At 42.2% G+C, this 144,179-nt stretch overlaps 1 protein-coding gene and 1 non-coding gene across 3 annotated transcripts; both read right to left on the reverse strand.

Annotated features, from left to right (window-relative positions):
• Positions 1-1,830: 1,830 nt before the first annotated feature.
• CA8 (carbonic anhydrase 8) lies at positions 1,831-68,229 on the reverse strand. Of its 2 annotated transcripts, XM_068983918.1 has the most exons (8): positions 68,130-68,229; positions 66,466-66,657; positions 56,551-56,675; positions 18,464-18,559; positions 13,039-13,101; positions 11,525-11,573; positions 10,701-10,813; positions 1,831-2,237 (listed from the first exon to the last, which is right to left on the reverse strand). In XM_068983918.1, the coding sequence occupies exons 1-8, from the start codon at positions 68,227-68,229 to the stop codon at positions 2,103-2,105; spliced, it is 873 nt and encodes a 290-aa protein (XP_068840019.1). In that variant the 3' UTR covers positions 1,831-2,102. The 2 variants fall into 2 exon arrangements, with proteins under 2 accessions (XP_068840019.1, XP_068840020.1); XM_068983919.1 differs by lacking the exon at positions 18,464-18,559.
• A 71,462-nt stretch (positions 68,230-139,691) lies between these two features.
• On the reverse strand, positions 139,692-139,764 carry TRNAG-CCC (transfer RNA glycine (anticodon CCC)). The gene has a single exon. It is a non-coding gene; the product is annotated as a tRNA-Gly (tRNA).
• Between the last annotated feature and the right edge of the window lie 4,415 nt (positions 139,765-144,179).

Genomic DNA, 144,179 nt, shown 5'->3' on the forward strand with positions numbered 1-144,179 from the left:
TCCACTGCTCAGCAACTCTGGGTAAATGACCTAACTTTCCGGTGCTTTGGTTAACTTGTCATCAAGCAACCCATAAGGTTTTATGAACACATGAGGTCATCCCCATGTATTACTGGAACATAATATGTATGCACACGTGCAGACACACATAATCTATGCCCACAACTCCCACATTCTGTTCAGACCTCTTTTCTGATCTCCACTCTTGAAATTCCAGCTTCCTTCATGAAGGGTCCCCCCACTGTTGTGATTGACAAGCCACTCTCAGTCCCATCTCTGCATCTCAGACAGAATCCCCTCCAGCTTCCCTGTTGTCACTCTGCCTACATAGTTCCTAAAGCCCCAAACCCCAGTTGTTATCACTGATAATTCCATCTCCTCTTCCTCACATCCAACTTACCCCTAGATTTCACTTTCAAGGACTCTTTCACAAATGTAAACCTCTCTCCATCCACACTGTTTCTAGTGTGGTACCCAAGCCTCCAGGCCTTGCACCTTGGTTACCCAATGGACTTCTAAAATACCTTTCTACTCCCCCAGCCTGGCCCACAGTAATCCAGTCCATTCATTCTCCAGCCACTGTGATCTCCTGAGAATATACAGGGGTCAGGCCACTCCCCTGAGAACCCTTAGATGTCAACACATTGACAATGAGATAAAGACGTCTAACGCAGCTGACAGGGCCCCACCTGGCCCTCCCTTTCATTTCCACACCCCAGACTCAGGGGTCTTCTTTCAGGCATCTCAGCGCATCAAAGTCTTACCATCTCCACAGGGAAGAGACCCTCGAGGGTCTTTGCAAAGATATTCCCTATAGCCAAAATCTTCTCCACTCCACATTTTTGTTCTTCTCATTCATGGAATTTATTATAATTTGTAACTGTACTTTTGAAATGTTTTTACATTGTCCTGCTCACCATCTCAGGCTTAAGCTTTGTTTTTTAAAATAATTTTTGATGTGGACAACTTTTGAAGTCTTTATTGAATTTGTTACAATGTTGCCTCTGTTTTACACTTTGTTATTTTGGCCATAAGGAATATGGGATTTTAGCTCCCTGACCAGGATCGAATCCACACACTCTTCCAGGAAAGTAAGTCTTAACCACTGGACCACCAAGGAAGTCCCAGACTGTGAGCTCTTAGAGGCTAGAGATTTCAGTTCCTCTGTGACTCCCCCATCCACTGGACCACTGACACACAGTGAGAAGACATACTCCCAACAGACCACTAAACAATCAGAGCTCTGTCCTGATTCCTAGGAAACTGTTCCAACAGGCACTTTCTTCTCACAGGAAGCAGCGGTTTCATAGCAACACACTGACCTAGGTATGTGACCCTGGTCAATCTACAAAGTGAAGAAGTGACCCAGTATGCAGGCATTTATATATATTTTATATTTTCCTTGTTTGTGATGTTTATTTTGTTAGCTCCTTAAGGGTAAGTAACACATACATTGAATCCAATACATTAGAATGTATAGAATATTATATATTCCATCAGTAAAGAAACATGCTGCTTTTATATAATCACCAAGTGCTTCTTGATCTATTGAATAAAATCATTTCCATAGGGTTAAGTATTATCACTCTGGCCTGATCTACCCTCACTACCTACCCCAATAAGCAAGATGACCAAATCTTCACTGGACAAGTGGCCAGCTTTGAGGCTTCACAACTCCCCGTCCGTTTCTTCATGCTCCCCATTCATCAGGAGATAACAGCTGCAGTTTCAAGCTACGACAACACAGCAAAGTACCAAAGAAGAAGGACTTGCGTGTCACCGTTACCCTGCCTCAAGTGCCTTCCCTTATGAAAGCTGATATTAAAGCAAAACCTATCAATAGAATGAAAGGCTGCACTGCTGGAAAAACATAAGGAATGTAGATTTTTCCCTAATAGGGCATGAAATTTTTACAAACCACCTGACCTGTAATGAATGGGGCTTGAGAATGTGTCCTAAATTTCAATGAAGTGCATTCACACTGTTAAATTAACAGGTTCATCATGAGAGCTGTTTTCACATGCAGGCCCAACTGTGTGCCTGTTTCCTCACTTAATCCACACGTACCCAGATGCAGATACGTCAGCTCCTGTTTTCTTTGGCTACTGAAACGCAGCTCTAATGACTCTGTCACTGAGCGGCTGAGTGGGCCTAAAATTGTCTCCCAAAATCCCATCACAGCCCTCCACGAGCTCTGCCCCCTTCACGTGTGTCCTCAGCCTTCGAAATTCTTCAATCTGAAAATAAAAGCAGAACAAAACAGATTAATTGTCGACCGGCCATGAGCAAGATGGGAATCTCATCGATGACTTAAAATATGCATAAATTACAAGCATTTAAAAAGAGAAAATTAAATTTCAAAAAAGAGAGAAACTGAGTTCATTCTTCCACAGCTAAGACATTAGATGCAACCTCTACAAGAAGAAAGAAGACAACAAAAGCAGAGGTAGGAAGGCCTCTAGATAAACCCAAACAACCGTCAAAACCTGCTGGATCTGTTCATGCAGAAATGATATACACCTCTCTCAAACAGCTCTTATGGGGACATTTCTAGCAGTCCAGTGGTTAAAATTCAATACTTCCAATGCAGGGGTCACTGGTTCTATCTATGGTTGGTAGGGGAACTAAGATCCCCACGTGCTGCTTGTTGCAGCCAAAATTTAAAAAGATAAAAATAAGAAGGAGATAATCTGTAATACCTAAAAAAAAAAAAAAAAAAAAACCAACCCTTCTATGTCTGCCGTAACATAATAAGAAAAAGTGAACAAATGAAGAAATGTTCTGAAATGCTTCCCAAGTATATCTCTATAATGAATCACGGTGTTACTGTATGCTAACACTGATTATATGTTAAATATATTAGATGGAGGCTTTTTCATCAAAAAACTCCCTTTGCTGCTTGTTGAGCCCTCCAAAGAGCAAAGAATGACTCTGATTTTTCAAAAGTTTAAGCCCATCTTCTTCCTGTGGCAACAGTGATTTTCAAGTTTATCTCCCTTCTCAGGCAGCCTCCCCAGATCCCGTGGTTTCCAGTTACGCACTATTGGTTGCCACAGTCCCAAGAGACCATTCCCATCAGCTCACTGCAGTCTCCCTAACTGGCCAAGTTGTACCTCCTGAGAACTCATAGTCTGCCAGACACCACCCGCTGGAAGTGTTTGAGCAACAAGCAAACACGTGATGAGCTTTTGCCAAGCCCACTGCCATCTAGCAGTTGATTTACCTTTGTCAAATTATCTGTTATTTCCTTTAAATGCCACATAACATCACATGAGACATTCTTCATTCTTTACACAAAAGGAGAAACTGAGGCCAGACAGGTTAAGGAAGATTCCAGATAATCTGGGTCTGACAATTCCAAGGCCACGTGTCCCCTTCCCAGTCCCACAGCCACCTCTTCAGAAATTCTAGTCATCAGTAGACCCTATAGCCAGCACATTACCCAGGACATTGAGCAAATGTGACCTGAATAGCATCAATCGACCAAAGCATCACTGTCTGTGAATCAGAGGCTTCTACCCACAAAGGTTCACACAACACTGACACAGACTTAACCCAATCATGAGGGGGAAACCCACAAGATAGTAACTAATTCAGGGTTCTAACAAAAATCTAGAAACCCCTAGACTTTAGAGGACTGATGGGACTCCTATAAAATTTCACTGGTGCATTCTCCTAAGAAGAGGTTCCCTGACTCCAGAAGAGTCAAATCTCACAAGATTCTAATTCAATCCATTCACATATGCATTGGAAATCAGAGCTAGGAAAAATTAAATGGCTTGCTAGATCAGAACCCAAGTTAGAAATTTGACTTCTAGGGTTTCCCTGGTGGCTCAGCAGTAAAGAATCTGCCTGCCAATGCAGGAGACACGGGTTCTATCCCTGGTCCAGGAAGATCCCACATGCCACAGAGCAACTAATCCCATGTGTCACAACTCTCGAGCCTGTGCGCTAGAGCTCGGAAACCGCAACTACTGATGCCAGCGCACCCGAGAGCCTGTGCTAGGCAGCAAGAGAAGCCACCACAATGAGAAGCCCTTGCACCTCAATGAAGAGCAGCCCCTGCTTGCTGCAACTAGAGAATAGCCTGCACAACAATGAAGACCCAACACAGCCATGAATAAATAAATAGAATTATAAAAAGGAAAGAAATGTGACTTCTAAAGTTCTATCTTCCTATGTCTTTAAATACTGTTTGATTTCTCTAAATGGGTTAACCCTGATCCTATTAGGATTGTCCTGTTTTTTTAAAATAACATCTACATGCTGTTTTTATATAGAAGTGCCAGTCAGATAAGCCATGAGATTTTTAATCTACGTAATGGTTTCTCACTAGACCTTCTCACGGGTTTACAGGAGGGAATATGGCAGTACTCATATTGCTTGTTGCACCTGAAAAATGTCTAGAGCCAAGTCTTCGTGAGAACCCCTTATAATTATTTGTGAGGTGCACTTTTCTTAGTTTTCCCTGAGATGGAGTAAAAGGGAACCTTCTTAGTCAGAGGAGCCTATGATTTTTCAAAAAGAAGATGAAGGTCAAGGACACAGACTGCATCCAAAGGCTGGTTCTTGTCCAATCTCTGCTATCCAAGACCCAAACAACCCAACCGCTCTTCCTTTTCAAGCTCTGTTTTCATCTATGAATAACAGAGATGAAGGTGATAACAGTATTCCAGGGGTGACATGAGGTAAATAAGATCATTCATGAAAACACTCAGCACAGTTCCAAGCACACAGAGAATGTTCACAAATAACCACATGACTTCTGAAGTCCAAGCTTCAGCATTTGGAGATGATTATTTAGCTACAATTTTGTATGCAAACAAGGAGACAGAAATAATTATCCAGTTGACTGAGAAACAGAAGATTCTCTTTCCTCCCATTCCCTGTGTGTGTGATCATATGTAAGAGCTGCAATCAGAACCTATAAACCCAGGACAAGGTCACCAATGAGCACTGCAGACTCAAAACTTGACTGTCTCAAGGTATTTCAAAAAATACTCCATTTCTTATTGACTCTGAAGCTTATTGCAAAGCTGAGTTTACTTTATATTTATGTATTCTGAACTGAAGCTAAATCTTTCAAGCCCCAGGCCTCAGCCTGAAATACCTTCTGTGAAAACGACTTCTTCTAAAAGAGATCTGAGTCAACAGCCGGCCAGTCTCCAATCACTGCCTTCTCAGAGAGAACTGCTTCACAAGAAATGTTTTTCTCTGATCAGAGTGATGCTTTGAAGACTTCAAACATCAACAAAGATAGGGGGAAAAACACATCTCTCTGAAATGCCAATTTTTCTGAAGTAACCACCCCTCAGAACCCTTTAGTCACTTCAAATGGTTTCGAGTGCGCACTCTGTTATTGCACACCAAAATGAGACAGAGTGAGAAAGGAGCAGAATAATATTCAGAGATAAAAGTCTTCAACTAAATTCAAATGTCAGGGCCATACAGGGGCCATCATTATCAATCAGTACGTACAAGTTCATCGATTTTTAATGCTCCTCTACTTAAACATGGTATTTGTGTTCAGCCAATTTAAAACAGAGAGATGGAGAGGAGAGAGATTTAACACTTGGGAGACACGTGCTCACCCGTGAAGGTAGAAGCTGAGCAGCCACTGTTCCCTGAACTGAGTGGCACGCCCATTGGTCTAAGACGTTCATTCCAACCTCCGCTGATGTCTGACTTTGATGACTCACTCAAAGTTCAGCTTTAAAACTGCTTTCTTCATTACAGCAGTTAACAGGCTAATTTCTAGGGTCTGAAGTTTGGCACACATTGCTTTTAGTAGTTCCAGGGGTCCTACACACATTTTGTAATAGCCTTGTTTTGATTTACATCTCATATGTCATCACATTAAAAGAAAAGTAACACATAAAAGTCTGTGTTCTCATCTTATTTTCCTTTATCACCAGGCAGTTCATAATAATACATGAATTGCTGTCATTGTTTACTTGCTAAGTCATGTCCGACTCTTGGCAACCCCGTGGACTATAGCCCACCAGGCTCCTCTGTCCATGGGATTCTCCAGGTAAGAGTACTGGTGTGGGTTGCCATTTCTTTCTCCAGAGGATCTTCCCAACCCAGGGATCGAACCCACGTCTCCTGCATTGTCATTGGCAGGCCAGTGACAATAGTTACAGATCACTTTTTAAAATGTTTTAAATTACACTTATCCAAATCCATCCAATTGTGTGGGTTCTCCCCGTAGCATAGAGTCTGCTAACCAGAACAACATGAAAAAGTCAACCAACCAACCAGGGGCTCCCAGTCCCAGACACCAGGATTCTAGTGCTCAGGAAGATGTAAATGGTTCACAATGGGCTCAGCTGTCAGTACCATACTATAGGTACCAACTCCGACTCCTGGACTAGCAGGCAGAGGATGGAACTCGCATCTCCTGCATTGGCAGGTAGATTCTAAGGTTGAGCCACCAGGGAAGCCCATAACACCCAGCTATTTAGTTACATATGTTACCCCTATAAGAGGACACATTATTCCTCCAATACAAAGCTTTGTTTCTCAAAAAAATCCACACAGTAGCCATCCACCTGCCATTTGCTATTCTTTTTGTTATTTTCTATATCAATCCTCTCTCCCTGCCTCTGACTGTTTATGTTTCTCTGCTCCTCTTCAAGCGCAACAGGTGAGGCTCTTCAATTCTTGGTTTTGATTCTAGAATCACACCTTTGCCCTTTAGTTCCTCTCATTTTTACTGCCCTCTCTGGACCTTCTCTATTTTGGACTCTGCTTTCTCTGGAACTATATGAGCAGCAACAGTGGAACATTCAAATCAAGGACAGGCTGATTCATTTTCTCCTAAGATTACAATTTTTTTTTCTCTAAATCACTCTAAATTGCAATTTAATGTATATGTGAGTGTGTGTGTGTGTCCATTTCCACACTCCTGCTCTCTGAACAGATGCTGCAATGGAGCTCTGCACTAAGAGCGCCTATATCTTCTTTTCTTGAAAAGAAACTGGAAAGTTATCCATTTCCAAGAGCAGTTGAAATTATTCCTTCAAATACGCGTTTCTTTGGCTTTGGCTCCCTTTGAGGAAGACACAGCTTAATTTCCAATAATTGCGGAGCACAACTTAAGTGATGTTAGGGTTAGACTTTGTCACTGGCCTCACTCAGGGGGATGGTACAAAGCAAGGCTCCCTTTGAAGCCTGCAAGACCAAAAGGCATGATGAGTTGCCTCTAGGTTGTTGCATAATTTACTGGATGGCATGGAAGTAAATCATCACATTATAGACTATTGGTTAACATCCCCAATACTCTGCTAGTGAGAGAATCCGTTGTGGAATTCTAAGTGGAATTGAGAATTTTCTGTGGCTCAGCCAGGTTCATTCAAACTGACTTTCAATAAATAGACATTTACTGTGGTTACAGAGGAAACCTTCATTTTTCGTTAAAGATTTGACCTATTTTTAGAAAATTGCCCCTAAACTGCTGAACAAATGTGACTGCAGACCCTGAGCTGCTTCTGCTTTCTCTGCCAGTCTGACCCCTCCCCTGTGACTAACGCAGTTGAAACTGTTATCCTGGGTCCCTTTCAGCTCAATGCTCCACAGAAACATCTCACTTCAGTTAATGATTCAGTTAACTGGCAATGACAGTCCTTGTTCATGAATCTTTTCTTGCATGACAGCAACTCTGAAAAGCGATGAAGGCTTTCTCCATGGCAAACTGGCTGGATGGGCTGGGGTGTGGACCTAGAGCAGCCAGAACAGCATGAAGAAAGGGATGGTGGAGGAATGATACTGGAGAACACAAGCCAAAGCTCAGCAACAGAGAAGCACCAAGATCCAGCAGTGAACACACCGGGGCACGAAACAAGAGTCAAGGGTGAAGACTTCCCTGGCTGTGGATAAGAATCCGCCTGCCGATGCAGGGGACGGGGGTTTTATCCCTGGTCCAGGAAAATCCCACACGCTGAGAGGCAACTAAGTCCATGAGCCACAACTACGGCGCCTCAACTCTAGAGCCCAAGATCCAGAACTACTGGCTTCTTCTCCACACGCAGTAACTCCTGAGACCCGTGCGCCCTAGAGCCTGTGCTCAGCAACTAAAGGTGCCAATGCCATGGAACCCTTGCTCGGCAACTAGAGAAAGCCCATCACAGACAGAAATAATGAAACGCATAAATGGAATTAACTTTAAAAACAGAGTGAAGAGTGAGAATCAAGCCGTGGCCCCCTGGGCATGTGTTTGTAAGGCATAGTTACAGTAAGTTCCCTACATAGGAAAGAGCTCTGTTCCAAGAGCATGTTGGTAAGTCCAGTTTGTTTTTAAGTCCTACAAAGTTAGCCCTGATACCCAACTTACACAACTGGCTATATGGTACTGCTCTATAATAGGTTTATACTTTTCACAGAAATAATACATAAACAAACACAAAAAGAAAACATTTCTAACCTTACAGTACAGTACCTTGAAAAGTACAGTAGCACAGTGCAACTGCTGGCATACAGGGGCACGTTCACATCCTGAAAGTTTACAACTTAAAGCTTCGTATGTAGGGGACTTACTGTATTTTCTACCTGGATGAGCTGCACGCATCTTATTTAGATTCTCTGTAGCATTTGTCACTGTTTACCTCCCTTCTCCACAACTTGGAAATCCTCTCTCCTGTCCCGGATCCCAGGACATCACTCCCTCCTGGCTGACCCCAAAGCCTGTGGGCAAGCCCTTGACTCCCTGTCCCCTCCACCTGCACTGCTTTGCATTCAGCTGGGCTCTCTTGTCTTTCTCAACTTGACCTGAACAGATCATCAAATCTGTTTCTTTTTCCTGGACATGAAGCTAGAATTCACTTCTCAGCTTCCCCTACAACCAGGTGTGGCCATGTGCTAAGTTCCCAATGGAATGGAAGCATAAATGGTGTTCTCCATTTCTCAATCTAGTCTTTAGAAAGCAGTCTCCCTTCAGATCCTCCACCCACTTTCCCCTCCTGCTCACTATCTTCCCACACCTAAGAGAAGAGAGGTATTAAAGATGGCAGAGTGTCTTGCAACCCCGTTTCCTGAGTGGCTACACAGAGAAAAGCCTTGACTGTGAAGCAAAAATACATCTGTTGGATTTTATGAGTGTTAAAAAATAAATAAATTCTTACTGTGATAAGTCATTGAAAAGTTTTTAAGATTTTTGTGATGTGGACCATTTTTTAAATCTTTATTGAATTTATTACAATATTGCTTCTGCTTTATGCTTTGGTTTTTTGGGCCCTGAAACATGTGGGATCTTAGCTCTCCAACCAGGGAGAGAACCGACATCCCCTGCACTGGAAGGTGACGTCCTGACCACTGGACCACCAGGGAAGCCCCCAGCCACTGAAGTTTTGGGGTACATCTGTTACAGCAGCTACCATCTTTGCTGTTAAATTTCATCTATATCTCATTAGTCCAAACCTCTATTCTTAACATTCAACTCAAATTTCTAATTGCTACCTTCTCCTTTAATAGACCAATTCCTAATATTTTTCAGGAGTTATTCCCTGGACCTTCCAGTCTGAACTGGGTTTTGGTCCTATGTGTTCCCAGAGCTCCTTACTTATGACACAACATAGTCGCCTGTATGAACATCTGCCTCCTCAACTCCACAGTGAACTTTTTAAGAATAAACACTGTGTTTTAACCTCCGAATCCTCTGTGTCTGGTTGGCACTCAGGAATAGTTTCTTATAAGAAAAAAAAAAAATGACTGAATAGATAAAGGGATCGAGATTTGTCATTAAAAACAAGAAGGCCCAAAGGTGGTGTGATCAAAGTTTCTAAAATAATGAAACAATGAAGATGCTGAATGGGTATCTTTTAAAATGAATCCTCAGAAAAAGAGAAATAAGAAACTGTTCAGAGCTGAAAGAGGTGTTTTAAAGATTTAAGGACAAACAAAAGAAAGCTTTCCTGAATAGTGAATAAACTTGAACTTGTTATAAAATGTAAGGGGTATAATAGTTTGTAAAGAATTTCTAAAGGAAAACTTGGCTTATTTATCTAGCATATTGCCTAAGTCTTTTGAGATTGATCATTAATAATGCTGTCTTCTTAGCGTTAACAAATCCTACAGTTAGTATCAAATATTATATACTAATAACATCAAAATCAATGTTTAAATGCATTGTCGTGACCTTGCATCCTGCCCCACCAGTAACATCCCAGGGACAATTCACCTTGGTGCCTCACACGCTGCATTAGCATCTAGAGCACCGATGCTGCACCCAAGGTGGGAGACAGCAGACCAAAAGTGGGCTAGAGAACAATCCAGAACTTTACAGGGCATTCTTTCTAGGTCCCCCACCCTCTCCATACAGATTTTCCTGTACAAGCCAAGGAAGAGCTATTACAAAGCCCGAATGTGAGTTACAGAAATAACTTTCTCCTCGCCAATACCTGAGAAATCCCACATGAAGCAGTAACTAGACTAAGGAACAGTTTGGGTGCTTCACTGGCTTCTATTTACTCTATAAAAACTGACTTTTAAAGTACAGGTGGTAAATGGGAGCTGGGTTTTGTTCATCCTTGACCTTTCAACTGCTTTCACTGGCTCAAGACATTTAACTTTATCTGAAGAGATGTGACTGATCTAATTGAGCCGAAACGAAGCAAGAACATGAAACAGACACTTCCCTTTTACAGAGAGAAAATTTACCCTTTAATGCAAAACTTCGTCCTGGGAGGTTAAAGCCCTCCTCTCACCTGTAGCTGGGATATCGTCAGAGGGTATCGGAATAATATCCAGGTCACACCTTCGCTGCAGGGTGGGATGGTGAGAGAGCCTTCATAGACCCAGTAATCACGCAGCAAGGGGTCTGTGCCACCGCATGGACCAATCACGGAAAGGTGAGTTAATGAAAAAGAATTTGGAAAAGTCCAACAATCATTTTCAAACTTACAAACTGTCCAGATAACATGTCTCAGACAGATGTCATTTTTAAACTGGAGCTTCACATATATATTTTTAAACTAATCATATGAAGAAAACAATCAATATAGAACATGATGTATCTTCTATTATTTATAGTGATTTTGTATCAATGAATTCCTATATATATTTAAATATGGTTATATAAACTAGATATAGAAACACTTGATATACTATACCAGATGTGTGTGTGTGTGTGAGTGTGCTCAATTGTGTCCAGCTCTTTACGACCTCATGGACTGTAGTGGGCTACAGGCTCCTCTGTCCATGGGATTCTCCAGGCAAGAATACTGGAGTGGGTTGCCATCCCCTTCTCCAGGGGCTCTTTCCGACTCAAGGATCAAACCTTCATCTTCTGCACTGCAGGTGGATTCTTTACTGTCTGAGCCACCAAGGAAGCTCAGTGGTAAAATGTTTATTATCTCAAAAAGTTTACTCCCAAGTTTAGAACAATCTGAAACTGGCAACAATTACAAAGACTATTAATTATAAAGAAAGCTTACTAATTCATAAGATACAGTTGTGTATATTCTGAGAAAAAACAATGCAGCCACAGCCACAGTTAAAATTCACCCTGTGCAACCAAATAAATGCTTACCTGGTAATAAAGTGTTAGGATTAAAGCAGGGTATTGTTTTGGACTTCCCCTGAAAAAAAGAAAACAATGTACCCCAACGTTAACACAAAATTTTAGAATAAGAACATTTATAAGCACTGAAAATCGAGGTTGAAGTCTTTTCTTTTTGGCCACACTGCACATTTGGGATCTTACTTCCCTGACCAGAGATCAAACCCATGCCCCTTGCAGTGGAAACATGGATCCTTAATCATTGAACCCCCCAGGGAAAGCCCTAAAGTCTTTTCTGAATGCCAGACCCCACAGGTTTGTGGGTGTGTCAATCTGTCTTCTCACTGGAGTGACAGGGCTTGGTTCCAGCAAGACATTCCTGCTCTGAGTCTGTAACTATTTCTGCTTTGGCCACAGGCCAGGAATTTCCCTATAATTCCTGGTGTGAAACTTAAAACTGTCGGCCCCTCGTCACTGCCTTTCCTGCTCCTAGCGTAGAGATGTGGGCTTTGCCCCAGGGAGTCTTTAGAAATGACTTTCCTCCTGGAGCTCTGCTCTCAGTCTCTACCTTCTTGGCGGCACAGTATGTAAATGCTCCGTTGCTTAGTCGTGTTCGACTCTGCAGCCCCATGGACTCCAGGATACTGGAGTGGGTCGCCATTTCCTTCTCCAGATTTTCCTGACCCAGGATCGAACCTGGGTCTCCTGTGTCTCCTGTACTGCGGACTCCTTACCTGCTGAGCCACTGGGGGAAATTAACCTAAGTCACCTTCTCAGGGAGGGATCATCTTATGACTTATGTGAGCCTGTGTTGCTTTTCTTTTCACACAAATACTCTGAAGTGTGGTCGCCACAATTTCTATTTCTTTCATTTATACTACCTTCCTATATCCAGAGGGCAGAAAGAGGTACTCAGGAGGCCTGGGTTGCTCAAAGCCTAAACAACCCCCCCCAAAAAAGTCCTATCTTCAAGCCTAGCCCTTGGCTGCCTCCTGGGAGATCGTCTCTGAGTCCTTGGAATAAGCCGCCTGATAAGAGTGGCTCTGTGTGCCTGAGGCCTTGGGCAGGCTGTACCAGTTGGACCAGATAAGTTTATCCCAACAAAGTAATTTATGGTGGAAGCCTGGTTTTGCTCAGGGTGGGGGTGGGAGGGCTGGCGTCAGCATAGCTGAAGTCAGTCCCTGAGGCACTGCCCAGGCATAACTGACCCCCAATAAAATCCCTGGACACCAAGGCTCGGGTAAACTTCCCTGGCTAGCAGCGCTTCACAAGTGCTGTGACATCACTGCTGGGAGAGTCAGCTGTGCCCCAGGCAACTCCACTGGGAGGGGACGTCTGAGAGCTTTACCTGGCTTCTCCAGAATGGCGCCCCATCCACCTTTCCACTGTGTTGACTTTTGATCTGTATCCCTCCACTGGAATAAACCACAACCAGGGGACTAACAGCTTGTCTGAGTCCTTTTAGGGAATCTCCAAGCCTGAGGATAGACATGGAAGGCTTTTACCTAACCAGTATTTTTATTTTCTTTTAGAGAATGACTTACCTTATACTGAATATCCTGGAGGATTTCAGTCACAGCCTTCAGGCCCACGTGCTCTTTTCCGATCTGCAATGTATAAAGTATAAACCATAGCTACTAAGCATTTAAATACGTAAGTAAAATAACCAACTGAAGTGAAGTTCAAGTTCACCTGAAAGTCCACCTGAATACAAGACTTACTTCTTAATAAATAGGTCAACATCTACTAAAGGCAATTAAAGTACAAGAAAGTATTAGATATGTTCCTGGGCATTTCCAAGAATCTATTCTAAATTTACCTTGCTAGGTATAGATTTTACCCACTGTGCTACATATTTATATTTATATATTTATAAACATACTTATGTTTATATATATCTAATCACATAACACTGTAATATAAAAGTTTCAAGGATATTTCTAAATTAGAATTATTCACACATGCCCAAAGCCTGGCACCCCACTCCAGTACTCTTGCCTAGAAAATTCCATGGACGGAGGAGCCTGGTGGGCTGCAGTCCATGGGGTCGCTAAGAATCGGACACGACTGAACGACTTCACTTTCACTTTTCCCTTTCCTGCATTGAAGAAGGAAACGGCAACCCACTCCAGTGTTCTTGCCTGGAGAATCCCAGGGACGAGAGAGCCTGGTGGGCTTACGTCTATGGGGTCGCACGGAGTCGGACACGACTGAAGCGACTTAGCAGCAGCAGCAGCAGCAGCCCAAAGCCTTCTATTTTTGCTTTTAGCATTTCTAGATCATTACTATAAAGACTGTATTCATGTTGAAAAATTTTTATTAACTCCAAAAGATAAGTATGTGATTTCATATGCTAAAGTCACTGAAATCAAGACCCTTACTGATTATCATTGGACATAACTCTATAATCACCTATTTATTCTTAAATAAATAAGAATATGCTGTTTGTAGCTTTCTATTTTAAAGCATTGTATATCATTACATATTTTCAGTGCATAAAATGTCCCAAGGAACTTGAGATTTTTAAAAAAATATGATGTGAGGTATTCTTGACTCTAACTTTAAAAATTGTAAGTGTAATCTCATTTCTACTTTTCAGTCAAGTTTCAACAGTTTCCGTCCATGCTAATGGAAGGCAGTCACAACAGAGACCATTTATAAGGTCAGATAAACAATCCTTGTTATGGTTTGCTTTTTCTTTTGCACATAAATTTTTGGAGAATGATTCACAAGGACCTGCAACAGCTGTCACCATGCTCACATGCCCTGTTTCTCTCCATTGTGAACCAACTTGGAAAAACACTAGGTCAAAGGGGATCAAAGGAAAGAGGTGCGAGAGGAAACTCATACAACCTAAGACAGGCCAATCAGTTCCAAATAATCAAGATTATATTTTCCAAGTGTTTGCAATTCCTGAGATAGGCTCTAGAAATGGAAAATGAATTCTCTTTTAAGTTACTCGTGTGTGTGTGTGTGTGTGTTTGTATCTTAGGCAAAATGTACTCCTTGGTGTCAAAGCGTGGACCTGTAGGCAGATGCCTGCACCCCACCTTCAGGGAAAAACAGACTCCTTTGTTGTATTGGTGGTTCAGACAGTAAAGAATCTGCCTGCATTGTGGGAGACCCGGGTTCAATCCCTAGATCAGGAAGATCACCTAGAGAAGGAAATGCCTACCCACTCCAGTATTCTTGCCTGGAAAATTCCATGGACAGAGGAGCCTGGCAGGCTACAGTCCATGGGGTCACAAGGAGTCAGACATGACTGAGCAACTAACACTTCCAACTTTCTGTTGTACTGGTTTAAGCAGAATGTAGTATTCGGATGCTTACACCCACAGGTGGGCTCTGTCGTCACTTCATGCATCTCTGGTCAGAGCATGATTCTTTGAACAGCCCACATCTGAACACTGTGAGGCCACACAGTTCAGTGGCCCAGGAACAAGGTCACTTGCGTTGGATGCTGGTTTCCGACCTTGACTCACTTTTCAGTCTTGAGCAAGTTTACCTAACCTCTCTGTCCTTCAGCTTTCTCCTCTATATAGCAGGGAGGATAAAAGCGATGGAGTTGAAAATAAGACTCAGTCAAACAAAAACCTTAGAATAGGGCATGGTGCATCGAAACTCAGTGATTATTACCCAGATCACTCTTACTCAGAATGCTACACAGCATCAAACACAGCACTTAATAACTATTACTGCCTCTTTCTATCTATAAAGGTTCTATATTTTGTGGACATTACTATATTTTGCAACCAACTCCAGCTATCGCTCCATCTCGTTCCTTCCTTTCTTTGTCAAAGCCCTGCCTGAAGAGGTTACAGCCACCAAAAAGAAAACATAGATGATGCTCTGCACAGCCCAGTCCCTAAAATCCTCCAACAGTGTGGTTGTGACAACACAACCTGGGGCCAAGAGTCCACCTGCAACTAGGTAACTTCTGACCTCTGCCCTTTGCCATCTTTCACCATCGCCCAGAATGCCAGCCCTCTGGTCAGTCTCCTCTCCAGAACCTCAGCCCTGCAAAGCCCTGAATTTTTCAACTTCTACGGCTAATCCCCTCACTTCCCACCACATCCTCTGAAATGTGATGATGCCACATCTTTGACAAGCTCCCTGACACCTCTTGGTCTCTGTGAACCCCTTGGATCTGCTCAAGGTCTTCACTCCAAGCCTTCTGAGTGGACACTGTTCAGCCTCCCTCAAAGATGAGATTAAGAGCTCTGGCCAGTGCCTGGCTGTTACCTTCTGATGGGTCTTCTGCTCCACAAGCCCAAGGCCAGCCCCCTGTGAGTGGACTGCCCTCCTCGCATGCTATCCCGCTCCACAATCACTCACTGATCCACTGGTCACAACCAATGGTCGTTCCCTCCTGCAGTCGCCCCAGAGGACTTCAGCATCCCTGGGTGTGACCTCCCTGGCCTCTCTCTTGACCCCTCACTCCATGTCCCTCAGCTCCATCCCACCTCTGTCAACCAATCCTGAGAATGTACCCTGGATTTGTTTTCCCTCTGACACCCACAACTCCACAGACCATCCCCTCTGACTATAACTGCCCACCCATCCACCCCTCTCCTCTCTTCTCTCTCTTCCTATTCACTGATCACAAGGACTCAAGCCCTGGGGTCCCTCTTGGCTCTGTCTCTTTCCTTTCCTGCCTACCCTGGAAGACATCTCTCCATCCTCTAGTCCCTCTGCCCTCCTAAATCAACTGCTCTGCAACCCATCGATGTCACAATTAATTTGCTAGAATTCTCTGCTCCTTGAGGTGGATGGAGAGACTAGCCCACTGTACGCTGTCCTAGACTGTCTGTGATGTCCAATCTCAAGTCGGTCTCCCACCCTGACAGTGAAGTCTGTTGTCATTCACCTCCTGCGAATTTCAAAACTCAATCCCACACCCGTGTTTCCTCTGCTCTATAAATAATTTTGCTGTGCATGTCTGGGAGATAATACAGGTCATCAGGCATGAACTCCCCTAATTTCCTGTCTTTCTTCACCTAAACGTGCTTGCCATTGGTGCCCACCCTTTCCTCCTAGCCCTCTGTTTTGGAGAAAGGGTGGAGCCCCTCCTGTCTGGGGTCAGTGCATCCACATAAACTCTTATCCGACACCCCCCGCTTCCTCTGGGGCTCTTCTACATCAATCATCTCCTTTCCTGCAGTATTTTCAAACTATGTCTGCACTAGTTTTTTTTTGTATGTGTAATTATTTATTTGGTTACACTGGGTCTTAGTTGGGATAGGAAGGATCTTCAATCTTCGCTGTGGCATGAGGGATCTTTTTTTTTTTTTTCCAGGAAGCAAACTCTCAATTGCAGCATGCAGTATCTAGTTGCCCAACCTGGGATCAAACTCGGACCCCCGCACTGGGAGTGCAGAGTCTTAGTCCCTGGACCACTAGGGAAGTCCTGCACTAGCTCTTTTTGCTCAGAATAAAAACACAGGCCCATCTCAGGTCTCAAAATGAAACAAACTGAACCTTGCTGGGCACATCATCACTAGTTATCACCCCTTCTGTCTGTGAGTCAAGTTTCTTGATAGGGAAGTCCATCCTCACTGCTGGACACCCGCCCCTCCACTTTCCCAGCCTCTGACCTAAGTGCAAGGCCCCAGATGTGGTCCTTTCCTCTCTGCCTCGGCTGACACTCAGGATCAGCCCTTCTTTCCTCTGTGAACACCTGTGCTCAGTTTCTGTGATATTGCTCTTTCTTGAGAAAGGCATCGTCACATAGATTAATATGGATCTTCCTTCATGCCCTGCATTGGCAGGAGGATTCTTTACCACTGAGCTGCCTGGGAACCCCCTCCAGGGTATGTTTTAGCTCTAAATCTTTTATTACATCAGAAGATGATAAGACAAAGTTTAAAAGAGTCACCTGAAAAACTAAATTAAAATCTTACCTTTGAAAGTATACGGTCCAAATTGTACATTTTACTGTGTGTTAGATGCTCAGTTGTGTCCAACTCTTTGCGACGCCATGGACTGTAGCCCACCACGCTCCTCTGTCCATGGGATTCTCCAGACAAGAATACTGGAGTGGGTTGTCATTTCCTCCTCCAGGAGTATATTTCACTCAATGCATATGATGTTCTTTACCCACCAAAGAGCTCATATCTAAACTCTATATCCACCAAGGTTTTTGCCAGTCTTATTTCATCCGTGTTTTTCTACAAGGCTCTTCCAATTATCTTAGAAGAAAAATTACTCATAACAAATAGCTAAAGGAATCTACTGCACGATTATACTATTGACTTTTCTTGATTTTGCAGTGAGGAAGGGTCCAAAAACATTTCCTAAAATCCTTTCATTAATAAATGAACTCTGCCTTTAGGAGACCTTTTCTAATTCATTTCTCCAATGACTCTGAATGCTGTTCTGAAGAAAATTTCTGATAATACAGTGAACCATTTTCTACCAATGAATATGGCTGAACTTGATCCACAGAGACCACATTTTCTTTTTCTTTTTTTTTAATTTCATTTTTTTTATTTTTAGCTGTGCTGGGTCTTTGTTGCTACACACAAGATTGCGCTAGTTACTCTGAGTGGGGGCTACCCTCAAGTTGTGGCCCCCAGGCCTCTCACTGTCGTGGCTTCTCTTATCGAGCACAGGCTATAAGGCCCTCGGGCTTCAGTAGTTGCAGTACATGGGCTCAATAGTTGCTGTTCCCAGGCCCTAGAGCATAGGCTCAACAGTTGTCGCACACGGGCTTAGTTGGTCTGAGGCATATGGGATCTTCCAGGACCAGGGATTGACCCATGTCTCCTGTATTGGGAAGCAAATGCTTTACCATTGAGCTACCAGGGAAGCCCCAAGTTTTCCGTTTTTAAACTATCAATGTTCTCTGTATAAGCACTTAATGTCCCTTCTAAGTAGTAAAACTGAGAGAGAACAAAAAACCTTCTGCAAAATGAATTAGAAAAGAAGCATTTCTGAACAATGTAATAATCTTAACAGGAGACCGTTTACCTGGACAAACAAAGCGATGATAGCGATTCCATGGGGCTTCCCCACGGCCTCATCAATACTGCCAAACAAGGTAGAGTTCCAGTGGATCAGGTGGAGCTGGAGGAGCAATGACAGAGAGGCGGCCTCGTTACTAAAGGCCCTTCTGCTCAGGAAGACAGAGATACAGCACCTTCTCCTTGACCCTATCCATACGGTATGGTATGCAGCAAGGGTATCACAGACAGACCCAGAGAGATGACTGGTTGAATCCCGGTTCTCTGTGTGAATTCCTTACTTCTTTCTCAACAGAAGCAGGGCTCAGTGCCTCTCAAGTTCTGCTTCTGTCCTGATCAGGAGCACATCAGAGGGGACTTGCAGATTTCAAATTGATTTCGTTGCCTTCCTTAGACAACATCTCCTCTGTCTCTCACTGAAATGAAACTCCAAGTCTGGTCACAAACATGAGAACTCATTGAAAGGATTAGTACCTATACACTCCAGTATGTGTCACCCACCATCTCCATCAAGAATGACACAAAGCCAGTCTCACTTTCTGTAAATTAGTTCAACTTTCTAAGAATATGTAGAGATAGCATCCTATGAAAAGCACTCCATCTTTTTCTAAAGCATGGTGAAGTAATGAATGCCAGTGTGGAGCTCTTTTTTTAAAAAGGCCATTTCCTGCACTGCAGATAAAATTTTATCTGTGAAGGAATGACAAACAATACTCTAGAGGACTCTCTCACTCTTAGCCCTATAGAGCTCTGTGGTTTTCAAGTTTATCTAGAATACGCACTTGCTTCTACAGGGCTGATAAAACACTTGCAAGGAGCCAAATTCAATTCCCTGGTTAAAATCCAATGGCCGCTGAGGTTCTCAGTATAACAGTACTTAGGTAAACCTTCTGCCGAGAATACTAATCATCGCTTTACATTTTAATCAAGTTATAATTACTTACCTCCTGAAAACACTGCCTCATTTAAGAATTAATCCAAAAAGACACACTAAAATTCAGACACCTTGTCCTTTTAGCATCCATATGAAAATATCAAGGAAGATCGCTGTAAGTTTGAAGCTTCTCTTGCTGTTTTCCCAACTAGAATTCAAAATTATAAAGCTGACCACTAGAGGGAAGTAATGAGGACCTCTGTCTATGATATTATAGAAATAATAACCCAGGACAAGACTTTCCAGAGTTTCTTGGACTGCAAGATCAAACCAGTCAATCTTAAAGGAAATCAACCCTAAATATTCATTGGAAGGACTCATGCCAAAGGTGAAGCTTCAATATTTTGTCCACTTGATGTGAAGAGTCCATTTATTGGAAAAGACCCTGATGTTGGCAAAGACTGAAGGCAGGAGACGGCAGCGGCAGAGGATGAGATGGTTAGATAGCATCACGGACTCAGTGGACATGAATCTGAGCAAACTCCGGGAGATAATGGAGGACAGAGGAGAAAGATATGTTGCAGTCCATGGGGTCGAAAAGAGTCAGACACGATTTGGTGATTGAACAACAAAAACAACTACCCAGGACAGGTCAGGCTATGAAGAGCTCTCATGAACTTGGTTGTTGTTCAGTCGCTCAGTCGTGTCTGACTCTCTACAACCCCACGGACTGCAGCACGCCAGGCTTCCCTGTCCTTCACCATCTCCCAGAGCTTGCTCAAACTCATGCCCATAGAGTCTGTGATGCCATCCAACCAACTCATCCTCTGTTGTCCCCTTCTTCTCCCACCTTCAATCTTCCCCAGCATCAGGGTTTTTCCTAATGAGTCAGCTCTTCACAACAGGCCAAAGTATAGCAGCTTCAGCATCAGTCCTTTCAATGAACACTCAGGACTGATCTCCTTTAGGATGGACTGGTTGGATCTCCTCGCAGTCCAAGGGATTCTCAAGAGTCTTTTTCAATACCAGTTCAAAAGCATCAATTCTTCGGCGCTCAGTCTTCTTTGTGGTCCAACTCTCACATCCATACATGACCACTGGAAAAACCATAGTCTTGACTAGATGGACCTTTGCTGACAAAGTAATGTCTTTGCTTTTTACGTTTATGCTGTCTAGGTTGGTCATTAACTTTCCTTCCAAGGAGTAAGCGTCTTTTAATTACATGGCTGCAGTCACCATCTGCAGTGATTTTGGAACTCAAGAAAATAAAGTCTGTCACTGTTTCCACTGTTTCCTTATCTATTTGCCATGAAGTGATGGGACCAGATGCCATGATCTCAGTTTTCTGAATGCTGAGTTTTAAGCCAGCTTTTTCACTCTCCTTTCACCTTCATCAGGAGGATCTTTAGTTCTTCTTCACTTTCTGCCACAAGGGTGGTGTCATCTGCATATCTGAGGTTATTGATATTTCTCCCAGCAATCTTGATTCCAGTGTGTGCTTCATCCAGCCTGGCATTTCGCAAGATGTACTCTGCATAGAAGGTAAATAAGTAGGGTGACAATATACAGTCTTGACATACTCCTTGACATACTCTTGGTTCCTTTTGGAACCAGCCTGTTGATCCATGTCCAGTTCTAATAGTTGCTTCTTGACGTGCACATGAGTTTCTCAGGAGGCAGGTGAGATGGTCTGGTATTCCCATCACTTTAAGAATTTTCCATAGTTTGTTGTGATCCACATAGTCAAAGGCTTTAGCGTAGTCAATGAAACAGAAGTAGATGTTTTTTCTGGAACTGTCTTGCTTTTTCTATGATCCAATGGATGTTTGCAATTTGATCTCTGGTTCCTCTGCCTTTTCGAAATCCAGCTTGAACATCTGGAAGTCCTCAGCTCATGTACTATTAAAGCCTAGCTTGAAGAATTTTGAGCATTACTTTGCTAGCATGTGAAATGAGTGCAACTGTGTGGTAGTTTGAACATTCTTTGGCATTGCCTTTCTTTGGGATTGAAATGAAAACATCTTTTCCAGTCCTGTGGCCACTGCTGAGTTTTTCAAATTTGTTGGCATATTGAGTGAAGCACTTTAACAGCATCATCTTTTAGGATTTGAAACAGCTCAGCTGGAATTCCATCACCTCCACTAGTTTTGTTCATAGTGATGCTTCCTAAGGCCCACTTGACTTTGCACTCCAGGATGTCTGGCTCTAGGTGAGTGATCACACAGTTGTGCTTATCTGGGTCATTAAGATCTTTTTTGTATAGTTATTCTGTGTATTCTTGCTACCTCTTCTTAATATATTCTGCTTCTGTTAGGTCCACACTGTTTCTGTCCTTTATTGTACCCATCTTTGCATGAAATGCTCCCTTGGTATCTCTAATTTTCTTGAAGCGATCTCTAGTCTTTCTCATTCTATTGTTTTCCTCTATTTCTTTGCATTGAACTTGGACTCCCCAGTAAATGTAACTGTCAAGGCGCTGCCTTTAAGAAAGCAATGTTCTATAACTCTTCAATTAATAAGGAAAGACAGACCAATTTAATCTTTCCATTTCTGGCTGCAACAGTAGCTTTGGCGTCCCAGTGGTACAGATAAGTGTACAGTGGAACAGATAAGAGCTGTTTGCCGTAATTAAAATCAACAAGAAAAAAAGGCCAAGGTTGAAATTTATCTTGATTTCACAAATTACAAAGTTCAAATAAATGATTTTCTTACTTCTCATAGTAACAGTAAAGAGTATTTTTTTGTGAAACAAACTAAAAACGCATGTTTTGAGGTTGGCTGCTTTCAGTTTTTTTGTTTTCCTTTTTGTTCCTTTGCCATCACTCACATCTGTTCTTCCAAAACTACTTCACATGCTTTTGTGTTTAAAAAATGCAGGGTCCCCACTCCTTCAGTGTGTGCTGCTCATGGTGATTTTGTTTCAGAGTATGGTACAGGATACCAGACAGTGGAGAAACTCAGCCAATGCCACCTGGGCCAGGTGAGCAGACAGTGGAGAAACACGGCCTATGGCACCTGGGCCAGGTGAGCAGACAGTGGAGAAACACGGCCTATGGCACCTGGGCCAGGTGAGCAGACAGTGGAGAAACACGGCCTATGGCACCTGGGCCAGGTGAGCAGACAGTGGAGAAACACAGCCAATGGCACCTGGGCCAGGTGACCAGACCAACATGAGCAGTCATCAGATATGCGGATACAGGCACCCTGGACATGATATGATGAACACGACTTTTTATCTCTATGTTCTTCCTTCCAGTAACCCATAATCCCAGTGTAACCATGAAGAAAACATCAGACAAATCTTAACGGAGGGATATTCTCCAAAATATCTGGCCATTATGTCTCAAAACTGTCAAGGTCATCAAAGACAAAAAAAAAGAGCCTGAGAAAATGTCACAGCCAAGAGGAATCCAGGGAAAAAATTTAAAAAAGACAGAAAAAAAACAAAACCAAGAGGAATCCAGGGAAACTGGAGAACTAAATGTAATGTGGTGTTACCGACGCGATCTTGGAACAGAAAAGGGACTTTAGGTGAAAACGAAGGGAACAATAAAACAAGGACTAAGCATATCAAGACTGGACAACTAATTATGACCAACGTACCATACCACGATGTTAAAAACACGGGAAACTGGGTCTGAGTTAGATGTGAACATTCTGTCGCTCAGTCACGTGCCCAGCTCTTTGCAACACCATAGACTGTAGCCTCCCGGACTCCTGTCCATGGGATTTCCCAGGCAAGAATACTGGAGTCGGCTGCCATTTCCTTCGCCAGGGATCTTCCCGACCCAGGACTGAACCCGCACCTCTTATGTCTCCTGCATTGGCACTCTTTTACCACCAGCGCCACCTGGGAAGCCCAATTTTATAGAATTTTCTGTACTATTTTCATAATTTTCCTGTAAATCTAAAACTGTTCTTAAAAAAAATACAATCTATTATAGAAAGAGGGAACTTCCTAGCAGTTCAGTGGTTAGAACTCCACACTTTCACTGCCAAGGGGTGGGCTCAATCCCTGGTCAGGGAACTAAGATACTCCAAGCTGCAGAGTACAGAAAAAAGAAGAAAGGAAGAGAAAGAAAGAAAAGAAAAATTAAGGGAAATGCTGGCACTTTCACCAACGCAAGCTAAAAAGGCTGACAGAAGACTGCAATGACCTTCATGTGTTTAGTAAAATAACAGAGAACAAAAACAGCAAGAGAATCTCTACCACCTGGCTTTCATCCTACCATCTGGATCTTAAATAATTACTGGAGACGGGATGGCAGTTAAGAAGCAAAAGAGAGTCTTCCCTCACAGTCCACAGGAACCCAAGCTTTAGAAACAAAGCTCTGGTCTGGGATTTATGAGAAACTCTCTTCTCGTGGAGGTACTTTCTCTTGTTTAGTTGCTCAGCCGCGTCTGATTCTTTGCGACTCCATGGGCTATACCCACCAGGCTCCCCCGTCCATGGGATTTTCCAGGCAAGAATACTGGAGGAGGTTACCATTTCCTTCTCCAGAGTATCTTCCCAACCCGGGGATTGAAGCAGCATCTCCTGCATTGGCAGGTGGACTCTTTACAGCTTTGCCTCATTAAGACCAAACAAAACATAATCAGAGATCCCCTTTCCACAAAACTAGAAGATAGTTAATTCAAGTACCAGGAAAATTTCCAGCACATTCTGAAAGTCAGTTATAACTATGACAGCTGATTTAAATGCTCAGTCCTCATCCATCACATACTCTACATTTTTGCCACCTCTCGGCTTTAGCTCCCTCTGTGTTCCCTGAGCCCTGCCTCACTCCAACCTGTATAAGTTTGCTGCCATAACAAAGGACCGCAGACTAAGTGGCTTAAAGCACAGAAGTCTATTTTCTCAAAGTTCTGGAGACTTGATGTCCGAGCTCACGGTATGGGCAGGGTTGGTTTCTCCTGAAGCCTCTCTCCTTGGTCTTGCAAACACCCACCTTCCCCTGTGACCTCACATGGTCTTTCCTCTGTGTATGTCTGTGGCCAGATTCCCTCTTCGTGTAATTACACCAATTACACTGGACTAGGGCCTGCCCCAGTGGCCTCATTTTAGTCTAATAACCTCCGTAGAGATCCTGTCTGCAAGTACAATCACACTCTGCTATATCAGGAGCTAAGATTTGAACACATGAACTGGTTGGCAAGGGATGGAAGGACGGAGGGTGGGCAGGGAAGATCCAATTCTGCCCCTACCCGGCCTATTTTCCCCTTTCCTTCCTCCCCAGCTTAATGAAGTTTCTCCAGATCTGAAAACCTTGAACTACTTTCATCAACTCATCGTCTCCCAGGGTCCCTTCTCCATTCCTATCCTCTTGTCGTTGCTGTTCAGTCGCTCAGTTGCGTCCAACTCTTTGTGACCCCGTGAACTGCAGCACGCCAGGCCTCTCTGTCCCTCACCATCTCCCAGAGTTTGCCCAAGTTCATATCCATTGAATCGGTGATGTCATCTAGCCATCTCATCCTCTGTCACCCCCTGCTCCCCCTGCCCTCAATCTTGTCCAGCATCAGCGTCTTTTCCAATTAGTCAGCTCTTCACATCATGTGGCCAAAGCATTGGAGCTTCAGCTTCAGCATCAGTCCTTCCAATGTGTATTCAGGGTTGGTAAGTATTCATCTTCTATTCTGCCTTATATTAGTGTTGGTTCAGTTTCACAGAGCAAAGTCACTGTGCTTCAGTGCCTGTGATGAACTGAGAGCACTTTGGGGGTAATGGGGCTAGAAAGTTAGAGGGCCTCAGATAGCACAGAGGTTTAAAGGTTAATCAAAACTGTGCTTTGGGAAATGTTAAAGCAATATATTATTGCAGTGAATATGATTATTACTTATGCTGCTTAGAACCAAACTCCCCTACACGGATATCTTTCCTTCAAAGGTCTTCTTAGCAGAATAGGGATAGATGAAAGTATTTGGCATGGGAGATGGGAAGATAAGCTAGGTGGCTACGACAAAAGTTCCAAAAGAAAATTATTCTAAGGGTGCATCCTTTGTGCTAAGTCGCTTTAGCTGTGTCTGACTCTTTGTGACCCCATGGGCTGTAGCCAGCCAGGGTCCTCTCTCCATGGGATTCTCCAGGCAAGAATACTGGAGTGGGTTGCCATGCCCTCCTCCAGGGGATCTTCCCGACCCAGGGACTGAACCCATATCTCTTATGTCTCCTGCATCAGTGCTCTTTTACCACTAGGATCACCTGGGAAGCCCGTTCTAAGGGTATCTGATGGTTAACTCCATGGCTCTGGTGCCCAGTTGCTTGATCAAGCACCAGTCTAGATGTAGCTATGAAGGCATTCAATATTTTTAGCTCTTCAATTCAGTTCAGTCGCTCAGTCATGTCTGACTCTTTGAGACCCCATGAATCGCAGCACGCCAGGCCTCCCTGTCCATCACCAACTCCTGGAGTTCACTCAGACTCACATCCATCGAGTCAGTGATGCCATCCAGCCATCTCATCCTCTGTCATCCCCTTCTCCTTCTGCCCCCAATCCCTCCCAGCATCAGAGTCTTTTCCAATGAGTCAACTCTTCACATGAGGTGGCCAAAGTACTGGAGTTTCAGCTTTAGCATCATTCCTTCCAAAAAAATCCCAGGGCTGATCTCCTTCAGAATGGACTGGCTGGATCTCCTTGCAGTCCAAGGGACTCTCAAGAGTCTTCTCCAACACCACAGTTTAAAAGCATCAATTCTTCGGCACTCAGCTTTCTTCACAGTCCAACTCTCACATCCATACATGACCACTGGAAAAATCATAGCCTTGACTAGATGGACCTTAGTCAGCAAAGTAATTTCTCTGCTGTTGAATACGCTATCTAGGTTGGTCATAACTTTTCTTCCAAGGAGTAAGCGTCTTTTAATTTCATGGCTGCAGTCACCATCTGCAGTGATTTTGGAGCCCCCCAAAACAAAGTCTGACACTGTTTCCACTGTTTCCCCATCTATTTCCCATGAAGTGATGGGACTAGATGCCATGATCTTCGTTTTCTGAATGTTGAGCTTTAAGCCAACTTTTTCAATCTCCACTTTCACTTTCATCAAGAGGCTTTTTAGTTCCTCTTCACTTTCTGCCATAACGGTGGTGTCATCTGCATATCTGAGGTTATTGATATTTCTTCTGGCAATCTTGATCCCAGCTTGTGTTTCTTCCAGTCCAGCGTTTCTCATGATGTACTCTGCATAGAAGTTCAATAAGCAGGGTGACAATATACAGCCTTGACGTACTCCTTTTCCTATTTGGAACCATTCTGTTGTTCCATGTCCAGTTCTAACTGTTGCTTCCTGATCTGCATACAGATTTCTCAAGAGGCAGGTCAGGTGGTCTGGTATTCCCATCTTTTTCAGAATTTTTCACAGTTTTTGTGATCCACACAGTCAAAGGCTTTGGCATAGTCAATAAAGCAGAAATAGATGTTTTACTGGAACTCTCTGGCTTTTTTGATGATCCAGCGGATGTTGGCAATTTGATCTCTGGTTCCTCTGCCTTTTCTAAATCCAGCTTGAACATCAAGTAGTTCATGGTTCACGTATTGCTGAAGCCTGGCTTGGAGAATTTTGAGCATTACTTTACTAGCATGTGAGATGAGTGCAATTGTGTGGTAGTTTGAGCATTCTTTGGCATTGCCTTTCTTTGGGATTGGAATGAAAACTGACCTTTTCCAGTCCTGTGGCCACTGCTGAGTTTTCCAAATTTGCTGGCATATTGAGTGCAGCACTTTCACAGTATCATCTTTCAGGATTTGAAATAGCTCAACTGGAATTCCATCACCTCTACTAGCTTTGTTCATAGTGATGCTTTCTAAGGTCCACTTGACTTCACATTCCAGGATGTCTGGCTCTAGATGAGTGATCACACCATTGTGATTCTCTTATTAGGTTTAAATCAGTCAACTGAGGAACTTCCCTAGTGGTCAAGTGGTTAAGAACTCACCTTCCAAATGTAGGGACACAGGTCTGATCCCTGGGCGGGGAACTAAGATCCCAAATGCAACTAAATTCATGCTCCACAACTAGAGGCCCACATGCTGCAACTGGAGAAAGCCCACAAGGAAAGGGCCAGCACAGCCAAAAAAAAAAAAAAAAGACAAAGTCCCATTGTTATTTTCTCAGCATCATGACCCTTATTCCTTCCTATTTAAAAAATCTGACCTAGGATGAAAACTGTAAAGCATCATTTAACTGTTTTAGAGGAACTCTCTGCTCTTCTGCTAAAGGGCTCACAAATTCCAATTTTCTGCATTGATGATGCTGCTAGGCCATTAGAATCTGTGAAACGTTCATCTTAATGTACTTAACTCACAGCAATGGATAAATTTGTCCAAAGTTATGAAACTGTGACAGGCCATAGCCTTATCATCATTTATTTGTCACTGAGAAAAATAAGTTTGAAGAGTTCGTGGCAGCCTAACAGAAAGCTATCTTCAAGATAAATGAGGTTTATTATTAACATAAATAACACGCCAGCATTAAAGTACAAAAGAGTGAATCATGAGGAATGGAAAAAGCAGTAAAAACTGAAAAGGCAATTATGACTCACACGTTCCTCTCCTGGCCCTGCATTCATACAGGTTCACGTCTTCTACCTCCAAATGCCTGATGCACTTTTCCTTTCCAATGGCTCCGTGTCTCCTCAAGCTGAGCATTTCCAAAACTGACATCCAGTCCCTGCTGCTGCTTCCTCCATGGAGCTCCCAATGCCCACGGACCTCTACCGTTTTATCTTCAACTCACCAGGGCTCTCTTGACCCCTAATCCAAATCCATTTCAAAGCTCAACCAGCATAGCCAAATAAATAGATTGAAATATTATAAGTGAATATTTTTTAAAAATTTCGACCAATCTCTGACACCACTCTCATCATATTTCTCTGTTCAAAATCTCTAATTTCCTCATTTCCTACCCATGAACGTGTAAGTGTGAAAGTGTTAGTTATTCAGTTGTGTACGACTCTTTGTGACCCGATGGACTGTAGCCAGCCAGGGTCCTCTGTCCATGGGATTATCCAGGCAAGAAAACTAGAGTGGGTTGCCATTCCTTTCTCCAGGGGATCTTCCCAACCCAAGGATTGAACCCAGGTCTCCTATATCACAGGCAGATTCTTTACGATGTGAGCTACCAGGGAAGCCTGCCCATACAGGATTTAATTTCTCTAACCCCATCCTTCCCCATCCTATTATAACTATCCTCCAAGTATTCAAATCAAGCGTGACTCCTAATCCCTCATGACACCCTCCCCATTCCGCTTCTGTTCCACTCACTTGGAATGCTGGCCTCACTGTCATGCCACTTATCCAAAATCTGCCCCCACTGCCTGACAGGCATCTGGCAGACAGATCAGAGATAGGGATGATGGAGATGAAGACAAATATGAATCACTAGATACAAAGGGGAAGGGAAAACTGGAGCTCCCACCCTAAACCACTGCCCAAAAGAAGGATGAGTCTAGATTTAGCGAAGAAGTGAAAGTTACATCTTTAGTCAAACTGGTTCCCATCAACTTCCCTTGGCGGTCCACTGGCTAAGACTCCACACTCCCAATGGAGTGTGCCCAGGTTCAGTCCCTTGTCAGAGACTAGACCGCACACGCCACAACGAAGACCTGGCGCAGCTAAATAAATAAATGTATTTTTAAAATTTGGAATTTTAATAAAGAAAGAAGACAAAGTGAAATGTCTGAATAACAAAATGAGAGCTTTGAATAACTGAAAAACAGCAAAGAAAGCACCTCTTCTCTCCAGAGCCACTCTTAATTATACGGTGCAGTCATCCATCTGTAGATAAATTGAGATTTAGTGTATATTATTTTCAGGTGTGCTGGCACTTAAGATGTCGTTGTCAATATATTACAGGGTTATTATTCAGAGAAGGACATTCAAGGTGTAGACAGAACAGTGACAAAGCACGTAAAGCAAGAAATGGAAAATAAATTATTTGAAATTCTATCTCTGTCACCTACTTGTTATGTTTGCCTAAATTTAATTATATACTTTCTGATATCATTAAAAGAGAAATAGCCTGTGTTGGAACATTTCAGAGCAAATTCATCTATTAATATATTAATCAGAGAAGGCAATGGCATCCCACTCCAGCACTCTTGCCTGGAAAATCCCATGGACGGAGGAGCCTGGTAGGCTGCAGTCCATGGGGTTGCTAAGGGTCGGACATGACTGAGCAACTTCACTTTCACTTTTCACTTTCATGCATTGGAGAAGGAAATGGCAGCCCACTCCAGTGTTCTTGCCTGGAGAATCCCAGGGACAGGGGAACCTCATGGGCTGCCGTCTATGGGGTTGCACAGAGTCGGACACGACTGAAGTGACTTAACAGCAGCAGCAGCAGCAGCAATATATTAATACCAAAAGCTATTTATATATTCTTAGGGTTCAGAATCCTCAGTCTGAAATGGCACTCGTAAATCAACTATATTTCAATTATTTTAATGTTAAAAAAAGAAAAGCATTAGTTCCATGCAATTTATGAAAAGATTTTTTCCAAAGCAGAAGAATGATTTCCTCTTTGAATGCTTATCTCCTTTTGTTTACTTTGATTTGGCTGCCCTCTTAGGAGCAGGGCATTGGAGTGTGGTGGTTGTTGCTGTTCAGTTGCTATGTTGTGTCTGACCCCTTGCAACCCCATGGGCTGCAGCACGCCAGTCTTCCCTGTTCTTCACCATCTCCTGGAGTTGGTTCAAACTTAAGTCTATTGAGTCTGTGATGCCATCCAACAATTTCATCCTCTGTCACCTCCTTCTCCTCCTGCCCTCAATCCTTCCCAGCATCAGGGTCTTATTTCCAATGAGTCAGTTCTTCAAAAACACGGTCAAAGTACTGGAGCTTCAGCTTCAGGAATAGTCCTTCCAGTGAATATTTAGGGTTGATTTCATTTAGAATTGGCTGGTTTGATCTCCTTGCAGTCCAAGGGACTCTCAAGAGTCTTCTCCAACATCACAATTTGAAAGTATCAGTTCTTCGGTGCTCAGCCTACTTTATCATCCAACTCTTATTTCTGTACATGACTAATGGAAAAACTATAGCTTTGAGTGGTTATGACTCTTTTCTCCCCAAAAAAGAAGCTAACTTTAAGCAACTCACTGTGAAAGGTTGGGAAAGGCTCACTGGAGCAGTCATGCGAATCAAAGAAAAAAATACATCATTTTGAAATATTTTATATTTAATGTAAGATCAGAAGCAATTAACATGATTCATTGACATTGGTTTCTTGGTTTTCCAAGAAATATCCTCTGTCTTATTTTCAAGTTATGGCTGCAATTAAGCTGCTGTAACTTAAATTCTCTGCATTTCATGTCATTCTATAAAGCAAAGAATGTAAAGAGACCATGTCAAAGGGTCTTGGCATTATAGAATGTAAGTCATGTAGAGACTACATCTGTCATCCGAGCCCCTCTGCCCCCAAATGAGAACCACATTTGACAACAGAGCTCTGAAATAACCATGGCATTTATTAAAACATTTACTGAGCACCAGTAACATCAAGGATTTTCGTGTACTCTGCTTTCAACATTGGAAATACAAAGACCTCAAATAGTTTTATAAAAGAAGCCAGAATGTGAATAAATAAAACTATGATATTGATAGCTCATCAGAAGAAAAAGATGCGCAGAAAGGGTGCCTGTGCCCTGTAAGTGGCAGAGGATGCTCTGAGGATATGTATTTATTGAATGGGACTTCCCAGGTGGCTCAGTGGTAAAGAACCCACCTGCCAATGCAGGAGATGCAAGAGAATTGGGTTTGATCCCTACCTAAGTCAGGAAGATCTCATGGAGAAGGAAATGGCAACCCACTCCAGTATTCCTGCCTGGGAAATCCCAAGGACAGAACAGCTTGGCAGGCTACAGTCCATGGGGTCTCAGAGTCAGACACGATTTAGCAACTAAACAACAACAACAGTTTATTTAATGAGCACTGGTGCTAACTGCTCCGCTAGGCACCTTCCTTACAAACATCACCTTGCTCAGCCCCCATGATCATCTCCATCATTGCTGTTGTTCAGTCACTCAGTCGTGTCCGATCCCTTGCAATCTCATGGACTACAGCACCCCAGGCTTCCCTGTCCTTCAACATCTCCCGGAGCTTGCTCAAACTCATGTCCACCAAGCTCAAACTCATGTCCACTAAGTCGGTGATTCCATCCAACCATCTCGTCCTCTGTCATCCCCTTTCCCAGCATCAGAGTCTTTTCCAGTGAATCAGTTTTTCACATCAGGTGGCCAAAGTAATGAAGCTTCAGCTTCAGCATCAGTCCTTCCAGTGAATATTCAGTGTGGATTTCCTTTAGGATTGACTGGTTTGATCTCTTTGCTGTCCAAGGGACTCTCAAGAGTCTTCTCCAGCACCACAGTTCGAAAGCATCAATTCTTTGGTGCTCAGCCTTCTTTATGGTCCAACGCTCACATTCATACATGACTACTAGAAAAACCATAGCTTTGACTGTACTGACCTTTGTCAGCAAAGCAATGTTTCTGCTTTTTATCTCCACCATGGTGGATGCTATGACTGCTGCCAACGCCACACCTTAATGAGAAGGGAATGGAGGCACAGAGGAGGGAGTAGCCTGCCCAGGGCTGCACAGCTGACAAGTGATAGTGCCAAAGCCTGGCCCAGGAGGTTTGGCTCCACCACCTCTATGCCAGCTCTTTCCTCCAAAGAGAAGACTGATCAGAGTGGAACTCAGAGCATGATTATTCACAAGACACATGGAGGAACGGCAAACAATGTTCTCTGTAGAGACAAGAAAAACCAGGAAGGAAGAATGGAGAGTATACTACCCAGGAAACAGCTAGAATCCAGCCAGGCTGTGCCCGATGCCAAGGACACAAGGTGCCAAGTGCACACTCAGTATGAATGAACACTCTTTCTCACTATGAGCTCCTGCAAAAATTACCTGAGCCTGGGTTCTCAGCTGTAAAAGAGGGATCAGACCACCTCATGTATAAAACCATTACAGGAACAAGGGACCTCCTTTGGAAAGTTGCCTGTGAGTATCAGGCGGGTGCTGGAGAGGGCCAATTAGTTGGGGGAGAAGCAGGATGTGCCAGTGGAAAGGTGGGCAGGGCTGTATTTAAACAGCTCGGTCTTTGAAAACGAAGATGTGCTTATCTACCTTCCGTTTGGTTATTTTCTCATTATACTGCCTGAACTCACTATTTACTTTCTTAAGGTTTAACAATAATTAATAATGCTTTATAGAAAAGCAGGTCACCAAAGTCAGTCAGCAATTCAAAGGCCTTCAGGAAGCAGGCTGATAAATGGGGAAAAGATGGAATGGAGCAGGGAGGAGGAAGCTGTGGAAAAACGGAAACTTGGCGTCCTGCCCAAATGTGCTTAAATTTCCAAATTTCAAAACCATGGCACCAAGGGGTATTCAGCCCTCCATCCAGCCCCAAAGGCCACTGGTCTGCATCCACCCCTCCCCGCCCCCCACCCACCCAGTGAGCACTATTAATATTCAAACACCAAAGTCTCCAGCCTGGAAGTGAAAATTAAATCACCCGAAAGGAGCCGTCTCTCCTTCCTGCCTCCCTCCTGCCTCCGCATCTCTCTCCACCCCCCTCTCCACCCTGTCTCCTTCTTCCGGTCTCATGGCCTAGTCAACATCTGCCTCTGCTCCGTCTTCCCCGCCCCCTCCATGGACCCTGAGTCTTTGGCCCGAAGCCTCCCTGTCTATTAGCTCCTTTGTCATCATCACTTAAATATGTGCAGATTTTTCTCATCTTAAAAAAAAAAAAAAACACTTCCTTGACCTCACATCCCTTCCTACTACTTTCTTTTCACAGCAGATATGTTCAAAAGATTCTCTATTCTCCCCATCGCCACTTCCTCCAGGCCATTTCCTCCATGATCCACCGCCATCTCTCATCCTGTCACTTTAGTGCCACTGCTCTCCCTGAGTCCACGGGGACCTTCTTCTACATCACACATCGGGCTTGGGCTGACCTGACTGCCCTAGAGCATCTGAGACCCTCCTGATCTTCTCAAACCGCCCCTTCCTATGTACTCAGTGCATCACACCCTGCAGGTGTCCTTCTCCTCAACACCAGTTTCATCTTGGGTTTCTTTCCTGGTTTCCTTCTCCTGACACCCCTCTCCACCACCCCGAGCGGTGACACTATTAGGGCTCCATCCTTTCACCTATTCTCTTCTCACTGAGCATATTGCTGGGTGACCCTATGGCTTCACTTGTCATCTAGATGCCCACGATTTCAAGGTCAACATCTTTAACCAAAATCTCCACCCCAAGTCTAGATCCTGCTCCTTAACTGCCTACTGAGATACTTTATAGTCAGCATTTCATAATTGAAGTTCCTCCACCACTCCTTAGACCTCTGTCTCCCTCTGCTCCCAACTCAGTTAACAAACTCAAGTCAGAAAACTCTTCTGTCCATCCCTTGCCTTACGAACAACCGAGAATTATGTCTGGACATTTTCCATCTCCTTACAGTCTTGCAGATCCAACCACCCAGCTTCTTCCCAGGAGCAACTCCATGTTGCTATCCATGTCTGTCCATGACCATTGCTAGAATTATGGTCCAGGTCTCTTAACTAGCTTGCCTCTCTGCCTCTGAACCTGGCTTTTCAAATTCACTAAAGACTTCACCTTGCAGTTCTGTCATGTTGCCTGAGTAGGAAAGTTCATCCGAGGTGTTTCCCCGTCTAAACTCTTTGGGCACAGTCCAAACTCTTTGCACTAAAAAAATATGTCTTTCTATAATCTTGGAAAGTGTGGCAAATTTGGTTTATCATGTATTAACTGTTTCAGGTGAGTTGATGATAAAAATTACAGAAATAAGTTCTTTTTAGTAGTAAGAAAGCATAAAAAGTGATTTTAATTGGATTTAAAATTTGGAACTATTTCATTTCTTTGTGAAATACCATTGCCAATTTTCACCCTTCAACTTTACATACCCCAGTCCACTGCCTGATAATCTAATTTTCAGGAACCTTTTTTTTTACTCCAATTACAATATTCAAAAGATTACAATTTATAATAAAATGCATTTATCTGAAAATGTTAAAGAAAATCTATTTTACTCCTCACTGTACCTGAAAAGGTACTCATCTGTGAACACAGCATACTCAGAGGCTTTCACTTTCTGGATGGCAATTATCTAGAGCAAAAATCAGGACCATCTCATTAGAAATATGAGAAGGCACAGACTGAAGACAGAAAACAATGGTTGGTAGTTGGCCCAGGGCTCAGCCATTCCCAATGTAACCTTGGGCAACTTATTTAATGCCTCTTGACCTGATTATTCAGCTAAAATCAGACATAACATCTACCTCTAAGGGATGTTTTAATGATTAAATAAGATATGGCATGTGCCTGGCACATGGACAGCCTTCAAAAGCGTTAACACCGTCCCCACAATTTCCTGAGGACCGCAGTAAACTGAATCTTGCATTAACTCCATGGCTATGAGATAATGCAGAAGACATAAAACTGCAACAATATGAAGAGTGAAAGTGAAGGTCACTCAGTCATGTCCGACTCTTTGAGATCCCATGGACTGTACAGCCCATGGAGTTCTCCGGGCCAGAATACTGGAATGGGTAGCCTTTCCCTTCTCCAGGGGATCTTTCCAACCCAGGGATCAAACCCAGGTTTCCCACATGGCAGGCGGATTCTTTACCAGCTGAGCCACAAGAGAAGAAGCATCCTGAAACTTCGAATTATGGTGAGAAGAGTGAACTTTGACAAGCTACACAAATAAATGTATACATAGAGATATATGTAACAGAGTATTACCAAAACCATTCCCCAAGAAATGGTGGAATTCTCCCCACCCACCCACAATTAGGTGAGGACACAGAAAGGCTACCCTAATCTCATGGACAAAAAAGCTCTAAATATCAACACCTATGCTAGTCCCACAAAGTGCTTCCTTATTTATATAAGTCTTGTTATTTACTTTAAAATCTTAACAAATTGATCCAACTCACTCGTTGCTCAAGAGAGCTGCACAAAGGACCATTCTTTGGCAAACTCACCCTAAACCACATCATTTCTCAGGGCTCATTAAAGGGGACCGTGCTTCCCAGGTAAGTCTTCAGCATAAGACTCTGATGCCAACACGGGAGCAGGGCTCTAAGGAACCAACCACGAATCAAATCATTTTCAAGGACATTCTAGAAAGCTGGATTTTGACTTACTACTGACCTAAAACATAGAGTCCAAGTTCCTTTTCAATGCCATGATAAGGTGAAGTATCAATTTCCTTGATTGAGGTGGAACTTGGACCAAAACAGCCTAGGTCAAAAAAGGTCAACTAGGAACAGGAAAGACATCAATGGGTGTGAACCAGAAAAAGCACAATTCAGATAGGAAACTTCACCTACGTTTACACGGCAATGCACTGCAATTTCATGCAGCTCATATTGACACAGGGGAAAAAGATTTCCAAAACAAGATGATAACATGTTGCACATATTCCAAAATGTATAGTCAGCAAAGCTGAAATGCTTTAAAGGCTAAGAGGGCAGATGTGGGAGACCAATTAGGAAATGAGGATTTTTACCCCTGGGCTAGCTTCTCCAGGACCTGCTAGAGTCTCTACTTTAAAACACTCCTGATTGACTGGTCTGTGTAGTCACTGATGTCTAAACTAGTATATACTTTTTACTACTCCAAGCCCTTAGCATTTTGTCCATCCAACTAATTCTCTAAAAACCTACAGAAACTCAAACAATACAAACAAAAATGTTCCCTAAAAGTATATATTACAGATAGCATATATGGTTCAGAGAAATGAAATATGCTAATAAACAAAATATTTTTATATATCTATGTACTCACTGAGATGCTTCCTAGGAGGCTCTGTGGTAAAGAATTCGCCTGCTAATGCAAGAGACCCGAGTTCAATCCCTGGGTCAGGAAGATCCCCTGGAGGAGGAAATGGCAAACCAATCCAGTATTCTTGCCTGGAGAACCCCATGGGCAGAGGAACCTGACAGGTTACAGTCCATGGCGTCGCAAAGAGTCGGGCAAGACTGAAGCAACTTAGCACACGAGCACAGCTGATCTTGACATCTTCCCCCCATTCTCTCTCCCTCCTGGTATCCCCACATCATTTAACAACATCCAGTGCTTCCTAAGCCTCTCATTCAAAATCTCCATTCATTTTTGACAAGAATAATACTATGTACACGTTCACTGAATATTATCCACCTGCCCCCCCCCCCCCCCCCGCCAAATTATAGTAGCTGGTCATCCCCATTTTGCACCTACTATCTTTCCCAAGCTTCTAAAAACAAGGTCAGGGAGAGAAAGGCAGAGTCATCTCCATTCTCTCAAATCTTTGTCCCCGCGGGGCTCAAAATATTTATTCAGTTAAGAGATGCCACCTATATGTTTCTGACATTAGACTCAAACAAGAATAATTTTTCCTACCAACAGGGCTCGCATTTAACTAGAATCAAGAAGCAAAAAGTCTAGTTCTCCAGAGGTTTTTATCTCATCTGGATCAGTAACAAAAGTAAGACAAATTCTAATCATCCAAAGAAAACTTGATGGTGTTTGTGCAAATATGGTTCCCCCCCCCATAAATTTTGAAATGAAGTCTTCATTTAAATTGAGATGGATGGAAGTATAAATAGCCACATAATCTGAAGCATCTTCATTTGTTTCTTTCAAAGTCAGTATCTTTCTTACTTCCGCCACTTCTTTTAATTTTTAAAATACAGAAACTTAAGAGAACACATGCCAGTACAGTAATGCTCAAAATTCTCCAAGCCAGGCTTCAACAACCATGAACAGTGAACTTCCAGATGGTCAGGCTGGTTTTAGAAAAAGCAGAGGAACCAGAGATCAAATTACCAACATCCACTGGATCATCAAAAACAAGAGAGTTCCAGAAAAACATCTATTTCTGCTTTATTGACTATGCCAAAGCCTTTGACTGTGTGGATCACAATAAACTGTGGAAAATTCTGAAAGAGATGGGAATATCAGACCACCTGACCCACCTCTTGAGAAATCTGTATGCAGGTCAGGAAGCAACAATTAGAACTGGACATGGAACAACAGACTGGTTTCAAATAGGAAAAGGAGTATGTCAAGGCTGTATATTGTCACCCTGCTTTAACTTCTATGCAGAGTACATTGTGAGAAACACTGGGCTGGAAGAAGCACAAGCTGGAATCAAGATTGCCGGGAGAAATATCAATAACCTTAGATATGCAGATGACACACCACCCTTATGGCAGAAAGTGAAGAGGAACTAAAAAGCCTCTTGATGAAGGTGAAAGAGGAGAGTGAAAAAGTTGGCTTAAAGCTCAACATTCAGAAAACGAAGATCATGGCATCTGGTCCCATCACTTCATGGCAAATAGATGGAGAAACAATGGAAACAGTGGCTGACTTTATTTTTTTGGGTTCCAAAATCACTGCAGATGGTGATTGCAGCCATGAAATTAAAAGACGCTTACTCCTTGGAAGGAAAGTTATGACCAACCTAGGCAGCATATTAAAAAGCAGAGATATTACTTTGCAAACAAAGGTCCGTCTGGTCAAGGCTATGGTTTTTCCAGTGGTCATGTACGGATGTGAGAGTTGGGCCATAAAGAAGACTGAGTGCTGAAGAATTGATGCTTTTGAACTGTGGTGTTGGAGAAGACTCTTGAGAGTCCCTTGGACTGCAAGGAGATCCAACCGGTCCGTCCTAAAGGAGATCAGTCCTGAGTTTTCATTGGAAGGACTGATGTTGAAGCTGAAACTCCAATACTTTGGCCACCTGATGCGAAGAGCTGACTCATTGGAAAAGACTCCGATGCTGGGAAAGATTGAAGGCAGGATGAGAAGGGGACGACACAGAATGAGATGGTTGGATGGCATTACCAACTCAATGGACATGAGTTTGTGTAAACTCCAGGAGCTGGTGATGGACAGGAAGCCTGCCCATCCCTGGACTGTCCATGGGGTCGCAAAGAATCAGACATGACTGAGCGACTGAACTGAACTGAACTGAACTGAAGTGAACTGAAGAGAGCCATCAGGCACACTGATGGGATATAGACATCAGTGTTGAAAAGTTGATACCAAGGAAAGGGTGTGACCAAGGAAGAGAAAGACTCTGGAACCAGCAACTCACAACAGCAACGTGCAGCAATTCCAAGGAGCTTAAACATCAAGAAAAATGGGGGACTCCCCTGGTGGTTCAGTGGTTAAGAATCTGCCTTCCAATGCAGGGGACGCAGGTTCGATTCCTGGTCAGGGAACTAAGATCCCACAGACCGAGGAGCAGCTAAGTCCTTATACCACAACCAGAGAGTCAGAGCACCGCAATGAAGATCCTGTGCACCCCAACTAAGATCCAACACAGTCAAACAAATATTTTTCAAAAACACCAGAGTGGAGAGGTTCTGGTGGGTGCTACCCAGAAAACCCAGACAGAAATGCACACGGCCCTGTGAAAATCAACACATTCAGACCATCAGACTACAGAGAAGGAATGGAAAGTCCAACACTGAAAACGTTCTCCCTCGAGAACACAAATCAACTCCAATTAACAAGTAAAAACTGAAATCTAGTCATCTTTAGTTTAACTCATTCTTCCATTGTGTGGAGAAATATTAGCTCTAATTAAGACTCAAATTACACAAGGTTTAATGCAGCTTCAAACATTTTCCTCTTCACCCTACCTTCAGCAAAGGGCATCTTCTCAATTTTTTAAGGAACTGTGACCCCAACTACTCCTGTTCTTTACTTAATTTGAAAGCACACTGGGATGAAAAGCCCTGCAGGTAGTAAGAGGATAACATGGCACTTGCTAAAATAATGTCATTTAGTAATCCGATTTTATTAGCTTCTCCCCAGCATGGTCCCTCACTTGCTGACTCCCTCTCTTTCCTATTAATTGTGCCGTCACTATTTCAATTACTTGAGTTCCATTTCACAGCATCGTGCTGGCCATTCTAATCACTCCTCAAGCCCCAGCCCATGTCCTCTCCTACATCTTTACACCCACCTCTTTTTTTTTTCCATCCGTGTCATTTTTATCCAACAAACTCCTACCCAGCCATCAAAAGCCCAGTTCCAATATCCACCCCTTCCCACAGTTTTCTCTGAGGGCAGCAAAAATCCATTATTCCATGATGTGTGTCCCCACTTACATTTTATCCCTTAAAGCTATTTTCCTATATAACAGGCATTTTTAATAGGTCACATCTTCTTAGAAATAGCAAGTTCTTCTAGACCTAGATTATTTCTTATGTATTATCCTATATCAGCACCAACCACAGCAGCAAACATGAAGCAATTGCTTCCTATGAGTATCATGAACTGTTTTTCGTTGTTGTATAACCTTCCTGAAAGTCAAAGTTGCTCAGTCGTGTCTGACTCTTTGAGACCCCATGGACTATACAGTCCATGGAATTCTCTAGGCCAGAATACTGTAGTGGATAGCCTTTCCCTTCTTCAGGGTATCTCCCCAACCCAGGGATCGAACCCAGATCTCCCACGTTGCAGGTGGATTCTTTACCAGCTGAGCCCCAAGGGAAGCCCATAACCTTTCTACAGTTATCAGCTTACATGCGGTCCCTGCGTGCACATGTGCTCAGTTGTGTCAGACTCAGTATGACCCCATGGACTCTAGCCCGCCAGGCTCCTCTGTCCATGGAACTTTCCTGGCAAGAATAGTGGAGTGATTGCCATTTCCTCCTCCAGGGGATCTTCCCGACCCAGGGATTGAGCCCTCATCCTCTGTGCCTCCTTCACTGCAGGTGGATGATTTATCACTGAGCCACGGGGGAAGTTCATCATTTCACATGTTTCTATCTTAATTCTGCCTCTTCCAACCAGACAACAAAATCATTAAAAACAAATCCTATCTAGGAAAACAAAGGCAGAACACTCTGACAGAAATCACAGCAATACCTAAAACCAAAAATAAACAAACTGGACCTAATTAACTTAAAAGCTTCTGCACAGCAGAGGAAACTATAAACAAAATGAAAAGAAAACCCACATAATGGGAGAAAATATTTGCAAATGAAACAACTGACAAAGGATTAACCTCCAAAATATACAATGAGCTCATACAGCTCTACGTCAAAAAAGCAAACAACTCAATCAAAAAATGGGCAGAAGATCTAAATAGTTCTCCAAAGAAGAACATACGGAAAGCACATGAAAAGATGCTTAACATTACTATCAGGGAAACGCCAATCAAAACTACAATGAGGAATCACCTCACACCAGTCAGGACGGACATCATCAAAAAAACTACAAACAGTGAATGCTGGCGAGAAGCTGTGGAGAAAAGGGAACCCTTCTACACTGTTGGTAGGAATGTAAATTGCTGAAGCCACTATAAAAACAGTAATGAGGTTTCTTGAAAAACTAAAAATAGAACTACCATACGATCCAGCAATCCCACTCCTGGGCATATATCCATAGAAAACCATAATCCAAAGGCATACACGCACCCCAGAGTTCACTGGGGTACTACTTACAATAGCCAAGACACGGAAGCACCTAGACATCCAACCAGATGAAGGGATAAAGATGTGGTATACGTATACAATGGGGTATCACTCAGCCACAAGAATGAAACAATGCTATTTGTAGCAACAGGGGTAGTCTTAGGCTTTATCATACTAAATGATATCAGATGAAGACAAATATCATGCATCACTCATACATGATATCCAATTTTTTTTAAAGATACAGATGAACTTATTTACAAAGCAGAAACCGACTTACAGATATTTAGAACAGACTTATGGTTATCAAAGGGGAAACGTGGGCAAGAGAGAGAAATCTGGAGCTTGGGATGAGCACACACACACCGCTACATATACAGGGTAGATAACCAACAAGGACGTACTATATAGCACAGGGAACTCTACTCAATGTTCTGTGATAACCTCTATGAGAAAAGAATCTGAAAAAGAAGGAATGCACGTATAATTGAATCACTCTGCCGTACACCTGAAACTAACAACACTGTAAATCAACTATACTCCAATAAAATTAAAATATAAACAACAAAGGCTGTCTTCTTACCTTTTACATTTCTCACAGGAAAGTGTGAAAGTGTTAGTCTCTCAGTCATGTCTGACTCTTTTCCCACCAGGCTCCTCTGTCCATGGGATTTCCCAGGCAAGAATACTGGAGTGGGTTGCCATTCCTGTCTCCAAGGGATCTTCCCAAACCAGGGATTTTTTTACCTGGGTCTGCCTGGCTTTAAATGCAGACACTTAACCAATGTCTGCTAACTGAATGGTATACATCAACTCTACCATCTTGCCTTCCTAGCAGACTCAAAAGTTAGCAATATCTTTCTTTTCACTTGCTTGCGAGCAACAAAGTAACCCACTGAGCTCAGCTGAGGAGAGGGCAGGAAGATCACTACAGCCTTTATCTCCACTATGACCCAAGCCACTGACCAAACACAGTCAAGCTCTTTAATACAGTTAAGTTCTACACCAGCTAGAAAACAGCAAGGTTAGCAACACAGTTAAAGCACGTCAGGGCTGGTAAGTATATTAGCAACAATGCCCACTGATAAAAATCTATAATATTTGTTCTCCATAACAAGGTGAATACGTGATATTTGTGTTTAAAAATTATTGAAAAATATTTCCGGAGCCATACAATGCAAATTTGGAACAGGATTAATGATTTAAGTCCTGGGCATGGGTCACAAGTTTTGAAAAGTGAAGCATCTGTAAACTGTCCTCATCTCTTTGGCTTAAAAGCTGGTCCAAGCTGAGATAGTGAATTGGGCAAAAATCCACCCAAGTAAATTGTAAAGAAAAATAAATAAATAAATCCTGTACATGTTTCAAAATCCCTGATCACTCCAAGCCTCAACTCCTTCTACAAAGAAGAAAACTGTGGGACTAAATTAGGCATAATGGAGCACAGGCAGGAAGGGATGTGGTCCCAGATGGTTAAGTGAACAAACTTTCAGTAAAAGGAAGCCGGACTTCCTTCACTGACCACCAGATGCAGCTGGTCCCTTGCTTGGTCTAATGTCATAGAACTGTAAAGGCTACTTGTGAGAATTTTGAAGAGTTAGTCTTATTAACAGGAAATACTTCTTCCCTGTTCCTTGTTCCCATAAAGAGAGATTTTTCCCTAAACAAAGCTGGCCTGCCTTCCACCCCTTCAACTAACTCCTCCCTTCTCTTTATTCCTCTCATGAAATTTGAGCTACTCTTAGAAAGCAGGCTAATAAAGCCAACCTAGAACCTCTCCCCCACAATCCCCACCTCCTTACCCACCTTCTTTCCCTCCCTTCTCACTTCCCCCCTCCCCACTGGCTATAACTGAGTAGGCCAACCCTTCCCTCTCTCATACAACGCTATGTCTCCAACGTCCTTGATCTGCAACAAAGGTGATGCTTTATTCGCCATTATCTGATGATTCTAATGATGCCTACTTCCTATTTGCTCAGAGCTCAGGCTGGGGAGAAGCGATCTCTTTATGGGATCTCCCAGGAGAACTCACCAATTTATAGACCCACCAAGGAATATCCATGAGATGTACATTAACTCTGAAGGCAAATAAATTGGTTCCACTGAATAAACTCTCTCATTCAGAGTTCTAAGTGATTTGGCAAGCTGGGTTTAGAAAATTGACTTGCCTTAGGGTTCCCAAGTGAAAACATTAATTGATTAAAGTCCATCTTTCATTCGCCAGGTCTAAAAATTACAAATGTTTTCCTTTTATACTTAATGTTTAAAATTTGGATTTCTTTTTATCTACTCATTTCAAGGTTTCTTAGGGGGAAAAAAAAAACCTGTACCATCCCAAGTTACAACATTTGCATCCAACAGAGCTAATTGTGCCCTTACAATGCTTTTAGGAAACACTTTAATACCAGATTTTGTAATTAAAAACAATTGAGAAATGGACTACTTCCTGCCGTATCAGGAAACAAGGACATCACAGCCATCAGCAACTGCGCCACCCCAGGGATGATGAACTGGTGAGCCCTGAGGGGACTCAGGAAGGAAAGAATACCTGCCCTCTAGCAACCATCAGACTGCAGCAACTCCCTAAGGTGAGCCCTAAGGAAACTCAGGATGAGAAACACTGGCCCCAGAGAGCTGAGGTGCAAATCAAAGGAATAATTTCAGTGAGTTCAGACTCTTGCATTTTCCCATAAATAGAAAAATACTGAATTCCTTAACTTGGGATACCTGCCTTTCCTTTAATTAACAATCGTCTTTTGATATTCAGGCTACCTGTTCTTTGTTCCAAAACTTCCATATAACCTGGCTCCTCCCTTCATTTCCTTGGGGCAGTTCTCTCAGGGTCACTTGAGATGCTGCCTCCTGAGTTTGAAGTCCTAAAAATTCCCACCAAATAAAACATAACTCTCAACTTTTTGGTTGTGAATACTTTTTTTAAGTTGACACAATGTTTTCCACCACCATATTCAGTGAACTGTGCTTCCAATATTACACCATTAATTTTTACAGCCTCTCGCTAAGTTTCATAAGCGTGAGGAAAACTCCATCACCCTTACGTACCAATGAAAGAACTGAGGTTAAACACCCATAGAGAAGTCCGACAGCCAGCACCATGGTGAATGGAATGAGAGTGCAGCCCTCCTTGACTGACAACCCTTGTCACGGTGAAGGAGGAAACAACAGGATCTGTCTTGAAAGCAGGACTCCATCTTGGGCCAGACTGTGGACTTTGAGCTGTATGCCCAGTATCTATGGAAACCACACACCAAATGGAAAACCAGGCCCTGAAAGGAAGAGCCCCAGGGCTCTCCATCACCTAAAAGAATACCCTAATTATCTGTGTAACAAAATAGAATCATACATTCTATTATGCTTATTGGGGTATGACCATGGGCCTATTGATAATTGTCCACTGTTAACTTCCTAGACTTAAGGCATATGAATCACAGGTTAACTTTGATTGTATCTTTCTTTTTCCTTTGTTCAGACTAGTTTCAGGGAATTTGGGGAGGTGGGTTTGTGCACCTACGCTTAGGTACGTAAGGTTTTCACAAAAACTGGTTGGGGTCCTTGGCTGAGAGGAGGCTCTGCCTTGGGCCCGCTAGTGTAATAAACTGCATTCCACTATCTGCATTGTCCTTCTGAGTGAGTTTGTTTCCCAAAACACGTGACTACAACCAGAGCAGGCTTCCTGCCAGGGAACAACAGAATCAAAAAGCCCAGTTTCCCATAGGATTCATGGTACATTGCTCCAGAATTCCATTGTGAGTTTCTGTTTTGTGTAGCCTTAAGAAGCTAAAATTAAAAAAAAAAAAAAAAAAATGTATTCAAGCACAGCAAAGTAGTGGCCAGGGCAAAATTATCTTACTAATAACTTTACTGTGTCATTTTGATCTATCGCTCTTACATCCAAAAAGAAAAGCAACTAGAAAAATGTAGGCAGTTTTTATACTGATTAAGATCTCATGAAATTAAAAATCTCTTAGCATCCTTCTATTCAATTAGAAGTTTTATCACACTGTTACAACTATTTTATGCAGGAAATAATTACTTGATTTTCACCAGAAAAGAAGCCAGTAATATTAAATTCTAGTGCATATGCACATATAGCAAGCATAAAGAGATCTGTCAGGAAAAATGACCAGGAAATGTCCTACTGACTGGACTTGTGGAAGATGGTATATTCAGGGGAGGCACTGAAGGAGGAAACAGAACAGGCTCTATCTTGAAAGCAGGACTCCATCTTGGGCCGGACTGTGGACTTTGAGCTATATGCCCAGTATCTATGGAAACGACATACCAACTGGAAAACCAGGCCCCTGGAAGGAAGAGCCCCAGGGCTTTCCCTTGCTAAAAGAATACCCTAATTATCTGTGTAACTGAATAGAATCATACATTCTATTATGCTTACTGGGGTATGACCACAGGCCTATTGATAATTGTCCACTGTTAATTACCTAGGCTTAAGGCATACAAATCACAGGTTACTTTGATTGTATCTTTCTTTTTCCTTTGTTCAGACTAGTTTCAGGGAATTTGGAGAGGTGGGTTTGGGCAGTACACTTAGGGTATGTTAGGTTTTCACAAAACCTGGTCGGGGTCCTTGGCTAAGAGGAGACTCTGCCTTGGGCCCACCGGTGTAATAACTGCACTCCACTGTCTGCATTGTCCTTCTGAGTGAGTTTGTTTCCTGGGACGCGTGGCTACAACAGCACTGGTGGTAAAGAATCTGCCTGCCAAAGCAGGAGATGTAAGAGATGTGGGTCCGATCCCTGGGTCAGGAAGATCCCCTGGAGTAGGGCATGGCAACCCACTTAAGTATTTTTGCCTGGAGAATCCCAAGGAGAGAGAAGCCTGGCAGGCTACAGTCCATGGCACTTAGCATGCACAGAGGGGTTTTAAAGAAAAAAAAAAAGACTTCAGACTTTTTTCTCCATTCATAGTCTCTGCATTTCTTATCCGTAGGAACAAAAACAAGGCTTTTGGTTTTGCCCTCACAGTATTTTTCACTAGATTTTTATCATCACAGCCCCCCATCTCTTCCTAATGATAGGAAATATGTACTGAAGGGTTTACTGTTTGCCAGCCTCTGATCTTAGGCTTCCCTGGTGGCTCAGACAGTGAAGAATCCGCCTGCAGTGTGAGAGACCTGGGTTCAATCCCTGGGTCAGGAAGATCCCCTGGAGGGAGGACATGGCAACCCACTCCAGTATTCTTGCCTGCAACCCACTCCAGTATTCTTGCCTGGAGAATTCCCATGGACAGAGGTTCCTGGCAGGCTACAGTCCATGGGGTTGCAAAGTCAGACACGACTAAACTACTAAGCACAGAACAGCCCCTGATCTAGTTTCAAGCCCCTTCTAAGGACAGAACATCAAGGCTTTATGCAGTTTACTAGCTTGCTCAAGGCTGCAGAGCCTGGATTTTGATCCTAGTTTTCTGACCTCCAGCTACAGCATCCTGACCCCTCCAGCGAGGTTCCACTGTTACTGGAGGCAGCAGCACAGGTATCAGGTTTTCCGGTTGCTTTCCTGAACAAAGACCTTTCCCAACTCTTCCCCACCATCAAAAGTCTCCTGTCCTGTCTCTCACTGATCCTAATGTTGCCAGGTTAACCTAGTTACGCTAGCCTACGGCCCTGTAACAGGGTTGTACCTAGCACGGTGCCTTCTGCATACTAGCTGATAAACATTTCATCTGGGTGACAAGCAATTACATCTTAACATATCAGCTTTCTAATAAATGCCTTCAAAAGTCTTCCTCTAGATATATCCAGAGAAAACTATAATCTGAAAGGATACATGCACCCCAGTGTTCACTGCAGCACTATCTACGGTAGCCAGGACATGGAAGCAGCCTAAACGTCTATAAACAAAGGAATGGATAAAGAAGGTGTGGTGCACATATACGCTGGAATATTACTCAGCCATAAAAAAGAACAAAATAAAGCCATGTGCAGTGACATGGAAGGACTTAGAGGTTATTCTGCTGAGAGAAGTTAAGTCAGACAAGGAAAGGTACATATCACATTGCTCACACGTGCAATCTAAAAAATGGTACAAATAAACTTATTTACAAAACAGAAGTAGACTCACAGATACAGAAAATAAACTTATGATTACCACTGGGGAAGAGGGGAGAGGGATAAATTGGGAAATTGGGGTTGATAAATAAACATAAGAAGGCTGAGCACCGAAGAACTGATGCTTTCAAACCGTGGTGCCGGAGAAGACTCTTGAGTCCCTTGGACAGTAAGGAGATCAAACCAGTCAATCCTAAAGGAATCAACTCTGAATATTCACTGGAAGGACTTATGCTGAAGATGAAGCTCCAACTCTTTGGCCACTTGATGCAAAGAGCTAACTCATTGGAAAAGACTCTGATGCTGGGAAAGATTGAGGGCAGGAGGAGAAGAGGGTGACAGAGAATGAGATGGTTGGATGGCATCACTAACTCAATGGACATGAGTTTGAGCAAACAAGAGTCTATTTTTCATTGGAAGGCCAATTAAGAGGATATGTGTTTTACTAGAGGATTTAGATCTGTTGCTGCTGCTGCTAAGTCACTTCAGTCGTGTCCAACTCTGTGCGACCCCATAGACAGCAGCCCACCAGGCTCTCCCGTCCCTGGGACTCTGCAGGCAATAATACTGGAGTGGGTTGCCATTTCCTTCTCCAATGCATGAAAATGAAAAGTGAAAGTGAAGTCATATCCAACTCTTAGCGACCCCATGGACTGTAGCCTACCAGGCTCCTCCGTCCATGGGATTCTCCAGACAAAAATACTGGAGTGGGTTGTCATTACCTTCTCCATTAGATCTGTTAGGACCCAATTTTAAATATTTCTAGGAACTTTCTTGTGGCCCAGTGTTTAGGAATCCACCTGCCAATTCAGGGGACACGGGTTCGATCCCTCATCTAAGATCCCACATGCCTCGGGGCAACTAAGCCCTTGAGCCACAACTACTGAGTCCTCGTGCTGCAGTTGCTGAAGCCCACACACCTAGAGCCCATGCTCTGCAACAAGAGAAGCCACCACAGTGAGAAGCCCACGCACCACACCTAGAGGGTAGCCCCTGCTCACCCCAACCAGAGAAAATCTCCACTCAGCAATGAAGAGCCCATGTGCCGCAAGGAAGACCCAGCACAGCCCCCTCCAAAAAGGATAGCTTCTGTGTTAAAAAAAATAATGAACATCTTTTAAAAATGTCTACATGCAGCAAGTCTATAGCCACCTATAAATTCATTATATATCATATTCATTTATAGGAACTAATTTTTTATTTTGCACAAATTTGCCTTTACATGGTAAAACCAGCTACAATACTAATCCTTCTTTCAGTTAGTTCAGCAAGAAAAAAACTCCCATACATTCTTAAACAATGATAATGAATAATCTACTACAAGAAATCCTTATAAAACTGAAGGTCAGTTCAAAGTAACTACTTAAAGGTCAAGTTAGCCTTATACAATTCTGTTTCAAAGAGGAAACGGCAAACTGCCATATCATGTGGTACAGCTAAAAGAACATTTCTGTTTGTTCAGCACTATAATTTATTTTCTACTCAGTAAACTATGAGATTTCTGCTCTAAATACATTTTAATAAATAAAAAAAAATAAACATGCTGAATCAAAGCAGGAAGTATGATTTTTATGGAATAAAAAGGCAAGTGTTCATTAGAATTCAGAAAATATAAAATCTGTTTTTATTTTTCTTTACCCAAACATGAGAGGGAGTTCCCCAATTAAGACCACTGAAGAGGCCACAGCACAAGGTTCTAATTTTTCCATCTGACTATCCAAGAGGCTCAATCTACTAGTCCTGTGGATAATTCCTGGATACCCAAATGGTCATAATCACTACAGCTGAGAGAACTTTTTCTGGTCAAAACGATAACACCACCCAGAGAGGCTGAACATTCAAATGTGAAATTGCTTCCTTTAGTGTCAGTCTTAACTCTTCTTATTGGCAAGATTCCCTTTATTTCCCATAAAGCCACCACAATCCCAAGTATTAACTATCATGGCAAATAAACTGCTCTCAAACTACAGCTTCTTTTCCTAGTAAGATTTGGCTTTGGAAGGTGAAAAAATAAAAAAGCATCTCTCAGAACAGAAGTCAGTTCACAGATCCTGAGGGTCCTTTGCCATTTCCTGCAACAGCCACTTCCTCTCCAGATCTTTGGGAGCATCTCAGAAGGGGTGGGGGAGTCGACGGTCTGTTAAATCCACCCCAATTCTCAGGAGGTTGTAAGGTTGCTCCTTGGAGACCCCTGTACCTTCACAAAGGCCCCTCTGAGTTTTGTCTTCATAGCCTGTAAGGCCCAGGCACAAGGTCACAGTTTCACTAGAACCCCTCAGAGCAAGGTTAAAACAAGCCCACCTTGGACATCCCTGGCAGTCCAGTGGTTAGGAATCCACCTTCCAGTGCTGGAGATGCAGGTTCAATCCCTGGTCTGAGAACTAAGATCCCACATGCCTTGGAGCACAGCCAAAAAAAAAAAAAAGGCAAAAACATGCCCACATCTAAATGTGGGTGCATGCAGACATAAATGCCCCTCTCAGGGGCAGTGCAGAGGGAGACATAGACTCCAGTGTTGTCTCCTTCCATCTAAATCACCAAAGACAAGACCAGTAATAAAGGATAATTCTTAAATGGAGCATTTAATTAACCGAAGGACACGCTTCTACAAAAAAAAAAAAAAGGCAAAAACATGCCCACATCTAAATGTGGGTGCATGCAGACATAAATGCCCCTCTCAGGGGCAGTGCAGAGGGAGACATAGACTCCAGTGTTGTCTCCTTCCATCTAAATCACCAAAGACAAGACCAGTAATAAAGGATAATTCTTAAATGGAGCATTTAATTAACCGAAGGACACGCTTCTACATCATAGTTTCCTGTAAAGTGCTCTGTGACCCTCAAACTTTGGGAGCCTCAGACTTCTCTGAGGTTAATAAGAGTTTAGAAAGTTCCTTCAAAATAACTTTCATAGGTGATCTCTAAAGTTCTTACAAATAAAATATTTGACCATATGCCTTGTATGTCTAATCCTGATCATGGTCTAATTCACCGAAGTTGTCCTGTTATACTTCCTTGGAAAGCCAATGGAAGTCTCTATTTTGGAAGAGATTTACAAACTTAAAGCTCAACTTGGGCCGCCTATGGAAATCAAATAACTTGAAAAGATCATCAATTCACTATTAACCAATGAAACTCTTCTTGCTATCTCCTCAGGAAATGAATAAAAATCAACATCTTTCTGTCAAATGAATAAGAAAGTGAGTTGAAAGGGAACAACCCAAAGGTCAGGAGTTATTTACTCAAAGAACACTTAAATGGCAGACACTACTATTTGCCTGAAAACAACAGAAGAAATGTGGGATATCTGGAGACCTGGGGCATTGAAGGGACGGGGTATAATATTCAGGATTGGCATTTTATTATAAGATACATTCTTCATAGTGTTTTGTTGGCCTATTGTGCAACCAAGGTCTGACTCTTCACAATTGAAGACTTTTGCTCAGGACTTCGCTAGTGATCCAGTGATTAAGACTCCTTGCTTCCAATGCAAGGGGCACTACTTCAATCCCTGGTTGGGAAACTAAGATCCCACATGCCACACCATGTGGCCAAAAAGGTTTTTTTATTATTATTATTGTTATTTTAAAAAAGGACTCCTGCTTCACAAAACAGAACTTTATATTATGCACGCACCTTTCCATAGACAGCTGGTATGTAGCTCAGTTCTCACTGAGCCCTTCAGAGTACACAGAGCAACAGCTTCTCTTTGACTACAACGTAAATAAAGATAAGAGTCGGCCTTACAATAACTGTGTCTCTGTCTGGATAATTCACTCTCAAAGGGTAAACTTTTAGGCCCAAAGGGGATGAAAGTCAAACCCGAGCTCCGATCTCCTGCTGGTGTGTGGGCAGGATCGGTGCCCATTCTGATAAAACCACCATTCATCTGTAGTGAAATGAGGCTAATGGAAATAATCCAGGGAGTTTTTTTTAAAGTTCAGTAGATAGATAGCTCGTGAGAAGTTGTGGTATAACACAGGGAACCCAGCTAGGTACTCTGTGATGATCTAGGCATGTGGGATAGGGGGAAGGGAGGGAGGCTTATGAGGGAGGGAATATACGTATAATTACAACAAAGGTCCGTCTAGTCAACGCTATGGTTTTTCCAGTGGTCATGTATGGATGTGAGAGTTGGACTGTGAAGAAAGCTGAGCGCCAAAGAATTGATGCTTTTGAACTGTGGTGTTGGAGAAGACTCTTGAGAGTCCCCTGGACTGCAAGGAGATCCAACCAGTCCATCCTAAAGGAGACCAGTCCTGGGTGTTCATTGGAAGGACTGATGCTGAGGCTGAAACTCCAGTACTTTGGCCACCTCTTGCGAAGAGTTGACTCATCGGAGAAGACCCTGATGCTGGGAGGGATTGGGGGCAGGAGGAGAAAGGGACGACAGAGGATGAGATGGCTGGATGGCATCACTGACTCGATGCACATGGGTTTGGGTAGACTTCGGGAGTTGGTGATGGACAGGGAGGCCTGGTGTGCTGCGATTTATGGGGTCACAAAGAGTCGGACACGACTGAGCGACTGAAATGAACTGAACAGCTGATTCACCTTGTTGTATGGCAGAGATCAACACACACTGTAAAACATGTACCAACAATTCTACATGCAGGGCAGCAAAGGTGACACAGATGTGAAGGACAGACTTTTGGACTCAGTGGGAGAAGGAGAGGGTGGGACGATTTGAGAGAATTGCACTGAAACATATGCACTACCATATGTAAAACAGATGTATGATGCAAGGAACCCAAAGCCAGTGCTCTGTGACAGCCTGGAGGGATGGAGCGGGGAGGGAGGTGTGAGGTGCGGGTCAAGATAGAGGGGACACACGTATACCTATGGTCGATTCATACTGATATAAAGCAAAAACCATCACGCTATTATAAAGTAATTATCCTCCAATTCAAATAAATTTTTAAAAGAAATTTTTAATGTGAAATCAAAATAAATAAATAAAAATTCAGTCTATTCAACATATAGGCTGGTGTTTATCCTGAGACCATACTCTCCCTACATTTTGTTATTAAATTAGATCCTCTCTTTGCAAAATGATAGGGAGAACAGAGAGCTAATAATATTATTTGAAGGGGAAAAAAAACTTGGCTATACTATTGATCTCTCCATCCCTCACATTTTTTTCTTAATTTTGCTGCTCTGGCACAAAACCTGAATGCCTAAAAAGTACTCTCCCATAGAAGTATGAGTGTAGTGATCCCTGGGTGAAGATTAATCGCAATTTACCAGGAGTTAAACCTTAGACTCGGAGAAGGCAATGGCAACCCACTCCAGTACTCTTGCCTGGAAAATCCCATGGACTGCGAAGCCTGGTAGGCTCCGCAGTCCATGGGGTCGCTAAGAGTCGGGTACAACTGAGCAACTTCACTTTCACTTTTCACTTTCATGCACTGGAGAAGGAAATAGCAACCCACTCCAGTATTCTTGCCTGGAGAATCCCAGGGACGGGGGAGCCTGATGGGCTGCCATCTATGGGGTTGCACAGAGTCAGACACGTTAGACTACCTTGAAGTAGCAAAGAACATGACAGTCTCCACATACAAAATGACTAAAACACAACTCGTGTCCTGAAAGTTGAATTTGAATTTAAATATATGGAAGTTCCTCCATTAACTGGATTTGAAACAAAATTAATATGAATGCAATAAATAATTCTAGTGATATGGTGGATGAACAAAGGATAAAGCTAATCACAAAATTCACAGAGTATTAAAGTTGAACATCAAGAGCTAAGACATCCAATGACATCCAAAGAAAATATGAAGCTTCTATAGCCACCAGAAGGACAAACAGACAGGAATTAATTTGACTAGATCCCATACTTGTCTTAAACCAACAACCTTCTACTCACATTTGCTGTCTTGATTGAATATCATGACGCAAAATATCCACACGGTAAGAATTCAAGCTGGTAGACATCACCCAGACACTTGTAAAAATAGTTAATACATGCACACCCATTATGTTTTAGGTAACAGGAAGAAAAATGCAACACAATTTTCTTATCTCTTGTTAAGGCACTGTCATTTAAGCAGAAATCTGGAGTCTTCATAATGGAATTTGGTTTACAAGATGAAAACATGGCAAGAAATGTCAGGCAGCCGTGAAAGCATGCATGTTTCTGAAAACTGCAAATCTCAAGTAGGAAAAGCAGAAAGGACATGCTTGATCCATCTTGCTGAGCACAAGAGCTGCAGTTTAAATTGTCTAATGTCACAAATTGAATTAATTTTTGAAGTGATGTGCTGACTACTAGTAGTATCAAACATATATTCAGAATTGCTTTTAGGCCTATATTTATAACTTTAAAAGGGCTTCCCAGGGGGTGCAGTGGTAAAGAATCCTCCTGCCTATGCAGGAGACGCAAGAGATGAGGGTTCAGTTCCTTAGTGGGGAAGATCCCCTGGAGTAGGAAATGACAGCCCACTCCAGTATTCTTGCCGGGAAAACTCCATGGACAGAGGAGCCCAGTGGGCTACAGTCCAGGAGGTCACAAACAGCTGGACAGGATTGAGCACACACACACATAATTTTTAAAAGTCAACAAGCAAGCTTGATGAATTTCTGTTAAAATCTATCCTCATGTTATATGCAACAGACAAGGTAAATATTTGTTTACAATGTTTGTTGAATAAACCATCCATTTAAGTTTAAGTAAAATAAACAAAAAGGAAATATGTATTGAAATATCTTTTGAAGATTAAAGTCAGTCTTAAACTGTAAATAAGATACAAAAAGTGTCCTAGAAAAAAAATTTTTTTAAATCATGTACCCCAAACAGTACCTGGTCCCCTCACTCTCCACTGTTGCTTTGGTTATGTTATGCTCCAAACAGACGGCAGTTCAGGACAGGGGGATGGTGGCAATTTATCTACCTGTCTCCACTTAGGCATCTCATTCCCTCCTCAACTATTCTACATGGAGTCCTTCTCTCGTTCACTGAGTCAGCCCTCTCCACCTGAAAACACAGTTTACCTTTCGCCGCCTCCATTAAAACAAAACAAACACCTGACTCACAGTTACCTCCCTCTAACTCTGTGCACCCACGGCACTGATGCACTCATCAGGACCCAGCACTACAAACCAACATCAGATGACCAATAGATCACTTCTCTAGGACTGGATCAGAGATAATCTGGGATAACACAGAATTCAAATATTATTCATCATCTATTTTTGGAAAAAGTACAGGCAGTAATTCCATCATTCAAAACATAAAAATATTTCTGCAGAAACAAAACCAGAATTTAATCTCCACTCAGCACAAACCATTACCTGTGCTTAATGGACCAGGACAGTTAGACCTTCATCAAGTAGTAGGACCAGTCTGAACATTTGATCCAGAAGTTCTTTTTGACTTTGGGGAGAAAAGCACATATCTCTGACTCACTTAAGCGAATAAAACTCCCCAAGGCCATAAGTTTTGTGTGTCACAAGCAAAGTCACTGAATCTTCATCCAGAAGTTGGTGCTTTCCCAAGGACTCCTATCTCTCCTTAAATTTTTGATTAGACCAATATATCTTTGAAGGCTGGTTGAAATGGAGGAGCTTTTCAAACACAAAGAGGGCAGGATGACAGCCCAGTGTTTTTCTGTCCCTCCAAAGCCCTCGACTACTCTGCAGATTTATTTATTTGGAATTGTCTTTGGTCCTCTCTCTTCTTTCATATGTTCTGGCATGAACTCTTCCTTCTCACGTTGGATGGGGATAGGGCAGCAGCAAGAGGTGACACAGAGATGGGGTGGAACTGTTTCAAGGCACTAGAAGTGAGAGGATGTCTGTGGGCATTGAGTAAAAAAGCCCCTAGAAAGGTAACATTTGAAGCCCCAACGTCGCCCATCAAGGCCTCAAAGAAGAATCTCCTGTTATTGTCCTCAGTATCACATACCACTTAGGACTTCCCCGGTGGCTCAGATGGTAAAGCGTCTGCCTACAATGCGGGAGACCCAGGTTCGATCCCACGGTCAGGAAGATCTCCTGGAGAAGGAAATGGCAATCCACTCCAGTACTATTGCCTGGAAAATCCCATGGACAGAGGAGCCTGGTAGGCTACAGTCCACAGGGTAGCAAACAGTCGGACACGACTGAGCAATTTCACTTTACTTCACATAACCACACATACTATTCAACACACTGCAACTGGTTTTTTCCCTCCATCCTCAAAACACATAATATTTTTTTCATTTAATATTTCTTTTAAGATCCTGAGTTTTTTTTTAAGGAAGGGATATTTTGAGCTTTCAAAAGAAAACTTCTTTAATGATCATTCAAGCAACATTGAGAAATATTTTCTCTGATTTCATTCTTTAAGGTACATGTATCACTTATATAAACAGCAGTGATTTCCAGGCAATGAGGTAGATATGAATGTGGCCTCTGGTCATGAGCAATTCCATGCTGCAGTACATGCAGCTGGGAATGACAGAGAGGAAGACTGGCATTTTGATGGCCCCTCAAATATACCATTACTTGTCACTGATGGGCTATTTCCCAGGAGAGAACTTTGGTCCTTACAGAAAGAAATATGAACAACAGAGGCATCCTGTCAATTGCACCAACATGGGGTGTCTCAATGATCCTGGCACTGGACTCAATGTTGGAAGGAACACAGAGAGTGAGAGGGAGGCTGTCTTAGCTTGGGCTGTGATAACAAATTACCATAGACTGGTAGCTTAAACAACAGAATTTATTTCTCACGGCTCTGGAGGCTGGGAAGTCCACAATCAGGGAACCTGGTGAGAGCCTGCTTCCTGGCTTGGAGATGGTCCTGTGTCCATCACCCAGCAGTGAGCAAGGAGAAGCAAGCTCCCTCTGGAGTCCATGAGGGCACGAATTCCATTCATGAGGGCCCCACCCTCATGACCTCTTCTAATCCTAATCACCTTCCAAAGGCTCCACCCCCTAATATCATCACATGAAGGGGTAGAGTTCCCAGCATATGAATTGAGCAGGGTGGGGGGAGGGGGGGTGGTAAATCACAAATACTTCAATCCATAACAAGAGCCCACAGTTAGTGAGAAGGACTCTTTAAACACTAAAGGTTACAAATGCATGAGATCAATGCCTCAGCAGCCATCTATCAAGGAAACTGGGAGCACAGATGAGGGAGAAATTAATTCTGCTTTGGGAAGGAACTCAGAAAGAGTCTCATGAAGAAATGACATGCTAACTAGATATTGAAGAAGAGCAGGAGTTAACTAAGAAGGGTAGTAGGAGAGTGACTTCTTCAGACAAAACAACTCTCTAAAAATCTCTCTCTCCCCCCTAATTGCTTGAGATGAATAAATCAACTTACCAATTTTAATCAGAGCTAAACTAGACTTTTAATTACCATTGAGGTTTCTCCAAAGTTATTTTCTGCTTATCGTCTTTCATAGCATCCACAAAAGTGACCTGCTGAATCTGCAGAATTTTTACAATAATAATAATAATACTATGATGAAACTTAATAGCATAGATTACCTTTATAACCAACAGCCCATGCGCATTCTCCAGGCCCACTAAGGCTAATGGGAAGTTTCTTCTGCTGCCAAAAGCTTATTGAGGACTTTTTTTATTTTAACATAAATTGATAAAATTCAAGAACTACACAGCTACTTGGCAACTAAATCATTTTCAGTAAATCACCAAATACTCTACATGAACAACAAAGTTTTGGTGTTGTTCCAGCTGATTTGTTCTTCTTACCTCCATGGGAAAAGCTTTGAAATTAACTGTGTGCTCAGAACCACGCTGGTTTTCTCTTCCCCAGTGAAATCTAACTTCATACAGCTCAAATTCATGTCCTTGAGGCAATGGACCTCCTGATAGAACTGAAGAAAGAAAATAAGTTCTATTTAATTACATCTCAAACACATTCATTGGCACAGCATTATAAACATTTGGGGACATTTTTTGCTAAGAGGTCTCATAAATTCTACAGATTAAATTCACATAGTCAAAATGAGGAGAGTATAACTACTGTGGGATGAATTCATACTATCTTCTTGATACAGCAGACATTCAAAAACTCTAAAATACTTGAGAATGACATGTATATGTTAACTTCTTATATATTTTAGGCATAGGAACAGACAGGAAATAAACACAGCAGCTATCACAGTTTCCCCTGAGACAAACTTAGCATTGATCAGGAGACAAGAATATGACCTGAGTCTCAGACTGACCAATAATTTTCTATAGACTTATCACTAAATTAAACATTGTTTATAGATAATCCATTACACAAGAACACTTTCAATTGAGAAAACAGATGTTAGCTGGCATAATTACCCATGAAGCCAATTAGTATAAGCCAACTTGGTTTTTCAACAATGAAATCACAATTTTTAAAAAGCTGTCTATCATCCAGTGTCACATAAATGCAAATAAAACTGTGATAAAATATTCACAATATTTAAAATATTCAATTTTAGTTCTATGGGGCCCTGTCTCTGTGTCTCACTTCTGCAGATAACCAAGAACTCTGTCCCAAACAGGGTACTCTGAAGGATGATGGAAAATACATCTAGTCTTGAAGCAACAAAATACTGGGCAGGGAACTAAGATCCTACTTCTAGCCACTGATCACTGCTGCCTCCCTGAGATCGAGATCAGTCTCTTGCTTGCTGCCCCCCAGCCTGCACCATTTGAAATGGAAGCATCCTTCACCCTATGTGTCTATGACATGACCCAAGGTTTGGGGCATTCATGGGGTTGGCGGGGAGAGGGGGAGAGGCACTATTCTAACACTGCACTCTTTAAAAAGAGCAGAAAATTGTCTTGGATGAGGCTTAGCGAAAAGAAACGATAGGATTGTGAAACAAAGAGGATTAAGAATATCTTTCCCCAAAACATTTTCATCAGGTACACACACACACACACACACACACACAGTTTCTGAAACCGTTACAGAGCAGTTCACTAGTATTTTATTATAGCAGTGGATGAAGCTGATCCTGTTAGTGAGTTCAGGGGCAGGAAAGAAAGATCTGAGCTTCACCTGTACTAGGCTTCCATCTGCCTAGTGGCCAATATTTCTTCAGATTAAAACTTGGAAATTGAGATGATATTTTTAAATGCCCTGAAAATTCAAACTGCACAGATGTATGTTTTATCGAGGAGAAGTTCCGGGCCCACAGGGGTTTCACTGAAAAATACTTCAATGAATACTTTTTGATCACCTACACTGTAGCAGGTACATGGTGTTTAAGATACATGGATGTTATCAAAACAGACAAAACTCACTGGCTTCATGGACCTTACATCCTTCTGTGATGAAATGCAAATGTATATATTTATGAAGATCAGACTTTTACTGTGATATTTATTTGGTCATTACAGGGCTTCCCTGGTGGCTCAGACAGTAAAGAATCTGCCTGTAATGCCTGTAATGTGGGAGACTCAAGTTCTATTCCTGGGTGGAGAAGCTCCCCTGGAGAAGGAAATGGCAACCCACTCCAGTATTCTTGCCTAGAGAATCCCATGGACAGAGGAGCCTGGTGGGCTACACTCCATGGGGTTGTAGAGTCAGACAAGAGTGAACACCGAACACTTTCACTTTTGGTCATTACACGGTCCTCATGCTCAAGAAAATTCTAATGAAATCAGATCCTCAGGGTCTTACTTTCTATGGGGTTGAAAAGGAACACAAAGAAGGGAAGCGTTTTAACCAAGCCTGGTCCCCAGGGAGAGGTGACAAAGGGGAAGCTGTCAGCCAAGAATTGGTTCTGGTACCTTTCACTTTTGCTGCAGACAAATAATCCAAAGTTAAACCACACTAAAATCACAGGGCCGTGCAAAGCCATAAAAACTGACAATATCCTGAATTCAGAATGAGGTTTATGAGGTTTATGAGGTTCCAGGTAAAAGCATTACCTGTTCATCTCCCACAAATGATTGTGTTTACAGACTACAAATAAATAGCAGCTCTATTTCACCCATCTGGCAGCATCCTCTCAAAGCATTATTCTTCCTCTGGACCATTTACTTGCTTTACAAGAAAACTAGTCATACCAAGAGAAGAACGCTTATCCTGCGTTTATGAATATCAATTTTGCTGAGTGATATTTTGTCACTCAATGGCAGGTTTATTAGTTGTGGTATCACCATGTTCAATAAAATTACAATGAAACATGGAACTCACACTGATGATGTGCTGCACTTCCTGAGAATAACAAACTTGTGAAAAGGACACCGGATACACTGTTATTATTGCTACCACCTCCATTGTCGTGAACGCTTTTTCTCTGATAGGCATGGCCATTACGCTTATAGACGTAAGAGTTCCTTTCAGAAGCTTCTGCAAAATTTGAGAATCCCATGGAGACATGGCACATATACACTCCCCTGAAACTATCTAAGCTTCTATAACCCTTTGCTGAAAACAGATTTGCCAGAGAGTTCAAAGGTTGAGTCCGCCTCATTTCATTCGAGTTCAACACACATGTTTTGAGATGGACTCCATGCCTGGCCATGTGCTTACCACTGAGTGTGTAAAAGGAAGGATATAGCCTTGTACTGGCAAAGCATTCTCAGTGCTGAAGGAACTAAAAGTGATTGCATCAGGGCAGAAGGGAAAGGGGCTTCCCCAATGGCTCAGCAGGTAAAGAATCCACCTGCAATGCAGTGGATAGGAGTTCAATCCTTGGGTCAGGAAGATCCCCTGGAGGAGGAAATAGCAACCCACTCCAGTATTCTTGCCTGGAGAATACTATGGACAGAGGAGCCTCGTGGGCTACAATTCAAAGGGTAGCAAACAATCAGACACGACTAAGAACAGAAGTAAGAGAGAAAAAAAAAAAAACAGAGCAGAGGAAAATGCACAAGGCAGTCAGAACCCAGCAGGATCCAAGCCACAACCAAAGGTGGGAATTGTGGGGGGAGGTGAGGAGTTAGAAAGTAAGTCAGGGAAGACTTTACGGAGGAGGTAACAGCTAAGGAAGTCTTAAAGGGTAAGCTAAGTGCAGAAGTGAGAAACTATACTTCAGAAGCAGAAAGAAGAGGCTCAGAAAGACTCAGAGGTGGGAAATGGCCAGAATGGGTGCCAAGAGAATAAAGTCAGAGGTGTGCAATGACCAAAGGCAGACCTCAAGGTATGAAATTAGCTGGGTTGGGGTGGGCAGATGGCAGTCCATGCAGACAGGCTGGAGTTCATCTTGGAGAATCATCTCTAGTTTTTAAGCAGTGGGCTAATATTTTTGCATTTTAAAATACTACTCCCAAGTCTGGGACTTCCCTCGTGATCCTGTGGTTAGGACTCTCTGTTTCCATTGCAGGGGGGGTACCAGTTCCGTCCCTGGTCTGGAAACTAAGATCCTGCATGCCATGAGGCAAAGCCAAAGAGAAAATGGATTAAAATATTACTCCTAGGTCTGCATAGATGGTAGATCAGCAAAGGGCAAGCCCAACTGTTGAGAAAACTGCAGCCACAGCCAGGCAAAGACACCATGACCAGGAGACAGAGTCTGATGGAGTCATGACCCCAAATTCAGGAAGACCAACGCCAATGGCCCCTGATGCATCCCCCAAAGGATCAGAGGTCCCTAAAGTTCACTCTGTATACGTTTAACTTATTTTTTATTAAAGTATAACTGCTTCACAATGTTCTATTAGATTCTGCTATAAACAACGTGAATCAACTTAAGTACACACATATCACCTCCCTCTGTAGCCTCCCTCCCACTCCCTTCCCATCCTTCTGGGTCATCAAAGAGCATCTCTCAATAGGTTTAAAGACCTTATGACTTCAGTTTAATTTTTAAGGAACCCCAAATGTATTCATAAAACATTCTTAAAAATAGTTATTAATCAGTTCTTTTAACATTTGAAGTCTTCAAAGCAATAATTAACATGTTTACCAGTCCTTAGCTTTTAACCTATAGCTTATTTCACATTAAAGAATAAATATCATCAGCTCATAAATGCAGTGCTAACATCAAACAAGAGGGAGAGGAGGCCAGTTAAACAGGGTCTATAAGCAAAGTGAAGCAGATGAAGATGACAGTCCAGATAATTCAAGTCCCCCAGAGTCAGCTAATAATAAATATGATCATAAAGAAATTCAAGTTTTGCTCTCCTAGTTGTCCTCATTTACAAGAACTGCTCTAAGAAGAGATAAGATAATTTGTATTTCAGGTAGTAAATGATCAATAAATATGTATTAATGGAGGGAGGGCTATCATCTGAGGACCAGCTGAAGGAAATAATTATGTCTGGAAAGGAAAAATAGCAATTTCATGGTATGATGGTAGTAGTCAATATTTTAAAGAATGTCATGTGGAAGGACTATTGCAGGACCTCCCTGGTGGTCCAGTCTGCCTGCCAATGTAGGGACACATGTTCGATGCCAGGTCTAAGATCCCACATGCTGCAGGGCAACTACACCCGTGTGCCACAACGACTGAGCCTGCACGCCCTACAGCCTGTGTGTGCTTTGCAACAAGAGAAGCCACCGCAATGAAAATCCCATGCGCCACAACTAGAGAGTAGCCCCCATCTGCCACAACCACAGAATGCCTGCAAGCAGCACGGAAGACCCAGTATAACCAAAAATAAATATTAAAATAAAATTTTAAAAATAAAAAAAAGAAGAAAGTACAATTACATGTGTTCTGTACAGGTCCAGAATTTCACAATAGAAACAATGACGGAGATCCCAGGACTTTTTGATGTGGTTTCACTCGAAAGCAAAATGGATCCTCTCTCAGGGAGGCATGGATATCTTTTCCTGAGCTGTTCAAGCTGAAGGAATGCAGCTACTGGCCAGAGGGTCTGAGATCAGGGGCTGGAATGGTGGCCTCCAGGGGCCAACCCATTCAGTGAATCTATGATTTGGTCACCTTCCTAATCTCATCTGCTGCCTTATTGTATCACCTACACAATCAGACTATTTTCTTCTCAAGAAGAGGGTCGAGGAAGAAGCTTTGAGAAATTCCATCAATTAAGGACAATGGGGGATGAAGAACCGGCAGAGGAAAGGTAGTCAAAATTAAGAAGAAACCTCCAGAGCTGGTGTGTCAGAGACCAACAGGAGAGTTTCCAAAAATTCCACTGCAAATGCAGCAGAATCAAAGTACTGTAAGGATTTTAAAGTGGTCCTTTGATCGTGGGATGAGGAGCTTACCGTGGTTTGGGAACTTTCAGCAGGAGGTGTGGAGTGAAAGATTTGCGCTCATGACATCTCTCAAATTTAAAACCCCAGATAGAGTTATTAAGGGCTTCCCTCATAGCTCAGTCAGTAAAGAGTCTGCCTGCAGTGCAGGAGACCCAGGTTCGATTCCTGGGTCAGGAAGATCCCCTCGAGAAGGAAAGGGCAACCCACTCCAGTATTCTTGCCTGGAGAGTCCCATGGACAGAGGAGCCTGGCAGGCTACAGTCTATGCAGTCTCAAGAGTCGGACATGACTGAGCAGCTAAGCACACTTATCTAAGGAAACTATACCATAAGGATTATGCTAGAAGCTTTCACTTATTAAGTAGAAGTATTTAAATTATACTACAGTTGTTGTAACTTCTTTTAGTAATTCTGTACTCTTTTTTAATACAAAATAAAAAAAACATTTAAGACTTTTTATACAGACCATTTTTAAAGTCTTTATTGAATTTGTTCCAATACTGTTTCCATTTTGTTTTGATTTTTTGCCCACAAGGTATGTAGGCTCTTAGCTTCCCAACCAGGGATCGAACCCACAACTCCCTGCATTGGAAGTGAAGGCTCAACCACTGGACCACCAGGGAAGTCCCCCTCAAAAATTTTTAATTGTGCTTATTCTACAAAATTTTTATTAAAAAAAAAAAAAAAACAGCATCCAAGGAAACTTCAATGCATTCCTACCAAGCAAAAGAAGGCAAGCAGAACCCTATAAAATGTACGATTCCAACCACATGACATGAAAAACGCAAAACTATGGAGACAGTATAAGGATCGCCACAGTATTGTGATCACCAAGAGCTCCGGAGAGAGACAGAAGAACAGAAGGAACACAGAGAATTTTTACGGCAGTGAAACCATTCTGTATGATATTACAATAGTGGATACATGTCATTAAACATTTGTTCAAGCTCAAAAACACCAAGAGCAAACCCTAATGTAAACTATGGACTCTGGGTATTGATGAGGTGTCAATGTAGGTTCATTAACTATAATGGATGTACCCTCTGGTTACACGCTTTTTCACCTGCGACCAACAACCAGAATACGGACAGCCAGGTGTGAGCCATCACATGGCTTCCCCCAGAGAAATCCATAAACCCACAAAGGCTCCTCCAACAACACAGCCTGCTCCTACATAACTACGTTACTGTGACAGCCACCAGACCTCAATCCCTGCCCACATGCAGAGCCTCTAACTCGACTTTTAGACCCATTACTAAACGTGAACAGAGAGCCAAAGATCACTGGACATTTGAGAAGATCCTCTGGCATAAAAGAGAGAGGCCAAAACAAACACAAGAACCCCAAAATAAAACAGAAACACAGGAGATCAGAAAAAAAGATCCTGTATTCAAGAAATAAACACTGGTAGTTTTTTTAATTTTTAAAATTCATAGAATAAGCACCATATTTTAGAAAGTAAAAATTTAAGAGCAGATTAGAAATAAATATAAGACAATTGGACAAATACAAGAGAGTAGAAGTTTAATAGAAAGATAAAAGTTGAGGAAACCTAACAAAATAAAAGAAAAAAGACTAAAAAAAAGAGTTACTGGAAAAAGAGGGAAAAAACAGAAAACTTCTCAATTAAATAATACAAGAAAGTTCCTGAGAAATAAAAGACAATTATCTTTTGATTTGGGGGCCCACCAAGCACCCAGCACACAGACACACAAGGTATCTGAATATTTACTTTACTCTCACAAGCCCTTCTTCTCAGCAAATTACTAGGAGATGAACTGTGGGAGGGAATAAACCAAAAACTCTCTGAAAGGAGGGAACAGTCTCAAAAGAGGATCAGATCATCCAGCAAACATGGGACTGAACACACAGACAGTCGATGGACTTCCTAGGCCTGAGATCTAGCATACTGCAGGCAATGGCAGTCCCGGTGGGCTGGAGGAGAGAAGGGTGGATGTGAGGGACAGAAGGACTTCAAAGGGCTTTCTGAATGTCCTGGGAGAAGATGTGCCTGCCAGCCGTCAGAGAGTGTGGAAATGAAACCATGATGGATAAACAAAAAATCAAATAAACAAAAATACACTAACGCCAGGGGTGGGGGCCCCCCACATTATTCAATAAAGGAAACAGAACATAGCCTCCGCTGGAAACAATACTTGCCCAGTCATAATAATAAAAACACTGAATTTAAATAACAACTATAATTTAAGTATACAGGAACGATGGGGGGCAAAACTTCCCTGTGCTCAGTTGCTCAGTCATGTCCAACTCTTTGTGACCCCATAAGCTATAGCCCACCAGGCTCCTCTGTTCATGGGATTCTCCAGGCAAGAATACTGGAGTGGGTTGCCATTTCCTCCTCCAGGAGATCTTCCCGACCCAAGGATGGAACCTGGGTAAATATAACGGCTCCAGACACAGGTTTCTTTGTTACTTTTTTTTTTTTTTAGTATGGAGAAATACTGAAAAGGGAGAAACAGTGAAGAAATGACTGTAGTGGCAGAAAGGAGACAGGCCTCTGACGGAGCAAGGTCTCCAAAGAGGCTGGAGGAAGGGGTCAGAGTGTGTGTGCCAAAACAGGCCCAGACAGAAACACAGACAACTCTTCCTCGGTGGTCAGGGGAGGACCGTGTAGGCAGATAGTTGAAACAATGCTTGATGGGCTCTGTTTGGGGGCGCAGTAGGGGGCCACAGAAAATTGTGAATGCTTGAGAAGGCACCAGAAAAAAAATGGCAAACTCAGTGTGATGGAGTAAATTTGATCTTCAAGCAGGAATGAACGCAAATTGTCTTAATTGACAGCATTTGGACTTGCTCATTCCTCTATACTCTTGTGACACTTTCAGAACACCAGGTTGCATTTACAATGACACCATAGAGGACTGTGTTTTCATTAATAGGAATCTTCAAGAACCATCTTACCCATCTGTATACAAACCAACATTCAATCACCACAGTCCCCTGATATGAAATGCATGCTAGTTGTATAGATACGTAAATGTTTATTTACAGAAATGAAACAGTATGTCGACATGAACCAATACAATTTACAGTGTAATACCAACATTACCTTAACATGTTTTTTATGTCAGGACAGTCAGCATTCAATAATTTTACTACGTATTTTAAAATTAATACATGATGTCCCATCATAGATAGCCCTCCCAAAAAAAAAAAAACCCCTGACTTAAATTTGAGTTTATATCTGACTCTGTCTCTTTGACTATACCTTAGATTCTATTTTGGGAAATATCCACACCTTGTCTAGACTCAGAGAAGCTGGGCACACTCTAAGTTAAAGCTCAGGAATATTCACAATGAATAAAATATTCCTAGTTGGAAATCAACACCTGCCCTGTCTAACATTAAACCGAAAGATTTTATGGCTTGAAATATCAAATTTATCGATTCAGAATTAATTTGAGTACAGTTGATCTCATTTATTAAATACTCCCGAATATTTCAACACATTCCTAATTTTACGTTCTTCCCAAGTATAGTTAGTATTCACTATGAAAAGCCAGAAATTAATGCTAATTTTAAAATATTCTGCTCTCCTCTCTCCCTATATTTAAGCAAAAAAGCAATTTCCTTGGTAATTATCCAATAGTTTTTCTAAAAAACATTTCAGATCCATCTCAAATAGGTTCAGAAGGGAGGGGGAGAGTTAAAAAAATAAATAAAAGAGTTTTGTTTGCCATTTAAATCTTTCACTGAGTTTAGAGACTGATTTTGACTGCTATTAATTAAAATTCTTCTTGCCATATTAATTATATTAATATTACTACTAATTATATTATATATAATTATATATTAATATAGTAAATTTAATTTGAAAAGTCTATCTTGGATGCCAAATTATATCAATAAATGCTAATCTTCAGTTTTACAAAGCAGTAAGACGGAATTATAATTATCTAAATGATTTGAGCTAATCAACACGTTGGACAAAATGAAGATTCATATACTTGTGTATGTTGTTGCTCAGTCGCCCAGTCATGCCCAACTCTTTGAGATCCCATGGACTGCAGCACTTCAGGCCTCTCTCTTTCTCACCAGCTCCCAGAGTCTGACCAAGTTCATGTTCATTGCATCGGTGATGCTGTCCAGCTATCTCATCCTCTAACACCCTCTTCTCTTTCTGCCCTCAATCTTTCCCAGCATCAGGGACTTTACCAATGAGTCGTCTGTTCGCATCAGATGACCAAACTACTGGAGCTTCAGCATCATAAATTTGTACATACTTCTCTTCAAATTTCACAGAGCTGGAATTTGACCAACTAAGGTTGTTCCAATAACATCATATAACATGGGACAACCAACTGACACGTTCATAATTTCATCCTTTCAAAATGTTTCAGGAAATAATTCCCCCAAATGCACGCTATGGTATATAAAGGTATCCTGACAACAGAGCTAGGTCAGTCCTACCATTAAGGTCATACAAGCTAAATTGGTTTGGCAATGACTTCTAGTTTAATAAGAAGCACACAGAAACATCTAAAATACCTGATTTCGACTTCAGGATAACCTGAATGGTATGCCCGTCATTGGCGACCTCACAGTCCCGGCAGACCACATAATTTGGGGAGAGGCGGATATCCAGCAGTGAGGGGTCATATCGAGCTTCTCTTGAATTCAAGTTAATGGGAGACTGGTACTCCCCATTAGCATCCGGAAACACCAAGCCCCACTCAACACCTACGGACAAAATGAAGCAAACTTAGAATGCATAGAAAAAATAAGTTACAGCAAAATTTAACATGCGAAAACTAGTTTAAACATTTTTTATGATCCTTGCCATTATTAAGAAGGTAATGATGACTGTCTCTTTATAGAAGACATGGTATTAATAAAGTGTGTGCATTTTTGCATTCATAGGTTGAATGATCTAATGTTATCAAATATCACATCCGGAGCCCCAGACTAACAAAATGTTCTATTTGCCTACGTAGAGGTACTAATTTATGGCTCTAGGAAATTCAGGTCATCTTTAAGTGATTAGAAAAAGAAACAATACCACAAAAATTTCCTGTTCATTAGTTCAATTATGTTAAGTACTTGGAAAATTCCTGTAACTTTCAGTGTTCTTAGTGTGAGTCAAAAAACAAAAATCTAATGCTAGTGAGTAAAAATTTCATAAACAGTATTATGAAGTGTGCATATTCATATATACAGGGCTTCCTGGGAGGAATCTGCCTTCCAAGCAGGAGACATGCTAACCCTAGGTTCTGTCCCTAGGTTGGGAAGATCCCCTGGAGAAGGAAATGGAAACCTACTCTTGTATTCTTGCCTGGGAGATCCCATGGACAGAGAAGCCTGGCAGGCTATGGTCCATAAAGCTGCAGAGTCAGACATGACTTAGCAACTGAGCACACACACACACATACTCCTATATACACATACCTATAGATTATGCATATACAGATAATACTCTTTCCATATTTGCATAATGCAAGTTATAAACTCTACATCTGTTGCAGATATGTAGTCAACATCAGCACCAGTTAGTTGTTAGCTCCATTAGGAGTTATCCTACATCTTCAGGGATACATTTTAGGAAACTAAACTTTTTATACAAGGTCAATCCCCATCTTGCCAGGCCCACTGATTCAGCTCAAAAACTTAGGACTTGTTCAGAAAAGGTAGAACGGTGTCAGCATCCTTCTAGAAAACTCAGTAGCTCAAATAGATACTTTCTCCCCGCAGGCAAGCAAGAAAACAGTTTCACGGACGCGGTAAGAGACAAGAATCTAGAAAAGAGTGAATATATGCGTTTGTATAACTGGATGACTTTGCTGTACACCTGAAACTAACACAACGCTGTAAACCAAAGAATGTTTTTTTCAAAGAAAGAAAATAAGAGTTTCAGTAACGCTGCATTCTCCAGCGTTAAGGCTGCTCTTCTCGCTACTAGCCAGACGGAACGGTCACCAACGCAGCCTTCGGGCTCGCCCACCGGACGGGGACAGATGCCAACCGCTGCCCGGCACCAAGATCGGGCTCCCAGAGAAGCACGCGGGTGATGGGCACGCCTGCTCTGCCTGGAGCACCTGCTGCCCCTAAACGGGCCGGGGACCCACGTGGCAAAGAGGGGCGGCGGAGGCGCGGGGAGCGCGCCAGAGCAGCGGAACCCACCCCGCGAGCCAGCCTCCGGACGCGCGGCGGGTTACCTTCCTCGTAGCCCCACTCCACACCTTCCTCCTCTTCCTCCTCATCCTCCTCCTTCTCCGGGAAGGCCACGGAATCTTCGATGAAGCTCAGGTCAGCCATGGGGAGGCCGTGGGTCCCCTTGGCGCTCTCGCCGGCGGTGCCTGCGCGCCCCTGCGGGGCGAGCGCTCAGGGCGCGAGTCGGGTGTAAGCGGGGAAGTGTGAGCGCGCGTTCCAGGGGGAGCACTCCCGTAAGTGTGAGCGCGCGTGTGTGAGAGGGTGATGAGTGTGAGCGGGGATGAGTGTGAGAGCGTGCGGTGAAAGGCAACGTGGATGCGAGCACGCGCGCGTGCCAGGCGGGAGTCTTTCGGGCGGCGGGCCGGGAACTCGCAGCCTGATTCCAGCAGGAGCGCAAGAGAAGCGGCGGCTCAAGGAGCGCGAGCAGGCAGGTTATAAACCCGACCGGGGCGGGGCTGGCACGGGAGGGACCGCCCCTGCGCTCGGGCCGGGCCTGCGGTGGACCGCAGGGAAAGGCCGGGGCTCCGGGCTGTAGCTGTGGAAACGGCGGACCCCGCCCCACCCCCAACGACACACACACCGGAGCCTCCCAACACACACACAGCCCGCTCCCGCGCCTTCCTTCTAGAACCCCGGGGTCTACCCTGAGCAGCCAGTGCGCAGACCCTTGGCCAGGGCTCCTTACCCTTATGTATTGTCATCTGACTCCAGGAAATACCACAAAGAACGAAGAGGGTCGGGAGAACAGAGATGAATTACCCCGATGACAGAGGGCTTGAAAACCCCTTACCAAAACCAAAAAACTTTCCCGCTCCGAATCTTTATCATTGAATATTCACTTTTTAATTTAATTCATCCTTAGAGAGCAGTGGAAACGAGTACGGAAAATTTTCCAGGAAGCCTCTGGTTCCTACAAATATTTAAGGGAAAAAAAATTGTTTTAATCTAGAGAAGTATTTTAGGGAAATTTTTCCATTTAAAAAGGCATAAGGAGTGAAAGGCAATAAAAGAAGGCTGTTTAGTTTTATTTCAAGCCTGGGTTGCTGCTTCGGACGCAGCTGGCTGTGTACACAGCTCCCAATCGCCCGGGGAAATAGTGTAAATAATGAAACGCACACATTACATAACAAACAGGAACTTTCCTGCTCCAAAAAGTCATCTCTTGAATATGCCTCTCAATGCAGCATGAATGACTTCAGCCTCCTGTTCCAGTCAATAACCTAGGGCAGGTTAACCTCGCATTTTTGGGACTGTGTGCCTAATACAACCCACTCCAGTGTTCTTGCCTGGGAAATCCCACGGACAGAAGAGCCTAGCGGGCTACAGTCCATAAGGTCACAAAGACTGGGACACGACTGAGCATGCACGGGGGACGACGAGCGTGAGGGGTAGGGGGGAAGGACAGAGGGGAATGGAGGATAGATACAGCCTTTAAAAATAATGAGCACTGTCCCAAATATTAACCACTTTCTACTTAAGTTCTTCTAAAGAGAACATTTTATTTCTTTGTTTTTGTTTTTTTATCTCAGTTTTATTTATTTATTTATCTTACTTTACAATATTGTATTGGTTTTGCCATACATTGACATGAATCTGCCATGGGTGTACATGTGTTCCCCATCCTGAACCCCCTCTCCCACCTCCCTCCCCATCCCATCCCTCTGGGTCATCCCAGTGCACCAGCCCCAAGCACCCTGTATCATGCATCGAACCTGGACTGGCGATTCGTTTCACATGTGATAATTTACATGTGTCAATGCCATTCTCCCATATCATCCTGCCCTCTCCCTCTCCCACAGAATCCAAAAGACATCTATACATCGAGGTCTCTTTTGCTGTCTCGCATACAGGGTTATCATTACCATCTTCCTAAATTCCATATATATGTGTTAGCATACTGTATTGGTGTTTTTCTTTCTGGCTTACTTCACTCTGTATAATAGGCTCCAATTTCATCCACCTCATTAAAACTGATTCAAATGTATTCTTTTTAATGGCTGAGTAATACTCCATTGTGTATATGTACCACAGCTTTTTTATCCATTCATCTACTGATGGACATCTAGGTTGCTTCTGTGTCCTGGCTATTGTAAACAGTGCTGCGATGAACACTGGGGTACACGTGTCTCTTTCAATTCTGGTTTCCTCGGTGTGTCTGCCCAGCAGTGGGATTGCTAGGTCATATGGCAGTTCTATTTCCAGTTTTTTAAGGAATCTCCACGCTGTTCTCCATAGTGGCTGAACTAGTTTGCATTCCCACCAACAGTGTAAGAGGATTCCCTTTTCTCTACACCCTCTCCAGCATTTATTGCTTGTAGACTTTTGGATAGCAGCCATTCTGACTGGCGTGAAATGGTACCTCATTGTGGTTTTGATTTGCATTTCTCTGATAATGAGTTTCACAGTCTTGAACATTTCAATCAAGTTTCTTTTTAGAAGTAGGTTCATAGGTTCATCAAATGCTGCAACTCACAGAACCCAGGAGGATCTTGATAATAAGATTGCTTAGAGACCTTGAGCTCATCAACAATGTCCATTCCCCTCTGCACCCAAAATTGCATGGATGCTAGGTGGCAGCCATTGGGTGACCACCAATTTCATTTAAAGGAGCATGTGAGTTATAGAGATGTTTGCCAAACCAGAAGACAGCAAAATCTCCTGGAAAAGCTCAGTTTTCCATGAGTAAAAGGTATGCCATATGTCATATGCCATATCTCCCCACAGATAGGCTGAAAGATTGAATAGTTAATGCTGGATTTTGCTTCTCATAGACAAATTTGCATATAGCCCACAATGTATCACCATTCATAAATCTAGTTAACTACTAGACAAATGTATATTTACCCATATTTGTTCTCTGTGAATTTTTCAACTTCATGTGTATAATGTAACTGCTCTCTGCCAGCCTAGGGTACCCTGCCCAACAACATATGAACCATTCCACCGTGCCTCCACATATTCAATTAACAGCCTTAATTGCTTTGAGACTGTGTGCTTCAGATTTCTGCTAATTAATAGCACCTTAAGACCTTCTCTTCTCAGATCCCCATACTGTATTATCACTAAAGATGGAATTTCTATTTCTAGTTATTATAAGGTATCTGTCACCATGAAAACCTAAACACATAGATCAAAGATATAGGCCAATTCTTTGATTTACAAAATAGAACAAGCACACCTAAATCTAATATCAGAAAGTCTAAAAATATTCATGCTCTATATTATGAACATAAGTACTCTACAGAGCCCTCTGTATAATTTTAATGCATTTCAGCCTAATATCATATTTAAGTCCTTAAATTAACTGTATATTGCTCTCTTCCAGTGTTTGCATAACTGAGATCAAACCACATCCTAAAACTATTTATTGAAACTAAGACCTATGTAACTAATTACTATTTTATACTAAGAAAAGGAAAATAGAAACACCTAAAAGGAACAAAATAATCTAGATGGCGCAAGAACAAAGGGATACTGGTATTATTTCACAGAACTTCGCACTTACACAACCCTCTGCTCCCAGTCTTTTCTCCCCCTTTGCCTGTCTTACCAAGGCTTTCTTATTGTACTGGTGAGTTTGAGCCCTAGAAGTGTCATTAACAATCATTACCTTCTTCTTTTATGCACGTATGTTCTGGAAACACCTCAAGAATGGAGCTAGCATTTGCCTGTCAAGAGGCTTCGAACCAGATCCTCAATTGCTGAACTTCAACAACCATGAATTGTGTTCCTTTGTGTGCACTTCTCTGTACTAGGCACTATGGGAGACCCTAAGATGTATAACATCCTGTTTCTGCCCTCAAGGAATTCACAGTTGTCCTGGGGGTGAGGAGGTAGAAGTAAACAATTAACCATAATAAAGGCAATATATTAAATAGAGACACAAGTACCATCACATCTAAGGAAGATGCAGTTCATACACAAAGGAGCGATCAAGGGAAGTTTCTGGGAAAAGACAGAATTGGAGGTAAACCAAAAAGGCTGAGTGGAGCTTTTGGTGGCCACTGAGCGACAGAAGCATTGCCAGCGCGACTGGTGATGCTGATCACGGGCTTGTTTCAGATCCATTTTCTCCTCTAACTGCCTTGTGTGACCTGCCAAAACCCATCCATGATCCTCAAAACAGGTGGGCTTCAGTGGGCTTGTGTCTGAAGTAAGACACTTCTCTGGTTGTTTCCTTTGCCAGTCTGATTTTTGGTTTGTAGGTAAAGACGTCAAAAATTTCTTCACTATATACACTTTTGATTTCTGAAGTTTTTAAGCTTTGTTTTTTAGGCAAGTTCTGATTCTTTTTTGGGGGGTGCGTCAGTTTTCATTGCAGCACTTGGGCTTTCTCTGGTTGCCGAGCACAGGCTTTAGAGCATGTGGCCTCAGTAGTTGGGCTGAGCAGGCTTAGTTGCGCTGCAGACTGTGGGATCTTAGTTCCCCAACCGCGGATAGAACCCAAGTCCCCTGCATTGGGAGACAGATTCTTAACCACTGGACCACCAGGGAAATCCTTGATGTTTTCATATTTCTTTCTTCAGCAGATTACTCTCATATTTTTCCCGCTTCAAGTCACACTTGTCAATCTAATTTGTATGACATGTTCTTGGTCTCTTGTCTTCAGAACCATCAGCTTTTAATCTTAGGGTTCTGTGTAACTGTGGTAAATTGTGTAAATTATATTCCTGTCATTTTCTGGTCCCTTCTGTGAGATTGTACCTCATTGCTTTGACCAATTAAATATGAGTGATGTGCACATACCACTTCCCAATAGAAGCTTCAGGAGTTATTGTGTGGGTCCACCACCATATTTGTCTCTCTGCCCCAAAATGACCCAGTCCAAGAAAAGCACTGCTCCTTCAGTCAGTCTGGATCCTGGAATGAAAAACATAGAGGTCAGAATCACAGCCATTCTGAAGTCAGCATGTAATGTCAACGAGAAATAAACCACTGAGATGGTGGGACTGTTACAGCAGCATAACCTAGCAAAGCTGACTGTTACAGTAGTCATTCAGGGAAGTACAAGGGTAATCTTCATTGGCTCAAATGCTTGTTTACATCTGTCTCTCTTTTCTTTTTTTCATAGTAAAAGTACCTCTCTGACTTGTAAGGAAACCAAACCACCTTAAACAATGCCCTGATCTCTTCCTTGCAAACTTTTTAGCAGCCCTGGCTCTACCTGGGATCCTCACAACTTCACCACACCATGAGAAAGTCCTTAGATATTGAAACCCTCCCATCTCTTACAGTAAATATGGGCCATTGCCCCCCTCACTTCTCTGAGATCACACCAATTACACCTGGGACTCAAAGCTTCCTCCAACACCAAAATGACAGGGGCTGAAGTGGGGACATCTGAGATCATTATACTGATGGCTCCATATCTCTCTTTATAGCAGGTAAAACTTTCTGCAGAGTAGTCTGCCAAATAATAGCCCCTACTGTGTTGTGTTGTGTGCGTGCTCTGTGGTGTCTGAGTGATCCCAGGCACTATAGCCTCCTAAGCTCCTCTGTCCGTGGGATTTTCCAGGCAAGAGTACTGGAGCAGGTCACCATTTCCTTCTCCAGGGCGTCTTCCTGACCCAGGGACCAAACCCGTGTCTCTTGGGTCTCCTGCATTGGCAGGCAGGTTCTTTACCACTGTGCCACCTGATATCCCCTACTCAAGTGGTTAAAGTGTGTCCATAACAACCCTGTGTATATCTCTAGCCCTGAAATGAAGATCATGTTTGAAATTAATATTGTATAATTGCCCCAATAGACAATGAGCTCCCCAATAGCAAGAGGTTCGTCTCATTTCTCTCTGTATCCCTTCATGGTAGGACTCAGAAATGAGCCTCCATGTTCCCTCTGATTAACCTTTACCAATATGTTAGTGCAATAAAAGTTATGCTTGCTACAGTGGAAGCTTTCAGGGTGCAGTGGAGCCACAAGAAGGGAGTGACCAAGTTTACTTGGTGGCAGGTGTGTCAATAGGGGCTTCATAAAGGAAATGACATGCGAGCTGGGTTTTAGAAGATAAATAAGTGTGCTTTTACCCGCAGAAGGGAGGAGGAAGCCAGGCAAGAAGGGCATTCCAGTGCAAAGGAAAAACAAACAGCAAAAACTCGAATATAGAAGCCAGCCTGGGCTTACTTTTCAATCAGGTTTATTTTCTTTTTCTGAGGTGTTAATAGAAGGTTTTCTGTGCTGTCAGTGAGAAGGTAAAATGATACCTTTAATGGTATGTCTCTGTTTTAGTGACTTTTTGAAAAAGAGTCTCAAAGTAGTCTCATGACATGAAATAAAATACAAAATAGATGATAGGTGGGTACACACTGTTGGCAGAACAATAATACTAAGCATGTATTGAGGGGAATTCCCTGGCGGTTCAGTGGTTAGGATGCAGCACTTTCACTGCTGGGACGCAGGTTCAATCCCTGACTGGGGAACTAAGATCCTGCAAGCCACAAGGCACAGCCAAAATTATATAAATAAAATTAAACATAAATAGAATAAAATAAAAATGTATTGAGCCCTCTTGACATGAAGGGATGAAGCAGCAGCTAGGTTAGAGTAGCCTGCTGGCCACACTCGTACTTCCATTCCCTCAACAAGGACACCTCCCTCTGCCTTACAACATGCTGTTGGCAGTAGGAGATGCAGCTATGCTTGTCATGTAAAATGACAGGGCAACTCACAGAGAATATGTGAGCACTGCAATCATCTCCAGCAGTGGCTGCTGTCATTCCTGTCCTGAGGCACATGCGGGCCGACTCCTGTTACCCTTCCCCCAACTCAAGGCTGGCTGTGTGACTTGCTTTGTCCAGGAGACTGTGGTGGCATGACCCTGGGCAAGTTTAGGACTTAGCCTCTGAGAGGACTGGCCAATTCCAGTTTTGCTCTTAGGAACCAGTCATCATGGAAGAAACTCTACCTTCTTGAGCCAGCTTTGCTGTGAGGAAGCCCAAGCTAACCACATGACAACACCGAGGCACAGGTGAGCAGGACCTTCCAGCCCCTAGCAGCCTCAGCTAAGTACAGCCAGGTGAGTGGCCCCAGCTGACAATATGGGGAGCAGAAAAAGTGCCCGTCTGAGTCCTGCTGGAATTTTTAACCCACAGAGTTGTGAGAAATCATAAATCATTGTTTAAAGCCACTAAGCTTCAGGGTGGTTTATTATGCAGCATAAAGAACTGAAACAGCAGTAACGGTGTACCGGACGCTGTGCCAAGCATTTCTCATAGATTGTTTCCTTTAATTCTCATAAGAGTTTCAATAATATCATCCCACATTCAGATGAGAAAAGAAAGGCTCAGATGGTCTGTGGTCACAGACAGAGGAGGTGGGTGACCTAAGGTCTGTCTCTCTCTAGAACCTATGCTTAGAACGGCCAAACTGCCTGCCTGCAGAGCTGGTGAACCCAGCCCCCATGCTCTGTCTCCACAACCAGGAGAACATGGGTTGTAGAACAGTCAGAAGCCAGACAACTTAAATTCGCATGCCAGCTCTACTGCATCCTGTCTCTGGGCAAACTGCAGGATCCTCTCTCATGGGCTGATGATTTGCTAATCGTATGTTATATATGGAGCTTCCCCGGTGGCTCAGTTGGTAAAGAGTCTACCTGCAATGTGGGAGACTGGGTTCAATCCTCTAGAGAAGGAAATGGCGACCCACTGCAGTACTGTTGCCTGGAGAATTCCATGGACAGAGGAACCTGATGGGCTACAGACGATGGGGTCACAAAGAGCTGGACATGACGGAGTAACTAAGGCTTATTATGTGCGTGTAATATGATTTCGATCATTAATTCATAGTAATATAACAAAAGGTGTTTTTTAGTAGATGAAGAAACTGAAACTCAGAAAATTAAGTGCTAGACCAGTCTTGGCAGCCAGAGTCAAGAGTAGCAAAAATAGAAGGGTCAAGCAAGCTGAGGAAGGAAGCTTGGGAAAAGAGCCGTGCAAAACTAAAACTTTTTTTAATTAATAGACTTTATTTTCTGAGCAGTTTTTGTTCCAAAACAATTAAGCAGAAAGTACAGACAGTTGCCACCTACCCCCTCACGTCAGCCTGGTTTCCCCTATTATTAGCATCTTGTATTCGTTGGTACATTGGTTTCAATTGATGAGCCAATAATAACATACGTTATTATTAACTAAAGTCCATAGCTTACATTAGGATTCGCTCTATGTGTTGTACATTCTGTATATAACTTTAAGACTCTGATTAGGTGTAAGTTATTCTGCGACCATGCGTGAGTCCATCTCTGTTGCTCCTCTGACCTCTCCCCTGTCTGTTCTTGTATTTGTCTTACCCTCTGCTCCAACCTCAGGCTTGCCCTGCTGACTGATCTGGTTTCTTCTGATGGACTTCAGGGTCGTCTCTCATTAGCTGGTGATTTGCTAATCACCTTTTACGTATTATATGTGTAATGTGATTTGCTCATTAATTCATAATGATATGACAAAAGGTATTTTTTATTGATGAGGAAACTGAAACTCAGAGAATTAAGTGCTTTGCCCTGTTCACACAGCTAACAAGTGCAGGAGTTAACCAAGTATAACCAGCTCTATGGCCAAGACTTATTCCATACCCATTTCCTACCTGTTACCTTAGAGTCAGTTTTTAGCCACTGTTTTACCAAAATCCCATTCAGAATGTCATTAGTTATTCATCCATTTATATTTGCAACCGTCTCTCAATGGGATATAAATTAAGTGCTTCCTTAGTTGATCTAACAGGGGCTTCCCGAGTGGCAAGTGGTAAAGAATCTGCCTGCTAAAGCAGGAGAATCACAAAACTCAGGTTTGATCCCTGGGTTGGGAAGATCCCCTGGAGTAGGAAATGGCAACCCACTCCAGTATTTTTGCCTGGGAAATCCCATGGACAGAGGAGTCTGGCAGGCTACAGTCCACACGGTTGCAAAGAGTTGGACGCGACTGAGCACGCACGTGCACACACTCTTGAAAACTCTGATGGAGACATGTATCTTATTAAATAGATTATTATCCTGAGCAGAATGGATCAGTGGGACATTGGAAGGTGGGACAGTATAATGACTGTGTTGTGTAACAAGCTTTGATCTTGATCAAGTCATTTAAGCTCTTTGCCTCAGTTTCCTCATCAATAAAATGAAGACAATAATAGTACCAAACCAAAGCGGGTATGGAGAGGATCACCTAAGTTTAAATAGGTAATGGACTTAAACTAAAACAGTCAGTCCTCCTGTTAATAGGATGCCTGTTGTGAAAATGCAGATTTGTTCCGATGGAATTGATATATTAGGGAACAATTTGAGCATGCCAAGACTTTCCTGTTTGGTCAGGCCACTTTCTTTTCTGTGAGAAACAGGAGACAGAAGCGGAAAAAAACTGCACCCAGTTGACCTGAGTCTTGTAGAGAGCATATACGCACACACGCAGACATCAGCCAGCTACATCTGACCTGACAGCTCTCCGTCAGACTTAAAGTAACCTTCTTTTCACCCCTTCGAAGTAAGTCATATGCTGCAAACACTTCCACAAGAAAAGCATCAGGTCTTTTCCAAGTTAAAATGTCATACTTATTTTTAGCGTTTATGCATTTCTTAACCTTAAACAAGTGTTAAAAATCTCCTTCCATTTTATTCAGTTCCTTTGGGTTTTTTCAGTATGTCCCTGATGAAGGATTTGAATATTGTACCCCAACTCCATGTTCCCCAGAAGTCTTGTGACTATTTTTGCCAATTTTGCAGAGCACAATGTTTTTTAGGAACACATGTATCACATTATATAGCAAAACAGACTGTATCTGCCACTGATAAGCACTCAAATAGTGTAATTATTATAGTTGTAATGATAAGAAACTGACATTTGGTGTACATTACCTGGCTATTTTTGTACATCATGTTATCTTTTGAGTTGATTATTGCCATGATTAGTTTGATTATTGTCCATCTTTCTGTTGTTATTATTGTTGTACTCATATTCAGGAATGTCTCTATGATTTACATATTTGTGAGACTGCCCAACATTCTAAATATTATCTGTTTATTTTTTCATTGGAAAATAATTGCTTTGTAATGTTGTGTAGTGTAGTTTCTATCACACAATGTAAATCAGCTGTATGTATTCATATATCCCTCCCTCCTGAACCTCCTTTCCATTCCCCTCCTATCCTCCTGCTCTAGGTCATCACAGAGCACCGAGTTGAGCCCTCTGTGCTGTACAACAACTTCCCACTAGCTATCTATTTTACACAGGTAGTGTTATATATAGGGCTTCCCTTGTGGCTCAGCTGGTAAGGAATCCACCAGCAATGCGGAAGACCTGGGTTTGATCCCTGGGTGGGAAAGAAACCCCGGAGAAGGAAAAGGCTACCCGCTCCAGTATTCTTGCCTGGAGAATCCCATGGACTCTGTAGTTCATGGGGTTGTGTTATATCTGTGTGTTATGTATATTGGTGCTTCCCTGGTGGCTCAGGGGTAAAGAACCCACCTGACAATGCAGAAGGTATGAGTTTGATCTCTGGTCCAGGAGGATCACCTGGAGAAGGAAATGGCAACCCACTCGAGTATTCATGCCTGAAAAAACACCATGGAGCCTGGTGGGCTACGATGGATGGCATCGCAAAAAGTTGGACACAATAGAGCAACTGAATAACAGAAACAACAACAAAGTTTATACATGTCAATGCTACTCTCCTTCTCCCCCCACCACTGTGCCCACACATCCATTCTCTGTCTGTGTTTCTATTTCTGCCCTGCAAATAGGCTCATTAGTTCCATTGTTCTAGACTCTACGTATATTCATTAATATGTATTTGTTTTTCTCTTTCTGACTCACTTTGCTCTGTATGACAGACTATAGGCTCATCCACTACAAAGGACTCAATTTCATTCATTTTTATAGCTAACTATTACTTAAATAAATGCAATCAATGTTAATCCTATAAGCAGATATGGGAAAACCACACTTCACGCCAAAGCAGGGCGGGAAATAGGCAGTGTGGACAAGTATGAGTCAAATACTGTTGAACTTACTTACTCATGTAATCCTCATGACAACTCTGTGATGTCATTACCACTGTTTGACAGGTAAGGAAACTGAGGCTCAGAGAGTTTATATAACTTCTCCCAAAATAGCAGAAACAATAATTGTGAAATTAGGATACATACACAGTCTGCTAGCTTCAGAGATTGTATAGCTCCCATTATGCCCATAAGAGAAGGTTGTGAGTCAAGACACAGGTTGGACAACCAGTAAATACCTACTGACTGATCACTGAGGCAGAGAAGGCAATGGCACCCCACTCCAGTACTCTTGCCTGGAAAGTCCCATGGATGGAGGAGCCTGGTGGGCTGTAGTCCATGGGGTCGCGAAGAGTCAGACACGACTGAGCGACTTCCCTTTCACTTTTCACTTTCATGCATTGGAGAAGGAAATGGCAACCCACTCCAGTGTTCTTGCCTGGAGAATCCCAGGGACGGGGGAGCCTGGTCGGCTGCCATCTATGGGATCGCACAGAGTCAGACACGACTGAAGCGACTTAGCAGCAGCAGCAGCAGACCACTGAGGAGCTAAAGTCTGTCTTTCAGAAAGTCATTTGACATTCAAAATGTATTAGATTCCTACCAATATACACCATATATAGTGTCAAGATGTTAGCTAATTAGACCTCACTGTTTCTCACGCTGACTACTGCAGTTGCCTATTAACTGCCCACTCTTCCCCACTCTATCCCCCACCACCACTCTAAAGTCTATTGGGTTGGCCAAAAAGTCCATTCAGGTTTTTCCATAAAAGAGTACAGAACAAACAGAATGAACTTTTCAGCCAACCCCGTATCCTGACTGTTCTATGCTCTCAAAACTCCCGTGTGTGCACTCCACACAGAATCTGTCTCAGCTAGGTTGAATCAGCGTTGCTCTTCTGTGACCCCTCCAACAGTCCATATTTTTCACGCTGCCTGTGGTGTTTCCCCCTCCAAATGGAGAACCTGTCTGGCTCATCTTCCTGCTCCCCCTGCTCACCATCTACAGAACTCTGCTCAAATTATTTCTTGCTGGTTGTTAAGACTCTGTGCTTCCAGTGTAGGGAATGCAGGTTCAATCCTTGGTCAAGGAAGAAAGATCCCACATGCCCATGCCGTGTGACATGGCCAAAAAATGGACAAAACAAATTCTTTCTCTCTAGGAAGCCTTCTCCCACCTCCCACAGTTTTCCAAAGAAGGTGCTATTCTTGAAGCATTTGCTTCCATGTCTTTCTCCAGCACTTGAGTATAAGCTCCCAAAAGACAATGTCTACATTGTATTCATCTTGGAATCTCCCAGACTTAGTAAGAGTCAGGTACTCAAACTAAATGCTTGTTAACTGACTCACATGACCAGATTTTCATCGTTTTAAAAATAAACCAGAACAAATGTTTTGGAAAGTCCATAATTTGACTCTAAAATGAAAATTCTGGCTCTGCTAAGAATGGTTCGGAACCCTTCCAAGCAAACGTAACTGAATTGTACTGTTTCATGTATTACAGACTTTGAAGGTCAAAGTCCTATTCTTACATGGAGTCTCTGAGCCACAGTACAATTCAATCAGTTCTTTTTTATAGAACACTTCATAAAATTTTATTACATTTTGAAAGTCTTTACATTTTTATCTTTTAAAACCACTGAAGTTTTGCCCTCCTTGGGAATTGCCCCAGCTTGGATAAGCTTTTCTCTGTAACAGAAGCCTGATAGGAACCTGCTGTTCCAACCAGGGAGCACATCCAAGGCCATTTATGTTTCGAGTTGATGGAAACCTTGTGCATTTGTGATGACTAAGAGAAAATGACCCTGCTGCCTGTCAGAACTTGGGAAGGAGAAGAAACTATTTGTTTCTTCATAAGGGTCTGTGTTTCTTTGTATCTTCTAAGAAGAAACTTTGGTCTTCTTGGCTACCAAGACTACCCAGACCTGTCTCCTTTTCCAAAAGACTGAAATGCCGCTCCCCTTTCCCTTTTCTCCCTTTTCATAACTGTTTTGATATCAACTGATGATTTTTGAGGGGGCAGACCAAAAAACTTGTGCAAGAAATACAGGCTTTGATAGCATAAGCTGAAAGAGGGTATGGGTGGATAAAGTCATTGGATAAACATCAGTGGGCAAAACTCTTACTGAGGTTCCCAAGGAGAAATCTAGATTATTTCCAGTTGGAAAATGATTTGGTGTCAGTACATGAGATGCAGTTTGTTATTTGCCAATATCTGGAATAACAAAATTAAGAAAGCTCCTCTTAGAGATTAAAAGATTTTTAGGAAACATTAAAAGGCCTATTTCATACAGTTAATAAGTTTTGAAAAATTATGATATAATTTTTAAAATCTGTAGCTTCAAGAAAGATTTAGATACATTCAGGGGTTCAACAGCCAATGGATATGTTGCCAAAAAAAAACCCAAAAAAGTAGGGCTGTTTATGCTTCCCGGGCCTCACGCATTGGAAAGTTGTGTCCCATCACTGAATGCCCTTTATAAGAATGTAACAATATAAAAGTGCACTTTTGACTTAGTCTTATGTTAATGTTTACTTAGTCTCATTGAAATCTGTAACCGGCTGTTGAAAGTCAAATGCAAATAAAACACTAGGTGCTGAAGAACGAGATAATGATATAACAGAGGAAACTTCAACAGATTTTGAGAGAGGCAGAACCCTTTGGAGTCCCACCCTGAAAGTCTTAATTTCAGTGAACAAAGAGTCAGACCGAACTTAACAACTAAACAACAACAACGAGGCTGAAGCTTGAGAATGTAAATCTCTATGACTCCAAAATATTATTTTAAGTGAATTTTAATTAATGAGTTAAATAAAATCAAATATTTGACACACACTCATTTTACTTTTGTGGTTTTACTGTTCTGAACATTATGCTGCAACACTCCTGAAATGGGACTCCTAGCGCACAGGAAGACACGCTGGATGCTGTCTAAGCACCATGGCCTCCTCTGCTTGCCTGGTCGCTCCATCTCTCCTAACTCCAGGACGTTCTAGTGACCCCATTAGCACTGCTGAATCAAAGCACTTCATTCTTTTCTTCACAGACGATACTCTAGCTGAGTTTCCACTACCCAGTACCTTTAATTTTATAGCTCAAATGCTAGATTTTTTTTTTTTACATCTATGCCCTTCAATTTTAATGTTGAGAATTTGAGTACATTATTCCAGCCTGAAGAAACGACTGTCATATCATTTATGTCTTTATCAAAGTGTAACTACGTGCTCAATCACTTCAGTCCTGTCCAACGCCTTGCGACCTTATGGACCATAGCCCACCAGGCTCCTCTGTGCATGGGGTTCCCCAGGCAAGAATACTGGCCTCCTCCGGTGGGTCTTCCTGACCCAGGGATCGAACTCACACCTCTTATGTCTCCTGCGTTGGCAGGCAGGTTATTTACCACTAGAGCTACCTGGGAAGCCTATCAAGGTGTAAACGGGATATTAGAAGTCACTCATAACCCAGTCAGAACTCAGGGAGGCATTTGTTGAGCAAAGTCTGCTTCCACAGGTTGGATGAGAGGCAGGAGGAGGGAAAGGATTCCTCGCTATAAATGAGGTCAAGCAGAGACTGCTGCGGTGAGGTAGGGCTGAAACTTACAGTCTGCTCTTTAGGAAGGACAATGCAGAACTGTCTGCTATTAATGCCCTCATGTGATATTATACTTCAATAAAATGACCCTCCTCAAAAGTATATAAAATTAAGACTATAAAATTACTAGAGCCCCTTCAAGGGCCTTGCCAAGGACCCCATGAAAGTGAAGGGCACTGAGCCGAGCTTCTTTGGCTTCCCCGTGAATCTGCTCCGCATTTGCCAACTGGCTGGCACAGAGCAGGTCCTCAGTACCTGGTGGGGCTGATTTATATACAGTCACAGTTTTTATGTCATTTGTTTCTGTGACTCCCAACCTCTTAAGAAAGGTATGTATAAGACTCTGTGCATCTGGTTTTTAGGTTTATTTCAAAGTTATCCTGAGCTTATTCTGTTTTCTCTTTTAGATATCTCATCCACAGCTATTTTCAAGTGCCTGAAGTTGTTATTGTTCAGTTGCTAAGTCTTGTCCGACTCTCTGCGACCCATGGTAGCTCACCAGGCTCCTTTGTCCATGCGATTTTGCAGGCAAGAACACTGGAGTGGATTGCCATACATACCCTCCTCCAGGGAATCTTTCTGACCCAGAATCAAATCTGAGTCTCTTGAGTCTCCTGCATTGCAGACAGATTCTTTACAACTAGTACCACCTGGGAAGCCCTACATAGCTTTAGAACAATATACTTAAACAATATGTATATGGCACTGAATCGCTATATGCCATTCTAAGCATTCTGCAATTGTTAATTCAATTAACAATCCAATTGGGTAGTGCTGTTATTCCCATTTTCCAGATGAGAAAATTGAGTCTCTGAGAAGTTAAAAAATCTGTGTGATTCAGACTGTAAGTGATGGAGACAGGATTTGGACTGTCTCCCTTCAGTTTCCACACTTTTACTGCTGTGCCAGGCCACCATAAGAACCTGAGTTTAACCTGATATGTTTGTCAGGAAATGCTTCTAAAACTTTAATGGGCATACACACCTCTGAGGTTCTTGTTGAAAAGGAGATTCAGGTTAAGTTGGTCTGGTTTGAAGTCTGATATTCTACGTTTCTGACAAGCTCCCAGGTAATGCCAATGTTGACGGTCCAAGGACCACGCTTTGAGTTCAAGGGTCTAGAATCTGCTGTAGTTTTTTTTTAAATATACACATTCATAGATCTTTTTTTCCATGTCTCCTCCTGTGCTTGTGAGGAAATTCTCTACAGACTTTATGTACGGCAAGTCCCTTGCATACAAATGAGTTCTGTTCCAAGCTTGTTCATAAGTCCAGTTTGTTCATTAAGTTGAACAAAGTTAGCCTAGGTACTCAACTAACAGTTGACTGTATAGTCCTGTACTGTAATAGGTTTGTAATACTTTTCACACAAATAATCCACACACACACACAAAAAAAAACAAAATAAAGAAACCATTTTTAATCTTACAGTACAGTGTACAGTACAGTCGTGCAGCGCAGCAGCTGGCACACAGGGACTGGCATCAAGTGAGCAGACAAGAAGAGTTACTGACGGGAGGCGGGAGAGGAGGTGGGAGATGGCAGAGCTGAAGGACCGTCAGCAACAGGAGACAGCGGGCGAGCTGAGCTTGACTCACGCCTGGTGTTGATGGCACAGGTGCAGCCTCCTTGCTGGAACTAAAGGCGTGTTAGCATCTTTGAAAGTTCACGACTTGAAGGTCTGTATGTAGAAGAATTATTGTATCATCACCACCTTGAATACTCGTGGCTCCAGTCAAAACCATCCAGCACTGGCATATCCCAAGTGGAGCGAAGAGGTGGCCAGAAGTCAGGAGAGAAGCAGAACCAGGGAAGCAGGAAGAAAGAAAAAGTCCGGGTGCAGCTACACACAAGCTTCTTGTGAAAGTTATGATGCATGCGTGTGTGTTGTGTGTATGTGTATAAACCCCCTCTGGATTTTAATTTCAAAACAGATAATGCATTTCCAGGCCTTATAAATCATGCATTCTATACATATATGTCCTTGGTCCACTGAAGAGATGAGGTTATTGCAAATATCTGCATCATCACTGGGTCCAGATTCATCCCCTCAATCAAAAATAGTGAAACTTAAATCACCTTCTCCTTTGACTGACTTTTCCAGACTGCCTAGTTTATGTTACAAACTACGGTTCCTCAAAGGTTCAATGAACTCTGTAGTGTCATCTTTTCACCCATTAAATAGGCAATTTCCTTTTTCTTAAAGGAATTCAGGATTTGCCCCCCAACTCTTTTGAATGCAGATGACTTCCAAAGGCTTTGCAGTTTTGCTTTGTTTTTTTATTAAGAGTGTGTTCAGTCCTGTCGGACTCCTTGCGACCCCATGGACTGTAGCCTGCCAGGTTCCTCTGTCCATGGGATTTCCCAGGCAAGAACACTGGAGTGGGTTGCCATTTCCTCCTCCAGGGGATCTCCCAGACACAGAGGGAGGACTTATTTCTTTTGAGGCCCCTGAGTCATGACCCGCTCTCTAAAAATCCAGCCTATGTCAGCGGGTTATTTCACAATTCACGTCAAATTCCAAAAATTTCGATGGGAAATTGGAGGCAGTAGTCCAAGCTCAAGAAAGTGTTTTGATTTAAACATGATCGCTTTATATTCGTGCCAAATGATACTGTGACAATAGTGGCTGAGGTACACAGAGTATTCTCTGGAAGCCAGGTGCTCCTGTAAGCACAAGCTAACAGCATTATGCCTGAGCACCCTGCAGGACGGTTCTCTTGTAGTTCCGATGGCTCTGCATTCTAAAATAGCTAGCCATTTCTAGTTCTTATAAACAAGAGGAACACGGTCATCTGTGCCCAGTATTACTATCATCCAGTGGTTTTTGGTTGTTTTTTTCCTGTTAGATTGTGTGTGTGTGTGTGTGTGTGTGTGTGTGTGTGTGTGGACCATTTTTAAAGTCTTTATTGAATTTGTTACAATACTGCTTCTGCTTTATGTTTTGGTTTATTGGCCAAGAGGCATGTGGCATCTTAGTTCCCTGATTAGGGATCGAACCTGCACCCCCTGCATTGGAAGGCAAAGCTTTAACCACTGGACCACCAGAGAAGCCCCTACCCAATGTTCGTTTGAGTTCAGAGGTGCACAGAGAGGTGAAGCAGATTGCCCAAGGTCACACAGCTCCATGTGCTGGGCCTTGGCCTCCACCCCAGATGTAAGGGACGAGAAGGGTCAGGGTCTTGGGTGGAAAGCCTGGCTTCAGGTCCCATAGCTGAAGGGCAGCTCCTAAGAAGGAGAAGATGGCTTGATGTGAGGGGTTGAAAAGGAGTCTTCACATAAACAAGATAAATGGTAAGAGGCATTGGACATGGGCACGGTGAGAGTGGGCACATTCATCAGAATGACATCTCCCCTGCATACATACCCCTCTCACTGTGGCCATTTCCCTCAGAAACTCTTGACTCCCTGACGTTCTACTAAGCAGCGGACACTTGATTAATATTGTTCAGTGACAGGGATTTCCCTGGTGGTCCGGTGGTTAAGACTTTGCCTTCCAATACAGGGGGTGTGGGTTCAATCTCTGATCAGGGAGTAAGATCCCACGTGCCTTGGGGCCAAAGAAATACCAAAACATAAAAAGTAGCAATATTGTGACAAATTCAATAAAGATTTTAAAATAAAGTCCACATCAAAAAAAAATTATTTAAAAAAAAATGTTGTTCAATGATAGCCAGTTGTGGGATTTGCTTTAATCAGATGTGGTTGGTAGGAAGTTAATCCATGGACCTTGCAAGGGGGCTAAAATGGGGCTCATCTAAGTTTTATCAATTGCTGCATAATAAATTATTCCAAAATGTGAGGTTAAAAAACATCATCTCACGGTTTCAGTGTGTCAAGACTCTAGGCTTGGCTTGGGTGCCAACCTCTGCCCCTCGCAAGGCTGTGGTCAAGCTGTGGGCTGGGGCTGCTGTCATCGTGGGGCTCGACTGGGGCAGGGTCTGCTTCCATGCTCACCCACGTGGCCGTGGGCACTCTCTGTCCCTGGTAACTGGTGGCTGGAGATGTCAGTTCCTTTCCACGCGAGCCTCTCCAGATGGAACTCAGGACGTGACTGCTGGTTTGAGAGAGAGAGACAACCAGGTGAATCCAGAGGTTTTTTTTATAATTTAACCTGGAAGAAGTAATCCATCGCCTGCCCATGCCCCATTCTATCTAATAGAAGCAAGTCCCCAAATCCAGCCTACACTCAGGGGGGAGGAAATAACACAAGGTGTGAGTGCCCTGAGGGCTGTCTCAGCAGCAAAAGGAAGATAAGAGATAGTGTGAGAGGTTTGATGATGGAAAAGTCTTATCGAATCTTAAGATTATAACGTTTGATATAAAAACACTTCTCCACACAGCTAAGCTGCAAGAAGCCTATCAGTCAAATCATAGAAATATACAAGAAAAAAGCAGTGATATTTTCTTTTATCTCCAAATCCTTAGCAGTTTTCCTTTCCTAGCTGCACCACTTGACCCTTTCAAGTCCCAGGACTGTCATCACTGATGAAGCCAGCATTTGGGGCATGTATCTAGGGTAACAATTTGTCATTCATAGTTGATACTTTTAGAGTGAAGGGGCACTATTTCTGATTATACAAGGACAACAGGCAAACCAGGAAGTCTGAGCAGTTACCTCTGCAACCTCGTCTGTGCTTTACTGAGAGCTCTTCTCCCCTCTCTCATTCTCTCTCTCATCCGCCCGCTCACTTCTGTCCTTTCCTCCCATCACTGTCCACACTCTCTGTATCACTGCTGTTAAAAGTGAGCTGGAGGACTTCCCTGGCCCGAGGAATCAGAATTCTTACGGCCCAGGGCGTAAGAATCCACCTTGCCATGCAGGGGACACCAGTTCCATCCTTGGTCCGAGAGGATCCTACATCCCGCGGGGCAGCTGAGCCCATGGGCCACAACTATTGTGCTTGTGCTCTAAAGCCTGGGAGCCGCAACTACTGAAGCCCACACACCCCGGAGCCTGTGCTCCGCAATGAGAAGTCCACATACCACATGGAAGAGTGGCCCCGCTCACCACAACTAGAGAAAGCCTGTGCAAAGCAATGAAGGATCAGCACAGCCAAAAATAAATACAATTTTTTTAAAGGGAGCTGGAGACAGAGGGGTCACCCTGGAGCAGCCTGCTAACGATGCTCCGTGGTTCACACCTCGAGTTGTCCTCCCCATCTCCTGGGTACCTTTTTCTGCAGCTGCCTTCAGAGATGAAGGAGCACACACATGTGCTCCCTGCCATGACTCGGGTTCCCAGCCCTACCCAGCAGTGCCACTGCAGCCACTGAAGGGTGTGTCCTCTGTCCCCATCATCCACAACTCAAGAGGCATGTACGTGTCGTGTGTGTGTGTGTGTGTGTGCGCACGCGCGCACGCGTGTGGCATACTCCCGGATAGGATATTGGGAAGAATTAAGAGAAGTACAAGAGTATGGGTGGGTTGGGTTTTGTTCCTTTTCAGAAAATATTTATTTACTTATTTATTTATTTGGCTGTGCTGGTTCTTATTTGCAGCACACAGGATCTTCCATCTGTATTGCAGTATGCAGGATCTCTTTAGTTACAGCATGCAAACTCCTAGTTGTGACATGTGGGGTGTAGTTCCATGACCAGGGATCGAATCAGGGTCCTCTGCACAGGAAGTGCAAAGTCTCAGCCACTGGACCACCAGGGAAGTCCCAAGGTTTGTTCTTATAAAGCATTTCTTAAGCTAATGTACCATCACTTTGTGGTATTTGTTTAATTATGCATTTACAAGTTAACACATCATTAAAAATATGTACTCTGGTGTTTGCCCCAACTCAGAAATAGGAACTTTGTTACTAAAATTGAATATAACAATGAGGAACCATTGACCTCACTTACCAACTATCTCCAAGCCTGGTCTTTCTCTAAGAAACAGATTTTTACAGCCTCTTTTAGCTATCGCCCATGGATCGGCATTAGTCCAATTGTTGTTACAGAGGTGAAATTTAGGAAACTACATCCATGAACTGAATTATTCATTACAGTGATGCTGCTTTCCATTATTCAGTTACTCTCCTGTCTTTCTTAATAGACATCCTTTAATTCATCCTAAGAAAGCATGTATGTGAACTGAAGAATATTTTCTTAAAACTGAAAAAGAAATTTCTTACCATCTTAATAGCAATGATTTCTGGATCATAAACACAAGAGCAATTCACACTGAAATTAACAGCTATAGTTTCTAATGATCTGGAGAAGCCATATGTCTTTTTAACTGCTCAGTCACTCAAGACAGATGAACATAAAAGTGAGTTTTCTTCTTTTTCTCACCTCAAGCAAACTAAATTGGCAACAAATAGGAAATCATTTTTCAGAGCTGTTGCAGTGTGCATGTACAGTATTATCAAGTATAGTCTAGACTGCTATTAGTTTTGCAGCAAAGAAATATTTCTATCATATGGTCCTTATCAAGGGAATTAGCTAGAAGGATTGATAACTGGTAGGTAATATTCTCTCATGAGCTGGCTTTTAAATGGATCACATTGTTCTCCATTTCACTGGAAACTGAAAATAGATGCTACATCAGTAATGTTTGTGAAAAATAGCACATTATCTGGAACTGACGGGTTAAGGGGGGTGTATATTTCTTTATAAATTAACCCTCTAGGAAACCATAACATTTTAAAATCTGACACAGGCTTCCTACCTCATCTATTCCCAGCCCCTCATTTTTTTTAATCTGAAGAAGCAGATACCCAGAAATATTAAAGGACCAAAGTAAAAGAACTATTTAGTACAAGTATTATGATTTCAACTGTAATTGTTTCAACGTAAGCACACTGCATGCAATTATTTTCTGAATAGAGTGAAGAAAAGCATAATCTGTCCTTAGATTGTTGTTGTTGTTCAGTCACTAAGTTGTGTCTAACTCTTTGTGACCCCATAGACTACCCCATGCCAGGCATTCCTGTCCTCCACTGTTTCCCAGAGTTTGCTCAAACTCATGTCCATTGAGTTGATGATGTCATCAAACCATCTCATTCTCTGTTGTCCCCTTCTCCTTCTGCCCTCAGTTTTTCCCAGCATCAGGGTCTCCTCCAATGAGTAAGCTCTTCATATCAGGTGGCCAAAGTATTGGAGCTTCAACATCAGATAAGTCCTTCCAATGAATATTCAGGCTTGATTTTCTTTAAGACTGATTGGTTTGATCCCCTTGCAGTCCAAAGGACTCTCAAAAGTCTTCTTCAGCACCACAATTCTAAAGCATCAATTCTTTGGCACTCAGCCTTCTTTATGGTCCAACTCTCACGTCCATACATGACTACTGGAAAAACCATAGCTTTGACTACACAGACCTTAGTCGGCAAAGTGATGTCTCTGCTTTTTAATATGCTGTCTAGGTTTGTAATACTTTCTGTAATAAATATCCTTTCGGAGTCTATAGATTTTTACCCCTCAATGAGCTTTAATTATCATAAAAGTCAGAAAGTTGTAATAAAGAAAAAGAAGGCAGGGGAACAATTTCCACCACAAATAAAATGAAAGTAGCCTTTTTCTTTCCCCTCTCAGCAAACAGGATCTGGACCCTGCAGGTCTGAACACTGAGTGTCACGTCTCCAGCCTGAAAACCACAGCGCAATTGTGCTTTTCGTCTGTGGAGCCAAAGGATCTGCAGCCTCAGCTACAACCCCCTCAGGCTGCCTAGAGTCAGACATTAATAGAAAGGAGTCAGCAAAGGCTTGTCTCTCCCTGCTCCAGAGGGGCCACTATTAACCTCCCAGAGCCCAGGTGACAGTCAGGCACATCTATCTGAAGCCGGCCTGCAGGAGCCACTTCTAAACAGATCAGATCTTCCCTGGCGCCGGATCACCTCTGAACTCCGGCTGCTCACCCTGCACTAAGTAAGTTACGGGCTGCATTTCATGTATTTCAGGCTTGATGGGGCTGAAAGTGAAAGTAGTGTGTCCAGAACACACTAAATCAAGTTCCCGCTCAGAGCAACCTCTTTCCTGTCCTCTGCTTGCCACTAAAAGCCATTTTGAAAACCCAGAAGATGAACAGCTAGCAGGTTAAGCAATTGGTATTTTTTCCTCCCTATGTACTTGATCTTCTACATCTCAGCCAAGGACACACAGGGAGACACTGGGCTCTGCTAAATTAGTAGCTGATGGAAGTCCCTTGATAAATTAAAAAGAAATGAATTAATATCAGCGTTCAGTAAGGTGAGGCCTGAAGCACCTCTCCGGCAGAGATAACTTAGGATGACCCAGTTATGATTATAATGAAGGGCCGAATAGGATGATATTCCCACTAGAATTTGAAGAATTAGAAGATTGCTCTGTAATGTAACCCACATATAAACAGCTACCATGCTCTGAGCTCTCACTCTATAGCAGACGCTGCTAAGCTGGTGACAAACATTATCTCATTTATTCTTATCATAACCGTGAGAGAGAGGTTCAGGTGTTATCTCCATTTTAGAGATGGTGCCCAGAAGCTCAGAAAGGTTCAGTAACCAATCACAGGCCACACAGCCAGGAAACAGTAGTGTTAGGCTTTGAACCCATGGAGTTTGACTCCAGAATCCATATTTCACTGCTATTCCGTAATTATGATAAGGAAGAAATTTATCAAGTTAATCAAGCATTTTTAATATGCAAAAATTATTTAAAGATCAGAATCAAGGGACTTCCCTGGTAGTCTGATGGCTGGGACTCTGCTTCCAATGCAGGGGACATGGGTTCTATCCCTGCTTAGGAAACTAGGATCCCCTGAGCCACAGGGAGCAGCCAAAAATTTAGAAAAAAAAAAAAAATCAAAGTCAAAAGAGTTATGATGGCTCCAACATTAAGTTCCATGATGGCTCCATTATTTGTGAACAAAGGTCTGCATAGCCAAAGCTATGGTTTTTCCAGTAGTCGTGTATGAATGTGAGAGTTGGACTATAAAGAAGGCTGAGCACTGAAGAACTGATACTTTTGAACTGTGATGTTGGAGAAGACTCTTGAGAGTCCCTTGGACTTCAAGGAGATCTAACCAGTCAATGTTAAGGGAAATCAAGCTTGTATATTTATTGTAAGGACTGATGCTGAAGCTGAAGCTCCAATACTCTGACCACCGGATGCAATGAGCTGACTCACTGGAGAAGACCCTGATGCTGGGAAAGATTGAAGGCAGGAAGAGAAGGAGGCAACAGAAGACGAGATGGTTGGATGGTATCACTGACTCAGTGGACATGAGATTAAGCAAGCTACAGGAGTTGGTGATGGACAGGGAAGCCTGGTGTGCTGCAGTCCATGGGGTCACAAAGAGTCAGACATGACTGAGTGACTGAACAACAACAACAAAGTTGAAAGGGGGAAGGTTTGCAAAAATGGGCCGAGACATAGATATGAAAGTGGGAAAACCTGTACAAGCCAGGGAGGAGGATATTATTAACTGCTTAGAAGCGAAAGAAGCAAGTACAATACTCTGCATTTTCTCCTTCTTAGCAATAACAAAGAGTGAATTTTTCCCAAATGGCCCTAATTGCAAATAAGTAACAGTAAAGAAATTCACATGAGTGGCTTTCATTCCTTTTCATCCTCATTGTTCTTCTCTTGGAAAATGTCAGAAGTGATTAAGAAAGAACTGGTCCAGTGGCTAAGACTCCACACTCCCAACGCAGAGGGCTGAGGGTAACTAGATCTCACATGCAGCAATGAAAGATCTATGCCACAAGATCCCATGTGATGCATCTAAGACCTGGAGCAGCCAAATAAATTAATTAATTTAAAAAAAAAAAAAAAAGGACTTGGAAAGGGGAGTTTGTGAGGCGCCTCCTGCAGAATTCAAAATATGGGTTTGGGCCTCAAAATTTTCCATTCTGCATCTGTATCTTTTTGTTACTAGTGTGAAGAAGTCTGGATCTTTGGTTTCTAAGAACATTCCAAAGATATTATACAGCTGGGAGAATGGGGAACAAAGAGCAACCCTAAAGGAAAATGAACCAAATTTTAACTCAGAAAACAGAAAATCCCCTATTTTATTCCCATGAAAAGGCCTATTTTAAAGAATGATAACAGCCTTGTCCCCAGTTTGTGTCATTCATGTTGTTTTTACCCTTGGATTTGCACATCTGAGAAGTTCTAAGATTTAATGTTATTTTATGTAAACAGTTCTAAACTTGGGTAATAGGGTTTCTTTGTGGCCAAGAAGGTGGGACTTCCCACATTCATGCCATTCAGCTGAAGTTTTCCTAAGTTCCCTTTTCCTATGCAGAACAGCTAGTCAGTTGATACAGCAGTGTTTAGCCTAAAACATTTTGCCAAGTCCTGTACCAAATCCCTGGACAGTTTTATTCCAATTTACAAAATTAGAAAACCACAGGTATAAATTGTACCTATTTCTAATGTATTTCACTTAGCACATGATATTTTCCAGTTCCCTACAAGTCCTTATTTTTAGACATTATAGGAATACACATTGGATTACAAGTTGCTTCCAAAGATCCTTTTGTTCAAGGAAAAGTTACAACATTGGAAATATAAGCCGTATTCATTTGTGTACTTTCCATTGAATCCAACATTGTGGCTTTTGCTGATTTAAGAGAGGCCAAGTGCCTGCAGAAGTTGTATAAACAGTCTGCTAATCTTCCAAAGCATTTCTTAAGTCATTAATAACAGAGCCTGGCCTATGCTTTAGAGGAACCGAGCTGGGCTTAGACAACATCAATATTATTTCATTTCCAAAAGCACTTGACAGGTTGGAAAGACTTGTTAATTAATGCAGTTTGACCCGAATGAAAAAAATATTTATTAATTTTATCTCACCGTGAAAGGAAGTGCAGAGGGATAAAGCAATGACAAACGTGTGTTAAATGCCTTCTGTGGGTCGTAGACTCTTCATGTGATTGAACGCTGGACACAATGACTCTCAAGAGACTTCTGGAACCACCATTCTCCTGAAGTTTACAGTCCTGCTTAAGGGTGGGTGGGGACAGCCATTTAAGGCCTCAGTGGCTGGGGTCTGTGTTAAGTGTCAACAACCAAGTAGAGGTCTGCACAGGCTGTGTGCAGAGCAGGAGAGGGCAGGGGACTGAGACTGGTCCCAGCTGTAGGCATCAGAAGATTTCTTCAAGGGATATTTGAACTAGAACTTCAAGAATGAATAGGATACCAGGAGGCAGGGGTGATGGGAGGATTTCCAACAGAGCGAAAATTTGGAGGTAATAAGACACTGGGAGAATTCAGGGGGCAGCAGGCAGCAGAGTGAGAGAGCAGAGAACTTAACTAAGACGTGGAACCGGGGAGGCAGGTGTACAAGACTTTCAGAAGGACGTCAGAACCCCAGGACATGCAAAGCTAAGTCTTTCCTAAAGCAAAGGTGTAAGTTCCTAATATGACTTTGCTCCATGTTAAACTATTAATTTAACACAAGAAACACTGATTATTTTGCTTCCAGAATCTCTAAAAGCAGAGGTCTCCCACAGGCACAGCCTTTGGAGAAATGCCTGAGGCAATTCCTGTTCTCTTTCAAATCCCATTTGCCATTGGAGCATTTATCAGGCGTTCAGAGAGTTTGGCTCTGCAGTCTGGTGGCCTGGAGTGAAGGCATGTAGATGCCTCTTGCACTGTCAGTTTAGGTTTACAGTTTTACACTTTGATCATTTTCTGTCACTGAAAATCAGAGAACTTCTCTCCTGTGCTCTCGTGACACCACACCCCTAGAGTTTGTTGTAAAATGCTGTCCCTCTAAAGCAATATCATAAAGACTTTTTTCTTTTTGCTGGTCACTTTGATAAAGTTCAAAAGACAAGGCAGGGCAAAGTTTGACAAATCCTTAAACCCCAGAGCAGGTTTATCCCAAATAAGCAGGCTTTATCTAGATGCTGAAATCCCAGATAATTGCTTAACTGGTTCAGGGATTACTTTTGCCAGCTGAAATTGCTCTACTGTCAAGAATAGATTTCTCAAAAGCGGCTCAGAGGTTAAAGCGTCTGCCTGCAATGCAGGAGACCTGGGTTCAATCCCTGGGTCGGGAAGATTCCCCTGGAGAAGGAAATGGCAACCCACTCCAGTATTCTTGCCTGGAGAATCCCATGAACAGAGGAACCTGGTGGGCTACAGTCCACGGGGTCGCAAAGAGTCAGACACGACTGAGCGACTTCACTTCAGACTTGTATATATTCACATTTTGGCAGATTACAAACATTTGAAATGTATTTTCTTTTGTTTTCCCAACTATGGGATTGGTCTTTTATCTGACGAATGGCTTCCATCAAGGATTACTTTTGTTTTTTCCCCTCTCAAACACAATTGGTCTTTTAAAGTACATTCTAAAAAAATAAAAAAATAAAGTACATTCTATGAAATTTTAACCCTTTATGATTAGATATTGTGAATTAATGAAAGATAATATGAATGCTTTTGAGTTTTCCTATGGTAATTGAGATACATTTTACTTAAAAGATGGGGGAAGTGGAATTTTTGACCCAGAGAGATGTTATGGGGAGGGAGGTGGGAGGGGGGTTCATGTTTGGGAACACATGTAAGAATTAAAGATTTTAAAATTAATTTAAAAAAAAATAAAAATTAAAAAAAAGAAAATCAACTTCTTATCCATGACCTTGGAAAGCATGAGGCCTCCACCTCTTCCAACATGAAATTGTTATGATGCTGTTTTAGTGCTATTAAAACTGATTTCTTCAATAAATGTCAATTTATTAACTGTGTAAAGATTACCTGAAGAATTTTAAGTCATCTTATTTCTACTAGGAATAAAACTGGGTCTTACAGAAGCACACTCACAGACATAGAAAACAGACTTGTGGTCGCCAAGGGGGAGAGGGCAGGTGGGGGTTGGATGGATTGGGAGTTTGGGGTTAGCAAATGCAGCCTACTGTGTGTGTATATGTGCTCAGTCGATCAGCCATGTCTGATTCTTTGCGACCCCATGGATTGTAGTCCACCAGGTTCTTCTGTCTATGGAATTTTCCAGGCAAGAATACTGGAGATTGGGTTGCCATGCCTTTCTCCAGGGGATCTTCTCAACTCAGGGATCAAACTCACATCTCTTGCATCTCCTACATTGACAGGCAGACTCTTTACCACTGCGCCACCTGGGAAGCTCAATACTATTGTATGCAGAATGGATAAACAAGGTCCTATTGTATAGCACTGGGAACTGTTTGTAATATCCTGTCATAAACCACAATGGAAAAGGAAAATAATAATAATAATAAAATTGGATCTGTCCAGTTTAGACACCTCAGGAAGTGAAAAGTCTTAAGAATTCTAAGTATGCCATGAACCAGCCACTGATGTACATATGTCCCCTGTCCTGAACCCCCCTCCCTCTTCCCTCCCCTACAATATTGTAAAGTAATTAGCCTGCAATTAACAAACACCCTCTTCCAACAACACGAGAGAAGACTCTACACATGGACATCACCAGATGGTCAACACCAAAATCAGGTTGATTATATTCTCTGCAGCAAAAGATGGAGAAGCTCTATACAGTCAACAAAAACTGTGGCTCAGATCATGAACTCCTTATTACCAAATTCAGACTTAAATTGAAGAAAGCAGGGAAAACCACTAGACCATTCAGGTATGATGTAAATCAAATCCCTTATGATTATACAGTGGAAGTGAGAAATAGATTTAAGGGCCTAGATCTGGTAGATAGAGTGCCTGATGAACTATGGAATGAGGTTCGTGACATTGTACAGGAGACAAGGATCAAGATCATCCCCGTGGAAAAGAAATGCAAAAAAACAAACTGACTGTCTGGGGAAGCCTTACAAATAGCTGTGAAAAGAAGAGAAGCGAAAAGCCAAGGAGAAAAGGAAAGATATAAGCATCTGATTGCAGAGTTCCAAAGAATAGCAAGGAAAGATAAGAAAGCCTTCCTCAGCGATCAATGCAAAAAAATAGAGGAAAACAACAGAATGGGAAAGACTAGAGATCTCTTCAAGAAAATTAGAGACACCAAGGGAATATTTCATGGAAAGATGGGCTCGATAAAGGACAGAAATGATATGGACCTAACAGAAGCAGAAGATATTAAGAAGAGATGGCAAGAATACACAGAAGAACTGTACAAAAAAGATCTTCAAGACCCGGATAATCACGATGGTGTGATCACTCACCTAGAGCCAGACATCCTGGAATGTGAAGTCAAGTGGGCCTTAGAAAGCATCACTACGAACGAAGCTAGTGGAGGTGATGGAATTCCAGTTGAGCTATTGCAAATCCTGAAAGATGATGCTATGAAAGTGCTGCACTCAATATGCCAACAAATTTGGAAAACTCAGCAGTGGCCACAAGACTGGAAAAGGTCACTTTTCATTCCAATTCCAAAGAAAGGCAATGCCAAAGAATGCTCAAAGTACCACACAATTGCACTCATTTCACATGGTAGTAAAGTAATGCTCAAAATTCTCCAAGTTAGGCTTCAGCAATACGTGAACCGTGAACTTCCAGCTGTTCAAGCTGGTTTTAGAAAAGGCAGAGGAACGAGAGATCAAATTGCCAACATCCGCTGAATCATGGAAAAAGCAAGAGAGTTCCAGAAAAACATCTATTTCTGCTTTCTGAACTATGCCAAAGCCTTTGACTGTGTGGATCACAATAATCTTGGAAAATTCTGAAAGAGATGGGAATACCAGACCACCTGACTTGCCTCTTGAGAAATCTGTGTGCAGGTCAGGAAGCAACAGTTAGAACTGGACATGGAACAACAGACTGGTTCCAAATAGGAAAAGGAGTACATCAAGGCTGTATATTGTCAGCCTGCTTATTGAACTTCTATGCAGAGTACATCATGAGAAACGCTGGGCTGGAAGAAGCACAAGCTGGAATCAAGATTGCGAGGAGAAACATCAATAACCTCAGATATGCAGATGACACCACCCTTATGGCAGAAAGTGAAGAGGAACTAAAAAGCCTCTTGATAAAAGTGAAAGAGGAGAGTGAAAAAGTTGGCTTAAAGCTCAACATTCAGAAAATGAAGATCATGGCATCTGGTCTCATCACTTCATGGGAAATAGATGGGGAAACAGTGGAAACAGTGTCAGACTTTATTTGGGGGGGCTCCAAAATCACTGCAGATGGTGATTGCAGCCATGAAATTAAAAGACGCTTACTCCTTGGAAGGAAAATTATGACCAACCTAGATAGCATATTCAAAAGCAGAGACATTACTTTGCCAACAAAGGTCCATCTAGTCAAGGTATGGTTTTTCCAGTGGTCATGTCTGGATGTGAGAGTTGGACTGTGAAGAAAGCTGAGAGCTGAAGAATTGATGCTTTTGAACTGTAGTGTTGGAGAAGACTCTTGAGAATCCTTTGGACTGCAAGGAGATCCAACCAGTCCATTCTGAAGGAGATCAGCCCTGGGATTTCTTTGGAAGGAATGATGCTAAAGCTGAAACTCCAGTACTTTGGCCACCTGATGCGAAGAGTTGACTCATTGGAAAAGACTCTGATGCTGGGAGGGATTGCGGGCAGGAGGAGAAGGGGACGACAGAGGATGAGATGGCTGGATGGACTCGATGGATGTGAGTCTGAGTAAACTCCGGGAGTTGGTGATAGACAGGGAGGCCTGGCGTGCTGCAATTCATGTGGTCGCAGAGTCGGACACGACTGAGCGACTGAACTGAACTGAAAATAAATAAATTTTTAAAAATAATATAAAAGAATTCTAAGTATGATGTTAAGATTTCCAAAGTGAACCATCTCTCAGATTTTTCAAGAAGCTATTCTAAGAATGAATCTCAGGCCCCTTTGGGACAGATCAGAAGTGATCCAGGGCTGGGCTGTAGAGAAGAGGGAAGCCCTCCGACTTCTTGGAGCTGGTGGTTTAGATGCCCTATAGCAACCACAGCCAGACAGGTCTTGGTGGGACTGAGTTCGTGCTGTTGGCCCAGGCATAGTCACCACGGCCCTTGCATTCAGGTGCTGTTCCCATCAGCACTAGGGTGACCAATAACATCAACTTTTTTAAAAATGCACAACATGAAAGTTGCAAGCTAAGTTTTAATTTGGGTCCAAATAAGTACTGCAGCCCTGGAGACACCGCTCAGATAGCTCTGAGAAACTGCTTCAAAGAGGCAGGGGGAGCGTCATTATATTTGTGATTTTGGTGAAGGGGGAATACATGTGATCAGGCACATTTTTTCAGAAGGCTTCTCCTAGTCTTACGAAGCTTTCTGCTAGTCATGAGAAACAGTTGTCACCATGAAGGATTTTAGTGCTTTTCTAGGTATGAGGAGATATAAGAACTGGACTCATAAAATCAGGCCCTGAGAATATCTAACTACCTGAAAACTCGTCCTGCCAGTTTTTCCCAGAGTGCAGAACACCTCGTTTCTGCTCTCCACCCTGAACTCCTTTCAGAGGGTGTTGAAGGTCAGCAGCTGCAACAGCTCATAATTTACTCCTTGCAGAGGTAGATGGCAGGCAACCATGGCAAGTACCATCTTGTAGTTGACAATAATGAGGCTGGGGTGTTTTGTCTGCTCCGTGTTTAGTGCCTCTTCTGAGTGAGAGGATACTCACTCTCGTATGAACATGTGACATGGTGGTCGTCAGGCCCCGCCAAGTGTCTGTCCACATACACCCATGGTCTTCCAATCTTTTTCCTTCTTCCACACCATTCACTATGTCCCAGGAATCCCATGATTTTCTAACTCTGGGCCACTTCTCTTTCATTATAAAGTGGGAGACTAGGCGCACTGCCCACAGGAAGGGTTTTCTCTCACCATTCTCTAGCAAGGTCAACTTGCAGGGAGCTGGCAGCATGGTGGCCATCCACTTGCTATTTGCACCCACCTAGCAAGCTCATGCTCTGTAAGCAAGCGTGAGCTTTTTCTTCCTCCGGTGGGATCCCCTGTCTGGCTATGTGTGTAAGCCTCAGAACAGCAGACATAGTGCTCTGGGAGCTGGACTGCTGTACATGTCTGGACTGCAGTACATGTCTTCCGCTCTGCCCGCTAGTGCTGCTTGGGCTCAGTGCTGGACTACCTGTTTCATCTCATGCTGGACTGTTGCTAGGCCAGCCTGACTTGATGATTGAGTAGGTCTGCCCTGCTCGTGAGGGACAGATCCAGCTGAGTGGTCAGTGTGTCCCCCAAGGCCCAGTAACACCCCAAAAGATGCTTTTCAAAAAAGCGTGTTATTCCATGCTCCTCTGAAATGGCTTGATGGCAAAAGGCTGGGGGCCTGCTTTGTGATTTTCCCCCTTGGGCTTGACACACATTACACACAGCTTCTGCTCCCCCTGCCAGTACCTCCAATACCTGCTGGAGGGACCCTGATGACACCCAGTCACATTCAGAGCTGGTAGGTAGCCTTTTGGTCCACTTGGCATTGGGGCTGGAGCAGTATTTCCAACCTTAGAATCTGCTGCTTCTACAACCCACGGAGGCCAGACAGGCATTGTGAGTCTGCTTTGTGGAAGGAAAGGCAAGATGCAGTACTTTAGAGGAGATGTCCTGGCACAGCCCTGACCACTGGCAAAATTTTACTAATACGGCAGCCACTCAGTCTACCATAAATTCACTGCTGCTGCTATGCATGCGCTCAGTCATGCCCAACTCTTTTCAGCCCATGGACCACAGTCTGCCAGCTTCTCTGTCCATATGTGATTTCTCTAGCAAGAATACTGGAGTGGATAGCTATTCCCTTTTCCAGGGGATCTTCCCTACCCAAGGATCAAACCCATGTGTGCTGAGTCTCTTCCATTGCAGGCAGATCCTTTACCATCTGAGCCACCAGCGAACCCTGTATTCCCTGCAAGGCTGCCAGATCTCTGTGTTCCAACGTAAGACTGACTCTTTCTAGAAAAAAATCTAGAAATTCTTGTCTCTCCCCCATTTCAGTGGTTCTCACACTATGGTGTACATAAGAATACATTTGAAAGCTTGCCAAGATGTAAATGATCCGGCCCCACCCACAGAGATTCTGATTCTAAATAAAGTTACATGAGTCCAGGAATCTGCACTTTGAAAGGATGTCCCACCCCCGTGCTTCTGAAGGACTTTGAGAAGCTCTACTTTATGTCTTTGAATATGCTGCTCACTGTGTCTCTGACCCCTTCCTTTTTTCCAATTTTTAAATTTATATATTTATATATTTATTTGGCTGCACTGGGTGTTAGCCTCAGCAAATGGGATCTTTAAAAGCATGAGAACCCTTTGTTGGGGCATGCAGGATCTATCGAACCTGGGCCCCCTGCATTGGGAGCATGGAGCCTTAGGCATTGGACCACCAGAGAGGTTCCATGATGGCTTCCCTCCTTCTTCCCTCTTCAACTCCTACACATTCTTCAAGAGTCCACTTCAATCAATGTCACCTCTTTCGTGAAGCTTTTCCTAACTCTCTGTAAGTTGGAGTTAGTCCATCAAGATGTCACAGCAATTTTCACACCTTCTTTAATTTCTATAGTTATTTCTCTGAAGTCTTGTCTTCTTCCAAGGCTATAAACTTCTGAAAAATGGAAATTTTCATTCACCTTTTATCTCCAACAGTTATCCCATTGCCAAGCACATGGCAGGCACTCACTGTACACTTCATGATAACTGCATGAATCCTGGAGATCTAAGCGTGAAATTGTAACTGTGAATTGGTTGAGTTCCACCGGATAAAAAGGTAATATATCAACATTTAGTCCTTTGATTTTCTCGCTAAGTGAATCACATATTCTTGCTCCAGAAATCTCATCATATACTTTTCTTAATCCCTTTGTGGAGTTAGATAAGACCCTAATCCCAAAAAGACTGACATTTGATCAGGACTTAAAGGTTTTTTTAAAGAGAGGATAACTTTTTACTTACAGTAAGAAAAAGGAAATTTTTCCAGGAATGATTTTCTAAGAGTTTCCTGTCCATTTCAATGGTGAACTTCTTTTGCTAATGAAATATTAATTTGCTTGACCTGACCCATTTTTGTAGTTCTTCAAGTTCAGTCCTCTGTGGATCCATGTGTTTAATAAAGCACAATGGGTTTCCCTGGTGGTCCAGCGGTTAAGAATCCACCTGTCAATACTGGTGACACAGGTTTGATCCCTGATCTGGGAAGATTCCACGTGTCATGGGGCAACTAAGCCCATGCACCACAACTACTGAGTCCTAGTGCTTAAACTACAGAGCCCTCATGCCCTAGAGCCGGTGCTCCGCAACAAGAGAAGCCGCCTCAGTAAGTCTGAGCACCACAACAAAGAGTAGCCTCTGCTTGCTGCAAGTGGAGAAAACCCGCTTGCAGCAATGAAGACCCAGCACAGTTATAAATAAATAAACTTTCTTTTAAAGCACAGCATGACAGAGACAGACGTCTTTACCTTCGCCCTGTGAAGTCCCACAAAGATGAATTTACTTCAAGCCAAGCCAGAGTCAGGTTGTTGATGTTGGTGACAGTGCTGGTCCTGGCAGTGTGAACGCCCTTTCTTAAATGCTGTGATCCATTTTAGAAAAGTGCAGAGTATCAGTGTGCTAATGGAAGTGCGTACGGTCAATGTTACTGGTATTTGGAAAGAACGAATCAAAGGAATTAAAACGTCAGAGCAACATTTGTTGCAACTTGAAAATATCTTCTGTAGAAACAACCTAAGAAATGAAGAATTTCTCTTTTTTTCAATATTTGTTTATTTATTTAGCTGTACTGGTTCTTAGTTATACCTCGTGGAATCTTCGTTGAGGCATGCATGAACTCAGCTGTGCAGCATGTGGGATCTAGTTCCCTGACCACCAATTGAACTCAGGGCCCCGGCACTCAGGGTGCTCAGAGTCTTAGCCACTGGACCACCAGCAAAGTCCCAAAACAAAGAATTTCTGACCAGAATCTTGGTCTTCTTGTGAGATGTTTATTATCTTTACCTAGATTTTAGCTGCTAAATTGTGCTAGATTAACTCAACAAATTTACAAGGCACATTCTCTTTTGTGGCTCTGAGCTATTTTCTCACACTGATGAAGAAATCTTGTAGCTTGATCCTCCCAAAGAGGAGCTCGTGGTACTTTAGTACACTGAAATGAAGTCATTAAAAGTTGGATAATAAATACAATGAAAATATATAAAGGTTTTTCCATACAATACTTGGCAATAGCTATCTTAAAAGACCAAAAAAAAAAAAAAAACCTTTTCTTTTTAGAGTTTATGCATCTGAACAAAATTAAAGGCAAAAATACATAGATTCTAAAGTATACTCTTTATTACCAAAAAGATAAAGTAAAATTTTCTTCTTAATAAAATCACATAAAATAATTGAAAAGATATATGCCATGAAATCACACTAGAAAAGCGCCTGTTTATTTGAATAGTCTCTTTGATCTTTCTTTGCCTTTCTTGAATAGATATTTATACCTTAAAATAAGTTTTGAATTCTAAAAGAACAGGAAGCGCTGGAGTATAAATATAGGACCAAATGCATTTATCACTTATAAAACCCTATGTGTTCCACTAGTGACTAGGAATTGTAGCAAATTTTTCTCCTAGTTCAAAAAGAAAACAATAAAATATGCAAACATTTCCAGAATAATCATGAAGAAATTTGCTGAAACAAACCATGGAGGGTTTTTTTTAACAATGCAAGAAAATAGTGATTTTCATGCTAATCTAATCACTGGAGCTTCTAAATTCTGCTCCCGTAACAGTAGGAGAATGGAAGGAGTGTACAGAACTGTAAACAAAAAAGGAGCTTCCACCAACCAAATGGCTGTTTACCTTGACAAATTGTCAGATTGAGCGACAATCCTTGAGCCAAATAAAAACAACTGCCGTACAAAGCTATATTCCTCTATGATTTATTTTGACATTCCTCGCCCTCTTACCACAAAATAAATATATATCTCCATAAACAGGTACATAGGCTTCCCTGATGGCTCAGTGATAAGGAATCTGTCTGCCAATGCAGGAGATGCAGGTTCAGTTCCTGAAGATCCCCTGGGGGAAGATCCCCTGGGGAAAGAAATGGCAATTCACTGCAGTATTCTTGCCTGGGAAATCCCATGGACAGAGGAGCCTGGCATGCTACAGTCCATGGTGTCACAGGACTTAGTGACTAAAAAACAACAACAAACAGGTACATACACATGGAAATGGCAGTGAAGAACACGTTGGGAATTAATTACTTTTTTGTAAAGGATATCCTCCTTCTTGTGAACCTACTTTGAAATATTTCTAGAAGAAGTAACATGCGTTATTACCAATTTACTGAAAATTTGTTTATCAGATCTTTCTTCTCTGCAACCCAGGCTACAAGAGAGGAAGTGGGAAAGACAGAAAGTGAAGAAAATGTACAAAACAGGGAGGTACTAACCTCAAAAACAAACAACCTACCACAGGCTTGGCAGCCCTGACAGCCAGCACTGAAATTGCTTGCCAACACATAGGTGACTTTAGTGCAAGCAGAGTTCCCAGCATAAAACCATTCATTTCCACCACTAGCTATTCAGAAGACCAAGGAAATGCTGAATTCTTGTCTCTGTGACAAATTTGGGCAGGCATAAAAGGAAACTAGGCACAGTGAAAGTTTTCTGGGTGAAAAGGAAAATGCTGTTGCTCTCTACCATCTGATTTGTTCAGACCTCAAAAAGAAATTTTGATCTGACATATAAACCGTGGGTAATGTTCTACATAATCACAGAAAACTAGCCAATCTGATCACACCGACCACAGCCTTGTCTAACTCAATGCCGTGTGGGGCCACCCAAGACGGGAGGGTCATGGTGGAGAGGTCTGACAGTAAGTGGCCCACTGGAGAAGGGAATGGCAAACCACTTCAGTTTTCTTGTCTTGAGAACCCCATGAACAGTATGAAAAGGCAAAATGATAGGATACTGAAAGGGGACCTCCCCGGGTCAGTAGATGTCCAGTATGCTACTGGAGATCAGTGGAGAAATAACTCCAGAAAGAATGAAGGGATAGAGCCAAAGCAAAAACAATACCCAGTTGTGGATGTGACTGGTGATAGAAGCAAAGTCCCATGCTGTAAAGAGCAATATTGCATAGGAACCTGGAATGTCAGGTCCATGAATCAAGGCAAATTAGACGTGGTCAAATAGGAGATGGTAAGAGTGAACGTTGACATTCTAGGAATCAGCAAACTAAAATGGACTGGAATGGGTGAATTTAACTCAGATGACCATTATATCTCCTACTGTGGACAGGAATCCCTTAGAAGAAATGGAGTAGCCATCATGGTCAACAAAAGAGTCCGAAATGCAGTCCTTGGATGCAATCTCAGAAATGACAGGATGATCTCTGTTCATTTCCAAGGCAAACCATTCAATATTATGGTAATCCAAGCCTATGCCCCGACCACTAACACTTAAGAAGCTGAAGTTGAACGGTTCTATGAAGATCTACAAGACCTTTTAGAACTAACACCCAAAAAAGAGGTCCTGTTCATTATAGGGGACTGGAATGGAAAAGTAGGAAGTCAAGAAACACCTGGAGTAATGGGCAAATTTGGCCTTGGAGTATGGAATGAAGCAGGGCAAAGGCTAATAGAGTTTTGCCAAGAAAATGCACTGGTCATAGCAAACACCCTCTTCCAACAACACGAGAGAAGACTCTACACATGGACATCACCAGATGGTCAACACCGAAATCAGATTGATTATATTCTTTGCAGCCAAAGATGGAGAAGCTCTATACAGTCAGCAAAAACAAGACTGGGAGCTGACTGTGGCTCAGATCATGAACTCCTTATTGCCAAGTTCAGACTTAAACCGAAGAAACTGGGGAAAACCACTAGACTATTCAGGTATGACCTAAATCAAATCCCTTATGATAATACAGTGGAAGTGAGACATAGATTTAAGGAACTAGATCTGATAGACAGATTGCCTGATGAATTATAGACGGAGGTTCATGATGTTGTACAGGAGACAAGGATCAAGACGATCCCCATGGGAAAGAAATGCAAAGAAAGCAAAATGGCTGTCTGAGGAGGCCTTACAATTAGCTGTGAAAAGAAGAGAAGTGAAACGCCAAGGAGAAAAGGAAAGAGATAAGCATCTGAATGAGGAGTTCTAAAGAATAGCAAGGAGAGATAAGAAAGGCTTCCTCAGCAATCAATGCAAAGAAATAGAGGAAAACAACAAAATGGGAAAGACTAGAGACCTCTTCAAGAAAATTGGAGATACCAAGGGAACATTTCATGGAAAGATGGGCTCAAAAATGGACAGAAATGATATGGACCTAACAGAAGCAGAAGATATTAAGAAGAGATGGCAAGAATACACAGAAGAACTGTACAAAAAGATCTTCACCACCCGGATAATCACAATGGTGTGATCACTCACCTGGAGCCAGATATCCTGGAATGTGAAGTCAAGTGGGCCTTAGAAAGCATCGCTACGAACAAAGCTAGTGGAGGTGATGGAATTCCAGTTGAGCTATTTCAAATCTTGAAAGATGATACTGTGAAAGTGCTGCACTCAATATGCCAGCAAATTTGGAGAACTCAGCAGTGGCCACAGTACTGGAAAAGGTCAGTTTTCATTCCAATCCCAAAGAAAGGCAATGCCAAAGAATGCTCAAACGACCACACAATTGCACTCATCTCACATGCTAGTAAAGTAATGCTCAAAATTCTCCAAGTTAGGCTTCAGCAATACGTGAACCGTGAACTTCCAGCTGTTCAAGCTGGTTTTAGAAAAGGCAGAGGAACCAGAGATCAAATTGCCAACATCCGCTGGATCATGGATAAAGCAAGAGAGTTCCAGTAAAACATCTATTTCTGCTTTCTTGACTATGCCAAAGCCTTTGACTGTGTGCATCACAATCAACTGTGGAAAATTCTGAAAGAGATGGGAATACCAGACCACCTGACTTGCCTCTTGAGAAATCTGTATGTAGGCCAGGAAGCAACAGTTAGAACTGGACATGGACCAACAGACTGGTTCCAAATAGGAAAAGGAGTACATCAAGGCTGTATATTGTCACCCTGCTTATTTAACTTCTATGCAGAGTACATCATGAGAAACGCTGGGCTGGAAGAAGCACAAGCTGGAATCAAGATTGCCGGGAGAAATATCAATAACCTCAGATATGCAGATAACACCACCCTTATGGCAGACAGTGAAGAGGAACTAAAAAGCCTCTTGATGAAAGTGAAGAGGAGAGTGGAAAATCTGGCTTAAAGCTCAACATTCAGAAAATGAAGATCATGGCATCTGGTCCCATCACTTCATGGAAAATAGATGGGGAAACAGTGGAAACAGTGTCAGACTTTATTTTTTTGGGCTCCAAAATCACTGCATATGGTGATTGCAGTCGTGAAATTAAAAGACGCTTACTCCTTGGAAGGAAAATTATGACCAACCTAGATAGCATATTCAAAAGCAAAGATATTTTGCTAACAAAGGTCCATCTAGGCAAGGCTATGGTTTTTCCAGTGGTCATGTATGGATGTGAGAGTTGGACTGTGAAGAAGGCTGAGCACCGAAGAATTGATGCTTTTGAACTGTGGTGTGGGAGAAGACTCTTGAGAGTCCCTTGGACTGCAAGGAGATCCAACCAGTCCATCCTAAAGGTGATCAGCCCTGGGTGTTCATTGGAAGGACTGATGGTGAAGCTGAAACTCCAGTACTTTGGCCACCTCATGCAAAAGGTTGACTCATCGGAAAAGACCCTGATTCTGGGAGGGATTGCGGGCAGGAGGAGAAGGGGACGACAGAGGATGAGATGGCTGGATGGCATCACCAACTCGATGGATGTGAATCTGAGTGAACTCTGGGAGTTGGTGATGGACAGGGAGGCCTGGCATGCTGTAATCATGGCGTCACAAAGAGTCGGACACGACTGAGTGACTGAACTGAACTGAACTGTACTGAACTGAATGTTCTACTGGATCTAATTAAGTTCACATTCACATTATGGGAAGCAGTGATAATTTATTTTCTTTTTCTTTTTTTAGGGATAACTTCTTCATTGCTAAATGTAAGCAATAGGGACTTGCCTGGTGGTCCAGTGGCTGGGATTCCATGCTCGCAATACAGAGGGTATGGGTTCAATCATTGGTCAGAGAACTAAGATCCCCCATGCTGCAGGGTGCAGCCATAAAAAATAAAATAAATAATAAATAAATGTGTTAAATGTAAGCAACACATATCCTGTCCTAAGAACTGATCATCAGTTCCTCTAGGCAGAAAGACTGATGTAGTGGTGATGGTGGTGGTGGTTTCTCTGGACAGCGTGGCCGCCAGTTTGCCATTGACATTGGAGAAGGGAATGGCAACCCATTCCAGTATTCTTGCCTGGGAATTCCCATGGACAGAGATACCTGGTGGGCTACAGTCCATGGGGTTGCAAAAGAGTCAGACATGACTGAGTGAGTAAACCACCACACCATCATACACAGGTGGCACAATGGCTGTCTTTCCAGGAGATGAAAATAGATTCACACAGCTGCAGATACAGATATTCTGTTGTAAATGATTCTATTTCATCACTATGAAGGACTTAACCCAAATGGAGCTATACTCTGCAGCAACTACACCTGCAAAAGTTACTTTATTTTCAAGTATTCCAAGCTCAGGATGAGTATTTTTGGGGAATTTCACCAGTGAAAGGAGAGGTGGCATGTTCCAAGTGTAAGGTGTTGAAAAGTCGTGAGTGCTCGCATTGTTGCGCAGCAGAAACCAACATAACATTAAAAAGCAATGATCCTCCAATTAAAAGTTGAAAAAAAAAGTCATGATCACATTACAGCAATTATTAGAGACAAGGTCAAGTATACATCCTAAGTCAGGGTGGTCTGGATCTTGCTATGAGGAAAAAGTGGACCCCTTATGACAGCTACCAGAGACACCAGCATTCACATTCAATCTGGTTCTAGCTTACCAGTATCCTTCTGCTATCAATACTTGGAAGATTTAACAAGTAATGATTTTTATTCCAAAACATTTGTCCTTGAAGTTTATGCCTGTCCACCATACCGCTAATGTTTGCTAGCATGCAGGAAATCCAGCTAAGGGGTAAAATAGTTTTGGATGCTAACCAATATTTACACTGCCACTGGATACGAGGCTTTCAAAGGCCCCAAAAATGTGCATACTGTTGACCTACCAAATTTTATTTCTAACAATGTTTCCAAAGAAAATAACTAGAGATTTGTGCAAGGACTGAACTACAAGGATTCTCTATGTTGAATCGTTTTATACTATAAAAAAAAAATAAGCAAACCACCTGAATAGACAGCTATATAAAATCTGAAAAATAACTTGTGGTATGAAATAGTTTGCTATCATTTAATAGTAATAACGATCTCTAAATGCATAGAAAAATATTTATAGAGTCATATTCATGGAAAAAGCTTGGAATGCAACATTTTATACTGTATAAACTGTAAGAAAAAAACTGAAGAACACCCCAATTCTAAGAGGAATTGTATGTGAGTGATAGAATTAGCAACTGCCTTGTATGGTCTTCTCTCTGCTTTTCTGTATTTTCTAAATAATCTACAATAAATATGTATTAGTTTTATATTCAGAAAAAAGTAACTTCCAGAACAATAAATTTGGGAGCACAAGTGTCATCATGGGAAGTTCTGTGCTCTTTGAGAGCAAAGGTTTGCAGATTAAGGTGTGTGTTGCCTTCTATTAGGTTAAGCCAAAATGCGTGCTGTTGCAACTTTTGTGTTCACAAATGATAATACTTCAACTGCCTTAAATGGTTGAAGACAGATATTTTTTTCAGGAAGTTTTGGATGAGCATTTAATGTGGCTGATGGGTTGAGGCAAACAGCAAAAGGATAAAATGCCAGCCAAGAAGTTGTGTGTAGGCAATAACACTTTCCTGCAGGTGTTGTGCTCAGAATTCCTGGGCATAAGAATATGTGTGAGTGCTAAGTCACTTCAGTCATGTCCAACTCTTTGCGGCCTTGTGGACTGTAGCCCACCAGTCTCCTTTGTCCATGGGATATCCCAGGAAAGAATAGTGGAGTGGGTTGCCATTCCTCCTCTAGGGGATCTTCCTGACCCAGGGGATGGAACTCATGTCTCTTGCATCTCCTGCATTGGCAGGCAGATTCTTTACCACTGAGCCACCTGGGAAGCCCCAAAACAGGACTATGTAGAACCTTAAGGGCATTTATTTGGTGTGAGGCTGAGACTGTACTTTCAGGGATCATTTCTCCAGTTTGTTACAGTGTGAAGCTGAAACAAGAGGGTAGAGTGTGGCCTTGTTGTACCTTGCCAAGAAACAGGGGCATCAAGCAACTCAAATTTTTCCCTGTTCTGCACAGGTGCGTGTCCACGAATTACCACAAAAGTTCAGCAAGCATCCCTATGGGGTTACAAGTTTAGCAAGTGAGTGAATTTGCAAAAATAGAAGCTTTAAATTATAAAGATCAGTGGTGGTAATAGTACCTATTTCTGCAAGTTGTTGTAGAGATTCGTGAAATAATTCAAGTCAAGCATTTGACTCAGCAAGTGGTGGCACACATATGGGCTCCCCAGGTGGCGCTAGTGGTAAAGAACCCGCCTGCCAATGAAGGGGATGTAAGAGACAAGAGCTCCGTCAATGGGTAGGGAAGATCCCCTGGAGGAGGGTATGGCAACCGACTCCAGTATTCTTGCCTGGGAAATCCCATGGACAGAGGAGGCCGGCTGGCTACAATCCATAGTGTCATAAAGAGACACAACTGAAGAGACTTAGCATGCATGCCTTGGGACATATATACCAAATATGTGTTGGGGAAAAAACTGCTTTTGTGAATATTCAAAGCCCCTGTTAAGTTTAGGTATATAACGATACTCATATACTCCAAGTAAATACTCTAGAAAGAGGATTACAGAAACAACCTAGTGTTAACATAACCTGATAAACTGGTACAGTTTTTCACCATGATTTTTTTTCAGATGAACTTAAACACTTCAAACCATCTGTATATTTTCTGTAGAAGGTTTGTTGAATTATAGGCAAGACCTTTGGGAGACTGGGACCTGGGGGGTGCAAATAAAATGTTTTTATAAACACTAGCCGGATAGAGATAATTAACCCTTACTTAGAAGCAAATAGCACTGTTTCCTCAATAAAAATTAATAGTACTCAGTAAAGAATGCTTCAGTGTATTTTTTTTAACGTTAAGAACTACGTTGTTAAAAAAATAAATAAATAAATAAATAAAAATTAAAAAAAAAAAAGAACTACGTTGTTTGGCATCTATTTTTGCTTAGCTGTGACAGTAAACACAAGGGATCCTCTTTATAGGGCACCGAAATCCCTGCCAGAAAGTAAATATTGAACGATTACATAAGGAGCTATAAACACAATTTCCTGAGAGATTTTCTAGGAAGACATTTACCCGCCTGAGCCAAATGGATTGAGATGATTAAAACCTAACCTTCCTTCCAAATGGGACAAGGTGAGCATTTTCTCCTAAATCGTTCTTCACAACTCTCTGCAGCACTTGAAACCTCTCCTTCTCTTTAGAGTTTGGGGTCCAAAACTTTGCCAAACTGTTATTGTTGCTGTTATCTAAGATAAATGTAAGGCTTCACCTGCTTTGTCTGCAGCATCCTTCTCAGGAGCCTCAGCTCCCAAGCTTACCCTTCCTGCGGTTTGTTGTTGCTGTTCAGTTGCTCAGTCGTGTCCAGCTCTTTGCAACCCCGTGGACTGCAGCACACCAGGCTTCCCTGTCCTTCACTATCTCCCAGAGTTTGCTCAAACTCTTGTTCTTTGAGTTAATGATGCCATCCAACCATGTTATCCTTTATCACCCTCTTCTCCTCCTGCTCTCCATCTTTTCCAGCAGCAGAGTCTTTTCCAATGCGTCAGCTCTTTGCATTAGGTGGCAAAGTATTGGAGCTTCAGCTTCAGCATCAGACCTTCCAATGAATATTCAGGTTGATTTCCTGGTTTGATCTCCTTACTGTCCAAGGGCCTCTCAAGAGTCTTGTCCAGCCCCACAATTTTAAAGCATCAGTTCTTTGGCACTCAGCCTTCTTGGTGGTCCAACTCTCACATCCATATGGGTGACATATGACTACCAGAAAAACCATAGCTTTGATTATACAGACCTTTGTCAGCAAAGTGGTGTCTCTGCTTTTTAATACACTGTCTAGGTTTGTCATAGCTTTTCTTCTAAGGAGCAAGCCATTTAATTTCATGGCTGCAGTCTATCTGCAGTGATTTGGGAACCCAAGAAAATAAAATCTGTCATTGCTTCCACTTTCCCCCTTCTATTTGCCATGAAGTGATGGCAGCAGATGCCGTGACTTTAGTTTTTTGAATGTTGAGTTTTAAGCCAGCTTTTTCACTTTCCTCTTTCACTTTCATCAAGAGGCTTTTTAATTCCTCTTCGCTTTCTGCCATTAGAGTGGTATCATGTACATATCTAATGTTTCAGGGACCCAGTAAATAATTCAGGGGAACTCTGCAGTTCCCTGGCTGATGCTGAACCTGTGGTTCACTTTGCAGTTATTCTGTGAGACAGGCTTAATGCAGACCGCATTGGGAAGAAAATGATGGGGGAATAGAGACAAGTTTCTGTAATGTTGATAGAATCTGTGCTAATGCACCAAAGGGCATGAAGGATAAGACAAAAGGAGGGTTGGAGGAAATTCCCTGGTGGTCCATTGGTTAGGATGTCTTGATTTCATTGTCAAAGGTGCAGATTTGATTCCTGGTTGAGGAACTAAGATCCCTTAAGCTGAATGACACAGTAAAATAGTTTAAAAAGTAAAAAGGACAATAGGAAAACAAGCTTCAGTCAAGAAATGATTAAAGGATGGAGGTAGAATAAATATCACACACAGCACTCCAGGCTCTGAGCTGCCAGATGACTCAATGGACGGTGGAGCCCGTTGCTTAAACAGAGTCTAAAACTGCCTACTGCTGTTCAATACCAAAGGTTCAACCTACTATCACAAAATCTAGACAGTTTATCTGATCTTTCTGTTTGGCTAGAATTCTGAGAAGCCAAAAATAGTTTAAAATAAATGGCCCATCAGCCCAAAGTTGAGAATTTTGATGTATGTATTGGAATCATAATGGCCAGAAAAACTGGAAAGAAACTCAAAGATTTCCCAATAAATCAAAACTGCATAGAGTATTAACAAAACCATTTCAACTGTTTTTGAGAACTGTGACCCAAAGAGAAAAAATAACTTTCTTCAATGTCACATACAAAATGTTGTACGTTGCATATGCAAAGAGCCAACTCACGAGAAAAATTCTGATGCTGAGAAAGACTGAGGGCAGGAGGAGAAGGGGGTGACAGAGGGTGAGATGACCGGATGGCATCACTGACTCAATGGACATGAGTCTGAGCAAACTCCGAGGGGATGGTGAAGGACAGGGAAGCCTGCCATGCTGCAGTCCATGGGGTCACAAATACTCAGATACAACTTAGCCACTGAGCAACAAATGCACATTTTAATTTTCCCAATAACCCAATGTGATAAATATTAATCTCCCATTTTAGAGGCCCCAGAAGAGCTGAATAAACTTGCCAAGGTCTAAGTAAGTGTGGGAGTTTGAATTCAGATCTACAATTAGCCACCTCGAATGTTTGAATTAATAACTACTGTGCTGTAATGTCTCCCAAATAATTAATCACAGAACAAGTATTTGGATCAGAGGAAAGATAAGCTTACCACAAAATTGGATTTTGTGTATGGAAACAATTAGGGAACATTTCTCTTTTCTACACAGTCACACAAAGGAGCTCTGTGGCCTTGATGGGTTAATGCTATGAGGTTAGCCAAGGTCAATGCCCACCCAGGATATCCCAGGCACGAGATGAATCAGAGAGATAAGGAAGGTGGAGGGGAAGAAACTCATTGCTCAGTAGATTTCATCATTGCCTTCCTAAAACTAACACTCAAAGTTTAAAGTAGTAAAAGCTTTAAAAAGAGGACATAGAAAGTTCAGGCCTCTAGTAGCAAGCCTCCACCAGCCTGTTACTAGAAATAACAGAGGCGAAGAAGCTTAGAGGTAAAAATACTCTCTGATATTGTGTGTTGTTAAGGTGTCTGATGTCGTGTCCGTTATTGTTATTGTTGTTTGGTTGTTTTTCTTACTGTTTTTAAAACTCTACATGTGATAAAACTGTAGACAAAAGGACACTCATCAATTTCTATTTTTAAAATATTGCTTCTATCCCAAATGAGGTTTTGGTACAATTCTTTGAAGAGTACTGTGAATGCCCTTGAGAAGCATAAGTCAGAAGAAGCGGATGTTTTTGTCAACCCCGAATGTCTGAATTCCAACAACGAACAATTTGGATGTGAATTCAAAGGAAGTCTATAATGTCGAGAGAAAATAATTCTTCAGTAATACAGGAGAACCCTGAAAACCTGTTTCCCAGAGGATTTATCTCCTATTTGATGCAAGGTTAAATGAGAAGTTGATCAAATTCTATGACTCAGGACACTGAAAATAAAAGAATTCACACTGGACAGTTCTCCCCATTTCCTTCTAAACTAAATAAACTACTCTTTCGGGTTTTTTTTTTTTTTTTTTTAGTTCTAGAATTTAAAAAAAAACATAATTGTATATAGTAAAAGCAAAGACTTTAGGTAGTTCTCTTTTTTCCATGCTGGTTTGATGAGTTTTAAATCTTTTTATTTTCAGTCACTGCTCTGAATTTAGACATTCCATCCAACTTAACTAGATTGCAAATTCTCCAAGATGCAAGAGTAGAAAAATAGTAAATTTTGCCCCTGACTCAAAATCCTTTTTGAAAAGTGATCTGAAGAATACTGAATCAGTTGCTAAGTATAAATGAAATGCAATAGCTTCCATTGCCTGCAAAATGTGGTATACCGATAGAAAATGAAAGTATAACTGACTTGACTCTTGCATTCTCTTGAAAATACTGCAGACAGCCGACTTCAATTCTCCATTACCCCATCACAAGGCTAAATCAATACGATATCTTCATTTTAATGCTAAATACAGAAAAGTTTGGGGGGGCGCGGGAAGGACCTATTTATTTGAGAGTTTGGACAAAGGAACAAAGAGAAATTGCCCTTCCTCTAATCTCCTTATGGGCTTCCCTGGTGGCTCAGGCAATAATCTGCCTGCAATGCAGGAGACCTGAGTTCGATCCCTGGGTTGGGACGATCGCCTGGAGAAAGGAATGGCTACCCTCTCCAGTAATCTTGCCTGGAGAATTCCAGGGACAGAGGAGCCAGGAGGGCTATAGTCCATGGGGTCACAAAGAGTAAGATGCAACTGAGTGACTAACCACACAATCTCCTCAATACTGGTCTTCAAATGGAAGTTTCATGACCTGAGTTTTCTTCCTGGATACAGAAAGGACTAAAAGTATGTGAGAAGTTAAGTTATTTGTTCTCTCTTCTGGAGTTTGTGCCTGACAAGGGAGGCATAGTTTCTTGGCTTGTTTTTTGGAGGAAGTTTTAGCGCCTAATTGGATCTCAGTGTACAAGAAAGAAGCCCCAGCTCCTGGCTACTCTTATAAATCTTCTCACAGTGTATGAGCCTCCATCTCTGTCACACTCAAACCCCTGTCCATCAGAGAAAGATGAACTTTCTAGTCTGCTGGTCTTTGTCCCCTAAGGCAGAAAGCTTTCCAGTACATTTGGGAAGACAAGATTTGGCAGTAGAGGAAATCAAAATATTTCTCTAGCCAGTACAGAAGTATCTGTAATCCATTATATCTTTCTAAGCCAAAGCACACTTGCTTAGTAAGCCCTGTGTTTCTCTTTTTCTTTGTGGAGGAGAAAATACAACAATATTTTAACCAGAAAAGTTTCATCCACGGTCTGACAATCGCTGGATCTTTTTCTTCCCAGCTCCAAGCTTATATAATTATTAAAGAATCTCTACATCTGTTTGTCTCTAATGTTTGCAAGCTACGTCATGATCCCCTAGTTATTTTATTAATCAATGTATAACTCAAGGTACACCTTCAATGTGCCCGAGACATTTTGTATTTATAACACCATATAAAGTTTCTTTTAAGTCTACTAGCTTTTATTTGTCTCCAAGAGACAGCCATCCTATTTATTTCTTATTAATGCAAGCACACTAACATAAGAAATGAGGTATATTAACCAGAATGCTTTCTATTATCCCCAAATGGAGAGGGAAGTGTGAAGGTTTTCAGTACCATAATAAGAAGGCATAGGGATGTCCCTGGCAGTCCAGTAGTTAAGATTTTACTCTTCCAATGCAGGGGGAATGGCTTCAATCCCTGGTCAGGGAACTAAGATCTCACATGTTGTGCGGCATGGCCAATAAGTAAATAAACAAGCTAGATAAAGTCACGTAAAGGTTGCCCCTTTAATCTACATCTGAGACTTGTGGCAAAGGCAAATAAACCATGCTAAGGTGAGACCACACTATCCACAATAGTTGATACGAGGAAGTAGGGAGAGTTGAAGAAGGGGTGAATTTTAGAATAGAATGTGGGAATGGTTGGGGGATATGTCAGCAATGCCATTTGTCACCAGTATGTTGTCAACCTTGGGGGAAAGTCAACAAGGTGATGCTTTCCAAGTCACACTTGGAATTTGGACATCTCTCCATTTGACTGAGTATGACTATGCCTTTTTGAACCCTTGATTTCTTAACCGACATTGAACAGCCCATTCTTCTCTCTATGGCTGCTTGGGAAACTTTTGCTAACTACTTCCCTTCACAAACTGACAGTTAAACAATACGTGTTGAAAGCTCTGTGAGAAATCAAGACCACATTGTTCTTGGTCCCGCATTTTCCGCCCCCGTCTTATCTCTTCCCTGGCCCATTCACTTCTCTTTTTCTTTTGATTGCCCTGTTCTGGTCAATCATGCAGAGACTGTCTGTTTTATGCTTTAATTCACGTCCATGCATTAATCCTATCTCTGAAAATTAAATAAGTCAATGAAAGAAGAAAAATCACAACCTGAACAATACAGAGATCCAAACAAGGAAAAGAAGTGACTAAAACACGGAGTCAGTTTTGGGAATTTTCTTTTGCTAATCTAATTCTGAGAGGAAAATCCGTTCACCTTTGTGTGTCTCCTTTGTCCATTTGTTAAAAAAAAAAAGACCTTGTTGTATTTATGTGTGTCTCTGTTTTTAGAGTCGTAGTAGACAGAATCCTGTACCTAGTATACACCACTGACAATGAAAATATCCTGGGGGAGGGGAGGGACAGGAGTCTTATTCTCCCATTTAAGAGCTGAGCAGACTAAGGTGGGGCAGCTCATGATTCTGCCAGGGTCACTTCTGATTATACATCCCAGGTTCTTCTCACTAGACTACACAGCCCCTAAGGAGTGGTTATGCATCACCAATTTCCTTGTATCTACCAATTTCCAGTCCCTACTTTTAAACGCAATTGGTTGTGGAGAAACGCATGAAGATTGGCCTCGGCATCTGAAGTAAAGACAAGGGGCTGCTAGCTGACTTAGCTCACGCTGCTGTAACAAAATACATAGACCAGGTGACATAAACGTTTAACAGATGCTTATTTTCTCACAGCTCTGGAGGATGGGTAGTCCAAGGTCAAGGTCTGGCAGTGTTCAGTTCCAGGTGGGAGCTCTCTTCTTAGCTGTCACATTTTGTCAAATTTCTCAATAATTCCATCTGTCACAAAACATTTCTGTAGGCTCAGGATTAAATCAAGATCATAAGTTGCATTCAGTTGTCAACTCTTTAGAGTCCTGCAAGTTACAACACTCTTATCTTTCTTTGCCTTCTTTGGACTTAGTGTTTCTTGGTAAGTTAAAAACAGTTATTTTGCCTAACATTGCTTAATTTTGATTAATATGATGAAAAATTTATTTTTAATTAACAACAGAAAGAAACTTTTAACTGATGTAAATTAATTAGCACTCTATATCTTGTATCTCAAGGAGAAAGAAGAAGAAAGAACATTCTTATGAAAGAAGGAAGGTGAAAGAAAATGAAATCAATAAGAAAAATTTCAAAACAGAAATTACTTTCCTATAGCACTTTATTTAAATCATAAAAATCTCATAAATATTAAATCCTAGGTATAATTCAGTAGAAATAACCAGTTGTTGTTGAGTCACTAAGTCGTATCCAACTCTTTGCAACCCTGTGGACTATAGCTGGCTGGGCTCAGCTGTCCATGGGATTCTCCAGGCAAGAATACTAGAGTGGGTAGCCATTTCCTTCTCCATGGGATCTTCCCAACCCAGGGACCGAACCTGTGTCTCCTGAATTACAGGAAGATTTATTACCACTGAGCCTATGTAAACCAGTATCTACATGTGAATAGGTCACTCTAGTAATAGTTTGATGTATCCAAGTATCTAAGATCTCTTTCAGGCTTGAAATTCTGGCTTCATCGTTGTACTTTGCAGAGCCTGAGGCTTTTATAAAACCAAGCAATAAATGTCTGTCACCCACTTTCCCCATAAAAATGTTTTTATCCAATTCAGTTCAGTTCAGTTCAGTTCAGTTCAGTCGCTCAGTCGTGTCCGACTCTTTGCGACCCCATGAATCGCAGCATGCCAGGCCTCCCTTCCCATCACCAACTCCCGGAGTTCACTCAGACTCGCATCCATTGAGTCAGTGATGCCATCCAGCCATCTCATCCTCTGTCGTCCCCTTCTCCTCCTGCCCCCAATCCCTCCCAGCATCAGAGTCTTTTCCAATGAGTCAACTCTTCGCATGAGGTAGCCAAAGTACTGGAGTTTCAGCTTTAGCATCATCCCTTCCAAAGAAATCCCAAGGCTGATCTCCTTCAGAATGGACTGGTTGGATCTCCCTGCAGTCCAAGGGACTCTCAAGAGTCTTCTCCAACACCGCAGTTCAAAAGCATCAACTCTTCGGCACTCAGCCTTCTTCACAGTCCAACTCTCATATCTATACACAACTACTGGAAAAACCATAGCCTTGACTAGAAGGACCTTAGTTGGCAAAGTAATGTCTCTGCTTTTGAATATGCTGTCTAGGTTGGTCATAACTTTTCTTCCAAGAAGTAAGCATCTTTTAATTTCACGACTGCAATCACCATCTGCAGTGATTTTGGAGCCCCCCAAAATAAAGTCTGACACTGTTTCCACTGTTTCCCCATCTATTTCCCATGAAGTGATGGGACCAGATGCCATGATCTTCATTTTCTGAATGTTGAGCTTTAAGCCAACTTTTTCACTCTCCTCTTTCACTTTCATCAAGAGGCTTTTTAGTTCCTCTTCACTTTCTGCCATAAGGGTGGTGTCATCTGCATATCTGAGGTTATTGATATTTCTCCTGGCAATCTTGATGCCAGCTTGTGCTTCTTCCAGCCGAGCATTTCTCATGATGTACTCTGCATAGAAGTTCAATAAGCAGGCTGACAATATACAGCCTTGATGTACTCCTTTTCCTATTTGAAACCAGTCTGTTGGTCCATGTCCAGTTCTAACTGTTGCTTCCTGACCTGCATACAGATTTCTCAAGAGGCAAGTCAGGTGGTCTGGTATTCCCATCTCTTTCAGAATTTTCCACAGTTTATTGTGATCCACACAGTCAAAGGCTTTGGCATAGTCAAGAAAGCAGAAATAGATGTTTTACTAGAACTCTCTTGCTTTATCCATGATCCAGTGGATGTTGGCAATTTGATCTCTGGTTCCTCTGCCTTTTCTAAAACCAGCTTGAACATCAGGAAGTTCACGGTTCACGTATTGCTGAAGCCTAACTTGGAGAATTTTGAGCGTTACTTTACTAGCATGTGAGATGAGTGCAACTGTGCGGTCGTTTGAGCATTCTTTGGCATTGCCTTTCTTTGGGATTGGAATGAAAACTGACCTTTTCCAGTCCTGTGGCCACTGCTGAGTTTTCCAAATTTGCTGGCATATTGAGTTCAGCACTTTCACAGCATCATCTTTCAGGATTTGAAATAGCTCAACTGGAATTTCATCACCTCCACTAGCTTTGTTCGTAGTGACAATTTATCCAATTAGGACCCATCATTTTTCCTTCTTCATTGTCTGCTTTCTAGCTGGTAGTCTTAGCAGTTTAACTAAGCCTCAGTTGGGCATCTCAGTTATTTCATGACTGTAGTGTCATTCTGTTATCATTTCTTTTGCTAATCCTCAGTGTAATTCAGTCAAAAAGTAAACTTTTCTTCCATGAAAACATTTGACATTCATATTCATAAACATTATTTGGGGGAGGAAATTTTCCATTTTATAATGGTAGCATAATACTACAAATCTCTCAAAACTGTATACACAATCTAGGAATTCATTTGCAGTGATAACCTCATCAAGGTTAATATTTTATTATTTTTAAAAATTATTCAGTGATTTGATCAACATGGCAACAATGCATTAGGCTTCTATTTCCTCCATGAATCCAGTAACTTGTGATGCATTACTCTCTAGTTAGTTCACCAAGATTTTGCAAAAATGTTTAAAGTACTAGCTCTGAATCAGATGGAGCTTTTATAAGTCAGAAAAATATGTTAATTAACTTAAAGGATATATAGGTTAATTCTTTTGGATTTCACTTGTAACTCATGTGTATTTTCTTTTTTCTATATAGATTCATCACACAGCTCCATATGCCAAAGAGATCAAATAATATAGTAAGCGAGAATTTTTAATGTAGTTTTATTCAACACTCTCATTTGGAAGGCAATTGAGAAGGGTGCAAAGAAACTAAGCCTCCAGGATTCCTGATATCAGTTCTACCATTATGCACAAAGGGACTTGCAGTATTCATGAAAATGATGTCTTATGCGAAAGAAAAAAGAAAAAAAGACACTGGCACAGACTCCGTTCTGTATATCCTTGACACAACACAGGAACATCCTCTATTTGGGAAGGCGCTATGAATGTAGTTGGGGACAACCAAGACCACAGCCTATTATTAATACTCATCACAGCCTGACCAACCTTTTCACAGGTGCGAAATCTTCTATAGCCTCAGTTTTAACTGTTTAACAAGTATTTCATGAATATTCATTTGAAGGGAGAAGGCGACGCCAGAGGAGAGATGGTTGGGTGGTATCCCTGGCTCAGTGGACGTGAGTTTGAGCCAACTCCAGGAGAGAGTGAAAGACAGGGAAGCCTAGCATGCTGCAGCCCATGGGGTCGCAAAGAGTCAGACACGACTGAGAGACTGAACAACATCCACTCGAAGGGACAGCCTGACCAGTAGTCCCCAGGTCTCCGTCCAGCTCTGCAATATTTGAGACCACTGCCTGTACCAGGGAGCAAAAATAGAATTATGATGTAACTTTACCCAGCCATTTAATAAATTCCCATCAGGCTTTCTTCCATAGATTTGTGTCACATAAACAAATGTAATGAATTTTTTTTTTTAATTTTCCGAGAATTTTAAAGGCATGGAAAAGGAGTGGGAAGCCAAACAGACTAGGGATATAAATATAACAGGAGAACTGATGGATTTTGTCTTTGCTGATCTGGTGGTAATAGATTATTTCTTTTTGTGTGCTATGGACATGATATATGAGGAAAGCAAAGTCATAATTTACATATAGTAAGAGTGACATCAACATTATGGTGGCATAAGATGCCCTTTATCTCTCCCCTCCCAACAATAACAGAAGTTCAGCATTCATCCATGAATAAAGGTGCCTTGGAGGGACCTGTTGGATCCAGTACCAGACACCAAGGGACCCAGGAGATATCTCACCCAACTGTGCATCGGGTAATAGGTAAACAGACCTTAATCCTGACTGTAGATCCTGCAGTGACTCATTAGCCCTCTGGGCTGTGGTCCAGGAGCAAAAAGGTAAGAGTCTGAATACATTAGAGTGGGCAGTTAGTAGAGATTGGAGGATGTGGCTGCTATTTCAAATATGAAGACAGCCACGTAATATTCAAGGAACATGAAAAAATCAAGCTCACATGATATCACCAAAGGATCACGATAATCTTCCTGTCTGCCTGCCAATGCAGGAGATGAGGATTCAGTCCCTGGGTTGGGAAGAAGCTCTGGAGAAGGGAATGGCAACCCACTCCAGTATTCTTGACTGGAAAATCCCATGGACAGAGGAGTCTAGCAGGCTACAGTCCATGGGGTCACGACTGTATAGTCCAAAGAGTTGGACACGACTGAGTGACTAGACAACCACCACCACTCCATAGCCCCATGTAATATAGCTACAATAATTTGCTAATGTATATGCAGTATTAAAAGAGGTGAATTGTGACATCAAAAACACAAAAAGGTGGATGCAGAAGGGTAGAGGTTTTGTATGCAAAATTAAGTTGTTACCAGTGTAAAATATAATTATGTCTACAAGATATTTCAGATAAATCTCATGGTAAAAATAAGTCAAAAACCTATAGCAGAGTCACAGAAGATAAAAAGAGGGAATCCAAGAATACCACTATGGAAAGAAAGGCAGCAGGAGTGAAAGAAAAGAGCTACAAAACAGTTAGAAAATAATACAACAGCAATATTTAGTCCTTCAGTTCAGTTCAGTTTAGTCACTCAGTCGTGTCCGACTCTTTGCGACCCCATGAATCACAGCACACCAGGCCGCCCTGTCCGGCACCAACTCCCGGAGTTCACTCAGACTCGCGTCCATCGAGTCAGTGATGCCATCCAGCCATCTCATCCTCTGTTGTCCCCTTCTCCTCCTGCCCCCAATCCCTCCCAGCATCAGAATCTTTTCCAATGAGTCAACTCTTCGCATGAGGTGGCCAAAGTACTGGAGTTTCAGCCTCAGCACTAGTCCTTCCAATGAACACCCACACTGACTCCTTTAGGATGGACTGGTTGGATTTCCTTGCAGTCCAAGGGACTCTCAAGAGTCTTCTCCAACACCACAGTTTAAAAGCATCAACTCTTCAGCACTCAGCTTTCTTCACAGTCCAACTCTCACATCCATATATGACCACTGGAAAAACTCTAGCCTTGACTAGACGGAACTTTGTTAGCAAAATGATATCTCTGCTTTTCTATATGCTATCCAGGTTGGTCATAACTTTCCTTCCAAGGAGTAAGCGTCTTTTAATTTCATCACCATCTGCAGTGATTTTGGAGCCCCTAAAGATAAAGTGTGACACTTTTTCCACTGTTTCCCCATCTATTTCCCATGAAGTGATGGGACTAGATGCCATGATCTTCATTTTCTGAATGTTGAGCTTTAAGCCAACTTTTTCACTCTCCTCTTTCACTTTCATCAAGAGGCTTTTTAGTTCCTCTTCACTTTCTGCCATAAGGGTGGTGTCAACTGCATATCTGAGGTTATTGTTATTTCTCCCGGCAGTCTTGATTCCAGCTTATGCTTCTTCCAGCCCAGCGTTTCTCATGATGTACTCTGCATAGAAGTTAAATAAGCAGGCTGACAATATACAGCCTTGACGTATTCCTTTTCCTATTTGGAACCAGTCTGTTGTTCCATGTCCAGTTCTAATTGTTGCTTCCTGACCTTCGTACAGATTTCTCAAGAGGCAGGTCAGGTGGTCTGGTATTCCCATCTCTTTCAGAATTTTCCACAGTTTATTGTGATCCACACAGTCAAAGGCTTTGGCATAGTCAAGAAAGCAGAAATAGATGTTTTTCTGGAACTCTCTTGCTTTTTTCATGATCCAGCGGATATTGGCAATTTGATCTCTGGTTCCTCTGCCTTTTCTAAAACCAGCTTGAACATCAGGAAGTTCACGGTTCACGTATTGCTGAAGCCTAACTTGGAGAATTTTGAGCATTACTTTACTAGCATGTGAGATGAGTGCAATTGTGTGGTCGTTTGAGCATTCTTTGGCATTGCCTTTCTTTGGGACTGGAATGAAAACTGACCTTTTCCAGTCCTGTGGCCACTGCTGAGTTTTCCAAATTTGCTGGCATATTGAGTGAAGCACTTTCACAGCATCATCTTTCAGGATTTGAAATGGCTCAACTGGAATTCCATCACCTCCACTAGCTTCATTTGTAGTGATGCTTTCTAAGGTCCACTTGACTTCACATTCCAGGATGTCTGGCTCTAGATGAGTGATCACACCATCATAACTATTCGGGTAATGAAGATCTTTTTTGTACAGTTCTTCTGTGTATTCTTGCCATCTCTTCTTAATATCTTCTGCTTCTGTTAGGTCCATACCATTTCTGTCCTTTATCAAGCCTATCTTTGCATGAAATGTTCCCTTGGTATCTCTAATTTTCTTGAAGAGATCTGTAGTCTTTCCCATTCTGTTGTTTTCCTCTATTTTTTTTGCATTGATCACTGAGGAAGGCTTTCTTATATTTCCTTGCTATTCTTTGGAATTCTGCATTCAGATACTTATATCTTTCCTTTTCTCCTTGGCTTTTCGCTTCTCTTCTTTTCACAGCTATTTGTAAGGCCTCCTCAGACAGTCATTTTGCTTTTCTGCATTTCTTTTCCACGGGGATGTTCTTGATCCCTGTCTCCTGTACAATGTCACGAACTTCATTCCATAATTCATCAGGCACTCTGTCTATCAGATCTAGTTCTTAAATCTGTTTCTCACTTCCACTGATTTAGGTCATACCTGAACTACTGAATGTTAATGGATTACTTCATATGAGCACTCAGCCAAGTCCTTTCACTTTTGTGATCTTATTTAATCCTCATAGTTATTTAAATAAATAGAATTTCTAGTATATGAGCAAATCATTGCACTAACTGCTGCAGAGTTTAGGATTTAGGAGTAAGAGGAGGATGAAAGATGAAAAACAGGCGCCCTCATGTACCTTTGCACTGGTGATCTATTTATTGGCACAAGACAAATTCACTTAAAACTCAGTGACTTATGGAACTTCCCTGGTAGTCCAGTGTCTAGGACTCCATGTTTTCTAATGCAGCAGGCCCGGATTGGATCCCCGGTCAAGGAACTAGATCCCACATGCCAAAACTATAGAGATCTCACGTGTAGCAATAAAGACCCAGCACAGCCAAATAAATAAAAAGAGCAAGTTTCATAAGTGCATATATTAAAAAGAACACAGTGACTTAATAGCAATATTCCTTTATCATCTTGCACAGTGTCTGTGCATCCAGAAATCAGGCAAGACACAGGGGAGGATAAGCTTATTTCTCCCCCCACACCTGGGACCTAAAATGGAAGGCATGAAGGCTGGGGACTGAAATCATCTGAAGATTACTTCATGCAGATCTAGTACTGATGCTGGCCATTGGTCACAGATCAAGAAGCATCCTAGGCTTCCTTACAAACCCAGCTCTGGGTTCTGAGGTTAAGATCAGGGCGGGGGTGGAGGAAGGAGTTGCCTTCTTTCTAAGATCAAACCTCAGAAGTCACATGGGATCCCTTCAACCACACTCCATAGGGGCAGTTGGGACTGCTTGTGACAGTCCCAAACCTATCTTGACTCAAGAAGAGGGAATATAGCCTCCAGTAGTTCCATCTCTTGGTGGGAGAAACATCAATCATATTGTAAGAGGAATAGTGGAAAGGGATGGAATACACAATAGCAGTCCTCATTGGGAAATGCAACTTTCCATAATCTTGCATGCATGCATGCTAAGTCGCTTCAGTCATGTCTGACTCTGTGTGACTCTATGGACTCTAGCCCGCCAGACTCCTCTGTCCATGGGATTCTCCAGGCAAGAATACTGGAGTGAGTTGCCATACCCTCCTCCAACGGATCTTCCCGACCCAGGGATAGAATTCATGTCTCTAATGTCTCCTGCATTGACAGGTGGGTTCTTTACCCCTAGCGCCACCTGGGAACCCCTCCCATAATCTTACACTCCAGTAAACATCCTAGCTGAAAACTCAACATTCAGAAAACGAAGATCATGGCATCCAATCCCATCACTTCATGTCAAATAGATGGGGAAACAATGGAAACAATGTTACACTTTATTTCCTTGGGCTCCAAAATCATTGCAGGTGGTGATTGCAGCCATGAAAATAAAAGACGCTTGCTCCTTGGTAAAAAAATTATGACAAACCTAGACAACATATAGAAAGCAGAGACATTACTTCACTGACAAAGGTCTGTATAGTCAAAATTGTGGTTTTTCCAGGAGTCATGTATGGATGTAACGGTGGGACCATAAAGAAAGCTGAGCACCAAAAAATTGATGCTTTGGAACTATGGTGTTGGAGAAGACTTTTGAGAGTCCCTTGGACTGCAAGGAGATTCAACCAGTCCATCCTAAAGGAAATCAGTTATTCATTGAAAGGACTGATGCTGAAGCTGAAGCTCCAATACTTTGGCCACCTGATGCGGAGAGCCAACTCATTCAAAAGACCCTGATGCTGGGAAAGATTAAAGGCAGGTAAAGGGGATGATAGAGGATGAGATGGTTGGATGGCATCACTGACTCAATGGACATGAGTTTGAACAAACTCCAGGAGATGGTGAAGAACAGGGAAGCCAGTTGTGCTGCAGTCCATGGGGTCGCAAAGAGTCAGACACGACTGAGCAACTGAACAACAAAACATCTTAGAGTGAGCCCTAGATTAGGTTGACTCCAGGAAACATGTCTCCAGTCAGGATTCCATCGGCAAGCAGAAGAGGGAAGAATCTGAGATTGTTTCTGACTAGGGATCAAGACAGCCTTCAAAGAGGAAGCCGTATTTGAGTTTTATCTTGATTGGGCAGAATTTCAATTTAGTTATTCCCCGTGCCTACTTGGTGTATGGAGGGTAGAATGCCAAGTGGAGAACGGAATGGAAAATTCTACTTCCAAAGGCAGGTAACTGGCTGTGATCTTTAGAGAGGAGATGAGGACGTCCTCAGTGGCACACTTCCACCAGCACTCCTGCTTCTTTCACTGTACTGTTCCCTCTCATGTGGCCGGAAGCTTGCAGTGCTACAGAAATCTAGAACCGTACTCTCCCAGCTCCCCTTCAGTCTCTAACAGCTAACAGGACCCTGGAGCACACATCACTGGGGAATTTGGGAACCAAGCTAGAAACCATTTTATATTACTAAGGAGAAAAAATTACATAAAGCACATTGAATGTAATGAAACAGTCTATTTATAAATCATTGACTTGCCATTTTTTAACTTTTTAGTCTATATTGGAGTATAACTGATTAACAATGTTGTGATAGTTTCAGGTAGACAGCAAAGGGACTCAGCCATTACATGTATGTGTATCCATTCTCCCCCAAACTCTCTTCCCATCCAGGCTGCCGCATTACATTGATCAGAGTTCCATGTGCTATACAGTAGGTCCTTGTTGGTAATCTATTTTAAATATAGCAGTGTGTACAAGTCCATCCCAAGTTCCCTAACTATCTCTTCTCCCATCCCTTCTCCCACCCCTTCCCTGTAACCATAAGTTTATTCCCTATTTCTCTAAGCCTGTGAGTCTGTTTCCGTTTTCTAAATAAGTTCATTTGCATCATTTCTTTTTAGATTTCACATATAAGGATACCTATAATATTTCTCTTCCTCTCTCTGTGAGTTGTCATTTTTTAATCTTCAAAGAAACCAGATTTCTTTGTGAATTCAAGTATTGGAAATATATAAAAGTAAATATTTGTATAATTTCTGTTTTATTTCATTCTTTCCCCTTCTTTATCTCTCCATCTCCATGTGATTCCAAAGGGAAAGGAGATCAAAAGATTTTACTTATTGATAAGGAAATGCATGAAAAATCTAAATGAGATTTATAGTAATTAATAATTGGACCAAAGAAACTAGGAATGTCAAAGTCATGATTATGATTTTTTAATCCCATCAATTATTCTGTCTGCAAGCAAATGAAACTTTCAATGCACTAGGGCATTGCTTTTTTTTTTAGTCTCTCCAAGTCTTACATTTTATTACAAAACAACCTATTAAAGTAGGATATGCCCCAGATTTATACATCAGCTGTTCAGCAAGAAAACGTTCACTGTTTTTAAGTGCATACACATATAAAATAACCAACTTTGGGGACACATTGCAAATTCCAAGCCTCATTCTGAGAATGAAAAATTGACCATAATTCAGCTGTGATTTCTTTTAGCATATATATGATTCGTTAATAACCTTAGGGTTGCTTTGAAAGTGGATCATCGAATACCTCTGCTGTCAAGGACTTTGTAAAATTTAGTTCTAATTGAGGATCAAGGCCTAGTTATTTAAAAGCATAGTGATTTCAGGAGGCTAAGAACTTCATAGGGTGAAGACATTAATTTTGCAGATTGGAAATATTTTTTAACACAGAAATAGAGTGGCCCTAAACTCCCACTTCTCCCTTCTAAAGCTCTTTAGAACTAGATCTGAGATAAAGTTCAAATACAATGAAATTTACATAGACCAGCTCATTAGGTTTAAGCAGATTCAGAGACCTCAGCACTGTGAGAAAAACCCTAGACAGTCTGCTCTTTTTTCTCCTTTCTGCTTAGAAGCAGTGTTCTGTGATTCACATCAGGATTTAAAAGCACAGACTTATTTCTAAGTGTGATCTAAGAAGTTGAAGAAAACCACATACCTATTCACATGGTGATATCTAGGCTTAAAAATCACACTATCAAAGGAAAATAAGAATTTATAATAAAACTAGTTGATAAAATGGAGAAGGCAATGGCACCCCACTCCAGTACTCTTGCCTGGAAAATCCCATGGACGGAGGAGCCTGGTAGGCTGCAGTCCATGGGGTCGCGAAGAGTTGGACACAACTGAGCGGCTTCAATTTCACGTTTCACTTTCATGCATTGGAGAAGGAAATGGCAGCCCACTCCAGTGTTCTTGCCTGGAGAATCCCAGGGACGGGGGAGCCTGGTGGGCTGCAATCTATGGGGTCGCACAGAGTCGGACACGACTGAAGTGACTTAGCAGTTGATAAAAATTTCAGACTATGAGAAATATGAGTTGAACCACCAACAGCAACAAGATCCACTGGATATCTAAACTCATTTGGAAAAATGAAAATGGGGCATAAGTGCCCTGAGAACAGGGAATTCAAATTCACCAAGAAGAACTTCCAAAGCATAGCAACAAAGCTATCAGTGGATTCTGCAAATTCTCATTCACAAATGCAAGAAGTGCATATGGGACATTCTCCAGATCAAACATATATTAAGCCATAAATAAGCATCAATATGCTTTGCTGTTGTTCAGTTGCTCAGCCATGTCCGATTCTTTGCGACCCCATGGACTGTAACCTGCCAGGCTCCTCTGTCCGTGAGGTTCTCCAAGCAAGAATACTGGAGCAGGTTGTCATTTCCTTCTCCAGGGGGTGCTTCCTGACCCAGGGATCGACCCAAATCTCCTGCCTTGGCAGATGCATTCTTTACCACTGAGCCACCAGAGAAGTAATATGTTTTAAGGGATTGAGATTATATAATGTGTTTCCCCTGATCACAATGGATTGAAACAAGAAATTAAAAGTGAAAAAAAATGCAAATTTACAAATATTTGGAAAGCAAACAACACACTACTAAATAATGAATAGATCAAAGGAAAAATCAAAAGGGAAATTAGAAAATACTTGGAGATGAATGAAAATGAAGATTACATACTACAACTTATGGAATGCAACTAAATACTTAGAGGGAAATTCATAGCTGCATATGCCTACCTTAAAAGAAAAAAAAGAAAGATTTTTAAAACCACAAACTAGACTTTCACCATAAGTCACTGAAGAGAGAAGAGAAAATTGAACACAAGGCAGAAGATAGAAAACAATAAGGATTAGGTGCTGAAATTAACAACATAAAAAGTAGAAAAACAATAAAGGAAAATCAACAAATCCAAATGTTGGGGTTTTTTAAGATTGAAACATTATCAAAACTTCAGTTAGATTAATTGAGAAAGAAAACTCAAAGTATAAAGATCATAAAATGAAAGAGGGAACATTATTACCAATATTACATGAATAAAATGAGTTAGAGAAGAATGCTATGAAGAATTGTACAACAAATTAGATAGCTTAGATGAGATGGATGGATTCCAAAGAAAACAAAAACGATCAAAACTGACTCAAAAGAAACAGAAAGTCTGAATAGGCCTGTAAGATGTAAAGAGATGATTGAATTAATCAAAAAGTATTCCCCCTGCAAAAAAAACTTCCCACAATAAAAGCTCAAGACCAGAAGGCTTCACTGATGACTCTATCAAATGTTTGAAGACGAATTAATACCAATTCTTCAAAACTTCAAAAACTTCCTAAACATCAAAGAGGGAAAAAGGAACCCTTCTCAACTTATTTTTGTCTATCATCCATCTGATAAGAAACTTTTGTTTTAAGAAAACACAAAATTCTTCGTGTAACTGAAAGTGGGGTCCGGCTGTTCACCACACAAAAGACAATGAAGAGGCCAGGTTGGCAGAAAGGAAAGTTTGCTTTCCTTTGCTTTGCCACCATCCTGGATGCCGGCAACTGGGAAGCGTAGGGGGGCTCCTATCCTGTCTAAAGGCTGACTCCCCCTGTGCTGACAATCAGTGGACAAGAGCTTTCATAGACAGAGGGATGGGGCTACATGCAGAAACAGCATGGTCAGCTCTGACAATCATCTTGAAACTGATCATTTGTGGTCTGACCAGCATCATCTTGATTGTTTTAGGTACAGTTAATCTTCAGTTCCCTGGTGGCTCAGAGGTTAAAGCGTGTGCCTGGAATGCAGGAGACCCGGGTTGGATCCCTGGGTTGGGAAGATCCCCGGAGGAGGAAATGGCAACCCACTCCAGTACTCTTGCCTGGAGAATCCCATGGAGGGAGGAGCCTGGTAGGCTGTAGTCCATGGGGTCGCAAAGAGTGGGACACGACTGAGCAACTTCACTTCACTTCAATCTTCAGTTCCAGGGTTGATTTGTTCCATTTTCTTGAGGCCAGTTCTCTGAATTGTGTTTGCTAAAGTCATGGCTACAGCCTAGTCGTCAAGTAGTTAACTTCTTCACCTGGTGAGGGTTTCAGTGTCTATAAGACAGTTCATGGAATATATCTCAGAATATTATCTGTAGCCCTTGAGGAGGAAATAAAAGTCCTTGACTATCCTTCATGACTGAACTATTATTATTTAGTTTCATTGGACTGTTTTTCTTTGTTTCTGCATTTTCTCATTTTTCTGATTAAACATCAGTTCGGTTCAGTTCAGTTGCTCAGTCATGTCCAACTCTTTGCAGCCCCGTAGACTGTAATACTCCAGGCTTCCCCGTCTATCGGCAGCTCCTGGAGCTTGCTCACACTCATGTCCATCAAATCAGTGAAGCCATCCGACCATCTCATCCTCTGTCATCCCCTTCTCCTCCCTTCAATCTTTCCCAGCATCAGGGTCTTTTCCAATGAGTCAGCTCCTCTCATCAGATGGCCAAAGTATTGGAGCTTCAGCTTCAGCTTCAGCATCAGTCCTTCCAATGAACACCCAGGACTGATCTCCTTTAGGATGGACTGGTGGGATCTCCTTGATGTCCAAGGGACTCTCAAGAGTCTTCTGCAACACCACAGTTCAAAAGCATCAATTCTTTATGGTCAACTCTCTTTATGGTCCAATTCTCACATCCATACATGACTCCTGGAAAAACCACAACTTTGACTATACAACCTTTGTCGGTAACGTCTCTGCTTTTTAATATGTTGTCTAGGTTGGTCATAGCTTTTCTTCTAAGGAGCAAGAGGCTTTTAATTTCATGGCCACAGTCACCATCTGCAGTGATACTGAACCCAAGAAAATAAAGTCTGTCACTGTTTCCATTGTTTCCCTATCTATTTGCCATAAAGTGATGGGACTGGATGCCATAATCTTCACTTTTAAATGTTGAGTTTTTAGCAAGCTTTTTCACTCTCCTCTTTCACTTTCATCAAGAGACTCTTTAGTTCCTCTTCGCTTTCTGCCACAAGGGTAGTGTCCTCTGTGTATCTGAGGTTATTGATATTTCTCCCTGCAATTTTGATTCCAGCTAATACTTCATCCAGTCAGGCATTTTGCATGATATACTCTGCATATAAGTTAAATGAGTAGGGTGAGAGTTTACAGCCTTGAGGTACTCCTTTCCCAATTTGGAACGAGTCTATTGTTTCACATCCAGTTCTAACTGTTGCTTCTTGACCTGCATACAGATTTCTCAGGAGGCAGGTAAGGTGGTCTAGTATTCCCATCTCTTTAAGAATTTTCCACAGTTTGTTGTGATCAACACAGTCAAAGGCTTTGGCGTAGTCAATGAAGTATAAACATATTCTTTGCTTAAAGTTTTTCCACAGACAAAAGGCAGGTAGAGGTTGTGGATGGCAAAGACTATATGGTTCTGCTCCATTTCAATAGAATTCTATAATAAAAATACCAATAACCTAATTTTTTAAATTTAATTAATTTATTTATTTGGCAGCCTTGGGTCTTAATTGCTCTGAGGCTTGTGGGATCTTAGTTCCCTGACCAGGGATTGGACCCGAGATCCTGAATTGCAAGGCAGAGTCTTAACCACTGGACCACCAGGGAAGTCCTTAACCTAATTTTAAAATGGACAAAGTTACCAAAACATTTCTCAAAAGAAGATACACACACAGTCAATAAGCACATGAAATGATGCTCAATATCACTAGTCATCAGGGAAACACAAATCAAAAACTAAGTTAGGTACCACCTCACACCTATTGGGCATCCCTGGTGGTCAGACAGTAAAGAATCTGCCCGCCAGTGCAGGAGACCTGGGTTCAATCCCTGGGTCAGGAAGATCCCTTGGAGAAGGGAATGGCAATCCACTCTAGTATTCTTGCCTGGAGAATTCCATGGACAGAGGAGTCTGGTGGGCTATACAGTCCATGGGGTTGAAAAGAATTGGACACAACTGACTGACTTTCACTTCACTTCACACCTATAGGGATGGCTATAATGAAAAAGGTGACAAGTATTGACAAGGATGTAGGGAAACTGGAATCCTCAAACATTACTGGTAAGAATGTAAAATGGTTCAGGTGTTTGGGAAATCAGTTTAGTAGCTGCTCAAAATGCTAAACACAGAGTTACCATATGACCTGGCAATTCTACTCCTGGTATACACTCAAGAGAAATGAAACCTATATCCACATAAAAACGTATACACAAATATTCATAGCAGCACTATTCCTAATAGCCAAAAAGTAGTCACAGCTCCAAAATGTCCATCACTTCAAGAATGGAGAAGTGAAATGGAACATTTTTCTGATTGGCTGGTGGTGAGGTAATTGGGAAAGAAGTGAAGTCGCTCAGTCCTGTCCGACTCTTTGCGACCCCGTGGACTGTAGCCCTCCAGGCTCCTCTGTCCATGGGATTCTCCAGGCAAGAATACTGGAGTGAGTTGCCATTTCCTTCTCCAGGGGATCTTCCCAACCCAGGGATCAAACCCGGCTCTCCTGCATTGCAGGCAGATGCTTTATAATTGGAAGTCAGTTATCAATTTGCTGGGTCCAACCGGTCTAAGGTCTCTGTGCTTGTGGGCAGCATACAGTTAAGGTCTTCCACCTAGTGTGGTTTCAGTATCAGCAAAATGGCTCAAAAATAGTGTTGTATCCCCCTTGAGGGGGACCAGGACCTGCCACAGGCTGCTCTATTGTTTCTGGGCTGCTCTTCCCTGCCTCCGCATCCCCTCCCTTCCCTAATTAACAACTATTGAACCGGCTCCTTTGAACTCAGGGAAAGTCCTGGAAGCTGAATGAAGCCTATTTCCTGTAGTCAAGAAATAAGAGACCCAGAGAAACTTTTGTGCCCAGGAACCTCCCCCCACCCACGATCCTGCTGGATATCAGTCAGAACTGAGGACCACCTTCGGCTTCCCTGGTAGGTCAGAAGTTAAAGCGTCTGCCTGCAATGCGGGAGACCTAGGTTCGATCCCTGGGTCAGAAAGATCCCCTGGAGAAGGAAATGGCAACCCACTCCAGTATTCTTGCCTGGAGAACCCCATGGACAGAGCCTGGTGGGCTACAGTCCACGGGGTCGCAAAGAGTCGGACACAACTGAGCTACTTCACTTTCACTTTCGTTAGCATAGGACTTCTAATCTCAGTTCTTGGGTGTTTCTTAAAGCACAGTGATACAGATTTCAGGTTCTATTCTCTCTCCCAGGGTTAGATCACCTCCCATCCCCTGGGTCTTCTGTCCCAAACCAGTCACAATTCACACTTTCCTCTCGGACACACTTGCTTTCAGATCCCCTCCCAGACATAAATGATCTGATAGGCTAGTGCCCGTGTATTGGTGGAGACAACTGGCTATCACTGTGTTGCCTTCAGACTTCTAGATTTTTAACAAAAAAACTCCTGAAAATGCAAATGGAGTCTTAGGGACTCATTCTTAGGGATATGTTGAAATCTCGGCAGTACCGTCTTTACAGCAGGAGTTTCCCCCTCCAAATTCATCCTGAGGAATTGCTTACCTCATTTGTATGTCACTTTTGTCTCCTTAGACCAGCCCCATTTTCTGTTTACAATCAAACTGTCCCAGTAGTGCATGTTTGTATATGTGTGGTTGTCTGACTCTTTGCGATCCCATAAACTGTAGCCCACCAGGCTTCTCTGTCCATGGAATTCTCCAGGCAATACTGGAGTGGGTTGCCATTTCCTCCTCCAGGGGGTCTTCCTGACCCAGGGATTGGAACCTGCGTATCTTGCATCTCCTGCATTGGCAGGTGGATTCTTTAACCACTGAGCCACCTGGGAAGCCCAGAGTCATGACCTCTAAATTCCTGACTCATTCATCCATCTGTGATTCTAGCACTTCCATTAGAAAGCCCTCACCTCCAGTTATTTCTGGAAGGTGTTTGTTTTTGTTTTTGTTTTAACTGAGGAGAGAGGATGGCTAGTATCCAGTCTGCTATCACCCTGAATCTGTCTTCTTATTGTCCCTTTGTTCTCATCCCCTTCAGTGAGAACTCTGGGCTGCTGCCCACCCAGCTGCTGAAAGCCCCACCCACCGCCACAAATACTGAAGTCACTTCCTGCCCCTGGAATTGCACCCTGTGGACATTTTAATTGGTTCTAACCACCCTACCCCAAAGTAATTAGTTATGTGCTATTTCTTTATTTGTGCCATATCTAGTTCCAAAGGATTTAAAATCCAAAAGTGTATACACTGAAACGAGAAAATAAGTAGGAAGAGATTAAAAACTTAATAGTAGAAAGATAAAAATAAAGCTATAGATAAAATAGGGCTTGCAATTGTGTGCACTTCCTTGAGGTGGCCTCAAAAATTGAGATTTCTAGCAGTCACTGTAAATACGGAATCCTAAAGCAAACTGATTTAACTTTCAGTATCTGAAATCCGAGCAAAATGTCTCCTGTGGTAGGTCTTTACAAAGAAGTTTCTCTTTGGGGACTTCCCTGGTGGTCCAGTGGCTCAGACTCCATGCTCCCAATGCAAGAGGCCTGGGTTGGATCCCTGGTAGGGGAGCTATAACCCACATTGTTGCAGGAAGGGGGAACCCTTCCAGGGCTCAAAACTGGGCTCTTGTCTAACACTCAGAAATGAATTGTCTGAGGAGACACATGTGCTGACAAAGCAAGAGATTTTATTGGGAAAGAGCACCCGGGTAGAGAGCAGTAGGGTAAGGGAACCCAGGAGAACTGCTCTGCCACGTGGCTCGCAGTCTCGGGTTTTATGGTGATGGGATTAGTTTCCCGGTTGTCTTTAGCCAGTGATTCTGACTCAGAGTCCTTCCTGGTGGTGCACTCCTTGTTCAGCCAGGATGGATGCCAGAGAGAAGGATTCTGGGATGTGGTCAGACATGTGGTGTCTCCTTTCGACGTTTCCTGAGCTCTTCCAGTTGGTGGTGGCTTATTTGTTCCGTGTTCCTTACCAGGACCTCCTGTCGTAAAATAGCTCATGCAAATGGTTACTATGGTGCCTGGCCAGAGTGAGCGGTTTCAGTCTGTGTGCTTCCCCTAACAACATGATGCAACTAAGGATTTGAATGCGGCAAGTAAGATCAAAGAACTTGAGTGCTACAACTAAGACCCAACTCAGCCAAATAAATAAATTAAATTAATAATTTTAAAGAGGTTTTTCTTTAATTTAGTTTCCTTTATCTTCACCAATATTCTCACAGTAAACAGAATTGCAGTTTGATTAAACTCTGGGAGATAGTAAAGGACAGGGCAGCCTGGTGTGCTGCAGTGCATGGGGTCGCAAAGAGTCGGACACAACTGAGTGACTCAACAACAACAACAACTAACACAAGAAAATACATAAGGCATTTATAATATTCCTTCAAGGTGTATCTATGGCATGTCATATAAACTGGATTCCAAAAATTAATGTCAATGCATTAAACTACAAAAGCATTGTAGTTTAGGTTTGATACAGAAATAAAATCAAGAGTATCTAGAAAATGGGTTGCACAATGTTCAGGCACATGTCTGTCAGAGTGCCCTGGGGTCAGAGGAAACTTTCTTGCCAGTTCTTAAAAGTGCAAGAGTTCCCTGTTGCCATGTGGAAATCAACACAGTATTTCTATAGTCAGCTGAGAGAGGGGTAAAATTATAAGAGCTGAAAAACTTAAACATAGTCTTATGCAGAGTAGAAAGCCACCTCTCCTTTATTGAGGGGACTGAGAGCATAGGGAATGACATGGATGAGATTTTCTACTCCAGTACACAGGAAAATGAGCAGCTGAGTCTAAAAGTTCTGTTATTTAGAACATGGAAACAATCGTCTTTGTATGGAAAATTATTGACCAAAATCTCAGGAAAAAAAAAAAAAACCTCTGGACTTCCATGGTGGTGCAGTGGTTAAAACTCCTCTCTTCCACTGCAGGGGCCAAAGTTTGCATCCCTGGTTACAGAACTAAGATCCTGCATGCCTCATGACCCAGCCAAAAAACACGCAGAAAACCCAGCAAAACAGAAACCCTCATTGAAGCCCCATTTGAGACCCAACTTTAAGTAGTTTAACTATTCACTGAAATTCCCAAGATACGGGAATGAATTGGCCCCAGCAGGACTGACTGGATGGCCCTGCTTTACGGGCTGTTCATTCTTGGTCAATTGTGCATTGGGGAGTTCTTTTAAAACTTTCAAGTTTTTAGTTTCTGAAGGGCTTCTTTCTGGAAACACTTGCAAAGGAAGACCTTCCAGGCGTCAATTAAGGTCACTCTTTGTTCATTGAACTCAAACGTGATCATTTACAAGAAAATTCTTCTGTTTATTTTCAGGGACTTGGAATGTAAATTGTATTGTCTCTGTCAATTTAGGGCTTCCCAGGTAGCTCAAAATTTGCCTGCAGTGCAGGAGACCCAGGTTTCATCCTTGGGTCAGGAAGATCCTGTGGAGAAGGGAATGGCAACCACTCCAGTATTCTTGCCTGCAGAATTCCATAGACAGAGGAGCCTGGCAGGCCACAGTCCATGGGGGCACAAAGGATTGGACATGACTGAGAGATCAACATATGCAATTTAGGTATATTCAACTACAAGGTAAGCATTGTACTTCTATCTAATCTTTTTTAAAAATGTAGACCCCTTCCAAATCCAATGAAAAATCAGTGTTTTGATAAAAGAAGCACATTAACAATTAAATGTATACATGTTTCAATGCCATTCTCCCAAATCATCACACCATCTCCCTCTCCCTCAGAGTCCAAAAGTCCGTTCTATACATCTGTGTCTCTTTTGCTGTCTCACATACAGGGTCATCATTACCATCTTTCTAAATTCCGTATATATGTGTCAGTATACTGAATTGGTGTTTTTCTTTCTGGCTTACTTCACTCTGTATAATCGGCTCCAGTTTCATCCATCTCATTAGAATTGATTCAAATATATTCTTTTTAATGGCTGAGTATGGGGATGATCCAGAGAAATGATATGAGGTGGGAGGTGGAAGGGGGATTCAGGATTGGGAGCTTGTATACACCCGTGGTGGATTCATGTCAATCTATGGCAAAACCAATACAGTATTGTAAAGTAAAATAAAGTAAAAAAATAAAATAAAATAAATAAAGTGTGTTTGTGTAAAAGGGAAGAACAAAAAAAAAGTTAAATGTAAAATTTTCACCTTGAAAGTACTCTCGCATGATAAATCCCACTAGAAGGTATTGGTCAGATATTGTGATTTGACTCTTAAGTTTAGGAAAATGAAAGCACAGACTAGCTTCACAGAGTAACAGTTTTATTTATTCATTTATTTACACCAGTTTCAGCAGACAGGAATGTATTTCCTTAAAAAAAAAAATCAAGAAAAAAAGTGCCAAAAAATGATCCAAAAAGCACTGAAAGTAGAGTGACAAAATGGAAAATAAAAAGGTGAATCAGAGAGCAAATTAAAAGGTTACTATTGTTGCTATAACGTGTGTTTACAAGATGACGCAGTGCTGAAAATGTGCATGAAGTCTGGACAAGTTGTCAACAATTGATATGTCGTAAAGTCATTTTAGATCAAGACATTCAGAACCATAACCTCCGATTCATAGACTGTAGTTAAGAATCCACGATGGTAAGAGAGAGACCAACATCAGCCATCACTGCCAGAATCCAAACTGATGTTTAAAACCCAAGATACTCACACCTCCTGCTTTGATTCATCCCATGTTGAAGAAAAATAAATGTCGAGAGGGCAGAAGACCTTTCAACTAAATAGAATGCTGTGTTAAAATGAGAATTAAGAGAATTTGATTCTGACATGACCCCCATCAAATCCCAAACCTCGTATTGTTGATAGAGATCGGAGGGCAAAAAAAAAAAGGTTGAATCTACACTTGTTGGCCAGTAAAAATTTCATCACAAGTGTTATAGAGAGAACAGCTGACGTTTGGGGACGTATGGAGAACGTGGTTGAAATACCAAATGGAACTCTACAAGATTAAACTGATATTTCCAGCAGGTCTGTAAGCAACCAAAAAGCAGAGTGAACACTCACTGTTAGGGAAACTTTGCACCTATCAGCAGGATTTCCCAACCTAAACACTCAAATCTGTTAAAGGAAAGTATATGATTAAGCATACCTGGAGCAGGCAAGGTCCTGACAGCCAAGGCCCATTGTTCTCACGTAGACCTTAGTGATTGTGCAAAGGACAATTGTCAAACTTAGGTAGTTCAGTTCAGCTCAGCCGCTCAGTCATGTCCGACTCTTTGCGACCCCATGGACTGCAGCACACCAGGCCTCCCTGTCCATCACCAGCTCCCGGAGCTTACCCAAACTCATATCCATCGAGTCAGTGATGCCATCTAACCATCTCATCCTCTGTCATCCCCTTCTCTTCCTGCCTTCAATCTTTCCCAGCATCAGGGTCTTTTCAAATGAGTCAGCCCTTCACATCAGGTGGTCAAAGTATTGGAGCTTCAGCTTCAACATCAGTCCTTCCAATGAACACCAAGGACTGATCTCCTTTAGGATGGACTGGTTGGATCTCCTTGCAGTCCAAGGGACTCTCAAGAGCCTTCTCCAACACTGCAGTTCAAAAGCATCAATTCTGTGCTCAGCTTTCTTTATAGTCCAACTCTCACATCCATACATGACCACTGGAAAAACCATAGCCTTGACTAGATGGACCTTTGTTGGCAAAGTAATGTCTTTGCTTTTTAATATGCTGTCTAGTTTGGTCATAACTTTCCTTCCAAGGAGTAAGCGTCTTTTAATTTCATGGCTGCAGTCACCATTGCAATGATTTTGGAGCCCCCCAAAATAAAGTCTGACACTGTTTCCACTGTTTCCCTATCTATTTCCCATGAAGTGATGGGACCAGATGCCATGATCTTAGTTTTCTGAATGTTGAGCTTTAAGCCAACTTTTTCACTCTCCTCTTTCACTTTCATCAAGAGGCTCTTTAGTTCTTCTTCACTTTCTGCCATAAGGGTGGTGTCAACTGCATATCTGAGGTTATTGATATTTCTCCCAGCAATCTTGATTCCAGTGTGTGCTTCATCCAGCCCAGTGTTTCTCATGATGTACTCTGCATTGAAGTTAAATCAGCAGGGTGACAATATACAGCCTTGATGTACTCCTTTTCCTATTTGGAACCAGTCTGTTGTTCCATGTCCAGTTCTGTTGCTTCCTGACCTGCATACAGATTTCTCAAGAGGCAGGTCAGGTGGTCTGGTATTCCCATCCTTTTCAGAATTTTCCACAGTTTATTGTGATCCACACAGTCAAAGGCTTTGGCATAGACAATAAAGCAGAGACTTAGGTAACATGAGCTTAAAACAGATCGTGAACTTTATGAATCACTTTGCAAGCTCAATAATAGTCTTTTTTTTTTTTCTTTTAATTTATTTAGCTGCAGTGGTCTTAGTTGTAGCATGTGGGATTGTTAGTTGCAGTGGGTAGGCCCTTACTTTCAGCATTGTGGGATACAGTTCCCTGAGCAGGGATCAAACCCGGGCCCTCTGCATTGGGAGCACAGAGTCTTAACCACTGGACCACCAGGGAAGTCCCGCTAAACCACATTCCTTGTTAATGGGTTCTTAGGTCTTGTTTTTAAAATGCTTCAAGAGGGTTTTAAAGCCATTCCATTTTGTTAATACTGGTAACTTCCAAGCAATAGCAAGTTCACTTATATAGATTGCTTGGTGACCCTTCTGGGTACTAAAATCCATGTCAAGGTTGAACAGATGTCCTGGAGAAAACTTTGAAGATTTCACCTAGTAGCATGATTCCAAATAACTCACAAAAAGAGAGAAATAGTGGCCAGGGTTCCTTGTGGAAATATTCACTTAACACTCAGCAGACTGTACTGCACAGCTAAGTATGTGTTAGGCCCTGGAGTTCTAACCTGCCCTCAATGACTCAGAAGCTAGTTCAGAGATAGAAACTGACCACACACGATGACAATTACAAAACAGCATTGCCTGCTTCTTGTAATCAACCCAATCACGTCTCTTATGACCAAGTTTAGAGAACAAACGCAGTTAAATAGGGATGTCCTAGAAATGAAATACAGAAATAGACTTAACACAGTTTCTGTAAATAAAACTGAGAACATCAGGAGCAACATACTGAATCTGGAGTTTCCTAGGAAAAACATGAAAATCCATGCTTCCTTCCTTTGAACCACCCGATTGCTAACCAGAATCATAAAAGACTCAGAGATTGTGTTAAGGGCTCAGGCCTTTGCTGTCCAAGGTGGATTGTGTCCAAAATGCACTTGAAATGCTGTTAATTGAGAAAATTGAGGTGTAATTTAAATGCAAAATGTATACTGTTTTCAAAGACAATATGGGAGAAAGAATGTATATCATCTCATTAATAATTTCTTTATGCTGATTACATGTTAAAATAACAGTTTTGATATATCAATTAAATAAAATATATCATTCAAAACAATTCCACATGCTTCTTTTTATTTTTTTAACATGGCCACTAAAAAATGTGTTAGTTACATATATGGTTCACATTATATTTTTTTTCTGGACAGCACTGGCTTAGACTCTTAAGTTTAAGGCATTTTCCTTAATCTTCCTTAGTCATAAATTTAAGGCACAGCTTAGACCCTTGAGGGGTTCCCTGGTGGCTCAGACAGTAAAGAATCTACCTGCAATGCAAGAGATCTGGGTTCCATCCCTGGGTTGGGAAGATCCCCTGGAGAAGGGAAGAGCAACCCACTCCAGTATTCTTGCCTGCAAGATTCCATGGACAGAGGAGCCTGGCAGGCTACAGTCCATGGGGTCACGAAGAGTCGAACACAACTGAGCAACTAACACTTTCGATTCTTGAACCAGAGAAAACTGAGTTCAGATCCACATTTTAGCTAGGTGATCTTTAGCTAGTTACCTAATCTTCCTAATCACTTGCTATTTACCGGTGATATTTTAATTAGCAGGCCTCCCTGGTGGCTCTAACAATAAACAATTCACCTGCAGTGCAGGAGACTAGGGTTCAATCCCTGGGTTGGGAAGATCCCCTGGAGAAGGGCATGGCAGTCCACTCCAGTATTCTTGCCTGGAGAATCCCCATGGATAGAGGAACATGGCGGGTTACAGTCCATAGAGTCACAAAGAATCAGACATGACTGAGCAACTAAGCACAGTACAGCACATTTTAATTAATTAGTACCTGCTTTTAGATACTAATTGCTTTTCGGACTTGCTTTTAGGATGAAGTTCACAGAAGTAACTTGTTCAACACAAGTCCTCGCATATTTTAGTAAATAATTTTCAAAACCGTCTCAGCTAGTCAATGATCCTGCTTCTTTTTTTTTTTTTAAGGTGGAATGTAGGATCTTAGTTCCTCGACCAGGTATCCAACCCACGCATCCTGCATTGGGAGCACGGAGTCTTATACACTGGACCGAGAGGGAAGTCCCAGTGATCCTGTCATTTACTTTACTGCTAGTCATAACTTCCAAGAATCTCATGATCTAAATTAACCTGAGGTCTCTACATAAGAAGGGGCATTTTCCACTCCTATTTGGGTTCTTGTTTCCATCCTTCTCTAACTGGGGAAGTCCTACTCAGCCTTCAAGACCTAGCTCTGGGGCCTTTCCTGGTGGTCCAGTGGTTAAGACTCTGCATATCTACTGCCGGGGGCACAGATTCCAACCGACGTTGGGGAGGTCCCACATGTCACATGATATGGCCAAAAAAAAAAGGCTCAAGGCTGTATTGTACAACATAGCAAATAGAGCCAGTATTTTGTAATAGCTGTAAATAGAAAGTTTAAGAACCTTTAAAACTATATGAAAAATAAACATTTTTAAAAAGAAAGAAAGAAGCTTTCCAGTTGGACACAGGGCATCTGGAATACTCCATCACCATCTACCCATGTGCTGGAATTTGTGTGGGTTGATAAAAACTCTGAGTTTGTTACAGTCCATATCAGTGTCTTTCCTACCTTCTTTATCTTTCTGACCAAAAAAGATGATAAAGAATATATAACCTTGAATATTCACTGGAAGGACTGATGCTAAACCTGAAGCTCCAATACTTTGGCCATCTGATACAAAGAACCAACTCACTGGGGAAAAGACCCTGATGCTGGGAAAGACTGATGGCAAGAGAAGTGGGTGGCAGAGCATGAGATGGTTAGGTAGCATCACCGACTCAATGGACTTGAATTTGAGCAAACTCTGGGAGATAGTGGAGGACAGGGGAGCCTGGTGCGCTACAGTCCATGGGGTCTCGAGGATTCAGACACAACTTAGCAACTGAACAACAATTTAATATTTAAGGCTGATCTGCACTCTTTTTCCCAATATAGTGATTAAACTATCCCAAGAAGAAGTCAGAGGAGAAGAAAAAGACAAAGTCATGGGAATCTCATAGGTTAAAAGGTGATGCATAATGTACTTTATCCCCAAGTAGAAAGAAGGCACAGTGCTTAATCGTTGTGTGGTTTGCAGAGTGAAAAAGTTTCCATTTTTACCATTTCTCTTTGTATTGAATTCCAGCCTAGTTTGTAATCTGCCACAGTGGAATAATACGCCTTCTGTGTGTTTTCTTTCCAATTGTTGCAGCTATGTTTCTACTGTTATCTTTTGCAAGTAGTTAACACACCGATTTATTTTGTCTTGACAGCCTGGGGCAATGGTAATAAGGATACTAATTTTTAAGTCAAACAAGTACATGGACCTTTTGAAACTGCATCACACTAGATTTCCTTCTTTTCAGATTCCCCCAAAGTCAGATAATAGGAATTCTAGAGACCTTACACTCTTGGCCAAAAAAGAAAAAAGATTTCATAGCCAACAGTGACCTACATAAATCCACTAAGACCATTCACCTCAGTCAGCTAATTTTTCTCAGGGCACCTCCAACAGGATGACTGTGTTCGTGTCATATTTCAACTACTAAAGCTAAAAAAAAAAAAAAAAAAAAAGTGACCCTGAAAAATACATCGACCAGAGTTCTCTGCCACCTGATCACAAGGGGAGAGTGTTGTCACATTCATGAAATGCTTTTGATCTTAGCTGAGACTAAGCTGCTGAGCCAGCCAGACTTCAGGATTCAGAAAATCTACAATGCACAACAAATCTTAAACTCACAACGGTCCTAATTAAGGACCAGTAAGTTAAATTGTATGGATGTGAGAGTTGGACTGTGAAGAAAGCTGAGCGCAGAAGAATTGATGCTTTTGAACTGTGGTGTTGGAGAAAACCCTTGAGAGTCCCTTGGACTGCAAGGACATCCAACCAGTCCATTCTAAAGGAAATCAGTCCTGGGTGTTCTTTGGAAGGAGTGATACTAAAGCTGAAGCTCGAATACTTTGGCCACCTCATGCGAAGAGTTGACTCATTGGAAAAGACTCTGATGCTGGGAGGGATTGGGAGCAGGAGGAGAAGGGGATGACAGAGGATGAGATGGCTGGATGGCATCACTGACTCGATGGACGTGAGTTTGAGTGAACTCCGGGAGTTGGTGATGGACAGGGAGGCCTGGCATGCTGCAATTCATGGGGTCGCAAAGAGTCGGACACGACTGAGCGACTGAACTAAACTGAACTGAAGTTAAATTGAGTATTTAGAGCCAATTTTTTTTTTAATAAAGAACATTTGTTTGGAGTGATGCTGCCAACAGGAACTTACCCGCTGTGCAGTCTCCCTTTCACAACTGCCCAAGTAAACCGGCCAAAGTCTTGTCATCCATTCCAGAACCTCACTGGGGACACGGCGTGAAACAAGCATCAGTCTGAATTACACGATCGTTTGTAAATAGCACTTCCTTAATTACTATCAAGAATTTACAAGAGGGACTTCCCTGGTGGTCCAGTGGCTAAGACTTGGAGCTCCCGATGCAGGTGGCCCAGGTTTGATCCCGCATGCTAGATCCCACATGCTGTAACTAAGAGTTCAAATGTCATAACTAAAGGTCCCATGTGTTGCAAATGAAGATAGAAGGTCTCACATACAC

The sequence above is a fragment of the Capricornis sumatraensis genome, chromosome 11 (assembly GCF_032405125.1).
Source record: "Capricornis sumatraensis isolate serow.1 chromosome 11, serow.2, whole genome shotgun sequence".
Taxonomy (NCBI): Eukaryota; Metazoa; Chordata; class Mammalia; order Artiodactyla; family Bovidae; genus Capricornis; species Capricornis sumatraensis.

Bases quoted from the DNA above. Each gene is read 5' to 3' on its own strand.
- CA8 (XM_068983918.1), bottom strand. From the start codon at position 68,229: ATGGCTGACCTGAGCTTCATCGAAGATTCCGTGGCCTTCCCGGAGAAG. The intron at 66,658-68,129 runs GTAACCCGCCGC...TTTTGTCCGTAG, and splicing joins GGAGTGGGGCTACGAGGAAG to GTGTTGAGTGGGGCTTGGTG. The intron at 2,238-10,700 runs GTGAGAGGAGGG...TTTTATTTTCAG, and splicing joins TGACGATATCCCAGCTACAG to ATTGAAGAATTTCGAAGGCT.